The 144,179-nt window shown below is 37.7% G+C and overlaps 8 protein-coding genes, 1 long non-coding RNA gene and 4 other non-coding genes across 14 annotated transcripts; 9 read left to right on the plus strand and 4 right to left on the minus strand.

The window, feature by feature from the left end:
- The first annotated feature begins 14,424 nt into the window (after positions 1 to 14,424).
- Positions 14,425 to 19,236, plus strand: LOC110798959 (farnesylcysteine lyase). The gene is made up of 5 exons (XM_022004154.2): positions 14,425 to 15,005; positions 16,572 to 16,745; positions 17,322 to 17,681; positions 17,815 to 17,990; positions 18,845 to 19,236. The coding sequence occupies exons 1-5, from the start codon at positions 14,493 to 14,495 to the stop codon at positions 19,116 to 19,118; spliced, it is 1,497 nt and encodes a 498-aa protein (XP_021859846.1). The 5' UTR covers positions 14,425 to 14,492; the 3' UTR covers positions 19,119 to 19,236.
- Positions 19,237 to 22,151: 2,915 nt separating this feature from the next.
- Positions 22,152 to 22,217, plus strand: LOC130460539 (small nucleolar RNA U49). The gene has a single exon (XR_008920395.1). It is a non-coding gene; the product is annotated as a small nucleolar RNA U49 (small nucleolar RNA).
- Positions 22,218 to 22,589: 372 nt separating this feature from the next.
- LOC130460537 (small nucleolar RNA snoR2/U65) lies at positions 22,590 to 22,740 on the plus strand. The gene has a single exon (XR_008920393.1). It is a non-coding gene; the product is annotated as a small nucleolar RNA snoR2/U65 (small nucleolar RNA).
- A 114-nt stretch (positions 22,741 to 22,854) lies between these two features.
- On the plus strand, positions 22,855 to 22,976 carry LOC130460441 (small nucleolar RNA SNORD14). Its single transcript, XR_008920311.1, has one exon. It is a non-coding gene; the product is annotated as a small nucleolar RNA SNORD14 (small nucleolar RNA).
- Positions 22,977 to 23,100: 124 nt separating this feature from the next.
- Positions 23,101 to 23,186, plus strand: LOC130460520 (small nucleolar RNA snoR77Y). Its single transcript, XR_008920377.1, has one exon. It is a non-coding gene; the product is annotated as a small nucleolar RNA snoR77Y (small nucleolar RNA).
- A 27,195-nt stretch (positions 23,187 to 50,381) lies between these two features.
- LOC130471297 (uncharacterized) lies at positions 50,382 to 67,330 on the plus strand. The gene is made up of 10 exons (XM_056841340.1): positions 50,382 to 51,666; positions 52,538 to 52,682; positions 52,787 to 52,883; positions 52,964 to 53,064; positions 53,270 to 53,433; positions 56,043 to 56,089; positions 65,295 to 65,351; positions 66,708 to 66,777; positions 66,950 to 67,099; positions 67,142 to 67,330. The coding sequence occupies exons 2-10, from the start codon at positions 52,586 to 52,588 to the stop codon at positions 67,328 to 67,330; spliced, it is 972 nt and encodes a 323-aa protein (XP_056697318.1). The 5' UTR covers positions 50,382 to 51,666; positions 52,538 to 52,585.
- Positions 67,331 to 68,490: 1,160 nt separating this feature from the next.
- On the plus strand, positions 68,491 to 70,844 carry LOC130459498 (uncharacterized). The gene is made up of 4 exons (XR_008918910.1): positions 68,491 to 68,802; positions 68,886 to 69,005; positions 69,664 to 69,728; positions 70,663 to 70,844. It is a non-coding gene; the product is annotated as an uncharacterized lncRNA (long non-coding RNA).
- A 17,813-nt stretch (positions 70,845 to 88,657) lies between these two features.
- LOC110798957 (uncharacterized) lies at positions 88,658 to 96,693 on the plus strand. 2 transcript variants are annotated; one of them, XM_022004153.2, is made up of 6 exons: positions 88,658 to 88,778; positions 89,011 to 89,572; positions 92,634 to 92,698; positions 93,038 to 93,620; positions 94,989 to 95,087; positions 95,984 to 96,693. In XM_022004153.2, the coding sequence occupies exons 2-6, from the start codon at positions 89,393 to 89,395 to the stop codon at positions 96,341 to 96,343; spliced, it is 1,287 nt and encodes a 428-aa protein (XP_021859845.2). In that variant the 5' UTR covers positions 88,658 to 88,778; positions 89,011 to 89,392; the 3' UTR covers positions 96,344 to 96,693. The 2 variants fall into 2 exon arrangements, with proteins under 2 accessions (XP_021859845.2, XP_056683148.1); XM_056827170.1 differs by lacking the exons at positions 88,658 to 88,778; positions 89,011 to 89,572 and adding an exon at positions 92,263 to 92,346.
- A 1,640-nt stretch (positions 96,694 to 98,333) lies between these two features.
- LOC110798962 (RNA polymerase II transcriptional coactivator KIWI) lies at positions 98,334 to 101,652 on the plus strand. Its single transcript, XM_022004156.2, has 4 exons — positions 98,334 to 98,606; positions 98,707 to 98,812; positions 101,176 to 101,198; positions 101,340 to 101,652. The coding sequence occupies exons 1-4, from the start codon at positions 98,481 to 98,483 to the stop codon at positions 101,397 to 101,399; spliced, it is 315 nt and encodes a 104-aa protein (XP_021859848.1). The 5' UTR covers positions 98,334 to 98,480; the 3' UTR covers positions 101,400 to 101,652.
- On the minus strand, positions 101,627 to 103,018 carry LOC110798961 (small heat shock protein, chloroplastic). Its single transcript, XM_022004155.2, has 2 exons — positions 102,643 to 103,018; positions 101,627 to 102,134 (listed from the first exon to the last, which is right to left on the minus strand). Exons 1-2 carry the CDS (start codon positions 102,905 to 102,907, stop codon positions 101,827 to 101,829), a joined length of 573 nt encoding a protein of 190 aa, XP_021859847.1. The 5' UTR covers positions 102,908 to 103,018; the 3' UTR covers positions 101,627 to 101,826.
- Positions 103,019 to 127,244: 24,226 nt separating this feature from the next.
- On the minus strand, positions 127,245 to 130,829 carry LOC110778555 (uncharacterized). Its single transcript, XM_021983103.2, has 3 exons — positions 130,791 to 130,829; positions 128,163 to 130,083; positions 127,245 to 127,861 (listed from the first exon to the last, which is right to left on the minus strand). The coding sequence occupies exons 1-3, from the start codon at positions 130,827 to 130,829 to the stop codon at positions 127,245 to 127,247; spliced, it is 2,577 nt and encodes an 858-aa protein (XP_021838795.2).
- Positions 130,830 to 131,370: 541 nt separating this feature from the next.
- LOC110778558 (small heat shock protein, chloroplastic-like) lies at positions 131,371 to 133,214 on the minus strand. The gene is made up of 2 exons (XM_021983107.2): positions 132,849 to 133,214; positions 131,371 to 131,907 (listed from the first exon to the last, which is right to left on the minus strand). The coding sequence occupies exons 1-2, from the start codon at positions 133,093 to 133,095 to the stop codon at positions 131,600 to 131,602; spliced, it is 555 nt and encodes a 184-aa protein (XP_021838799.1). The 5' UTR covers positions 133,096 to 133,214; the 3' UTR covers positions 131,371 to 131,599.
- A 4,809-nt stretch (positions 133,215 to 138,023) lies between these two features.
- On the minus strand, positions 138,024 to 140,393 carry LOC110778557 (small heat shock protein, chloroplastic). Its single transcript, XM_021983105.2, has 2 exons — positions 140,068 to 140,393; positions 138,024 to 138,596 (listed from the first exon to the last, which is right to left on the minus strand). The coding sequence occupies exons 1-2, from the start codon at positions 140,300 to 140,302 to the stop codon at positions 138,286 to 138,288; spliced, it is 546 nt and encodes a 181-aa protein (XP_021838797.1). The 5' UTR covers positions 140,303 to 140,393; the 3' UTR covers positions 138,024 to 138,285.
- Positions 140,394 to 144,179: the final 3,786 nt, after the last annotated feature.

Below are 144,179 nucleotides of genomic sequence, written 5' to 3' on the forward strand. Positions count from 1 at the left end.
TTAGTAATTAGTACTCTCGCTTACCGTATGATCCCACAATACACAACAAGTAAGAATATGTATTAATGGCAAAGCATAGGAAAGACACGACAGTTAGCAGCCACAAAAGTACAATCATGTTGACATAATGCAGACACAATGTTTCTATTCTATATGCCCTTTCCTATGCTACCCATCTCTCAAAATAAACATAGTATATCAAACATTGAAGCATAAAAGAATAAAACGAGAATGATTTATAAGAATTAATTTGTTTAAACGAATAATTATTTAAACTACAAATAATTAATAAATAAATACAATTTTTTTTTTCACGGTACTGTAGCAGCAGTAAATTTTTTTTTATATATATATATATATATATATAATTACGAAAATATTGATTTTAAAAAAAAATGAAATACATGAAGTCACACAAACAAGAACGTATTTCAAAGCATGTAATTCCAGAGTTAATTTTAAAATAAATTCAAACATTTCTAACTAATAACTTTCAATTTATTCACTAGTTGTAGTTTACTTCAACGAAATTCTTTTTATGTAACTAATTAGTTAGTTAGGTGCCTAAAATTTAAAAAGGTAGACACGAAATGTCAGTAAAACCTTTACTCAAAAATACCACTTTGTAACACCCCGACAATTCCCATTTTCTAAAATAACCCTTTTTAAATATAACTGTAGGGAATTATCAAAGTATTATCGCCCGTGTGAAAACGTAACGGCTTATTCAGAATTTTGCAGCGGAAAACATAAAACTAACTTTTAGGTTCATAAATAATCTTATTACATATTAGGTCCAAAACCAATTAACTGAAATAAGGAAATACGAATAGTACGACAAATTTCAAATTTAAGTTAACAAACCAAATCACTTAATAAAGAAAATATAACTACAAGCTCTCTAATCCCGATCCCAATGATGCATCATCTTCAAACCTGTAGATGGGCAACGCTTATTGATCCTTAGAGACTGCTCACCAAAGATGGGTCATCACAGGATCAATAAGGCATAGCCATGATCAACACACACAAACAAAGCACGTAATCAGCAAAGCTGAGTACTACATACTAAAACAATAATAATCCTAATATGATACTATGAATGGACAACCCTAACATGATACTAATGAACATAAACAAGGGCAGACAAAATATGATAATTTGACGACCATACTTAACTAGACTAGGCTAGACTGGACTGGACTTTTATAACAATAATATTATTTTAATTGAAATAGACAATGGACCGAGTTTTCTAGCTAGATGCTTCACTAAGGAAGACGAGGTACGGGCGCGACTCCGTAACCTCAATGACCTGCGATATCGAGGAACGTTTGAATAAAAATAGGACACGGTGATCAATCCGGTCCGAATTAAAGGCCATGGGCTACCACCATGAACCCCAACTCATGTTTGTCCGTCACTTTAGACGTGCACAGTCTAAAGCTATTGCTACTCAGTTTCACTTTACATGATTTACAAATTGACACCCTGTTATGACTCAACAATCACATAAGGCATACAATCCACATTTATTTACAACTGTTTTTATCTTGGAATTAAGTAAGTGATCACAAGGCATCAAACAAGACTCATTCCAATTAACTCCAATCCTTCCTTTAATACTGATCAACCCTGTATATGGGTATAAGGTTTCAACTTACTAAATGAGGTCCTCGGCCCTCATAAAGTAGTGAAAAAGCTAAAAGGGAACAACAATCCACTGATCTGAATTATATACAAAGTAATCTAGTGTTCCCAATCAAACATGTTTGTATCAACCATCCATACTAACATGCTATAATCCTCAAAATGCAATATAGGTTCAATATGTCCAACCAACAGTATTAAACATGCAATATTCAACCTGACTACATTCATCAACGATATCAACATAACCAAGTTCATCAACAATTCAACATGGTTTCAACAATTAGCACACATTCCAAGCACACAGGTATGTACGTACCTTGTGTAAACAAACCGATAGGCCACTTTAACACTTTCAAAAGTCGCCTAAAGAGAATTCTCCGCCTAAACAACCAACAAGTAATCTCAATCAATTTCTAATCATTGACAACCATAATAAAGCATTCTAAATGCATCCTAAATAGATTTAGAACTTTCCCCAATATCAAAACTTGAACATTTGCTTTCCTAGCATCATAATTATTGAACCAGTTATTGAAATTCGTTGAAAACTTTTGCAAACATCGTACTTTAAATTTTCAGCAATATTAATTCATTTAAAAGCTTCACCAAGGTCAATCTACGTTCCTAGTATCTCAAAACAACCAATTCAATAATTCATACTCAACCTATCATGATTAAAAATCATAAAAACCTTGAATTTCATACTTTAAACCATCAAAACCAATATTTCAATGTCATTAGATAATCTGAAAATCAATAACTTTATTATAAAATTCATATAATCTTAAATTTATAATTTACATCACAAAACCCATAGCTTTAATTCAAGAAAACATAATTCAAATTAATAAATCATGATTAAGCCCTAACTTAATTTTAATTAATCAAAACTGAAAATTAATTCGTTTTTAATCTCAACATCAAATCTGAAAATCATATCCACCATAAAAATTATAATTTAATTTAAGAACATAATCTAAATTAACAAGCTTTAATTTAGAATAATTAGTTACTTAGGGTTTAAGAAAGTAACCAATTCAATAAGGAGGAAAGAGGGAGAGCTGGCGGACGGAGGTGGCTCGCGGCAGGGCTGGGCACGGCGGTGCGACCTGGCGGCGGCTGTGCGACTCGGGCTGCTGCGACACACGAAGGGGTTAAGGTGGCTCGAAAAAACAGAGGGAAAGAAAGAGAGAAGACGAAAAAGAAGGATGAAGAGGAGGGTGTTACCGTGCTGGGCGGCGGCTGAGGCGTGCTGCGGCGGCGGCTCGGCGACGGCGTGGAGGGAGAGAGGACGGTTATGTGTTGGTGCGTGAGATTGGAGGAAGGATGGAGGGTTTCCTCTTTCTTTGGTTTCACGTGAGTATGGAGGGGAGAGAGAGAAGGGCTTGATTTGTTTTACGTGAATTAGAAAAGAGAAGGGAGTATGGTTTTGGGGTTTTGTTGGTTTGGGCTTTGCCCAATTGGGCTAGGAGTAGAATTTAGAATTTAGGATTTGCTTTCTAATTTCAATAGAACGTGATTTCAAAATCCGAATTCGTTTTAACGTAAAATTCAAAAATCAATTTTGATTTCATAAATCATTTAAAATATTCAAAATGTAATAACAAAATTATATTTTAGTTACATATTCATTTCTAAAATTCGTAAATTACATTTAAATATATTAAATATACGTTAAAATATATAAATAAAATATAATAAAATTACGGGGGATTACAAAATCTTTCTTTAGCTTTGAACTCTATTGTCTAGGCGTTCTAACAATAGTTCATATCTTTTGTTACTTTCAACAAGTAAGACTAGTTGTCTTAAAATGATCTAGAAATCAATCAACTTTCAAAAGTCCATCAAAATAGAGCTTTTGAATGTTAACTTGTTGATATGGTCTAAGCAACAATGCCAAAGATTAGTGGAACTCAAATCAAGGGGTTGATTTGAACCTAGTAAAGTTCTTTAAAGAGTTGTTTGTTTTAATCAAGCATATTGACTCAACCTGTAATTGACCATTTCATTCAAATAAACAAACAAACATTGTTTTTGTTTTTCTTGAATGTGAGTCTTTCTGTGTTTGAAAACAGAAATTTAGGTATGTTGATTATGGAACAAAATAGCCATTAAGTTCCAGCCTTTGAAAGGACTTAAAACAAACTAGATGACCCTACAACTAATGTAGCATTGTCATGCTTCATTTCCCACTTGTAGGTCATTAGTGTATCCTAGCTTCCATTGATTGAGTTATTATCGAAGTAAGAACCTCAAGCGGTATATGATACCAAGGAAGTTTGATTGCTAGGTCACTTCTCTTTAAACATAAACTTATAGGTAGAAACGGAATCGTAAATTCCTTTCATTTGTTCCATGTTTTCCTATTTCTTGTACCCTTTCTTATAGTCTTAAGAATTGAATTCTTTAGTGTTGACTTTTATACTTTGTTAGACATGTCCAATGTCACTCCAACAAGGTTCTTACCATTTATGTTGAATATTCTGTTTCAACTAGATGATCTTACCAGAAGCTTCTAAAGTTCTCTAAGCATCGATCTATTCGAATGTCTAGGGACTAGACTCATTCGAGAATTAAATGGACAAAGATATTAGGTTGTTAACCATTGGTAAAGCTGAGCGTATTAAACTCAATGTTTTATGATCTCAAAACTACAGTGTATTTTGAATTCACAAGCACCAATTGGTTTGCCATTCGACTTTGATGTTCGAAAACAACCATAAAAGTCGTTATAAGAAACGTACATTTTAAATTGCTCACTTTCTCTCATTTCCGTGAATCGTTCTTGGATTCACTACCAATCGAGGAAATTTACTGTTACCTTTCTAAAAGGATTTATTGCAGTGCAAGATATTTAATTATAAACAATAATTAAAACATACATTGAAGCATGCAAAGTCTAAACATTTATCATGAATAATAACTTGAAAATGAAAGCAATCATGCAATTTAAACAAGTCATTAGCATTTTATTCGAATTATGTGTTCCGGCAGGTGTGAATAAAATGATTCCAAGACCCTAAAACCATTGAAGAATTAAGCACAGTTTGTCGACTCAATTCTAAAACATTTTAGGTAAGCAAAAGCCTTTTGCTAATAGTCTAGAAACTACTCTTGGTTGATAGATACGTCTAAGAACTTATTAGGTAAACCTATCGATTTTGCCACGACATAAAAGGACTCCTTACTTATATCGTTGAGTTTCACCAAAACTAACATGTACTCACAATTATTTGTGTACCTTGCCCCTTTAGGACCAATAAGTAACACCTCGCTGATCGAAAACTATTACTAGATTGATGTAAAGGATATCCAAGCAAGTGTATATTTTGGCATGGCACCTTTTAACTCAATTTTTAAGTTTGGAACTTAAGGCTCTTACTATGTTGGTTAGATTTTAAGTGAACTAAAATCCTTAATCATGCAACATAATCAAGATTTGATCTCATGCATTTTAAGACATATTTAAAATCAATAAATAACTTAAAGCATGCATAAGATAAATGTGATCTAGTATGGCCCGACTTCATCTTGAAGCTTTAACTTCAAAGTCCGTCTTGAAAATCTCCGTGGGAGGCACCATTTTCTTCAAATAGGATAAGCTATAATTAAAACTAATTACAACTATTTGATGGTACGCAGACCATATTTGATTTGAAAAACAACTTTGGTACTTTAGACCAATTACATTCAAATTAATGGTACGCAGACCATATTTTCTATCCTATTTGGGTCATACTAGTCACTTCATAACCTGCAAAACAGTACATATACAATATATACCATTCACCCATTCATTATCATGAATGGCCCACATAGCTGGTTAGTAAAACACATTATGCATCACATAAACATTTGCAGCAATTAATCAAGGGCACCAATAATCTACAAATTATTCAGTCCTTATTAATTCTAATCAAGTTGTTTTAACCTTAAGGATTTGTAGACCTAATCAAGAGTTTATGACTAAAAAGGGCTCCCACTTAAACCAATAAATTCATATGCTTTACTAATTTTAAACATAAAAATGTATTTCTAGTCTAACCGGAAACATACAAATTTAATTAAAATTTAAAGCTCATATAAATTTATAATTGAATCCAAAAATTTTAATTTAATTTCAGTCGTATTTAAATTAATTCATGATTTTAAGTTTAGTAAAATAATTAGAATAAATAAAATTTATTATAATTACAATATTCAAAATTAAAATCCAAGAAAATAATTTAAATTATTAATTTTAAAATTAATTAAAATTACGTAAACTGAAAATTTCAAATTAAAATTTCAAAACGATCTAATCGCAACGCAACTATCCCACGCAACGCACGCCCATGGGCCACACGCACACAGCCATCGCTGGCCATGTGCGCACAGCCCATGCGCTGCGTCGCATCGCTGCTGCTCACCATCGCAAGGCATCAATCGAACACGCGAGCTGGTGCTCGCTGTGCGCGCCAGCGCTCGATGTACGCGAGCCATCGCTCGCTGCGCGCCCCAGCGCTCGATTCATGCGAGCCAGCGCTCGATCCATGCGAGCCATCGCTCGCTGTGCGCCTGCCTTTCTCGCACGCGAGCTTGCGCTCATCGCACGAGGCAGCAGTATGCGAGCTGGCGCTCGCTGCGCGCGAGCCATCGACGCTGTGCGTAGCGCTCGTGGCACGCGAGCTTGTGATCTCTGCGCGCGAGGCTCCGCATGCTTGCGAGAGACAGTGCGCGCTGTGGCGCAGCACGCTTGCTGCCCACACGCGACTGCTCGTGCCTTGCTCTCGCCCCTGCCCACACGCCCATTGCTCACAGCCCACGACACAAGGCAGGGCTGCTGCCTTGTGCTCGTGCACCATGTCCTTGCTCGCTGCATTCGTACTGCATGGGCGACGAGCTCCCTTGCTCGTCGTCGCATGCCCGCACTATACAACACCCCTTAAGGGTAACACGTAGCGTCCATTGCTTTGTGCGTGCAAGTTATATGAGCGAGTCGCATAAAAATTAAAAATTTATATTCAAAATTAATGACCAATTAATAAATAATATTAATTTCATAATTTTAGGGCGAAAAATCGAAAATTTATTATTTAATTGATTTCCGATTAACATGGATTCAAGTCTAGGTCATAAAAAATTTAAAATTTAACATAAATTTACAATTTTTATGGTGGTTTTTAATCATAGGTCTCTAATTAAATTATAACTAATTATGAAAATCAAATTAATTCTGAATTATTTAAATTTTCAACAAATTAATCATAATTACAAATTAGATTGCATAATTAACAAGGCTAGGCATTCAAACTTGTTAAACATATACAGTTGGTCAATCAAAAATTCAAGATTTATCAACAAGAATCGCAAATATTTAATTTAACATCTTAAATTTACGAAATTTTGCATTCGAAAAACTAAAACCTCCGAAAAGTCATAGTTAGGCTACGAATTTGAGAATTCTGGGTTCGGCCGAAAAACACTATTTTTGTCAAAATTTTAGAATGCCTTTTACATGCGGAATTGACACAAAAATCACTCGATTTGGATGAGTAACGAAGAAACTGCCGAAAAACTGCGTACGTATAATTAAATAAACGCAATTTGCAATTAATTAACAATTACGAAAATTAATCACCCCTTTTAATTCTTGCAAATTTGTAATATTTAACCATGTTTATGCAATTTAGATTATGAAAATAATAAGAGGCTCTGATACCACTGTTAGGTTATGATTCATATGACAAAACATAAATCATGCGGAAAAAACATAAAGCCAGGAAAGCATATTATTTACACATAATCATTTAGCATAGTTTAGATGCATACACTTTGTTGCGTGCCCTCCCTAGCTGCGCCCGAACCGAACAAGAACAAGTCTTTAGGACTCCAAGTGTCGTCCCTCCGTAGATAGTCCACAGCACGTCCAGATCCGCCTTAAGCTTGACCAACTAGGATCGCCCTTAAGGTACTTAGAATTTTCGGCTATTGTAGGCAATTATATGACTGAATTTTTGCTCTCAAAAATCACTTTGAATACTTGAATACTCGATCTAAATTATGAGCCCTTAACTCATATTTATAGACCATGGAATAAGTAATCGAATCCTACTAGGATACGAATTAATTAAATTAGAATCCTAGTAGAATTCTTATTTAATTAATTTATCTTTTAGGATTAGGAATTTTAATCATTAAACAAATCCTATACTCTTTAGGTTTCGTATGTGAACACAAACTCTACACGAGCATGACCCGCAAGCGTGCAGGCCATGCCCGCGCACAGCCCACACGGCCGCTCGGCCCACGCGAGCTACAAGCCCACGCGAGCTGCAGCAATGCTCGCAGCCCGTTGCTGCGCACGCTGCGCGCGCTGCCATGGCCTGCTGGGCCTGGCCTTGCGCTGGGCCTGGCGTGGCCTTGGCTGTTCGTGTGGCGCGCTTGGCTTGCTGGGCGATGGCCTGGCTTCGTGCTGGGCCCTCGTCCGGCAGGCCTCGTCCGATGCTTATTCGTATGATACGCTTCCGATTAAATTCCCGGTTCCGGAATTCATTTCCGATACGAACAATATTTAATATTTCCGATTCCGGAATTAATTTCCGTTTCGAACAAATATTTAATATTTCCGTTTCCGGAATTATTTTCCGATTCCGATAATATTTCCGATTCTGACAATATTTCCGTTTCCGGCAATATTTCCGATTCCGGCAATATTTCCATTTCCGATAATATTTTCCGATACGTACCATGTTTCCGTTTCCGGCAACATCTACGACTTGGATAATATTTATATTTCCGATACGATCCATATTTCCGTTTCCGGCAATATCATCGTTTCCGGAGTATTCATTTCTTGCCTGTGACGATCTCAGCTCCCACTGAAACCAAGATCCGTCGATTCCGAATATCCATAGATGGAGTATTTAATGCCATTAAATACTTGATCCGTTTACGTACTATTTGTGTGACCCTACGGATTCAGTCAAGAGTAAGCTGTGGATTAATATCATTAATTCCACTTGAACTGAAGCGGCCTCTAGCTAGGCATTCAGCTCACTTGATCTCACTGAATTATTAACTTGTTAATTAATACTGAACCGCATTTATTAGACTTAACATAGAATGCATACTTGGACCAAGGGCATTATTTCCTTCAGTTCCAAGGAGTGCCAACAAAACAGCTAACGCACTTGGAAATCTCGCAGCCACATTGGCACTGGGGGCAGAAGAAAACACGTCAGTTCCGGTCTGTAATCGATGGGTGATAAACCCTCAAGATGAAGCTGAAGAATTCTCATGGTGCAGTCTCTGTGTATGAGATAGCCATAGGAGATTGGCGTCGACCGCTCATTGATTTCTTAGCGCACAAGAAGTTACCACGCGATTTGAAGCACAAGATGGAAATTCGACGACGTGCTCTGCGCTTCATCTACTATAAAGAAACCCTTCACATGCGTTCATTCCTTGGATCTTCGTTGAGATGTATGGGAGAAGATGAAGCAGCCAAAACAATGGAGGAAGCTCATTCTGGAGTTTGTGGAGCTCATCAATCTGGTCCCAAGCTTCATGATCGTATCAAAAGGATGGGGTACTACTGGCCAACCATAGTTCAAGATTGCATGGAGCTTACGAAGAAATGTGAAGCTTGTCAATTTCATGCGAACTTTATTCACTAACCTCCGGAATCGCTACATCCGACAGTGGTATCTTGGCCTTTTGAAGCATGGGGTCTCGATGTTGTCAGTCCAATCACGCCAAAATCATCAGGTGGTCATGCATACATCCTTGCAGCTACATATTACTTTTCAAAATGGGCCGAAGCAATTCCTCTATGAGAAGTCAAGAAAGAGAACGTGGTTGATTTTATTCGAAATCACATCATACATCGATACGGAGTACCACGTTACATAATCACGGACAACGGAAAACCATTTGTCAACAAGTTGATGAAGAGCCTTTGTGAGAAATTCAAGTTTGCGCAAAACAAGTCTTCAATGTATAATGCTCCTGCAAACAGACTAGCTAAATCTTTCAACAAAACACTTTGCAAGTTGCTTAGTAAAATTGTCGGAAAACACCAGCGAGATTGACATGAGGGAATGGGTGAAGCTCTATGGGCGTATCGTACCACGTACAGGACATCGACTCAAGCAACACCTTATGCACTTCCGTACGGTGTGGAGGCCATATTGCCGCTGGAGATTCAAATTCCGTCACTTTGTATAGCAATCCAGGAAAATCTCACTGAAGAAGAAAATGCTAAGATTCGTTAGAGTTGGAAGCACTTGACGAAAAGAGGCTTGAAGCACAACAAAAGTTGGAATGCTACCATGCTCGTTTGACAAGGACGTTCAACAAGAAGGTGCGAGTACGGTTTTTCAAAGTTGGAGACACGGTCCTTTCTATTAAGAGGCTTATCATTGTTTCACGCAAAACAGGAAATAAATTTTCATCAAAATGGGATGGTCCTTATGTTGTCCACGAAGTTTACACCAATGAGGCTTACAAGATATATCGTTGATGTGGAAGGACTGCGCATAGGCCCTATCAACGACAAATTCTTGAAGAGTTACTACCCTTGAAGTTGTGCAACATTATAACCTCCTAAGCACAGGGTCGTCTTAAACATTTCGGAGGCCCTGTTCTAATCTTGTCCAAATCTTACAAATGGGGCCCTGATAATAAAAAAGTTACTTTACAAGCATTAAAAATTTATTCTTAAAAATTTATTCTTAAAAATTTAAACAAAATTTTTTTTATTTAAAATTTAAATAACTGCCTTCTCCTAATCTTTAGCTTCAATACAAAAGAAGGAAAAAACAGTCAATAAAGAATTAATACATAAACCATAAATTGAAATTATAACAACAAAAATAATAGGAATTCACGTAAAAATTGAAAAATAATTTGTAATTTACAAGCATAAATTTTGTAATTAACAGTCCCATCAAACAAAATTAGTCATTAACAGGAAATAAAATTAGCTAAAAAATCTATTTTTTTGTGAGAGGTCCTAAGCTTCACGACCGTGTCAAGAGGATGGGGTACTACTGGCCAACCATGGTTCAAGATTGCATGGAACTTGCGAAGAAATGTGAAGCTTGTCAATTCACAGATTCTCGAAATTAAGAACTTAAGGACAAAAATTATGAGATAAGCACGAAATTAAGAAAAGAAATTGTAATTTACAACCACCAAAAATGTAAAATTGTAATTAACAAGAAATTAAAACCATGAAATATCGAAATTAAGAAGAAAACCATTAAATAACGAAAACACCTTTGCCTCTTATTCTTGTTCTTCATCTTCAACAAATCCCTAAATCCCCAATTTGATTTTTTTTTTCTTGGAATGAATTTGATGAATTGTCTGATGTAAGAATTCAGATGAATTCTTGGTTCTCCCATTGATTTCTAAGAGGATTTAAGGAAATTGTTGATTAAAATACGGAAGGATTGAAATTTGACAATATGATTTTGAAATTGGGAGTTTGGAATAGGAAAGAAAAGTAAATAGGGGAGATGAATCTGGTTGAGATTGTTTGACTGATTGCGTGAATCTTGAGGAAATTAATTACCTAAACTTGGGAAGTTGGTAATTTGGTGAATAGTTGTCTTGAGTGCTGGTGATGCGTGATTCCTAGCCCATGTTCATTAATTTTTTTTTTTTTTTTTTTAAATAAGTAGGTTGGGCTTTTCGAAAATGGGCCCTTTTTTTGGGTGGCTTTGTGTGGTTGGCCAGGATGCTGAACTACGTTGACTTGATCTTGTGGAGTGAATTTATTCATTTCATAAGTACGTAGGTAGCTTGAAGGAATCACTAACTTTGAGTCCAACCACAAAAAAAAATCTCCCATTTTGTAATACCCTTGGCCCGCAAGAGTATAAACTGTGAACAGATAAATAAATAAATAAAAATATAATTTTGGTTTCACACGAGTTAAATAAATTACTTTATTAAGTGCAAAATCAATAATAAAATCTTGAAAAAAAAATGGGTGATCTTTATTCATTTTTTAATGTTGAATACATCAAAGGAAGTAGTCTAAAAGAAAGTAGAAACAAGTGCACCAATAATAAAAAATAAAAAAAAAAAAATAAAAAAAAGGAACTACGGCTCAAACTTGAAAGCTTGCAAAGCATCACGAGCAACCCTAAATTGTTTCTCAGCTTCCGCTAGCTTTGCCTCCACCTCTTTAGCAACAACAATACTCTCCTTCACGGCAAGGAGTGAGGCTTCTTGCTCTTTCTTTTGTATGAGGTACTCTTGGAACTTCTCTTCTGAGTCTGTAATAAGAGGCAAAAGTCTATCCTCTCGTTCTTTCAACTCATCGAGCTTCTTCCTATATTCTCCTTACGAAGAGATTGCATCTGCTCTCTTTTTTCTACCCGGACAACGGTCTTACTCCTGACTTCCTCCACCGGATTCTGAAAGTCTCCCATGAAGGTGCTGAAATTTGTCTTTGGTGATAAAAAAAATTAACAAGTCACATAGTGTATTTATAGCTGTGGGTGAAGGGCACACCGAGTAGTTCAAATTGGATGCAACTCTTAATTCCTACAGTCCTACTACAAATCAAATTGGGGTTCGAACAAATTTTATCCAGATTAATAAACAGATGAGCCAAGCTTTGAGTCCTACTACCAAATACCAATCAAACAGATGAGCGACTCATTAAGTCTCGTACAATTCTAATACACTATCCTAATTGGCTAATAATCAAAAAATAAAAGTTGCTTCAGACTCAAAGAGTCATGGAAGTTAGATGGGGTTAGCAATACGAGATTGGTTAAGTGGACCAAAAAAAGAAAAGGAAACATGTTTGCAATTTTTTTGGGTCAACCCATCATTAGACTAAACGGGTCAGCATTGGTTCAAACCAAGAGACCAAGTACTACTCTTATTTCTAGTAAAAGATAGAATACTGGAGTATATAAAAAAATGCGAGCAAGATTTCGAGATCGGACCACGAGTAAACACTCAAAGCTTCATGTACGTGACCGATCTCGAGGGGACAATTTGTAGCTATTAAAAATATCATAAATGTTACGTCATCATTTTTGTCCCGAAAAAGTCAAAGGTTGACTTATATTCATTAAACAAATAAACTGGTTCATTTGGGTTTTACACAAAACATGCTCAATTTAATGGATTTGGGTTATTTAAATGGATCTAGGTAAAGAGGCGCCCATTTATTTTTATCAAAGGGAAAACCCTAAACCCAAGAGAACGATATAAAAAGCTCTTTCCCAGTCATTTACCTGACACACGGAACGTAGTATACAAAATCTACTACTCTCCAGAAAACCCTAAGATTGCTCTCTAAGCACACAAGTCGACATCAAAACCCGGTGGAAGAAGAACAACAAGCGCAAGTGTCGTTCTACCTACATATGACACCCTTGAAGAGATCAAGCCCGGTGGCCCTAACTCAAGACGTCCTATCAAACAAGCTTAGTCGGTCGTGGAGATCGAATCAGTGGAAAAGCTTTAGAAATTGTACTAGAAATTTCATAAATTAATAAAAATACTTTGTTCACATATTTTGAGTTCGTTACTTTTGCAGACTTTAAATTTGTACTTACACTTACATAATGATCTTTATTTTTTACATAGTGATTGTAGTGTATAATGAATTAAACACCAAGTTTTTTTTTAGAGATATTAACATTTTTTAATCAAACTAACCCTATTTTTTTTAAAGTGAACCTTGACTTAGAATCATACGAAGTACTTCCTCCGTTTACATAGTGACTATAGTGTATAATGAATTAAACACCAATTTTTTAAAAAGATATTACCATTTTTGAATCAAAGTAACCCTATTTTTTTAAAATTGAACCTTGACTTAGAATCATACGAAATACTTCTTTTTTAAATGACACAATTATTTAGGTAGGTTTGCCATTGCACGATTTCAAACATTAATATCTTCAATTGTGAATATGAAAAAATTATAAAAAGTTGATATTTAAAAATATGTAGTCACACAAATCTAAAAATACCCTACACGACTATGTTTTTTTTTTCTTAAGTATAAATCACAGAATAAAGTCAATGGAGTTTGTGTGAATAGTGTCCAAAAATTTTGTGTCATGTAAATAATAACTGATGAAGTATTATTCAAGCACAACTAGTAATAATGACAACAACTTTTTAATATTTCTTTTTGGTAATAGCTCTAATTGCCAAAATAAATTAGAAGCAAGTTATTGATTTTCTATTTTAGACATGATCCACAATAACTTTAGTGTGACCCTAGATCCATTTAAGAATTGATGTAACATTGTAACTTTACATGAAGCCAAAAACAACCTGCAATATGTAAGTCTTTGTTGATATAATGTTGTCGCTTGTTTCAGCTTTCTAACTAACCAAATCTCGCGTCGTCGGCCCCACTTGTGACTGTTGTGACACAAAAGTGCCCGGTAAAAGTGTCCGGTCAACGCCCGCGTCCCTCTCTTATTGCCAATAGGCACGAACGCTCCTTTCAGAAACCTTTGCTCGCTCGTGCTTTGCCAGCTTTTCGACTTTGTTCCGTATAAGATTAGCGCCCTTACCTACAAGATAAGAGCGCGCTGCACTATTCGGTGCACAAAATATTTGAGAGTTGTCTCATATAGGACTTATGGGCATTGTCGTGCAGATTCGTGCTCCACCATGCAGGAACTGTATTGACTTCTCAAATTGACTTTACTTCCTCCTCGCTAAATCGCAATTAATTAATCAAACCACGGTATCTTAAGATCTAATCTCACTTTCTTAATTAATACGAACAAGTATATTTACAGTACTATCCTCCAACACAGCCAATTTTCTAGCTTCTTCTGCTACTGCTAAACACCAAATCCACCATGAAACCACCACCTTTACTTCTCCCATGTCTACTCTCTCTCCTTCTCCTCCCTCTTCTCTCCCATTCTCTCCCCTCCCCGCCGCTTCCCGCCACCGTCTGCATCATCGGAAGCGGAATCTCCGGCTCATCCGTCTCCCATTTCCTCCGTAAATACTCGCCGGAACCCTCGCCGATCTCCACCATCCATGTCTTCGAGAAAAACTCCGTCGTCGGTGGTCGTATGGCTACTGTCACCATTGCTAACAACACCTTCGAAGCTGGTGCCTCAATTCTCCACCCTAAAAACTACCACGCCTTGAATTTCACGAAGTTTCTCCAGTTGAAGAAGAGAGTTTCCGAAAACGATGATTGCGAATCTTTAGGGATTTGGGACGGAAAGAAGTTGGTGTTTAGAACTTGGAGTTCGAATTGGGGATTTTCGTTTGTTAATAAGGTCGTTTCTTTGCTTAATTCAATCAAGCTTTTTTGGCGCTATGGATTTTCTTTGCTCAAAATGCAGAATGTTGCTGAGGTACCGAACTGATTTTTCTCTCCCTTTTAACTTTACATGTACTCCGATGAATGAATCATATGATATACATGTACTTTGTTAGACACGGGCATGTTTTCAATTGTTAAACTCGGCTAATTTAGGGCACAAAATTCATGTTTTCAAACTTAGAAATGATGTTACTCAAGAATCATATGATATACAAGTACTTTACAAAGATACGGGTATGTGTCCAAGCGTTAAACTCGGATAATTTAGGTACAAAATTCGTGTTTTTGAACTTAGATATGATGTTACTCTGACTCTGAGTACTAGTCCAAGTGTCACACTTGACTAATTTAAGGACACAATTCATGTTTTTGGCCGAGAATGAAGGGTTTAGTGTTCAAATTCATGTAGGAGTGTGGATGATCATGAAATTCCTGACACAGGTACGTGAGTTGTGATGAAGAGTCTGGGTAGCGTGAACTTGGATTTGAATTTGAGTTGTATGAAATGTGGTTCCTCGTGTATTAGCTACATGTTGGAAATTTACGGAAATTATGTGAATAAATAGCCTAATCATGCTAGTGAACTTGTTAGCTCATGTCTTTGGTGTTTGTTTTTGATTTCGTGTTTCAGTTTCTCTCTATATTGTTTATAAATATGGATTATCTGATACGAAGAATGTGTGTTTAGTTCACCTTAAGGCAATTTAAATGGTGGATTCGTGTTGCATCTTGAATTTATCCAGCTAGATGCTAGATGAAAGAACTTGTTTGACCATTTTAGACTTCTTCATATTCTATCTCGCCAAACAAGCTCCCTAACTTGCTTGTATTTAAGAAAGGAATTAATAACTGAAATTGGAGTATTGATTGTCATGTGGGGTCATACAAGCGTGTTATAGTTATAGCTTACCACTGGAGAAGATTGTGGGTGACAAAACGGTGTAGCTATAAATGTTGACGTGGCAAGTCCGAGTTCCACTAAACTATATGCTAGTTATTGTCCCTCTTCTTTATCAATGTAGACCAAACTTGTGTTCGCCTGTTTGGATAGTAGTGGCGGAGGGAGGGAGTTGGAAGGGAAGAGAGAGGAACTTTTTCTTCCATTTCCTTTCCCCTTTCCGCCAGTTCATATCAAAACAAAGGAAAATGTATCCATCACTACCTCCCGTTCCTTTGAGATCCTCTTTTCCCAAAGACATTGCTAGATTTGAGAGGTTCATGTTCTAATATGAGTAAATGCAGTAACGTCTTAACAACTAAATTGTGTCTAATTTAGATGATTCTTGTTACGCGCGAAAGCAGGTTTTTGTTAATAGTAAATTGAGGGGGCTAGTATAATTTAGTTTTGATGACTGATCACTTGGGATAGAATCCTATCTGATGAATCTGTTGTGTGTCCTATCGAGAGGTTAAACTTATAGCATCTCAGTAAAATCAACTATAACGTTGCGCTAGTGAAATTACAATATTCTTTAGTTAAATTTTTATGTGTTTTCTCCTTCTTTGTGCTATTTTTTCGGGGAGGGTGTGTGTGTGTGTGTGTGGTGGCTCATCCAGTGATGGATACATCTGTAATTGGTATAGCCTTCTATTGCAGGATATGCTTGGTCAATTCTTGAGGTACTATGAGGGCTTTGATACGAGGCCTGTCTTTAGTAGTGTGGAGGAAATGCTCAAATGGTCAGGCTTATATAACCTTACCAGCCGGACATTGGAAGTGGAATTAATAGATGCAGGCTTGTCTCCTTTACTTATTAAAGAGCTTGTCACGGTAAGTATTGTTAACAATTCCTTACTTATATTTAATGATGACATTTTGGTTTAGCAATGCATGTGCTTATTAAGCATGTGAAAATACTTGTGCAGATTCACATAAACCAGTACAGCCATGCTTAACCTTTAGCCAACTATTTGTTGTTCATTTATTTCCCTTCCTATCAGCTGTATTTTTGTTTGTTGTGTGCCATAATTACAATTGAGTATAACTAGTGGATACTTTACACATCCCCAATTTATAAGTCAATAGAGTGATAAGGTGACACCCCTATACTTATTTTATTTTTGTGGCTAAAGATGTCTACATGTAAAGTTGTAGCCTCTATATAGAGGTTCTAAGGTAATAGTATTAAATGGTACTTTTATATAGGAAGGAATGATTTTGGAAGAGGGAAAAAAGCTCTTTCTATGGAAGAAATATTTTCAGGACAGTCTTGTGCAATTCAACATTTAAAGTGAACTTAAGAAATGGATGAACCAAGCTTGATAACTGTTGTTGAACTATGTTGAAAGTTTTTATACCGTTTTGCAGTCAGTCACATTGTAGCCAGTTTTGCTGTAAATTTTGCAGGTTATCACACGGATCAATTACGGTCAAAGTGTCAGTATGAGTGGATTGGCAGGAGCAGTTTCTTTAGCAGGTTCAGGTGATGGGTTATGGGCAGTTGAAGGTGGAAATTGGCAAATGGCTGCTGGACTTATTAATAATTCAGATGTCGAATTGCATCTGAATGAAGAGATACAATCTGTCTCCCATGTCGGAACTCATTATGAACTTAACTCAACTAAAGGAAACAGTTATGTTTGTCAAGTCACAGTTTTTGCGACACCACTTGATGAACTAAATGTTAGAATTGAGCCACCAATATCCATTCCGGATAGGAAGATGCAGCACACTCACACTACGTTTATCAGGGGCTTGTTAAATCCTGTAAGGGTTTCAACTTTTTTTGGCTGTGGAAATCTATTTGGTTTTTCTATTAATGTTCTTTTCTGTTGGCTCTTTTTTTTTTTTTACCGAAAAACTAATTTTGAAGTTTGTTTGATGTTTTGACTTGATGAAGGCATATTTTGGCCTGGGAAGAGTTGGGGAAATTCCGGACCTGGTTGGCACCCTCGAGGATTCCAACATTCCTTTTTCATGTATATCTGTTTTGAAGAAACATAACGGGGAAGATATGACGTACAAGATGTTCTCACGCAAGCCTCTAGATGATGCATTACTTGACCAAATATTTAGGTAAAGTATTTTCACTTACGCCTATAAATTTGAAGGGAGAAAGCCTTGCTTCCTAAACCTCGATAGAACGCAACACAAGTTGTGCAATTGCACTGCAAGGACTCCGCATTTGAATCTTTTAGGCTCCGTTTGGTTTGGTGTAAAACGTTTTCATGGAAAACGGTTTCCCTCTTTTTAATCATTTTACGTTGTTTAGTTTAACAGGGGATGGAAAGCAATTTTCCATAATTCTCTCAAAGGTGGAAACACTTCTCCATTTGGTGGGAAGGGAAACCACTTTTCCTCCTTCCACCCCTCTTCCTTCTTCCCATCAATCTTCACCATCTTTTACCATTTTCCTTTTGTATTAATTTTTTTGTAAGGAACCAAACAAAGGAAAACTAATTTGGAAATGATAAATTACTTTTCACTGAAAATGTTTTACGTCAAACCAAACGGAGCTGTAGTATTGTTGCGGTTTTGTATTTGCTTAGCTGCTATCACCGATCATGTGTCCATGTATTAGGGTAATTTGCTATCAGTGATCATGGGTCTTTTGTAGCGGCAGTCATAATCTTGTAACGAAAAGACCTATTTGTTAGGGTTCAAAATTGGTGCTTTCAACCTAGTGCGATTCTCTGATTATAAAACCGACACCTCTTTTCTTAACTGCTATCACTAATCATGTGTCTATGTATGTGCATAATTTGCTTTGTGCCGTTCTAAATTTTGTTAAAAGAAAGAATGATATACTATTTGCTGCCTTTGGCTTGTTTGCTCTGCACAAAAAGAAAAACAAAGCACTCTTTCTTCATTGTTGCTTCTTCATTGTTAGTTTGTCACTTAGTAATTAGTTTCTGTTTCCATCAATGCAGTATCAGAAAGGAGACTATTCGAATAGATTGGGCTGCATATCCTCACTACGAAGCTCCAGAAACATTTGCACCCTTTATATTGGATGATTCACATCTATATTATGTAAATGCTTTTGAGAGCGCGGCTAGCGCAATGGAAACCGGTGCCGTTTCAGGTGAGAATATAGCGCGGCTAATCCTGTCAAGACTTTCTGCTGAAGTAATTTCAGGGTTACCTAGCGTGAAGAGCACCACTTTCAGCAGCAGAAGGGATGATCTGTACTCGGATTTGTAGCCTGATCAGTAATGCAATTATGTTTTGGAGGATTATTTACTCAATGTACATTTGTATCAATATTTACTCAATGTTCTATGTTGTGTATCAATAATATGTATCATGTTCATTATGCTTATATTCTCTTTGCCACTTTGGTACAAAAATAAGGATTTTGCGTATTGGGGAGCAGGAGTGGGGACTTACTATTTTGATGCCTTGAATTTCATCGGCTACTTTTGAATCTCAAGAAAGGGGCAACATGCATAAGTTATGATGAGTTGATGTTAGACACCACAATACCACATAAAAAACAATGAAAACCACTAAAATATTTGGATAAAATCACTTGTTAAAAAGATGACTTTAGTTTTTAATTAAATTTTTTGCTTAATTTAACTTTATCTCCCATCTCATTTGAACATTTTGATTTTTTTCATTTTGAAATTGACCACGGTAGTAAGGTAATGCGGCATCTTAAGTGGTATTAAATTGATTAAAGTTACATTTTTCGGAGAGATAGAAAGCTTACGGATATTATGGTTGAGATATATTGTCGACAAGACTAGTATCCTAACTAAAGATACAAAACTTTTGGCATTGACGGATTGTGAGAGCGATATGATAAACTTTCCTTTTCTTTTCTATTTAACTTCCGTTACATTCTGCATAAATGCTTGAAAAAGACGGTCTTATGACTATAAATCCACCTTGTGGTACTAGCGCCCATGTCGACGTCATGCTAACGTGTTACTCGTTAGTCAATAAGGATATTTGGTTTATTTTCACAAACTCGATATTATTTGTTGTATTTCTAAAAAAGGGTATTTTGTAATTTTTTATGAAATCTCAGGACCATTCCAAGAAATATCCGAAATAAAAAATCCTTTTCTGATCCATGGACGAGCTCCATTATACTTGACTTATTTTGTCTGAACTTATATTTTGAACTTAATATATTTAAAATAAACTTATTTATCTATAAAAATGTATGAAAAACTTATTTTTTTTCTTCCATAATTGAACCCATATGAATTTATTTTGTTTGAAATAAATCCAAGGCTAACTTTTATGAATTTTATGTTATTTTTTAAATGTTATTTCTTCTGGAATTTTATGTTTTATATATATATATATATATATATATATATATATATATATATATATATATATATATATATATATATATATATATATATATATATATATATATATATATATATATATATTTGAATTATTTGTTCTTTCTTTTATATTTGTTTGTTCATAATGATTAGCTGTTTAATGTTCATAATGAAATTTTTCATACTTTTTGTTTTATTTGTTCATACCTTTTGTAATATTTGTTCTTTCTTGCTCTATTACTGAGCATCTTTTAAACCCTTGTTCTTTCTTTTTAACCTATTTATTTTCTTTGTATGCTCATCATTTTCAAATCAGTAAATGTTCATTTTTTAATTGGGTGTGATCATCATATCAAATGACTTACTATTTTCATTTTCAGCTTACAATAATGAGGAAAATGAAAATGTGAAAGTCAAATATTGTGTTCAAATCACACTTCATACACATATTCAAAAAGTATAAGAAATCGACACTACATCAAAAGCAAGATTCAAGATTGTAGATATAGACAAATAAGTGGATGATTTCTACCAATATCTTGTAATTAAAGTACAATTTTACACAGGCAATGCCTAAAATGTTTAATTTTTTGGCAAAATATTTTATTTGACATGTTTTAATTGTTCAATATAGTAAAAGATAGGTTCAAAGTAAAAACATAGTAATGCAATAACTATTTATTTTAAAATTAGTAAATACTCATTTCACAATCAGTAGATAAATATTCGTTTCTAAATTGGTTGAATAAATGGGGATTGCCAAATAATTAAATAAAGTTGATATTCAAATGAGTGGATAAATATTCATTTTCAAAATAGTAAATATTCATTTTTATACCAGTATATTAATGTCATCTTAAACAACACAAAACGACTTCATTTTGGATGGGATACAGTCAGCTATAACTGTACCCGGGTACAGCAAAAAATGCAAAATATTTGAGGTCAAATCATCAACAAACCCCCACCCAAAACTAGGGATGGCAGCGGGTCTAGGACCCTACCCGGACCCTGTCAGACCCTACCCTAAAATTAGGGTATGGATCTTTATTTTTTAGACCCTATAGGGTAAGGGTAGGGTATGGGCATATGCTGTTTTTTTTAGGGTAGGGTAAGGGTCTTAATTTTTCAGACCCGTACCCTACCCATACCCTACCCGCGGACCCTTAAGACCCATACCCTACCCATACCCTATATTTAGACCCGCTTAAATTTTGTTATTTTTATGTACTTCACTTTTTTTGTTGGATCTTGATGATGAAGTAGATGATGATATTGCCGATAACTACTACTAAAGTACTGAATGGATACCTATTTATTAACATTAATGTTGTGTAGTTAAGAATGTGGGATTTTGTAATTTATGAGCTTCGTACTTTAAAATGTATTGTGTTTAAGAAAAGACAAGGATAATTTTTGAAGACTAGCTATTTATTTGTTTTAAAATGCCTTATTAATCGTTGTTCTTGTATTATTTTTGCATATTACATATAATTGCATACAAAAAAGGAAATAAAAGTTATAGTTTTACGCGGACCCGCATAAGACCATAGACCCTACCCATATCCTGTCGGACCCATAGGGTCCGGGTAAGGGTCTTATAATGTTAGACCCTATAAGGTAAGGGTAGGGTATGGGTATATGTCAAAAAGTTAGGGTCCGGGTCCGGGTATTACTAGACCCTACCCAGACCCTACCCATTGCCATCCCTACCCAAAACTCCCATAACTACGGCCCATGAAAGCCCAACCCACAACCTCCACAATTAGGGTTTCCTCCCTCCCTCCCTCCCTCCCCGTAAATCCCCCTCTCCTCCCTCTCAAATCTTCACCCTCCACCTTCTCTTCACATCTCACTTTCAACAATTAGGGTTTAGGATTTTATGCTTTTTCAAATTTTCATTTGATTTCAATTCAGTCACTCAATTATCTCCCAATGATGAAGAATTCCCATCAAAGATAGGAAGTGCCGTCTGACACTTTATATAGCATAATCGAAGGTGTAGAGTATAAATCTCTGAAGCTTATCAACGCCGCCGTTGATTATTCCTTCTTCCGCCGTTGGATCTTCCCCCTCCATCACCGGTTCCATTGATGATACTCTCGTCTAATGTACGCCGTCTGATTGATCGGGAAGCCTCGTCTTTAGAAGATAATCAACGATCCCGGTCTGGTTCATCTTCTCAAATTTTTCTTTGCCCTTCCTTTCTGCTGTGTGTGATTATGAACGGGTCTCGTGAGGGTTCCTAATTTTCAATTCAATTTTAAAAATTAATTATTACTGATTAGCTATGATTTTCGAAATGATTTTCAATTCAATTTTAAAAATTATGCTGTGAGTATTTCGATTTGAGTTTGGAAATGTTGACGGTCCGATGCCACGTCGTTAATAGCTAATTAGCTATGATTTTCGATGCTATGATTAGACCAAGATTAAATTTTAATTAGTGTTTCGCATTTTGATAGGAATCCGTTGGTCTTATTAGTGATTAAACGGAGCCGTTTTGTGCGATTACATTTTTAATTATTGAAATAATTAGTTTAATGTGTATAGCCATTGATGAATTACACTCTATTTAAAATTAATTAATTATTAAGTTTGTTAATTTAGAAAATGAGATTTTAATATAAAAAGGTCGATGATGATAAAATTTAAGGCTTGTTTCTCAAAACATTCGCAGTGGCCGACTAAGAGCTTTCGTCTGCGCAGACTTGAGAGCTAATGCTGCTTTATCCTTCCTTGGATGTCTGAGACCTCATTTTTTTTTATATTCTTCAAAATTTGTTAATCGAAAATGAAAGTTTTTGTTGTTTAATTTGAAATAGAATCATAGATTTCGCTAATTAGATATTCTTTTGTTGTTAATTGTTGTAACATCGTGGCCAATGATGAATTTTATTTAGACAAATTGGAATTACCGTCTGAATTAATCAATTTTGATGAGATACTGTTTCTGAGGCTTTAATTGCTGAATCTTTCTTGTTCATTAAAATGCAACTAAATCGTACTTGGTTCAGAGTGGGAAGAAGTTTTCAGATCCGTTTGAAATAATTTGGTGTCTGGTTCCTGATATTCCCTACACGCCAATTGGTTAGGGTTCAATTTTGGTATTAGCTAGCTGTTTTGGTGTTGGTTTTGGTTTTGGTTGTGGTTGTAGTTTAGTGTTTTAAGTTGTCAAGTTTTTGTTTGTAGTTTAATTTGTACTCCCTCTGTGTTTATTTAAAAGATACACTTGCTTTTTCTGGCCGTATTTATTTAAGAGAAACATTTACCATTTTTAGTAACTTATTAACCCCACCATCTAATTAAATAATATATTTATACCCCACCCCTGTATCCCTCACTCCCTAAAATGACCTAGTTCCACTTGTTTTTCTTATTAAAATATCTACTCAACCCCACTTGTTTTATTACTTTATTTCATTCAATTCTTTTTCTTAATACCCGTGCCCGACCAAGTGTATCTCTTAAATAAATACGGAAGGAGTAGCTTGCAATTTGGGATAGTTAGTCTTTTAGGGTCCTTGTGGTTATTATGTGGTCGGTTAATGTTTGAATGTTCATGGTTGGTGTGTTCAAGGTTGTGATTTTGGGTTTTGTTGATACCTTGACTAATGTTAAAACAAAATCAGTCACTTTACTTAGTGGTAAGGGTCCTTCAGTTAGTACTTCTTTAAGAGCATATACATTGGTTTCAAGAGCTGAGGACTCTCCCTTAAGACACACTCAAAAATTCAATTCTTAAAAATATCATTGGTTAGTTTCTCAATTGAGCTTTTTATTATTAATTTTACCATTTGGTGGTCAACAATTAATTGTTTTTTAACCAAAGTTACTATCCAATTTTTGAAGTTACTTCTCCACTTTCAACAAGAATCAACTCTTGAAGGGCTCTTAGGCAATAGCGACTTTGAAGTAGCTCTCCATGAAGAGCTATTCAAGAGGTTCTCAAGAACTACTCAAGGCCCAATGTTGGTCAAGAGATAGTTTTTGTTGGAGAGTTACTTGGAGAGATACTTCAAGAGCCCACATGTTGGGTTTTAGGATGGGAAAAGGAGCTAATAACAATAAGTAATTTTTCTATTATTTTTAATTTTTTGAGATTATTCAATTAATTGATTAACTAAAGGCAATCAAATCAGCCAAAAGGCCCAAAATAGCAAAACTGTAGCACAAAAGAAAAATAAAAAAATCTAAAAAAATGAAATAAAAATTATCCATTGCTACTTTCCGAAAGAAATTACCACATCTCAAACTACTATTTCTTCTTTGAGGTGCTCTCTTCTTCCCCTCTTTGAATAATTAGATTATAGAAATGTTTAGCAATTTTTTACTCCAAAATTCAAAAGGTATGTCTTTAAACTATTTAATTCATTTGTTTTGTCTTACAATTGAAATGTTTTGTTGTTGAGCTAGCATTCTACTGCTATTTGGTAAGTTTATGGTTCTAACTTTTTTTTTAAAAAAAAAACACAATTCTAAATAATTTAAGAATAGACTTTTGCAAAATTTCTGCAAAAGCTACGCACATATTGTGTGCAAAATTTCTGCAAAGGCTACACATACATTGTGTGTATGTGGCCAAACATACACTGCTTCCCTAGTTGTCCAAACCACATCAGCTTCGCCATGTCATTGTCCTAATCATTTCAAAATTTCCCTAAATTTTGGTTTCTGGTTTGATATTTACAAATTCTTTTTCCTTTTTTATTTTGGTCGATATTTACAATGTTGTGGCAAAATTTTGATCTAAATTCTGAAATCTTAGATTTGTTTTTTGTTTAAAATTTCCATTCACCCTTGATTTATAAGAAGAAGAAAATTCAATTTGCGGTATTTCTTTTGAACCTTCACCATTGATTTTCGGATGTTTAATTTGATTTAGTTTTGTTAATTTCTTTAATACGATGTTTTTATTTGATTAATTGTAGTGGATCTTTTGATTTAACGTATTTTTGATAATTTTTCTAATTGTGGATTATAATCCAATTATGATGAAAATAGACGATGAAGTTGATAAAATTCTGGGCGGATTTAACAATGTTATATTTATTATGTTTCGTATCAATTGAAAATGTATTAAAAAATGCGTTTGTGGTATTTTTTTCAAGTTATTATTTATATTGTAAAGTATATTTTTATGTTAGATAATAAAGGTTTATATATATTATTTTTAGTTTATAAAATATTGTGTTTTTAATATATATAAAAAGTAGTGTGAACACACACTTTACGTTACTTTTTTTTTCAAAGAAGAAGTGTGAGAGCTGGGAGGAAAGACGTGTGATGGGTTATAGCAGTTTTTCAGAACTTTTTTTGAAAAATTTTGCATGTCAAAAGTACTTGATTGTTTCAGAAGTTGTGCATGACAAAATTTTAATGTGTTTTAAAACACAAAAAATATAAAACTGAAAGAAAAAATTAAAAAACGAAAAAAATCAAAGAAAAGGAAGAAATCAAAAAATAGAACGCTATTTATGCACTACTTTGGAATTGAACCCGTGACATTATAGATAATAGAATTCTCTATTTTGAGGCACTTTAGGTAACCAAGTTGACAGTGAGGCAAAACCATTGGCAGTTATACAAATAAATTGTACTTAACATGATGTTCTCTATAATTACATGTAATATTAATGTAACAAATGCACAATTTATATTTTGGTACTTAGACTACCCGTGTCATTGCAGACAATAGGAGACTCTATTACGAGGCACATTGGGTAACCAAGTTGATAGTGAGACAAAGCAATTGGTATTTATAAAATTAAATTGTACTTAATTGATGTTCTCTATAATTACGAGTAAAATCAATTTAACAACGCACAATTTATATTTTGGTACTTAGATGAAATAAAAAACTAAACACACTTTTAAAATATTGCAATTTTCCATATAAGGTAAACTAGATAAATTATGTTTGCTACAAAATAAAGTTGCTCAATTGCTAGATTACTTATTCAAAGATGTGTTTGTAAGAAAAAATATACAAGGGAATTTAGTGTTTTTTGAAGTGAAAGAATAGAGAAAGTGGTTTGAAAATGGAGAAGGTAAATAGTATTTATAGAAATGAAGTGTTGAAGTGTTTAGCTTTATTCATTTTTTACTCTTGGACTACCTTTCACCTTTTATTTATCCGCCCAACTTATCTTTGTTGTTGTTGTTTTTGTTTGGGTTAAATTACGACAGGGTGATATTAAAAACAGATTGATTTTTATAAAAAAAACAGAGAGAATATGTTTCAAATGTTGTTGGTAAAAATGATTACTTGTACCGTAAGGAGAGATGAAAAGACTTGCAAGCTCATGGGAAAGTGTGAAAGTAGGTGTAGCACTTGAGTGCTTTATCTTAGGCGTGTAAATCTACTAGTAGACTAGTAGGGTAGATCTATAGTCTACCACTTAAGGTTAGGTGTGTGTGCAATTGAAAAAAAATTAGAAAAATTGTTATGTTTTTGTTTATTATTTTATGATTACTCGTAATAAAACATTTAATATTATAAGCCTAACCTAAAAATTAAACTTCCCAATTTAGTTAGTTGATTCGAGTCTTATTTGCTTTGATCAAGTCGGATTTGGATGGACTCGAATTATCGGTTTACTCGTAGTAGGAATTTATTTGTAGTAGAATTTTATTATTGGTACGTTAATAATACGTCATCCCATTTTAAAATGTGAACGCTGGAATGAATCGGCGACCGTTTTACTACGCCCCAAGGTCCAAATAATTGAAAAAATGTCAAGTAACAATTTAACTGCAAATAAATTGTAAGTAATAATACCGAGTAGTTTATGTAAAAGGGGTTACGTTTATAAACCAAAGCGCGCTACAAAAAATCCAAAACAAAACCAAAGCACACGGTAACAAAAAAAATACTATCAATTACGAAAGTTATTTTTTTGGATTATTGACAAAATATTTGTAGTGGGATTTTATTATTAAAAAAAACAAATTAAAAAAAAATTAAAAAAAACAAATTAAAAAGAGAGGGGGAAGGGGGGGGGGGGTAGGGGAAGCTAAATATGCCAAAGCCAGTCATCGAACTCGTGACCTAGTGAGAGTAGCAACGCTCTATTTTCAGGCAAGCAGTGAAACCAAGTTGACAGTGAGGCGAAACCATTGGCATTTGTGAACCAGAATTGAGTTTATTCGCTGTTTTGATGGTTTTTGTTTTTAAAAAAATTCAATTGTATATTTGCACTAAATACGAACCTTGTATTAAACGCAACATGAAATTAATACATTATATTATTTAAATTATATTAACATTATCAGTAATTTAAATAAATTTATTACGTATTATTACGTTATATTACTTAAATTATCAGTAGAGTTACCAAGTTGTAAGGAAGTTTTATTATTGTTACGTTAATAATACGTCATTCCAAAATTATGTTTGAAAACAAGTGTATCTTTACATTTTAAAAGTACCCAACATAAGTCTTAGCAACTTTGATCAAGTCGGATTTGGATTGACTCGAATTATCGGTTTACTTGTGTAACCGAGTAGTTTATTGAAAAGGGTTTACGTTTATAAACCAAAGCACACGGTAACAAAAAAAAATACTATCAATTACGAAATTTATTTTTTTCGATTATTGACAAAATATTTGCAGTAGGATTTTATTGTTGGTCGTATTTAAAAAAAAAACAAACTAAAAAGAGGGGGGGGGGAAAGGAGGGGGGTAGGGGAAGCTAAATATGTCAAAGCCAGTCATCGAACCCGTGACCTAGTGAGAGTAGCAGCGCTCTATTTTCAGGCAAGCAGTGAAACCAAGTTGACAGTGAGGCAAAGCCATTGGCATTTGTAAACCAGAATTGAATTTATTCGTTGTTTTGATGGTTTGTGTTTTTAAAAAATTCAATTGTATATTTGCACTAAATACGAAACTTGTATTAAACGCAACATGAAATTAATACATTATATTATTTAAATTATATTAAAATTATCAGTAGAGTTACCAAGATTTATCGCAACAAATTATCATTCATTTAATCGGAAGGAAGTTTTAAGCAACAGACTTTTTGAAGAACCGTACAGCATCCCACTCTTGGGCAATAGATCCAAAGAAGTTCATTACCATTTGTAAACGGTAAGAATAATGAAAAATATTGCCACACACAAGCAATTCCTATAAATAAATTTCTCATTGTTCCTAGTTTCAAACATGTCCTTTGTCATGTTATTGTTTCTACCTTCCACAATCTGAATCCTTTCATTCATGACCACATTCTCCAACTTCAGTGTCTCGTTCAAACAATTCATCCGCACTAGTTGTTCCCGGAGGTGGTAGTTCTCTTGTTGTAAATTGTTCAATACGTTAGCGTTTACCTCATCTTCCCAAAAGAAGAACCCACATGTATCATCATTTTTACATTAAGTCAGATTTATCAGCCAAAACGATTGGACAAAAGAAATTAATGATGAACCATGTTTCCATTTCCATTTCCATTTCCGGCAATATTTCCATTTCCGATAATATTTTCCGATACGTACTATGTTTCTGTTTCGGACAACATCTACGACTTGGATAATATTTACATTTCCGTTACGATCCATATTTTCGTTTCCGGCAATATCATCATTTCCGGAGTATTCTTTATTTTGCCTTTTGCCGATTTCAGCTCCCACTGGAACCGAAATCCGTCCTTTCCGAATGTTCATAAATAGAGTATTTAATTCACTTAAATACTTGATCCGTTCACGTACTATTTGTGTGACTCTACAGGTTCGGTCAAGAGTAAGTTGTGGATTAATATTATTAATTCCACTTGAACTGAAGCGACATCTAGCTAGGCATACAACTCACTTGATCTCACTGAATTATTAACTTGCATAATTAATTAATACTGAACCGCATTCATTAGACTTAGCATTGAATGCATATTTGGACCAAGGGCATTATTTCCTTCAAATTTTCCCCCTTATCTCCCCCCAAAACTGAAAATAGAGTTGCTGATATCGCCCAACCAAATGGCAGGGTATGATTATACAACATACCCCCGGGGTATGTGTATCATCTTCCATTAATAATACCCACTTTGTATTTATTTAAGGGATATACTTATTTTTTCGGCTGTATTTATTTAAGAGATATATTTGCCATTTTTAGTAATTTATCGACCTCACCGTCTAATCAAATAATCTATTTAATATGTCCTATGTCCCACCACCTTATTAAACAAATAATTTCAGAATTACACCCCACCCCTCTAAAATGACACGGTTCCCACTTGTTTTATTTATTAAAATATCTACGCGAATCCCGCTTATTTTATTATTTTATTTCATACAATTTTTCTTCTTAATACTCGTTCCCAAACAATTGTGTCCCTTAAATAAATACGGATGAAGTATTATTTTTTTTTAAATTAATTAGTGAAGATTCATTATCCTATATTAAATACTCTCTCCACTACTTGAATTGACTTATTAATTTAATGATTGTTACTCTCTTCGTTTCTTTTTGTTTGTTACGTTTGGACATTTGCACGTTTATTAACGTATAATAAAGATTCTTTTTCTTTTTTATTAAAAAATAAACCAAAGTAAAACCTCAATCCACTAATCATTACAACAACCAATAAGATTGTTTTATTTATCAAAATGAACCAATAATGGAAAAGCACAAAGATTGTTAACTTAACATACTTGGTAAATCGTAAAGAAATTTAATGAGTTGAAAAAATTGAACCAATTAAAATTAAAAGATGGCACAAAAAATGATAGTAAAATAAGTTTATAAAAGGAAAGATTATCCCACGTAACAAACATTGTGAAACACCCTAAAAGGAATACGTAACAAACAAAAAGAAACAAAGGGAGTAGTTGAAAGTGGGGTATTTTTTTTTAATATAGTTAATAGGAAATGTGTAAGGGGTGGGAGTAGTGAGTGGAGGGTGTGATTTTTTAAAGGGAGTTTTGTCAGAAACCACATTTTAAAAAAAATCTTACGAGAAGAAATCTGATTTATAAAATATTTTGTGAGGGGCCTTAGTCGGATTCCGATGATTGACTCAATATTCTAACGGTGACCACCCATGTGGAACCCACGTGACCAACTTCCCTCCCTTCTCTTTCTAATTTCCCATGTTTCCTTCCATTTTCATTATTTCTCCTATGCAACCCGTCTTACCTTCTTCATCATCTCCTATAATGACTAACTTTACTCATCACTGAACCCTTCCATCTCCCCTAACTAATTCCCTCATCCCTTGCTTCAGTAATAAGATCCCTTTGGCCTTTTCCATGAAATTATTAGCTCATCTTGTCCTTCATTAACTACTGACATTGTGATATGCCAATATGAAGGAAATAAGGCCCTTGGTCCAAGTATGCATATAATATTAAATCTAATAAATGCGGTTCAGTATTAATTAACAAGTTAATAATTCAGTGAGATCAAGTGAGCTGAATGCCTAGCTAGAGGCCGCTTCAGTTCAAGTGGAATTAATTATATTAATCCACAGCTTACTCTTGACTGAACCCGTAGGGTCACACAAATAGTACGTAAACGGATCAAGTATTTAATGGCATTAAATACTCCATCTATGGATATTTGGAATCGACGGATCTTGGTTCCAGTGGGAGCTGAGATCGTCAAAGGCAAGAAATGAATACTCCGGAAACGATGATATTGCCGGAAACGGAAATATGGATCGTATCGGAAATATAAATATTATCCAAGTCGTAGATGTTGCCGGAAACGGAAACATGGTACGTATCGGAAAATATTAATGGAAATGGAAATATGAATCGGAAATATTAAATATTGTTTGTATCGGAAATGAATTCCGGAACCGGGAATTTAATCGGAAGCACATCGTACGAATTAGCATCGGACGAGGCTTGCTAGACGAAGGCCCAGCACGAAGCCAGACCCGCGCCCAGCAAGCCGAGCGCCCAACATGGAGCTGCCACAGCCTCGCCAGGCCCAGCAAGGCCTTTGGCGCGCGCACGCTGAGCGTGCTGTTGGGCTGTGAGCAGCGACTGCTCGTGTGGGCCGCAAGGCCTGCGCGGGTGGTGCAATGCTCGTGGCCATACGATGCTCATGTTCGTAACGAATCCTAATCCTATCGGAATTCGTGTATTGATTAAATCCTAATCCTAATAGATTAAATTTATTATTTAGAGTTCAAATAGGATTCTAATTAATAAATCCAAATCCTAGTAGGATTATAATTCCTTTTCCATACCTCTATAAATAAGTGCCTAGGGTCATAATTTATAGATACAATTGAAGTATTCAAAGGTAAGATTTTCAAGAAAAATCAGCCACTGTCTTGCCCCTATTTAGCCGAAATCTATACTACCTTAAGGGCGATTCTAGTTGGTCAAGCTTAAGGCGGATCCGGATGTGCTGTGGACTATCTACGGAGGGACGACACTTGGAGTCCTAAAGACTTGTTTTTGTTTGGTTCGGGCGCAGCTAGGGAGGGCACGCTACAAAGTGTATGCATCTAAATTATGCTAAATGATTATGTGTAAATAATATGTTTCCTGGCTTTATGGTTTTTCCGCATGATTTATGTTTTGTCATATGTATCATAACCTAACACTAGGGTCACATATTTAATAGACGATTTTGAAGTATTCAAAGGTAAGATTTTTAAGCAAAAATCAGCCAAACACTTGCAACCCAAATAGCCGAAAATCCAAGTAACCTTAAGGGCGATTCTAGTTGGTCAATCTTAAGGCGGATCCGGACGTGCTGTGGACTATCTACGGAGGGACGACACTTGGAGTCCTAAAGACTTGTTCTTGTTCGGTTCGGGCGCAGCTAGGGAGGGCACGCTACAAAGTGTATGCATCTGAATTATGCTAAATGTTATGTGTAAATAATATGTTTCCTGGTTTTATGGTTTTTCCGCATGATTTATGTTTATTCATATGTATCATAACCTAACAGTGGTATCACGAGCCTCTTATTATTTTCATAATCTAAATTGCATGAACATAGTTAAATTTTACAAATTTGCAAAGAATTAAAGGGGTGATTAATTTTCGTAATTAATTGCAAATTGCGTTTATTTAATTATATGTACGCAGTTTTTCGGCAGTTTATTCGTTACTCATCCAAATCGAGTGATTTTTGTGTCAGTTCCGCATGTAAAAGGCATTCTAATATTTTGACAAAAACAGTGTTTTTCGGCCGAATCCAGAATTCCCAAATTCGAAGCTTAACTGTGACTTTTCGGAGGTTTTAGTTTTTCGAACGCAAAAGTTTTTAAATTTAAGATGTTAAATTAAGTATTTGCGATTCTTGTTGATAAGTATTGAGTTTTTGATTGACCTACAGTATATGTTTAACAATTATGAATGCCTAAACTTGTTAATTATACAACCTAATTTGTAATTATGATTAATTTGTTGAAATTCGAATAATTTAGAATTGATTTGATTTTCATAATTAATTAATAATTTAATTAGGTATCCATGATTAAAATCCAGCATAATAATTTTTAAATTTTATGACCTAGATTTGAATCCATGTTAATCGGAAATTAATTGATTAATAAATTTTCGATTTTTCGCCCTAAAATTATGAAATTAATATGTTTTATTAATTTGTCATTAATTTTAAATTAAAAATTTTAAATTTTTATGAAAACGCCCATCAATGTTGCACGCACAAAGCAATGGAAGCTACGTGTTACCCTTAAGGGGTGTTGTATAGTGCGGGCACGCGACGACGAGCAAGGGAGCTCGTCGCCCGTGCGGTACGAATGCAGCGAGGAACATAGCGTAGCGCGCGCGCGAAGCAAAGGAGCTGGCCGTGTGTGCTATGCGATGGGCGAGGGCGAGGGGCAAGGAAAGCGAGCAGTCGCGTGTGGGCAGCAAGCAAGCTGCGCCACAGCGCGCACTGCCTCGCGCCAGCGAACGAAGGCTCGCGCAGCGAGCGCTAGCTCGCGTGCAAGCGAGTGGTGCCTTGCGAGGGTGAGCAGGAGCAGACGCGACACAGCACAGAGGCTGCGCGCATCGTGGCCAGCGATGGCTGCGTGTGCGTGTGGCCTATGGATGTGCGTTGCGTGGTGATGTGCGTACCTTGAGTTACAATTATATCGTTTTAAATTTTAATTTGAGATTTTCATTTCGAGTAATTTTAATTAATTTTAAAATTAATAATTTAAATTGTTTTCTTGGATTATAATTTTGAATATTATAATTATTATAAATTTTTATTTATTCTAATTATTTTACTAAAATTAAAAACCTTGAATTAATTTAAATTCGACTGAAAATAAATTAAATAAGTGGATTCAATTATAAATTTATATGAGCTTTTAATTTTAATTAAATTTGTATGTTTCCGGTTAGACTAGAAATACATTTTTATGTTTAAAATTAGTAAAGCATGTGAATTTATTGGTTTAAGTGGGAGGAATTTTAGTCATAAACTCTTGATTAGGTCTACAAATCCTTTAAGGTTAAAGAACTTGATTAGAATTAATAAGGACTGAATAATTGGTAGATTATTGGTGCCCTTGATTAATTGCTGCAAATATTTATGTGATGCATAACATGTTTTACTAACCAACTATGTGGGTCATTCATGATAATGAATGGGTGAATGATATATATTGTATATGTACTGTTTTGCAGGTTATGAAGTGACTAGTATGGCCCAGATAGGATAGAAAATATGGTCTGCGTACCATTAATTTGAATGTAATTGGTCTAAAGCACCAAACTTATTTTTCAATTCAAATATGGTCTGCGTACCATCAAATAGTTGTAATTAGTTTAATTAAGCTTATCCTATTTGAAGAAAATGGCGCCTCCCACGGAGATTTTCAAGACGGACTTTGAAGTTGAAGCTTCAAGATGAAGTCGGGCCATACTAGATCACATTTATCTTATGCATGTTTTAAGTTATTTATTGTTTTTAAATATGTCCTAAATATGCATGAGATCGAAGCTTGATTATGTTGCATGATTAAGGATTTTAGTTCACTTAAAATCTAACCAACATAGTAAGAGCCTTAAGTTCCAAACTTAAAAATTGAGTTAAAAGGTGCCATGCCAAAATATACACTTGCTTAGATATCCTTTACATCAATAACTGTGAGTACATGTTAGTTTTGGTGAAACTCAACGATATAAGTAAGGAGTCCTTTTATGTCGTGGCAAAATCGATAGGTTTACCTAATAAGTTCTTAGACGTACCTATCAACCAAGAGTAGTTTCTAGACTATTAGCAAAAGGCTTTTGCTTACCTAAAAGATTTTAGAATTGAGTCTAAATACATAATGTGCTTAATTCTTCAATGGTTTTTAGGATCTTGGAATCATTTTATTCACACCTGCCGGAACACATAACTTGAATAAAATGCTTAATGAACATTAAATTATGCATGCATGCTAGAATTTAAGTTTATTAAGAGAAACTGTGAATGATTATTTATTTGTTTATTCTTTTTCAATTGTAGTTTTTACTATGGCAAACAACAATTAAAACATCATCATGGGTTCTGAGCTTATGGTAAAGCTGAACCTAACAAATTTTCTTGAATGGGAAGCTAAGCTAGTTGAAATAGTCAAACTCAATGGACTTGAGTATGTATTGTTACATCCCATGCCAAGCTACTATGCCAGAGACATGACCCCTGAAAGATTTACCGCCTGGGATGCGGATCTCAAAAAGGTTATGAGTCTCATGCTGAGCAATATCCCTGATGAATGGGCTAGAAGGTTTGTAGCTTACGAACCTTTTACGCTCATCAAGAATCTGAGTGATATCTGTCGTGGAAGCACGGAGGACAGGGATCTGAACGTCCATGAGTTGATTGAATCAATGACTGTTCTAAAGGTTAGTTCTGCCAACAGGTGCTATAGGATGGAAGTCCAAGAAACACATGCTCAACTCCTTCGCACTAAACACAGGGTAGGCTTCCCAATAAGGTTCCATGTGGAGCTTATGCTTTCATACTTTGATCGCCTATGTTTACTAGGAACACCAATAATCGAAAGGATGGCAGTCTCTATCTTGCTCAATTCACTACACAGTGGGTTTGGTCGCTTCAAGCAACTATACCTAAGTGAACCAAGAGAAGAAACAGTTGCAGAGTTTGTTCACCTTGTCAGAAAGGCTAAGATAGTACTCGACTTTGAAGCCAAAGATTTACTCAAGGCTAGAGGGAGACACTTCAAGAAAAGTGGAAAGTCCAAGGGCAATGCTAAAAAGCAGGACAAGTCCACATCAAGCTGTCTTTATTCTGATGGAATTGGCCATTTCAAGAAAGAATGTCCAAAGCTAAAGGAAGATCAGAAGAACGGAACAGTTGTTCCATCTTCAGGTATTTTCGTTATAGACTGTACACTTGTTAATTCAACTTCTTGGGTATTAGATACTGGTTGTGGCTCACACTTATGTTCCAATTCACAGGGACTAAGAAGAAGTATAAAGTTAAGCAAGGGTGAAGTCGACCTACGAGTGGGAAATGAAGCACGGATTGCTGCATTAGCTGTAGGAACTTATTATTTGTCGTTGCCCTCTGGGCTAGTTTTGGAACTGGAAGAATGTTTCCATGTTCCAAGTCTTACTAAAAACATAATTTCTATTTCTTGCTTAGATGCTAAGGGATTTTCCTTTTTAATAAAAGACAATAGTTGTTCGTTTTATTTTAAAGAGATGTTTTATGGATCTGCTAGATTAGTCAATGGACTTTATTTATTAGATCACGACAAACAAGTTTATAACATAAATACCAAAAGGCCAAAAAGGATGATTCAGATCTCACCTATCTGTGGCATTGTCGATTAGGCCATGTTAACTTGAAACGCATGGAAAGACTTCAAAAGGAAGGAATTCTAGAACCATTTGACTTAGAGGATTATGGTAAGTGCGAATCATGTTTACTTGGCAAAATGACAAAGCAACCTTTCTCTAAAGTTGGAGAAAGAGCAACTGAACTATTGGGTTTAATTCATACAGATGTATGTGGACCAATGAGTACAAATGCTAGAGGTGGTTTCAGCTATTTTATCACTTTCACTGATGACTTCAGTAGATATGGTTATGTCTACCTAATGAAGCATAAGTCTGAATCCTTTGAAAAATTCAAGGAATTTCAGAGTGAAGTAGAGAATCAATTAGGCAAGAAGATTAAGGCACTGCGGTCTGATAGAGGCGGTGAATATCTGAGCTATGAATTTGATGACCATCTGAAAGAATGTGGAATTCTATCAGAATTGACTCCTCCTGGAACACCACAATGGAACGGTGTGTCGGAACGGAGGAACAGAACCTTGCTAGACATGGTTAGATCAATGATGGGTCAGGCCGAACTTCCAATAGAATTTTGGGGACATGCACTAAATACAACCGCACTCACTATAAATGGAGCTCCGTCTAAAGCTGTTGAAAAGACTCCATATGAGTTATGGTTTGGAAAGCCTCCAAAAGTGTCTTTTCTTAAGATTTGGGGATGTGAAGTATACGTCAAACGATTAATTTCAGACAAACTTCATCCAAAATCTGACAAATATAATGTATCCTTGTGGGCTATCCAAAGGAAACAAAGGGGTATTACTTCTACAATACATCTGAGAACAAGGTGTTTGTTGCTCGAGATGGTATCTTTTTGGAAAAGAATCACATTTCCAAAATGACAAGTGGAAGAAAAGTAGACCTCGAAGAAATTCGAGTCGAACAACAAACTCTAGAGAATGCTCAAGATGACATTCAGGATGAAACTTAGAGATCTTTAGAAGTTTCTGGTGAGAATCATGGACAATCTAGAGATGTAACCCCGCGTAGATCGCAGAGATATAGATCTCAACCGGAAAGGTACTTAGGTATTTTGACGAACGAGAGCTATGATGTTCTATTACTTGAAAGTGATGAACCTGCGACTTACAAGCAAGCTATGACGAGCCCTAGCTCCAAGCAATGGCAAGAAGCCATGCAATCTGAATTAGACTCCATGTCTGAAAACCAAGTTTGGGATTTGGTCGATTTGCCAGATGGCTACCAAGCCATTGGAAGCAAATGGGTTTTCAAACGGAAAAAGGACAAGGATGGGAAACTTGAAGTTTTCATAGCTAGATTGGTTGCAAAAGGTTACAGGCAAGTACATGGTGTGGATTACGATGAAACCTTTTCACCAGTTGCAATGCTAAAGTCTATTCGGATAATGTTAGCAATCGCTGCATATTACGATTACGAAATATGGCAGATGGATGTCAAAACCGCTTTCTTAAACGGCGTTTTAACAGAAACTGTGTTTATGACACAACCTGAGGGTTTTGAGGATCCAAAGAATGCTAAAAAGGTATGCAAGCTAAAGAAATCAATCTACGGATTGAAGAAAGCATCCAGGAGCTGGAATATACGTTTTGATGAAGCAGTCAGTGACTTTGGTTTCATCAAGAACGCAGACGAATCTTGTGTATACAAGAAGGTCAGTGGGAGAAAAATTGCTTTTCTAGTATTATATGTCGACGACATATTACTTATCGGAAATGACATTCCTATGTTGAACTCTGTCAAGATTCGGCTTGGGAAATGTTTTTCGATGAAGGATCTAGGAGAAGCACAGTACATATTGGGCATCAAGATTTACAGAGATAGATCTAAAAGGATGATTGGACTTAGTCAAAGCACTTATACCAATATGGTGCTTGATAGGTTCAAGATGGCAGACTCCAAGCGAGGCTACCTACCCATGTCTCATGGAATGAGTCTAAGCAAGACTCAGTGCCCAAAAACACTTGATGAGCGTAGACGAATGAATGGGATTCCATATGCATCATTGATTGGTTCAATAATGTATGCTATGATATGTACACGCCCGGATGTTGCGTATGCACTCAGTGCTACGAGCAGATACTAGTCAGACCCAGGAGAGAGGCACATTGGACTGCTGCCAAGAATATTCTGAAGTACCTGAAAAGGCACAAAGATGACTTCCTGGTCTATGGTGGAGATGATGAATTAATTGTTAAAGGCTATACGGACGCAAGTTTTCAAACCGAAAAAGATGATTTCAGATCACAGTTTGGGTTTGTCTTCTGCCTCAACGGAGGTGCAGTAAGCTGGAAAAGTGCTAAGCAAAGCACCATTGCGGATTCTACAACTGAAGCGGAGTACATTGCTGCACATGAAGCAGCAAAGGAAGCTATATGGCTAAGGAAGTTCATAGGTGAACTTGGTGTAGTCCCCTCCATTAAAGGACCAATAGCCCTGTATTGTGATAATAACGGAGCTATTGCACAGGCAAAGGAGCCTAGACACCACCAAAGAGTCAAGCATGTACTTCGTAGATTTCACCTTCTACGAGAGTTCGTTGAAAGAAAAGAAGTCGAGATAAGAAAGATTGGAACTGATGACAACATATCAGATCCATTGACTAAACCTTTGCCGCAGGCGAAGCACAACTCGCACACTGCAGCTATGGGAATCAAGCATATTGGAGAATGGCTTTGATGTCCTTGTTTAATGTTTTAAAGTTTTAGAGTTTAATTCTTTGTAAAACATTATTGGTTAATCATTTACAATAAATGAATAGAATTCATTTTTCCATTTAATTTGTGGTTTATTAAATGATGAGTCCCTTCAATTTGACAAAATATTCAAGATAGACTGTCAGGACCAGTCCTGTGACTAAGAAATGTCTATCAAGTGAACTTGAATGTCAAAAGTTGAAAATGGTCCCTGGTCGGAGTTTTCTATAAGGATGGACGCATAGAAAACGTTAGATGACTAGAATGCAAGATGACTAGTAGTTCTGTTTCTTGAACTATGTGGACATGGCAATGTCGTAATCATTTGCATAGATACTTACTTTGGGAAGACTAGTATCGGACAGACATATGAAACTTTACTGTAAGAGATGAAAATATGTCATAAGTAAATTTCATTAAAATTATTAGACACTAAATCCTCAAATACCTGAGTGATTTGAGATTACTTGTTTGAGAACTGGTTACTTTGACGTTGACCAACCGTTGCACCGTAAAAGGAGGCTATAAAGGCAACGCTCAGGTAATCACCTATCAAACGAAGTCTAGTCTCAAGATTGCAAGATTGAGATTAATGTCCTCCCATAAATCGGGATGAGATGCTTAAAAGTTGTACAAGGCCACTCGGAGAGTTAGAAACCGTAAAATGCATGGCCGTGCTCGGATGAATCATAGGCTATGATTATCTGTTTATTTGATCAGTTGAACTCTAAAACCGAGAAACACCTCTGGACATAATAAGGATGACAACTCTTACCTTATGTTCAAGAGCAAGCGTCGAGCGACAAAGGAATTAGGAAATGCACACTTGTCCCTAAGGACAAGTGGGAGACTGAAGGAAATAATGCCCTTGGTCCAAGTATGCATATAATATTAAGTCTAATAAATGCGGTTCAGTATTAATTAACAAGTTAACAATTCAGTGAGATCAAGTGAGCTGAATGCCTAGCTAGAGGCCGCTTCAGTTCAAGTGGAATTAATTATATTAATCCACAGCTTACTCTTGACTGAACCCGTAGGGTCACACAAATAGTACGTAAACGGATCAAGTATTTAATGGCATTAAATACTCCATCTATGGATATTCGGAATCGACGGATCTTGGTTCCAGTGGGAGCTGATGAGTGACATTTATGTCACTCCTAGGATAGTATTTCGTATCTTTTTATTCCTTTTTTTGTTTGTTTTCCCCCCCTTTTATGCTCATTTTAGTCCTTTTGCTCTTATATGCTAGTTGACTCGGTTTTCCCCTAATTACTGCCCTTTCGCCTTATTTTTCTTAATTTTTGTCAAGCTTTTGCTTTTCACGGGTTTGTTAATGTGTAGGGAAACAAGCAAAATGGACGGAATAGTCAATGGAAGTCAACGACATCCAAGGAAAGCTCGAAGTGGAAGGGAGGAGTCAAAAACTCAAGATGTTCGGCCGAACTTCAAAGGTGTTCTGCTGAACCAAAGCAGGACAGCCTGAAGATTTAAGCCCAAGAGTTCGGCCGAACATTCACAAAAGTTCGGCCGAACTTACCTATGTTCGGCCGAACCTCCCCTATTGTTCGACCGAACTTCGCACTCAGTAGCTCCTGTCTTTTCCCAGGTTCGGCCGAACCTGCATTATGTTCGGCCGAACTTTCCTCTTAGTTCGGCCGAACTTCATTTATGTTCGGCCGAACCTGCTGCCAGCTCTGAGCCACTTTTCGGGACTATTTAAAGCATTTTAGGAGCTTTTAGAAAACCTAGTTTTTTACAAAAGTAGTTTGAAATTAATTTTAGAGAGAGAAAGGAGGAGAACTTCATTCATTGCTCATTGTATTGCTTGGGATTCTCCCTAATCTTGGATTTTGAAGCTTCATTGTAAAAATTCTCAACTTTTATTTCTATTTAATGTCATTAATTTATGAATTTTCTTATTTTGTCTCTTATTTTTCTCATTAATCAAAAACCCCAAAAATAGGCACTTTTATATTTTTCCTTCCTACTTGTTTGATTGTTTAGTTCTTCCTAATCCTTTATGATTAGACTTATTAGTTTCCTTGCTAATCTCTTGAGATTTGGTGATTTTGATTGTATTGTGGATGATGGTTTTGCCTATAGATTTGATTCCCATGATGAAACTAGCTTGAACTCTTTGGTTAGGGATTTTTGCTTTGATTATTCGGAAATGCATACTTGCATTGAATTCATCATGTTGAAATTTGTAGTCAAATCCATGAGTGAGTAGTTCTCATCTAGGGGTTTGGGTGTAGCCTAGGGTTTTCATGTGTGGGGTTTTAAGGTAGGATTTGCTAGTTTTGTAATTAAATGCATAAGTTGGGGGGTCCTCGTTGCTTGCTTGGTTAGACGTAACTTTGCTTGGTCAATGGAACGCGATGCATTGATTTGGCAAGGGATTGTAAGTCATTGCATTGTATGATTTCGATCGGATTTATTTTGATTAGTTCTTAAGCTTTGGGTTGATTGCATAAGCATGATTCGTTGCTTGAGGATTCTAAAGATCGATTCCCCTTTCAATTTGTCTTTGCAAGTTTAGTTAATCCCCAAATCCTTATTTCCCCCCATTGCATGTATCCCTTGGTGAATCCCAATCCCCTAGTGTTTTTTTAATCCTTGTTTAACATTTTAATCGCTTAGTTTGAATCTTCTTTCTTTTTCAACAACCAATCCCTTTTCGAATTAGCTTATGTTAGCATTTTTAGCTACGGAACTCGCAATTCCCTGTGGATATCGACCCTTTGCTTGCCACTCTACTTGATTCTTGTGGTTAGTTTAGGTATTTAAGTTGGTTTAGGTGTAAGACTAGTAACGACCTAGTTTTTCCCTTTATCAAATTGGCGCCGTTGCCGGGGAGTTGCGGCTAAGTTTAGTAGCTTTTAGTGTATAAGTCTAGTTCTTTTAATTGCTTTCTTTTTTTCTTTTTGATTGTCAATGCTAATGTATGCTTGAGTGTGCATGCCAAGAATTCCTAGAGCATCTCCCCTCATTCCTCAAGATCCGGAAATTGAGCGGACATTTCGTGCTAGGCGTCGAAGCTTGCAACGAGCATCTAACAACATAGATCATCAAGAGGAACCCATTTTCCTTTTGAGCACGAAGAACTAGAATATTCGGACGGAGAGACGGAAAGTCTCCGATCTTTCAAGAGTAGTTCAAGTGATACATTCCATATGGCGCATGATTTGAGGAGTTATGGTGCCCCCGGGGCCTATGAGGCAAAAAGTGCCATCTCACTTCCGGCCTTGGAGGCTACCGATTTTGAGTTACGGCCCGCACTTATTGGGATGGTTCAAAGGAGCCAATTTACCGGGTCGAGACTTGAGAGTCCAAGGGAGCATCTAAAGACTTTTGTCGATTATTGCTTCACGGTGAAACACAATGGGGTAACCCAAGAATACATTCGAATGGCACTCTTCAAGTTCTCTTTGATCGGTAATGCAAGAAAGTGGCTCGATGACCTCAAGCCAAACTCATTGACCTCTTGGAATGAGGTGACGGAGGCATTCATCAACAAATATAGTAGCCCCGCACAAACTGCGGACTACCGGTCCAAGATGATGACATTCAAGGAAAGGACCGATGAAACCCTTCAAGAGTCATGGGAAAGATTTAATGAGCTTCTTCGGCAATGCCCACATCATGGCATAGAGATGGGGGTGCTTCTCCATTGCTTCTACCACGGACTTTCTAAGGCTTCTAGGACGGCCCTAGATGCGGGAGCCGGGGGGCCAATCATGAAGAAGAGCTTAGAAGAAGTTTTTGACATCATTGATGATGTGGTCCGAAATTGTGAAGATTGGAATGCTGATAGAAGAGAATGTGACAAGAAAGGAGGAAGGTACGACCTTGAGCCGATCCATGCTTTGAGCACCAAGTTTGATGCTCTCGTTACACAACTTCAAAGGTCGAATTCTATCCCTTCTTGTCCTTCTACTCCCCAATCCCCTTCTAGTGTGATGTCTTGTTCTTTGTCTTGTGATTATTGTGGTTCATTTGAGCATCCCTCTTCATATTGCTATCCCTTCGACCAACCCATGGAACAAGTTAATGCTTTTAATAATGCAAACAACCAACGGTTTGATCCTTATTCCAACACCTATAACCCCGGTTGGAGGCACAACCCAAGGTTTAGTTGGAAGGATGATCAAACCCAAGGTCAAAACCAATTTCAAAACCATGGGAATGGTCGAAATCAAGGCAACTATGAGAGTGGAAGTTCAAGCTATTATGGGGGTTCAAGGAATCAAAACTATGGCCAAAATTTTCAAAATCAAGGCCAACCTTCAAACTTCCAAAGACCACCACCACCACAAAGCTATCAAAATCAAGGGAGTTACCAAGGTCAATCCTCTTCTTCTTCTCAATTTCAAAAGCCATCTCCACCACAAAGCTTTCAAAATCCTCACTTCGGTTTTCAAAGACCACTCCTCAATGCCCCACCTCCCCAAGAGTCAAATATTGAAACAATGTTGAAAACTTTCATGACTCAAGTCAACCAAAAGTTTGATTCCATGGCCACCCATAATAAAATGCTTGAAACACAAATTGCGCAATTGTCATCCTCTAATGCTTCAAGAGTTCCCGGTTCTTTGCCTCCTCAAGGGGTAAGTCCCGGTGAGACCCATCAAGCTAATGCTATTGTGACAAGAAGTGGGAAAAACCTTGTGAATTCAACTACTAAGAGTCCAACTCAAGGAGAGAGTGAGCCCATTGATGAAAGTGAGCCTATTGTCGATACCACCATAGATGAGGAAGAGGTTGTGGTGAGTGAACCAATGGTTGTTGAAGTTCCAAAGAGAGTGGTCCCTCCCTACAAGCCCAAATTGCCTTTCCCATCTCGTTTTGCCGGAGCTAACCTTGATGATCAATTTGCAAAATTCCAAGAAGTCCTCAAGAACCTCTATGTCAACATTCCTTTTGCCGAAGCCCTTAGGCAAATGCCCACTTATGCCAAGTTTTTGAAGGAGATTCTAACCAAGAAGAGGGTTGTGGATGTGGTTGAGACTATTAGCCTACCCGAAAGTTGTAGTGCCATTATCCAAAACAAGTTGCCCACCAAATTGAAAGATCCCGAGAGTTTTTCCATCCCTTGTGCAATTGGGGAACTTGTCATAGATAAAGCCCTATGTGACTTAGGGGCAAGTGTGAGTGTAATGCCATTCTCTATTTTTCAAAGGTTGAATGTGGGAGAGTTGAAGCCTACCCAAGTGTCCCTCCAATTAGCCGACCGTTCGGTGAAGCTTCCATTGGGAAAGGTAGAGGATGTGCCTATGAGGATTGGGAAGTTGTTCATTCCCGTTGATTTTGTGGTCTTAGAAATGGAAGAGGACCCTAATGTCCCAATCATCTTAGGAAGACCTTTTCTTGCCACCGCGGGGGCAATCATAGATGTGAGAGGGGGTAGGCTATCCCTTAGTGTGGGGGATGAGAAAATTGAGTTTCAACTTAACCAAATCATAAGATGCCCCTCCCATATGGATGATTGTAAAAGAATTGATATCCTTAGTGGATGATCGCTCCCATTTCTAAAAATCCAAAATGACTAACAATTTCCCTCTTTTGAATTTTCTTTTCTTGATTTTTGTTATTTTCTTTTCTAATTTTTCTTAAAAAAAAAATAATAAAAAATATAAAAAAAAAATATTAAAAAAAAAGATAAAAAAAGGTCTTTCTTTATTACTTAATAAACGGTCAAAATGCCCAAGGACGACGCCCAAATGATGAAATCTAATGTGGTTCCCTTTTTTAGGCCTTTGTGGGAATTTGTAGGATTTGTTCTTGGAAAAATGTATGCTAGAGTTAAGGTGTTCTAGGAGTTGCTTAATCTCTATTGCTCCTTGTACCACTAAAATTAGTCTTCAACCGTCCAATTGCCATCTAGCTTGAAAAATTGTCTAATTTGCTCATCATTGAATAAAAGTAGCCCAATAAGTGGTCCCTTGAGCCCCTAAGTGTACCCTTATCCCCTCCAAAGTGAAACTCTACAAAGGACTTAGTTTTACCTTCGTGTCATTCAATAAGTGGCATCATAAGCCACAAGTGCATTCTTTTTCATCTTCTTTGTTCAAACAAAGTTTATTCTTGTAAAAATCCCATGATAAGGGAAAAAGAAAAAGCCAAAAACAGTTAAAAAGGCGTGAAAAAAGAAAAAAAAAGAGAAAAAAAAGGAAGTCTAATAAGAGGTCAATTTGTGGATGCCTCCCACGCTTAGTTTTCACTCGTTCATGTCTTGAGTAGAGGGAAGCAAAAGGGGGTCTAATCGTGCATTTGGGGGAGGTGGACCATTATTCTTGGATTCTTTTAACCAAAGTATAGCTTATGAAACCTTTTGAATAGCTAGATGTGCTCTAATGTACCAAGTAAAAGCGCTAATAGAAGTGTCCTCTAGCAATTTAGATTAGTCCTCACCTTTACTCCTAGCTTTGGCATACATTTGGAAGAAGCTTTTCCGAAAAGTCACTCGATTGTCTTAATTTGTGGACCACTTCCGTGATGGGTTAACTTGGGCATGATCGTGTAGTTTAATTTTCTTTATTTCTATTTTCATTTGAGTTATGGGTAAAACTCGAGGAAAACCCTTGCGAGATCTCACTCGCCCTCTAGAATGACTTAGGGGTTTAAAGAGCTTATTGCATGTGCTTAAATGCAATCGTGATTCCTACGACAGTGAGTTAGTGTATATTCTCATCCCCGTTTTTCCTTTTTGCTTTGTTTGAATAAAATCTCGTCTTTCCCTTGTTCTTCTCTTGTTTTGCTTGAGGGCAAGAAAAAGTCTAGCTTGGGGAATTTTGATGAGTGACATTTATGTCACTCCTAGGATAGTATTTCGTATCTTTTTATTCTTGTTTTTGTTTGTTTTCCCCCCCTTTTATGCTCATTTTAGTCCTTTTGCTCTTATATGCTAGTTGACTCGGTTTTCCCCTAATTACCGCCCTTTCGCCTTATTTTTCTTAATTTTTGTCAAGCTTTTGCTTTTCACGGGTTTGTTAATGTGTAGGGAAACAGGCTAAATTGACGGAATAGTCAATGGAAGTCAACGACATCCAAGGAAAGCTCGAAGTGGAAGGGAGGAGTAAAAAACTTAAGATGTTCGGCCGAACTTCAAAGGTGTTCGGCCGAACCAAAGCAGGACAGCCTGAAGATTTAAGCCCAAGAGTTCGGCCGAACATTCACAAAAGTTTGGCCGAACTTACCTATGTTCGGCCGAACCTCCCCTATTGTTCGACCGAACTTCGCACTCAGTAGCTCCTGTCTCTTCCCAGGTTCGGCCGAACCTGCATTATGTTCGGCCGAACTTTCCTCTTAGTTCGGCCGAACTTCATTTATGTTCGGCCGAACCTGCTGCCAGCGCTGAGCCACTTTTCGGGACTATTTAAAACATTTTAGGAGCTTTTAGAAAACCTAGTTTTTTACAAAAGTAGTTTGAAATTAATTTTAGAGAGAGAAAGGAGGAGAACTTCATTCATTGCTCATTGTATTGCTTGGGATTCTCCATAATCTTGGATTTTGAAGCTTCATTGTAAAAATTCTCAACTTTTATTTCTATTTAATGTCATTAATTTCCGAATTTTCTTATTTTGTCTCTTATTTTTCTCATTAATCAAAAACCCCAAAAATAGGCACTTTTATATTTTTCCTTCCTACTTGTTTGATTGTTTAGTTCTTCCTAATCCTTTATGATTAGACTTATTAGTTTCCTTGCTAATCTCTTGAGATTTGGTGATTTTGATTGTATTGTGGATGATGGTTTTGCCTATAGATTTGATTCCCATGATGAAACTAGCTTGAACTCTTTGGTGAGGGATTTTTGCTTTGATTATTCGGAAATGCATACTTGCATTGAATTCATCATGTTGAAATTTGTAGTCAAATCCATGAGTGAGTAGTTCTCATCTAGGGGTTTGGGTGTGTTAGGTTATGATACATATGACAATTCATAAATCATGCGGAAAAACCATAAAGCCAGGAAAGCATATTATTTACACATAATCATTTAGCATAGAATAGATGCATACATGTTGTAGCGTGCCTTCCCTAGCTGCGCCGGAACCGAACAAGAACAAGTCTTTAGGACTCCAAATGTCGTCCCTCCGTAGGTAGTCCACAGTACGTCCGGATCCGCCTCAAGTTAGACCAACTAGAATCGCCCTTAAGGTTACTAGGAATTTCGGCTAGTGTTTGCAAGTGTATGGCTGATTTTATTTCAAAAACTTACCCTTTGAATACTTTAATCGTACCCATAAATTGTGACCCTAGGCACCTATTTATAGGAGTATGGAAAAGGAATTGTAATCCTACTAGGATGTGGATTTGCTAGTTAGAACTTTATTAGGACTCTAAATAACAAAACAAATCTAATTGGATTAGGATTTTAATCTTTGCACAAATCCTAATAGGATTAGGATTTCCCGCACAAGCATTGCACAAGCCGTGCACCCGCGCAAGCCTTGCGGCCCACGACAGGCGCACAACCCACGCTGCTGTGCTGCGCGCGCGCGCGCCCTTGGCTGGGCCTGGCCTTGCGCTGGGCCTGGTCGAGGCGTGCGTTGGTGCGTGCGGCTCGCTAGGCGATGGCCTGGCTTCGTGCTGGGCCTTCGTCTAGCGGGCCTCGTCCGATGCTAATTCGTACGATACGCTTCCGATTAAATTCCCGATTCCGGAATTCATTTCCGATACGAACAATATTTAATATTTCCGATTCCGGAATTAATTTCCGTTTCGAACAAATATTTAATATTTCCGTTTCCAGAATTATTTTCCGATTCCGATAATATTTCCGATTCTGACAATATTTCAGTTTCCGGCAATATTTCCGATTCCGGCAATATTTCCATTTCCGATAATATTTTCCGATACGTACCATGTTTCCGTTTCCGGCAACATCTACGACTTGGATAATATTTATATTTTCGACACGATCCATATTTCCGTTTCCGGCAATATCATCGTTTCCGGAGTATTCATTTCTTGCTTGTGACGATCTCAGCTCCCACTGAAACCAAGATCCGTCGATTCCGAATATCCATAGATAGAGTATTTAATGCCATTAAATACTTGATCCGTTTACGTACTATTTGTGTGACCCTACGGGTTCAGTCAAGAGTAAGCTGTGGATTAATATCATTAATTCCACTTGAACTGAAGCGGCCTCTAGCTAGGCATTCAGCTCACTTGATCTCACTGAATTATTAACTTGTTAATTAATACTGAACCGCATTTATTAGACTTAACATAGAATGCATACTTGGACCAAGGGCATTATTTCCTTCAGTCTCCCACTTGTCCTTAGGGACAAGTGTGCATTTCCTAATTCCTTTGTCGCTCGATGCTTGCTCTCGAACATAAGGTAAGAGTTGTCATCCTTATTATGTCCAGAGGTGTTTCTCGGTTTCAGAGTTCAACTGATCAAATAAACAGATAATCATAGCCTATGATTCATCCGAGCACGGCCATGCATTTCACAGTTTCTAGCTCTCCGAGTGGCCTTGTACAACTTTTAAGCATCTCATCCCGATTTATGGGAGGACAATCCCAATCTTGCGATCTTGAGATTAGACTTCGTTTGATAGGTGATTACCTGAGCGTTGCCTTTATAGCCTCCTTTTACGGTGCGACGGTTGGTTAACGTCAAAGAAACCAGTTCTCAAACAAGTAATCTCAAATCACTCATGTATTGAGGATTTAGTGTCTAATAATTTTAATGAAATTTACTTATGACAGATTTTCATCTCTTACAGTAAAGTTTCATAGGTCTTGTCCGATACTAGTCTTCCCAAAGTAAGTATCTATGCAAATGATTATGACATTGCCATGTCCACATAGTTCAAGAAACAGAACTACTAGTCATCTTGCATTCTAGTCGTCTAACGTTTTCTATGCGTCCAATTTTATAGAAAACTCCGACTAGGGACCATTTTCAACTTTTGACATTCAAGTTCACTTGATAGACATTTCTTAGTCACAGGACTGGTCCTGGCAGTCCATCTTGAATATATCGTCAAATTGAAGGGACTCATCATTTAATACTAAACCAAGATTAAATGGAATATGAAAAATACATTTCATATATGATAAATGTTCAACCCCAACGTTTTACAACCATGGGCCTCAAACCCATCTTTAAAACAGTTCATGGAATTCAAAGCTATGCTTGATTTCCAGTGCTACAATGTGAGTGTTGCTTCTCACTTGTTGCATAGGTTTAGTTATCATGCTTTGCCAATCTTAATATCTTTTCATCGAATGTTCTTCGAGATATGATGAGATCTTTTGAGTGTGTTTATTTTGTGATCTATTCCTTCTAGCTACAAGAGTAGTTCTACGCATTTTGCAAAGAAGAACCATCAAGTCAGAAGACATATGATCTACCCAAGTTCAGTGAAGAACTCTTTAACATAAACAAACAACCCTGTTTTATTGCTTCTTAGGCAATAAGTACTTTTACTTCAACTGTTTAGGTTGCTAGTGATGCTTTGTTTGGATTTACTTATCCAAGCAGTTCACAGATATGTGGAAGACTTTCCAGCTGTATCTTAAAACATAGAAATTAATATTTAATTTCCCACGCAACAACTCATGGTCTCCAATCCATGTTGCCATTTCAAAACACGATGCTCTATAGCTCGTCCTTATCAATGGTTAACTCCAAAGTGTCTTGCTTGATCCTTTGCCAGTGTTTATGCGTGTAGCATCAATATTTAGCATATCTTTATTTCCTTGAATCAAGAAATATTCCTATGTACCATTTCAAGTACCATAAGTATTCTTGATCTCAATCTAGTTGATCTTCACTTAGATCAATAGAGATTGGTATATGTTCGTCATGCCTAAAGTCATACGATACGTTTTTGGCGATCCTCATATTATATCATACATGATAAATTCTTTTGCAGAATAATTCTCAATTGAATTCTATTCATGTAACTTTAGCTCATTCAATTTCAGTAGATACTGAATCCAGCTAAATTCTTTGACATATAATATAGGTTAAGAATCTCACTTAGATCCTTTGATGTTTTAACTTAGTAAATCCTTATACATAGTTCAAACATTCTTTACTTAGATTTATTCATATGGGTCGAATATCTCCAATGGAGTCTTTCGTGTTTGATTTAGTAAATTCCATTACTTAATCTAAAACAATATTATAAGATATTTGTAACCAGATCTTAATACCCAGTATGTACTAAGTTTCGCCATGGTCCGTCATTGATGAATAATTTCAAATCTAAGTCATTAGCATTTGAATGTTATTTCACAATAGAGAGATATGTGTGTGATACACATAGGACCAATTAAGTTTTTATGTACTCCCACTAAACTTCTTATATACACTAGTAGAAAAAACCCCTGTTGCAACCCCCTTGTTGCAGCGTACATGTGTTAATACGCTTCAACAACCAGTCGGTCAACGCGGGTCAAACCCTTTAAAGGGTTATTGCAGCGTACAATTTAATTGTTCCCTGCAAAAAAGTTTGTTGCAGCGTACATTTTAAAAGCCCGCTGCAATAGCTCGTTTTTGTTGCAGCGTACTTGTTAAAGCCCCCTGCAATAACCCGGGTAAAAAAAATTTCGCTGCAATATTCGTTGAAACTAATTCAAAACAAATTAAGCATCTCTCACTCTCAACTCCCTTCTTCTCCCTTAACTTTCCCTGCGTCATCCCCTCAAAACAAAACCCTTTCTCTTCTTCGGTGGTTCTAGCCTCCTCGCCAGAGGCCACCTATTAGCTTGCTCGGCCGTTGGTTCCAAGGAAAAACTTAGCTTGCTCGCGCCGGTGGTTTCAAGAAAGAAAGTTGCTCGCGTCCTATTTTCCGTCAACCTCTTCGCCGCGGCTACCTGTCCCCTCTTTTAGGTTTGCTCGATTCGTTTACCTGATTTTTGTTTTAAGAATTAGGGTTTTAAAAATCAGATCCTAAAGTGACGCGCCAAATTTAGAAGCGAGAGAGAAAGAGATTTAATGGAAAAGGGAATTGGGGAAGAAAAGGGTTTGGGTTGGCGCAGAGATGCCCATCGTCTAACTCGAATAAATGCACATGAATTCGACACCGGGAAGAAATCCAGGTACAGTTTTTATCATCATTCTGCCTTTTGATTTCGATTCCAATTTCACAACTAGGTTTTGGTATTGTAGATGTCGAGTTGCAATTTCTAATCAATTGGAATTGCGGAACTTGATTTTGGTGGATTCATACATTTAATTTTTTTTGTTTGTTTGAGTCCTATTCTTGATGTGCGGAAAAGGAAGGCGGTTCGATTGAGCAAAGATGTCGACTCCAAACGTCGCCAAATTAACAATGGGTAAAATTTTCTCTTAAGCACCTTAATTTATGCACAATTTCAGTTTTCTTTGTTGTTGTTGTTGTTGCTGCGAATTTGAACATCATTAACTGGGTTTTTCCATTAAGTAATGATAAAGTGTGAGCTACTGTATAATTGAGTTGGTTATGCTTGTGAATTTGTTTGTTTTGATTGAATTTAAAGCCTTTTATGTGGGGGGGATTGGCAAAGGAACCATGGGTCAGCTTTTAATTGGGGATTCAGTTCATAGATTCGATTGTATGGTTTGGTTAATAGAGGATCTCATTTTCATGTGTTATTTTTCCTATGCTAAGAAACTCCTGAGCAAAGATAATTACATGTTGCAACCAGTTACTGTGTAGAAAAGCAAGGAATTCTGGAAATCAAATATATAATTTTTTTTTGTAATTGGTTCCATTAGATAGTTGGATTTCATTGTTCTGCATTCTAATGCCAATCTTTTCCTCCATTTATGTGATATTTTTGTTTATTTGGTAGTCTGTGTATCATGAATGTAATCATTGTTTATTATAAGACGACTAGTAATTTGATTTCTTCCACAAGTATATTTGGTGTGGTCTTATTAGATGTGGGATTGGATAATGAAACATGAGCCGGTGGTTTCAAGAAAGAAAGTTGCTCGCGTCCTATTTTCCGTCAACCTCTTCGCCGCGGCTACCTGTCCCCTCTTTTAGGTTTGCTCGATTCGTTTACCTGATTTTTGTTTTAAGAATTAGGGTTTTTCAATTCGTTTTTAGGGTTCTTTGCGTTTGTTCAATTCTTTTTTAGGGTTTGTTCAATTCGTTTCTTCAATTCATTTTTTCAATTCGTTTTTAGGGTTCAATTCGTTTGTTCAATTCGTTTTTAGGGTTTGTTCAATTTGTTTTTACGGTTTGTTTAATTTGTTTGTTCAATTCGTTTGTCCAGTCACTGTAGCTAGGCCTAACATGGTAGGAGTATGTGAGAGACACTGACAAAATAAATCAATGTAACAATGCAACTATTTTCTATGCGCATCCTCTGCTAGATTTTCCTGTATATAGACTTAGTGAGGTAGTGTACAGTTGTTGTCACTGACTCATTGGTTTGGCTTAACTTCCCTTGCTTTATTCCAAATCATGTTTTGATGACGAGTTCTGGTCTTCCCGTTATGATTATATTTTGGCCTTCATCTCTGTTCCACATTACAAGCTTTTTGCTTAAAAGACATCCTAATTTGAAAGTGTAACAATTTTTTTCATGAAAGTACTATTCTTAGAGGTCGTACCCAGTTATTCTCATAAAGTTGTGAGATCTCGGTAGAGTCCAAGAAGTCAATGATCTCTTTGCAACTACCATTTTTCCATATGATATGTAAGGTCGGTTATTAGTTTGTTGTAGTGTAGATTCCGGGTGATAATCATTCTTGCTTGTGAGTATAATTTTTAGGTCAGCATAGCTTCTTCATCCCTGAAAATAAATCATTCGTGATAGCCTCAATCTCAAAATAGTATAATCCCCCCCCCCATTTGTATATATGTTTTAAGTTTTTAACAGAAGATTGATTAGTTAATTCGGCTTTGGTAGGCTGTCGTTCATAGAGCTAAGAACTCAAAATATTCAGCTGATGAGGATATGGAGGAGACAGATGTTAAAGATCCAAATTTAAAGCAATCTCTGGAGTCTGCTACTTCTCAGATTAGCCAGCTAGCTCTTTCTAATAGTCCTACTGGTAAATCTTCACTGAATTCTATTGTGGGATCAGATACGGCCAATGCAGGTGTAGATATTGACTTTTTGACTTTTTATGTCTGTACATTGATGATCTGCATGCAGGTGTTGCCAATCTTGCAGCTGTTTTTCTGTTCCCGCTTTTCATAAATTATTTTCAGATGGGTGTCACTGGAGCAGCCACTGCCACCGTTGTGTCTCAGTATGCACTTTCTTCCTGAAGTCTGTTAGTCGGCTTTCTTTTAACTATATTGGTAATCATGCTGCTTGTTTGTGCTCCAGATACATAGGTAGCTTCTTGATGATTTGGTTTCTTAGCAAGAGAGTAATATTATTACCTCCAAAATTTGGAGATCTGAAGTTTGGGGTCTATTTAAAATCTGGTGAGTGTCAGAGAAATGTTTATGGTTATTTTCTGTTTTTGATTCTTTATCCAACACATTGATTTTAATAACCTTCTACTTAATAATCACCATTACAAACTTCTTAAATTAGTCTGCTTAAGTGGCCATTGTTTGTACCTACTTAAAGTGTTACTCGTACATGTTTGGATTGCCGTCTGTTTCCTTATGTTTACCTTTTTTCCAGGTGGATTTCTGATTGGAAGAACTGTGGCTGTTTTGATAACTATGACGATTGGGACCTCGATGGCTGCTCGTCAAGGTCCTCTAGCTATGGCTGCTCATCAAATCTGTATGCAAGTGTGGTTGGCTGTCTCTCTTTTAACTGATGGATTGGCCGCATCTGGTCAGGTATGAGCTTTCATCTAACTAGGAGGTTCGATATCCAGGCTATAGGTTTTTCAGGCATCTAGACTACCTCTATTCTACAGTGCTTGTCCATTATGATTTATGATTATCACAAAAGTTGAAGATTGTGAATAATGTGTGGGTTTTAACCAAATAGGAAAAGCTTCTTGGATTAATAAGCATTTGTTGTTGTCCAAAGATCCTGATTTGTGAACAATAAACCAAATAGGAAAAGCTACATATTTTCTCAGAGTATTACACTTATTACATGTTTAATATGAATAGTTTTAACTTTCTAACACTCATTCCAATCTACTTATGCAAATTTAAGGCTTGTTTGGTCGTTATAGGTCATATTAGGCTAAAATGAGGCTTTTTTGCTCCCAAATATGAAATAAAGAACCTTAGGACTCATTTTAAACATATTAAATGTTTTATATGATTAGTTTTAACTTTACAAGACTTAATCCAATCTATTTATGCACATTCATGACTTCTTTGGCCGTTATAGGTCATATTTAGGCTAAAATGACATTTTCGCTCCCAACTTTGATCTAACGAACTTAAAAACTAATTTCAAACTTATTACATGATTCATATGATTATTTTTAACTTTTTAAGACTCAATCCTATCTATTATGCACATTTGAGACTTGTTTGGTCGTTATAGGTCCCAACTATGAACCAAAGAACCTAAGGACTCATTTTAAACTTACTAAATGTTTTATATGCTTATTTTTAACTTTCTAGGACTCATTCCAATCCATTTATGCACATTTAAGGCTCATTGTGTCGTTATGGGTCATATTTAGGCTAAAATGACATTTTCGCTCCCAACTTTGAACTTAAGAACCTAATGACTCATTTTAAACTTATTATATGATAAATATGCTTAGTTTTAAGTTTCTAAGACTTATTCTAATCTACTTATACCCATTTAATGCTTGTTTGATCGTTATAGGTCATATTTAGGATAAAATAAGGCATTTTCGATCCCAACTTTAAAATAAAGAACCTAAGGACTTATTTTAAACTTATTACATGTTTAATATGCTTAGTTTTAAGTTTCTAAGACTTATTCTAACTACTTATACACATTTAAGGCTTGTTTGGTCGTTATATGACATATTTAGGCTAAAATGACATTTTCGCTCCCAACTATGAACCAAAGAACCTAAGGACTCATTTTAAACTTACTAAATGTTTTATATGCTTATTTTTAACTTTCTAGGACTCATTCCAATCCATTTATGCACATTTAAGGCTCATTGTGTCGTTTTAGGTCATATTTAGGCTAAAATGACATTTTCGCTCCCAACTTTGAACTTAAGAACCTAAGGACTCATTTTTAAATTATTATATGATTAATAAGCTTAGTTTTGAGTTTCTAGGACTTATTCTAATCTACTTATACCCATTTAATGCTTGTTTGATCGTTCTAGGTCATATCTAGGCTAAAATAAGGCATTTTTGCTCCCAACTTTAAAATAAAGAACCTAAGGACTCATTTAAAACTTATTACATGTTTAATATGCATAATTTTAACGATCTAAGACTCGTTCCAATCTATTTATGCACCTATAGGCTCATTGGGTCGTTATAGGTCATATTTAGGCTAAAATGAGCATTTTCTCTCCCAAATTTGAAATAAAGAACCTAAGGACTCATTTTAAACCTTTTAAATGATTAATATACTTAGCTTTAAGTTTCCAAGACTCGTTCCAATCTATTTATGCACATTTAAGGTTCATTGGGTCGTTATAGGTCTTATTTAGGCTGGATTGACATTTTGGCTCCCAACTTTGAACTAAAGAACCTAATGACTCATTTTAAACTTTTTACATGTTTAATATGCATAGTTTTAACTTTCTAAGACTCATTCGAATCTATTAATGCACATTTAAGGCTCATTGGTTCGTTATAGGTCATATTTAGGCTAAAATGATATTTTCGCTCCCAAATTTGAACTCAAGAACCTAAGGACTTATTTTAAACTTTGTACATGATTAATATGCTTAGTTTGAAGTTTCCAAGACTTATTCCAATCTATTTATGCACATTTAAGGTTTGTTTGGTCGTTATTGGCCATATTTAGGCTAAAATGAGTATTTTCTCTCCCAAATTTGAAATAAAGAACCTAAGGACTCATTTTAAACCTTTTAAATGATTAATATACTTAGCTTTAAGTTTCCAAGACTCGTTCCAATCTATTTATGCACATTTAAGGTTCATTGGGTCGTTATAGGTCTTATTTAGGCTGGATTGACATTTTCGCTCCCAACTTTGAACTAAAGAACCTAATGACTCATTTTAAACTTTTTACATGTTTAATATGCATAGTTTTAACTTTCTAAGACTCATTCCAATCTATTTACGCACATTTAAGGCTCATTGGGTCGTTATAGGTTTTATTTAGGCTAAAATGACATTTTCGCTCCCAAATTTGAGCTACATAACCTAAGAATTCATTTTATACCTTTTACATGATTAATATGCTTAGCTTTAAGTTTCCAAGACTATTAGGACATTGTTATTAGTTGCTTGAATGTTAAAGTGTGATATTTAATTTGAATTTAATCTAATGCTTAGTTGAAATTTCTGTTTTTGTAAAGGTCTACACTCCGAGGAATGCGCCTATACTAGTGAGGAAATTGATGTGGTTAGTGAGCAACGGGCTAAGTGTTTTACCCGCAAGTATTTACTATTGGCTTGAGCGCGCTTGATCGAGGTGGTTTAGTTGTTATAGAACAATCGTTTCCATTAAAATGTATGCGTACATTGAAATTGGAACGTATATTTGAATGTAGTACGTGCACTTTGGTTTTGGGATATATATATATGTATACAAAACACCAGTTATTATTTTTTATATTTGTTCTACAGGTTGCGATATTTTATTTATTGTTGTTGACAGGTTCCTATATTTGGTGCAAGACACCCTAGGTATAGATAAATAAAACTAAAATTTTCCCGCCAAAAGCACAGCTTTGTTGCAGGGGGCATATACTTGTTCGCTGCAACAAGTGTGTAAAATTAGGCAAAAATCAAGACTTGTTGCAGCGTACAAAATGATGTACGCTGCAACAGACTGGTTTGTTGCAGCGGGCTTTTATTTGTACGCTGCAACAAACTGGTTTGTTGCAGCAGCGTACAAATAAAAGCCCGCTGCAACAAACCAGTCTGTTGCAGCGTACATCATTTTGTACGCTGCAACAAGTCTTGAATTTTGCCTAATTTTACACACTTGTTGCAGCGTACATGCAAATGTACGCTGCAAAAAAGTACTTTTCGCAGCGTACATTGTACGCTGCAACAAGTCAATACTTGTTGCAGGCCCCCCAGTTGCAGCATACGATGTACGCTGCAACAGGGGTCTAAAAGCCCGCTGCAACAAGGGTTTTTTCTACTAGTGATATCTATAAGAATCATGTATATTTTATGAAACTAAAATACTTATTAGCTTCACTAAAATACATTTCTAATTCCCAATTGCTTGCTTAAATCTGTACTTAGATTTCATAAGCTAGCTTTCTTTTTCAAGCATTTATTTGGATCCACAAATCCTATGACATACCATGCATGTACATAGTTTATTCCAACATTTTATTGAGGAATTGTTTTGTCATCCAATTGCCATATGTACCAATATGCGATCATTGCTTGATTTATAGACTTGAGCATTACGATTATGCATGAGGTTTCAACACAATCCACGCCGTGAATTTGCTTGTAACCTTTAGAAACTAATCTAGCTTTGTGTGTGAACACAATTTCATGTTTGATGGTTTTTATCCTTAAAACAAACTTGCAACCAATAGGTGTGAAACTATTCTTGCAAATCAAAAAAATTTCAATTTTGTCATCAAAACATTGAGTATGTTTTATGGCCTCTAACCATTTAAAATATTTGAGTCTATATATGGCCTCTAACTATTTTAGGGAATCTGGGTTTCGTCATAGCTTTCTTACAGGTCACAAACTCATTAATCTACATGATAATAGTTTGACTGCAAGTTGTAGGTTTCTTCACTATCTAATAGAAGAATTGCATAGTTTCAGTGACCTGAACTCCATGTTTCTTCACTATCTAATAGAAGAATCTCATAGTTTCAGTGATTTGAACTCTATGCCTACTTGGGTATAGAACATCAAACAATAGAATATCAATAGCCATTTGAAAGTCCTTTGAATATTCTGTTCTCCTTGAAGCACTTGTAAAGTCTTCTAAGAGATGTCTATTCTTTAAAGCCACTTATAAAGTCCTTAAAGAATAAGTTCGGATTTTCTGAAGCACTTCGAAAATCCTCCGGAATGTCCGTTTATGTTTGTTGTTCGCCTCGAAAACTTTCGAGGTATATTTTCTCCCACTTGTCATTTTGGAAACGAATCTCCAAAAGGACATTATTTCGAGCAAACAAACATTATGTTCTCAAAAATTTGTGGTAGAAACAATACCCTTGTGTCTCATTTGAATAAATAACAATGAAACGTATATCTATACTTGGGCCTTAGTTTGTCGAATGACAAACACTAAGCTCCCACTGAGTTTAGCAACTCTCTAGATATATATTATGAAAAGATATTATGAAATTACTTTTCAATAGCTTTGACGAATTTGGTTTAGTTTGCTGGTAGTTGAGCATTTTGTTTTAGAAATTATAGGAAAAGTCTTTATGATTCATCATTGATCGAATCAAGTACTAATTGACTTCGATCATTCTAACTTAGATATGCCATATCTTATGGAGCTAGATCGTGAAATTGCAACACACAATCATTGATGATCATTTTTGGTCTCAAGTAATCATCAACATGATCTAACCTAGATCTTTATGATTTCTTGCCAAGTGGTTTTTATACTTCTGAATCTTTGAACTAGCCAAACAGATTCAAACTTATATCACATTGAGTAAATAAACCTATATTCACTTAAATCCATGTGAAATAATAAAGTCATAAAATCTTTCTTTAGCTTTGAAATCTATTGTCTAGGCGTTCTAACAATAGTTCATATGTTTTGTTACTTTCAACAAGTAAGACTAGCTCGTCTTGAATGATCTAGAAATCAATCAACTTTCAAAATTCCATCAAAATAGAACTTTTGAATGTTAACTTGTTGATATGGAAGTAACAATGCCAAAGATTAGTGGAACTCAAATCAAGGGGTTGATTTGAACCTAGTAAAGTTTTTATTGTTAAAGAGTTGTTTGTTTTTAATCAAGCATATTGACTCAACCTGTAAATGACCATTCAAATAAACAAACAAACAAGCATTGTTTTTGTTCTTCTGAATGTGAGTCTTTCTGTGTTTGAAGCAGAAATTTAGGTATGCTGATTATGGAACAAAATAGCCATTAAGTTCCAGCCTTTGAAAGGACTTAAAACAAACTAGATGACCCTACAATTAATGTAGCAATGCCATGCTTCATTTCCCACTTGTAGGCCATTAGTGTAGCCTAACTTCCATTGTTTGAGTTATTACCGAAGTAAGAACCTCAAGCGGTATATGATACCAAGGAAGTTTGATTGCCAGGTCACTTCTCTTTAAACATTAACTTTTAGGTAGAAACGGAATTGTAAGTTCCTTTCACTTGTTCCTTGTTTTCCTATTTCTTGTACCCTTTCTTATAGCCTTAAGAATTGAATTCTTTAGTGTTGACTTTTATACTTTGTTTAGACATGTCCAATGTCACTACAACAAAGTTCTTACCATTTAATTTATGTTGAATATTCTACTTCAACTAGATGATCTTACCAGAAGCTTCTAAAGTTCTCTAAGCATCTATCTATTCGAATGTCTAGGGACTAGACTCATTCGAGAATTAAATGGACAAAGATATTAGGTTGTTAACCATTGGTAAAGCTGAGCGTTTAAACTCAATGCTTTATGATCTCAAAACTACATTGTATTTTGAATTCACAAGCACCAATCGGTTTGCCATTCGACTTTGATATTCGAAAACAACCATAAAAGTCGCTAAAAGAAACGTACATTTAAATTTCTCATTTTCTCTCATTTCTGTGAATCGTTCTTGGATTCACTACCAATCGAGGAAATTTACTGTTACCTTTCTAAAAGGATTTACTGCAGTGCAAGATATTTAATTATAAACAATAATTAAAACATACATTGAAGCATGCAAAGTCTAAACATTTATCATGAATAATAACTTGAAATTAAAGCAATCATGCAATTCAAACAAGTTATTAGCATTTTATTCGAATTTATTGTTCCGGCAGGTGTGAATAAAATGATTCCAAGATCCTAAAATCATTGAAGAATTAAGCACAGTTTGTCGACTTAATCCTAAAACATCTTAGGTAAGCAAAAACCATTTGCTAATAGTCTAGAAACTACTATTGGTTGATAGGTACGTCAAAGAACTTATTAGGTAAACCTATCGATTTTGCCACGACATAAAAGGACTCCTTACTTATATCGTTGAGTTTCACCAAAACTAACATGTACTCACAATTATTTGTGTACCTTGCCCCTTTAGGACCAATAAGTAACACCTCGCTAAGCGAAAACTATTACTAGATTGATGTAAAGGATATCCAAGCAAGTGTATATTTTGGCATGGCACCTTTTAACTCAATTTTTTTAAGTTTGGAACTTAAGGCTCTTACTATCTTGGTTAGATTTTAAGTAAACTAAAATCCTTAATCATGCAACATAATCAAGCTTTGATCTCATGCATATTTAAGACATATTTAAAAGCACTAAATAACTTAAAACATGCATAAGATAAATGTGATCTAGTATGGCCCGACTTCATCTTGAAGCTTCAACTTCAAAGTCCGTCTTGAAAATCTCCGTGGGAGGCACCATTTTCTTCAAATAGGATAAGCTATAATTAAAACTAATTACAACTATTTGATGGTACGCAGACCATATTTGAATTGAAAAACAATTTTGGTACTTTAGACCAATTACATTCAAATTAATGGTACGCAGACCATATTTTCTATCCTATTTGGGCCATACTAGTCACTTCATAACCTGCAAAACAGTACATATACAATATATACCATTCACCCATTCATTATCATGAATAGCCCACATAGCTGGTTAGTAAAACACATTATGCATCACATAAACATTTGCAGCAATTAATCAAGGGCACCAATAATCTACAAATTATTCAGTCCTTATTAATTCTATTCAAGTTGCTTTAACCTTAAGGATTTGTAGACCTAATCAAGAGTTTATGACTAAAAGGGCTCCCACTTAAACCAATAAATTCATATGCTTTACTAATTTTAAACATAAAAATGTATTTCTAGTCTAACCGGAAACATACAAATTCAATTAAAATTTAAAGCTCATATAAATTTATAATTGAATCCACAAATTTAATTTATTTTTCAGTCGTATTTAAATTAATTCATGATTTTAATTTTAGTAAAATAATTAGAATAAATAAAATTTATTATAATTACAATATTCAAAATTAAAATCCAAGAAAATAATTTAAATTATTAATTTTAAAATTAATTAAAATTACGTAAACTGAAAATTTCAAATTAAAATTTCAAAACGATCTAATCGCAACGCAACTATCCCACGCAACGCACGCCCATGGGCCACACGCACACAGCCATCGCTGGCCATGTGCGCACAGCCCATGCGCTGCGTCGCATCGCTGCTGCTCACCATCGCAAGGCATCAATCGAACACGCGAGCTGGTGCTCATTGCGCGCGCCAGCGCTCGATGCACGCGAGCCATCGCTCGCTGCGCGCCCCAGCGCTCGATTCATGCGAGCCATCGCTCGCTGCGCTCGCTTACCAGCGCTCGATCCATGCGAGCCATCGCTCGCTGTGCGCTTGCCTTTCTCGCACGCAAGCTTGCGCTCATCGCACGAGGCAGTGGCATGCGAGCTGGCGCTCGCTGCGCGCGAGCGATCGATGCTGGGCGTAGCGCTCGTGGCACGCGAGCTTGCGCTCGCTGCGCGCGAGGCTCCGCACGCTTGCGCGAGGCAGTGCGCGTTGTGGCGCAGCTCGCTTGCTGCCCACACGCGACTGCTCGTGCCTTGCTTTCGCCCTTGCCCATGCGCCCATTGCACACAGCCCACGACACAAGGCAGGGCTGCTGCCTTGTGCTCGTGCACCATGCCCTTGTTCGCTGCATTCGTACCGCATGGGCGACGAGCTCCCTTGCTCGTCGTCGCATGCCCGCACTATACAACACCCCTTAAGGGTAACACGTAGCGTCCATTGCTTTGTGCGTGCAAGTTATATGAGCGAATCGCATAAAAATTAAAAATTTATATTCAAAATTAATGACAAATTAATAAATAATATTAATTTCATAATTTGAGGGCGAAAAATCGAAAATTTATTAATTTATTGATTTCCGATTATCATGGATTCAAGTCTAGGTCATAAAAATTTAAAATTTAACATAAATTTACAATTTTTATGGTGGTTTTTAATCATAGGTATCTAATTAAATTATAACTAATTATGAAAATCAAATTAATTCTAAATTATTCCAATTTTCAACAAATTAATCATAATTACAAATTAGATTGCATAATTAACAAGGCTAGGCATTCAAACTTGTTAAACATATGCAGTAGGTCAATAAAAAATTCAAGATTTAACAACAAGAATCGCAAATATTTAATTTAACATCTTAAATTTACGAAATTTTACGTTCGAAAAACTAAAACCTCCGAAAAGTCATAGTTAAGCTTCGAATTTGAGAATTCTGGTTTCGGCCGAAAAATATTATTTTTGTCAAAATTTTAGAATGCCATTTACATGCGGAATTGACACAAAAATCACTCGATTTGGATGAGTAACGAAGAAACTGCCGAAAAACTGCGTACGTATAATTAAATAAACGCAATTTGCAATTAATTAACAATTACGAAAATTAATCACCCCTTTTAATTCTTGCAAATTTGTAATATTTAACCATGTTCATGCAATTTAGATTATGAAAATAATAAGAGGCTCGTGATACCACTGTTAGGTTATGATACATATGACAATTCATAAATCATGCGGAAAAACCATAAAGCCAGGAAAGCATATTATTTACACATAATCATTTAGTATAGAATAGATGCATACATGTTGTAGCGTGCCTTCCCTAGCTGCGCCAGAACCGAACAAGAACAAGTCTTTAGTACTCCAAATGTCGTCCCTCCGTAGATAGTCCACAGTACGTCCGGATCCGCCTCAAGTTAGACCAACTAGAATCGCCCTTAAGGTTACTAGGAATTTCGGCTAGTGTTTGCAAGTGTATGGCTGATTTTATTTCAAAAACTTACCCTTTGAATACTTCAATCGTACCCATAAATTGTGACCCTAGGCACCTATTTATAGGAGTATGGAAAAGGAATTGTAATCCTACTAGGATGTGGATTTGCTAGTTAGAACTTTATTAGGACTCTAAATAACAAAACAAATCTAATTGGATTAGGATTTTAATCTTTGCACAAATCCTAATAGGATTAGGATTTCCCGCACAAGCATTGCACAAGCCGTGCACCCACGCAAGCCTTGCAACCCACAACAGGCGCACAGCCCACGCTGCTGTGCTGCGCGCGCGCGCCCTTGGCTGGGCCTGACCTTGCGCTGGGCCTGGTCGAGGCGTGGGTTGGTGCGTGCGGCTCGCTGGGCGATGGCCTGGCTTCTTGCTGGGCCTTCGTCCAGCGGGCCTCGTCCGATGCTAATTCGTACGATACGCTTCCGATTAAATTCCCGATTCCGGAATTCATTTCCGATACGAACAATATTTAATATTTCCGATTTCCGAATTAATTTCCGTTTCGAACAAATATTTAATATTTCCGTTTCCGGAATTATTTTCCGATTCCGATAATATTTCCGATTCTGACAATATTTCCGTTTCCGGCAATATTTCCGATTCCGGCAATATTTCCATTTCCGATAATATTTTCCGATACGTACTATGTTTCCGTTTCCGGCAACATCTACGACTTGGATAATATTTATATTTCCGATACGATCCATATTTCCGTTTCTGGCAATATCATCGTTTCCGGAGTATTCATTTCTTGCTTGTGACGATCTCAGCTCCCACTGAAACCAAGATCCGTCGATTCCGAATATCCCTAGATAGAGTATTTAATGCCATTAAATACTTGATCCATTTACGTACTATTTGTGTGACCCTACGGGTTCAGTCAAGAGTAAGCTGTGGATTAATATCATTAATTCCACTTGAACTGAAGCGGCCTCTAGCTAGGCATTCAGCTCACTTGATCTCACTGAATTATTAACTTGTTAATTAATACTGAACCGCATTTATTAGACTTAACATAGAATGCATACTTGGACCAAGGGCATTATTTCCTTCAGGGTGTAGCCTAGGGTTTTCATGTGTGGGGTTTTAAGGTAGGATTTGCTAGTTTTGCAATTAAATGCATAAGTTGGGGGGTCCTCGTTGCTTGCTTGGTTAGACGTAACTTTGCTTGGTCAATGAAACGCGATGCATTGATTTGGCAAGGGATTGTAAGTCATTGCATTGTATGATTTCGATCGGATTTATTTTGCTTAGTTCTTAAGCTTTGGGTTGATTGCGGAAGCATGATTCGTTGCTTGAGGATTTTAAAGATCGATTCCCCTTTCAATTTGTCTTTGCAAGTTTAGTTAATCCCAAAATCCTTATTTCCCCCCATTGCATGTATCCCTTGGTGAATCCCAATCCCCTAGTGTTTTTTTAATCCTTGTTTAACATTTTAATCGCTTAGTTTGAATCTTCTTTCTTTTTCAAAAACCAATCCCTTTTCGAATTAGCTTATGTTAGCATTTCTAGCTACGGAACTCGCAATTCCCTGTGGATATCGACCCTTTGCTTGCCAATCTACTTGATTCTTGTGGTTAGTTTAGGTATTTAAGTTGGTTTAGGTGTAAGACTAGTAACGACCTAGTTTTTCCCTTTATCAGGAGCTGAGATCGTCAAAGGCAAGAAATGAATACTCCGGAAACGATGATATTGCCGGAAACGGAAATATGGATCGTATCGGAATTATAAATATTATCCAAGTCGTAGATGTTGCCGGAAACGGAAACATGGTACGTATCGGAAAATATTAATGGAAATGGAAGTATTGCCGGAATCGGAAATGTTGTGGGATCTTTTACGGTGCTGACGTGGCACGCGTTCCTCGGAGGTATCAAGTATGACCTGGCACGAACTTTTGGCAACCTGCAAAACAAGAATATTCCTGTAGGAATATTCCCTCCGGTGCTTAAGTAAGTATAAGCTAGAGAGATAAGTAATTTGTAGAGAGAAGGCAGAGCAAAGATAATTTTAGGTTGGTGGGAATGAATTCTTTTTACCTAGGGATCTGCACTATTTATAGTGCTAGGGTTTCTCGGGAACTGGTCCTGCATGATTGGGTGTTATGCAAGATCAGGACATGTGTCCTGATAAGCTTTTTGGAGGCTTGGTTTAGACCAAGTGGGCCTTTTAAGCGTTTGGGCCTTATTCCTTGGGGAATATCAGAATGGGCTCCTTCTTGAGTAGGTGGATCCCACGACCCACTGATGGACCTTGGCCCTGTGAAGTTTAGATTTGCCCGCTAGTGGGCCTTTGGGCCTGCTTTCTGGGCTTTAATGGTACAGCCAAGTGGCATTCTTTTAGGCCACATCATTTGCCCCTCAAGGAGGATGCCCCTTGTCCTTGTGGGGTAGGCTGCTTGATCGGAGGGAGTGCCACGTGTGGGGGCTTTTCAGAGCTTAGATTTTCCTTTAAAAGCTTCAGTACTTCTTTCATTTTTCTTTTGGTACTTCAGAGCAATTTTCTTAGAGAGAGAAAGCAAATTTCGTTCTTCCAAAGATCTGCTTGTGTTTGCGCTTGAGTGTTCTTGGATTCGTTGTCCAGTGTTCTTGAGGATTTAGAGGATTTGTCAAGACTTCTCATCGGTTTGATCACTTTCTGGTAAGTTCTCTATCAAAACTTTGTTTTCTGTATGCTTATGGGCCCTCTCTTTTTATTGTTTATAGTGTTCTGTGGAGGCGTCTTGGGGGTTATGACGCCCATCTCTTTCTTTATTTTGCTAAAGTCAGACGTCCTGTCCCTTATGCAGGACGACATGGCTCGAATTAGACAAACATCCAACGTGCGTGCATGGGCTGCACCGCGAGAGGGGGGCGATATGGTTCCTTTTTCGAACCCGTCCCAAGGAAGTAGGAGTGGAGTCCGTTCCTCCCGTAATACAGGAGACGGGGCCATAAGAACGGCATATCCTCTTAGAAGGAGGAAGAATGTGGCTTGCCGTCCCAGCGTTCCACGCGAGGATTTTGAAGATGACTCCTCTAGCTCTTCAGACGAGGAGTTTGCAAAAAACCTTCCTCCTATGGTACGGGGGAATGAGGACGTCAATCTATTTCCTTCCGATATCTTTCCCAGCATGAAATGGCTTAGGTACCTGAGGGAGCAGGGACGTGACTTTGAGCGTTTTCTGCTTCTGCCCCCAGGTTTTAGTCTTAGGAGCCCTCGACCCCATTACTCCGTGGACCAACTCTCCCAAGGAGAGGTAGCTGTTCATACTGCCGCTTTTAGATTGGGTCTTAGATTTCCTTTGCATCCCTTTGTGATGGACGTTTTGGAGGGGTATGACATTGGCCTTGCTCAATTGACGCCTAACTCCTGGGCAAACGTTTTTGGTTTTATTGCCAAGTGTGCTTTGAGTGGCATCACCCCTTCCTTTCCTGCTTTCCTTCGTCTCGTAGTCATTGCCCCTTCTTCTCGTTCTCCCCAGGGGTGGTTCACCCTTTACAGCCGCCGGGGATATAAGACGGTGGTGGGTAAGACTTCTAGTTGGGTTTGGTGGAGGAAGAAGTGGTCTATTGTTCGAATGAAAGACCTCTCTCTTTCTAGACGTCTTTCTAGGTGGAACCGTCGACCCCGCTATTTGTCTAAAGCTGACGCCTACCCTCGCCTTTCGTCCAGAGAGTGGGGACTAGTGAAGCCCCTGTTCCAGGCCGAGATGTATCGGCTGTCGTCAAAGAGCCATGCATGGGTGCCTAATGCTTGGCTTCCCCATGTCGGCCAGTTCACCAATATAGTCTTTCTTTCGGCCGTTGGTCTTTGTTCCTATTTGAGTAGAGGTAGTTTCCCATATATATATATATATATATATGTATATATATATATATATATATATATATATATATTATACATATATATATATATATATATATATATATATATATATATATATATACATATATATATGTATATATATATATATGTGTATATATATATATATTTTACTAACCCTTGGCTTTGTAGGTTCTGCCATGGATCTCCTATCCTCCGAAGACAAGGGCGTAGTGGACGTACCCGCTTGGCTGTCCGAAGTGTACACTGAGGACATTCTCAAGGCCGTGGAGGCCAAGAAAAAGGACACTTCCAAGAAGTCCAGCGAGGGTGCCTCTGGTGACGTCGCCAAGGTAATTTTTGTTTATTATTTTATGTTTTTGCCTCTGTTCTTTTCTGATCATGATTTGGTCGCTGACTTCCTACATCTTTAGGAACCCACTTTGCCAGCTACGAAGAAGCGTCCTGCATCTTCGACGGAGGCTCCTAAGCCAAAACGGCATTTCTTTAAGAAGATGGGTACGGTCGATGCTGCCGCAAAGCCGTCGGTACCAAAACCGTCCACTCCCCCCGCTGAGGGAGAGGTTCTTCCTACCCAGACGTTCATTCCTCCTCTTGAGCAATAGGAGGTCCCTCCCCAGGTGGACACCAAAAGGGATTTCTCTGCCGGAGTAGTTGCCAACGAAGTAGCAGCCGAACAGGCTGAGGCTGCTGACGCCACCACCTCGTCCAAGGAGGACAAGGGTAAAGGCAAGGAAGTTGAGGCTCCTACTGATAATGCCTCCACTTCTCCTGCAGCTTCGCCAATTGGTTAGTGTTTCTGTACTTTAAATCCGTCGTGTCAAGTCGGTATTTGCATGATGTTTGATAATCTTGGCGTTTGGTTCAGTTGAGATGTTCAAGCGGATGCGACGGGCCGAGGTGGCGAGCATCCCCCCTTCTGAGGGTTTTAGCTCAGAGGAGAAGGATAAGATCCTTGCGGACGTGTATGCGGCCATCCCTGAGGAATATGTGAGGTCACTCCCCGGGATTGACTTGGGATTCTTTGGGTCCATTTTGTCCCTCGTCCTTGATGTAAGACTTACTCCTGGATCTCTGTATTTATGATTATATATGTACTTTTTTTTTTAAACTCTATTTTGTCTTCGGGAGCTTTTCATTCGCTGTGCCGAGAGTAGGAACTATCGCTTTGATATGCATAATGAGATGCTCAAGCACAAGGACCAGATCGAGAATCATGAGCAGTATGCTGAGAAGACGGCCAGATTGATCAACCTGGACGCGGACAAGAAGATCAAATCCAAGACTGAAGCTCTGAGGAAGGCCGAGGAGGACGCCGAGAAGTATAAAGAGAAGTTGCTGGAACATGAGGAGCGGCTGGCCGTGCTGAGAAAGGATTACTCTTCCATCTCGGAGCGGGTGACTAATTTCTCTTCCAAGGTGAACATTCTGGAGGGTCAGCTCAAGGCCATGCAGGGAAAGATTGAGGTCGTGCCCAAGGAGGCTGCAAGCTCTTTCAAGTTGGGCGAGGAGTCCATCTTGGAGTGTAATCCCCCGTAAATTTATAAATTTTATTAATATATTTTAATGTATATTATTTATATTTAAATAGAATTTATGAATTTTAGTAATAAATATATAATTAACGTATATTTATTTTATTTAAAGTACGTTCTAAATAGTTAACGATTTTCGAACTTTATTATATTTATATATTTAAGGTATATTTAATTTAATTTAAATATATTCTAAATATTTTAACGATTTGCAATCAAAAATAATTTTAGAATTTTTATGTTGAAAAGAATCTGAATTAGGAAAACTCGTTGAATTCGGAAAAACAATCCTATTCGGTTTTGACTCAAACACTAAAAACTAATATCCTAAGTCTAGCCCAATTTGGTAAAGCCCAAAATATCAAACCCACAACTCTCCTCCACTCTCCTATTTCAATTCACGTAAAAACCAAAAAAAACAAAATCAACAAAACTTTTCTCCCTATTCACGTGAACCACAAAACCCTCTCAAGCCTTCTTGTTGCTACTGTTCAGCCGCCACCCTGAACCCTCGCCGGCGACCACCGCCGTCCGCCCGCGCCGCCAGTAAGCCAACCCCTCCTCATCTCCTCCGTCGTCTCTTCCTCCCTCTCTGTTTTCGTCCTTCCTCTCAGCCCTTCGTTTTTGCGCAGCAACACCGCAAGCCACGCCCTGTCACCGCCAGCAACCGCTCCAGCCTCAGCCGCCGGCCGCCGCCACTACAAGCCGGACCACCGCCGTCGCCGCTCACGGTAGTCCCTTCTCCTCTTGCTCGTTCTTTTCTCACGCTACTATTTCTTGCTCTCCTCCTCAATTGCCTTTCTGTTTCACACAGTTCTCCGCGAGTCTCACCACCACCCAGCATCACGACGACAGCCGTCGCACTGCCGCCCAGTCGATCCGCTCCGTCGCGCTGCCCTACCCGCCGGCCAGCACCTCCCCTCTCCTCCTTTTGGTTGTTTCTTAAACCCTAAGTTATTTAAATCTCTTAATTAAGTTTATTGATTTGAAATTATGTTTCTTGAAATTAAATTATTAATCTTTATAGTTAAATTATAAATTTCAGATTTGGTGTTGATGTTATTAATTAATTATTTTCAGTTTTGGTTGATTAATATATAAGTTAGGGTTTTAATTAGTTTAGTGATTTAATTCAGGATTATTGAATGTAAATTATAAGTTATTATGATTAAATTATATTTTCAGATTATATATTATGTTTAAATAATAAATTTAATTTTCAGATTATGTAATCGAATTGAAATAAGGAATTTAATTATTAAAGCATGGATTTTTAAGGTTTTAATATTCTAAAATCATAATAGAATGACTATATACTATTAAAGCTATTATTTTTCTGATCTTAAGAACGTTGATTATGTTTTGTGGACGCTTGAAATTATTTTATATTGCTGGAAATTTTAAAAGGAATGTTTTATTGGAGTTTAGAACGTTTTGGGATCATTAGTTTAATAGTTATTATGCTTGGAGGTTATTTAGTTAAGTTTCGATATTTGGGATGGTTCAAAATATGATTGGGATGTATTTAGAATACTTTAGTATTGCTGTAAATTGTTGGATATTAATTGGGGAATTTTATTGGTTGTTTTTAGGCGGAGAATTCTTTGTAGGCGATTTTTGAATTCGTTAAAGTGGCCTATCGGTTTGTTTACACAAGGTACGTACATACCGTGTGCTTGGATGTGTGTTGTATTGAGAATATGATGAATATATTTATGAACTTGTTTATGTTGGAATTCCATGTTCAATGTCGTTGAATTAATGCGTTGAGCATAGAACTTTATTTATAAGAATCGAATCATGTTAGCATGGAATATTGATGCAAGCATGTTGGTTTTGTGGAACTTTATAGTATTTAACATTGGTTTAGATTTTCACTACTTTATAAGGGCCGAGGACCTTGTTTGGTAGTTGAACCTTATACCTAATAAAGGTTTTTAAATATGGATAAAGGAAGGATTAAAATAGTTGGAATTGGCTCTTGGTTGAACGTTGTGATCACTTGTTTAATTCAAAGATAAAAGAAGTTGTGTTTACTTGTTGAATATAATATTTATGTTTGATGAGTCATAACCAAGTATTAAAAGTTAAGTCATGTAAAGTGAAAATGAGTAGCAATAGCTTTAGACTGTGCACGTCTAAAGTGACGGACAATCAGGAGTTGGGGTCATGGGTAGCCTATGACTTTTTCTGGGGCCGGATTGATCACCGGTTCTATTTTTTATTTAAAAGTCCCTCGATATCGCAGGTCATTGGGGTTTACGGAGTCGCGCCCGTACCTCGTCTTCCTTAGTGAAGAAGAAGAAGTTTCTAGTAGACAACTCAGTCCATTGACTATTTCAATTTAAATAATGTTAATGATACAAAAGTCTAGTTCAGTCAAACATAGTCTTCAAGTCAATATATCTTGATTATCCTTGCTTATGTTTTATTTAGTACCATGTTAGGATTGTTCGTTTAATAGAATCATGTTAGGATTATTATTGATTTAGTATGTAGTACTCAGCTTTGCTGATTACGTGCTTTTGCTTGTGCATGTTGATCATGGCTATGCCTTATTGATCCTGTGATGACCCAATCTTGGTGAGCAGTCTCTAAGGATCAATAAGCATTGTCCATCTGCAGGTTTGAAGATGATGCATCATTGGGGATCGGGATTAGAGAGCTTGTAGTTAGATTTGCTTTATTAAGTGATTTGGTTTGTTAACTTAAATTTGAAATTTGTCGTACTATTCGTATTTCCTTATTTCAGTTAAATGGGTTTTGGACTAAATCTGTAATCGATTATTTATAAACCTAAAGTTAGTTTTATGTTTTCCGCTGCAAAATTCTGAATAAGCCGTTACGTTTTCACACGGGCGATAATGCCTTGATAATTCTCTACGTTTTATATTAAAAGATTATTTTAGAAAAGAGAGAATTGTCGGGGTGTTACATGGAGAGTGCCCAAAAGGCGTGGGATCAGTCTATGGACGGGAAAGACTTTTCCTGGTTCAAACGCCGTATCTCCCACCAGATGGCCGTTTCGACGGCTAGACGCCTACGCTTAGATCTCCCTGAGTTCGTCAGTGACGGGGAGGAGGACATGGAGGAAGACGAGGTGAACTCCCCAGAAGGCCAAGACGTCCAAGACGGGAGTTCTATTGCCCCTCATCCTTGAGAACCTTTTCTCGTGGTTGGTTTGAATGACGCCGTGGGCGTTTGTAATAACTTTGGTGCCTTTTGGCATTTATTTGATTTGGTTTGTTTACGCCTTGAGCGCTATGTATAAACAATTCGTGCCGTTGTGCACTTTATTTTATTTTAATTCCATCGGTTCGTTACTGATTTCTTGGGAATTTTTTTGGGTCCATTTGTTGGACGGAAACCTCAGTGTTTTAGGCGATCAGCTTAATTTGAGGCGCTAATCTAGGCCACTTCTCAGGCCGTCAAACGATTAGTCTTTTTAGACGCCATCCAAGGAGGAGGTCTTATGTCTGAATGTTTGCTCTTGTTTGAGTCTTTCTTTTTTGGGCGCCTTTCGAAGAGAAGGCGTCATGTTGGATGTCTAAACCCTTTGTGTTTATTAGCACTGGGTATGTCTAAACCCTTCGTGTTTATTAGCACTGGGTATTGTTTATTTAGTAGATATTGACGCCACTATTTTAGGAATTATTTTCTGGTGAGTTTCTTCACCCCTTAGTGTTCCTTTTTAAGGGTTCAACTGAGACTTGTATTCGTCAGTTAAGTATTCATTTACTAAATCGCTTGCTAAATTCACCGCGTCTTAGGCGGGCATTTACAGGCCGTTTTGTGGGCTCTAGTACAATAGCTAGGCCGTTTTGTAGGCTCTAAGTACAATAGTTAATCTAATGATATTCTACTTTCAGCCACTATCTTCAATTTTGACCGCTTCTATTTGGACGGGTTTAGTTTCTTTGGCGACTTGAGGTTCATCTTCATGCTTTCGTTTTCCTCTGACTTCGGCAGAATCTTGCTTCCATGCTGACGGATTGAGGTCGTCAGATAACAGTCCCTAGCCTGTTGTTGATCTCTATGTATGGTGCCTATAACTCCATCATTGCACACAAACTTCAGAAGCATCAGATGGGTGACGACTACAGCCTTAATCTTGTTTAAAGTGGGTCGTCCCAAGATGACATTGTATGCAGTCAAGTCTTTAACAATTAGAAAGTCCACCTCTATCTTTCGCCCATTTTTCCTATCCCCAATTCGAACCGGCAGAGTGATGACGCCCACAGGGTGAATGATACTCCCTCCGAAACCAATGATGGGGTAGTGAATTCTTTCGATGGTTTTGGGGTCATGTGCTAGGCGATTGAGGCATTCTAGACTCATTATGTCGGACGAGATTCCCGTGTCTATTAGTATGCGTTTAACCCTCATGTTAGATATCTTGAATTCGACCACAAGGGGATCATCATGCGGAGTGGCTATCCGTCCACCATCTGACTCACATATTTCTATCCTTGGGAATGGATCCATGGGCGCTTTTGCTGACAGCAGCACTTGTCCTAAGCGGCGAGCATAATCTTTCTGTTCTCTCATGGTGGGTGTAGACACCTACTTTTGTCCCCATTCCCGAAAGGGAAAGGTTCGATGATGAAAGCATAAATCTCCACTTGACAACGCATCTCCTATAAAATAAACGAATCTCAATTCCCCTTTTCATTTCACCCGAAACCTGCTATTTATGGAAACCTGCTAAAAATAGTAACTGCCGTAAAATGTAGCTTCTAAAAGTGGCAAATCATAAAGGATAGAAACCTGTCAGAATTAGGTGTTGCATTCCAACATAAATCCTAAATGAGATAGAAAACTGCGAGAATCCTATTCCTAATATGATTCGAAAATAAAAGTTACGTATTAATTAAAATCCTAACGAGCCTAGAGTTCGTAACGGGCCCAGACGCATTCCGTCATAAAATTGATACGCGCTAAAAGACTCGATTAAGTCTCAAACTCTACGGATTTCAAGAATCCGAATCTGACTAAAGAAAACAGCCCAGACCCTATTTTCAACGCCTGGCTCTGGGCGCCGAAATCTTCGGCGCCCAAGCCTGGGCGCTGAAAATACCTGGGTACGTGTTTTTTCCTAATTCTTTGTGGATTAGAACTCTGCAATTCTATCTTTCCACGAACTCTTCCCTATAAATAGACCCTTAAGTTCGACGTGAAAAGAACAATACACAATTCATATTCTGAATATTGACTACAACCCTTAGCCTAAGCCTCACGCTGCGAAATTGTTCACGCGTTCTGTCGCAATCGATCCATAAATCGAACATAACGTATCCTGTCCCATAATTGAGATTCGTTAAATAAAAAGGAGAAATAGCAAAGTCAAAGTGGTTAGTTTTCTGAGAACCGTGACGCACCTCTCAAGGGTGCGTCGTAATGTGCCCCTTCTCGATGATTTAATTGCTTTCCTCGCCCTTTTTATGAACTGTTAAACTAACTAAATCTGATTGGTCTATCACGCCTAACAAATATAATATTTTTGGGAAATTGGATTATCATGCTAGGTCCCTTAATACTATTTAAATCAGATAATCACGATCGATTTAGTATTATATGTTGCATATTGCTAAAATCAACTCAGATTAGTTTAATAGTTAACGCATGTCCCTTCAATTATTTATGCTGAGCTAGTAAGGATATCCTACCTCTGGAGTTATCGACAAGCGAAGTACTCCTCTCGGTAGTTACAGTCCCCCGAACCCTCAATCTCTACCTTGCGGGTGTATGTTGAGAGATCCCCACACCAGGGATCACAAGGGAACCTACGGCCGTCGTGGTCAAACATAATTGCACTCCCTTTATGTCACGATAACCGGGTTTTGTCAGTTTTTCTCATTGTCGTTAAAAACTGAATGGCGACTCCTATATTACTAGTCAATTGGGTGTAAACTCACAGGAAATCCAATTACACTTGACTGAATAAAAAAGAGTCGTCACACCCACGAGGGACGAGGTCACGCATTAGCCTCGTGCTTTTTCGACCCCCTCACAGTGGCGACTCCGCTGGGGATAATGAAGGAAATACTCGTGCTTGTAGGTAATCAAAATAGCCGAAGGGTGAAACGATCCTACCCCGCGTTTATTTCCCCATCAAGTTGGGATGACCTAAAAATCAGCATATTAATGTGAACGGGCAGAACCGCATAACGAATCTCGGCTCCCTTGGGAGTTGGGACTAAGGATACCTTTTTTCGCCAATAGGGGGGTGCATACGCCGCGCATGTTGCCCAATCGGTACTTGTGCATGTAGTACACCTATCCCGAACCCAATCGCTCGCTCATTAGGTCCCTCTCGCCTGCATGCCCCCTTGGCTTGCACTTGCGGGTTGGCCTCTTGAGCGAAATTCGTCTGTTGAAGACACTACCTCGACCGGGGCATGTGTTGGATCTACGATAGAAGCGGTACCAAGCCAGGCGCAAATACTACCCATAGAAGCCTATCATAAACTACGTGACATATTTAATTTTCAAATCCATGTTTGTAATGTAGTTATGTGTAGCGAACTATGTGACTATGTTATGATTGTGCGTACGAATAATGCTAGACAAACTATCCTAGAAAAACCAACGACCTTAAAAATTGCCCAAACATTCATAAACAATTTGCCAAAGAGTTATACCAAAACACGTGTACCGCAAACCCGAACGATCACCACAAAAATAAGCGACGCTCGGGATGGCCTGTAACGAATCCCACAAACGCTGCACAACGCGTAGAGGACGTTATTAGGCAAGCACGCAAAATCGAAGTCGCATAAAACAAAAGTAGACGCAAACAGAAAACGAGAACCAGTCAGGGACGCATTTTCAACGCCCCTGGCTGGGCGCCAGAATTTCTCACGCCCGACGCTGGGCGCTGAAGTTGCTGCTTGGCCTTCTGGTCAGGCACAGCAGCCTCGATGCCCGCGCAAAAGGAAAATACGTAGCACAAAAAAAAAAAACCGTTCGTAAAAAGTATTGCTACGAGGGCGTAAGAAAAGCACTCGATTCTAAAAGCGACTCATAAAAAAGAATAACTCTTTGTGTCGTTGTTAGGCCTCCTACGACGACAATGCTCGGCACCAAAACCGAGCATGCTAATTAAATAAACTTGAATGTCACATGGGTAAAATATTCAAAAAAATAATGTTCAAATGAAGTTTTCAAGGAAAAATAATGTTCGAATAAAAAAAATAAATCCGAGTCTAGACTAGGCTATGCCAAAGTACGATCTAAATCCTAAGTCTTAGTTGTCTTATCCATAGAATCGGTCCTAATGCTTGGTGTCGTTCTGCAAATAAAAAGGTTAAAACATATTGAGTCTCCCTTCCTAACATTTAAATCAATAAGCACCCATATGTAATTGTCATCCCTTGCTAAGAATTTACGGCCTCAATACTCTCTCTCACCAATAAAAATAATATATTATAGTATTTGCAAAATGGAAACAGTCACATTCCGGAAATCATTCCCCCATGGTCGCACAACCCCCAAAGTGAACCTAAGGTGTCAATACCATTAGCAAAAATTAATGGCCTCAAGGCTCAAGATCACATTGGGTCACGACTATCATAGTCCTCTCGAGCCACTCGCTCCTTTAAATACTCCTAAGTACGGACTAAAAGATTTTCCATGAATGCAACATGACCAACCATGAAAATACCCAAATCGGCATACCGTAAGGCTACCATTGGGGTAAAGCAATATACACTAAGAGAGAAGCCGCACTAATGATTCTAGTCTTGCAAAAATAAAAATTCGATCTCCCCAACTAACTACCTTGCCAACATTAAGCAAAATGGCGCATGACAAATGAACACCCAAGGGTTAAAATCTAAAGTGTCAACCAACGAAAGTTATGGTCCGATTAGCCTAAGTCTGAGAGTCGCTTGGTCAAGTATTATAGGCTCACGCCACGTCATTATTTTGAGTCTAGGCCACCTCCTTGTATTCATACACGGGTTATAATCAGAAAGATTAATGAAAGTTTGAGTCTAAATCACAACTTCCAATTAAATCCCAGAAACTGGAGTCTAAAAAGAAACAAAAAAAATCGTTTTCGATGTAATTCTTTCGTTAAATTTCAATGAGGTAAAAAAAACATTTTGAATCTACGCTATTTGCAAATTTTAAGAAACGACTAAATACGCTTGCAAAGTAAGACAATTTAAAGGTCCACTATAGGCCTACCAAACGAGACTCACTCAGTCTCGCCTCGTGACTCAAAGACCACAACCATCCACCCTTTTAGCCCAAATAAAAAAAAATTGAAGGATTTATGTTGGGGAGAAATCCCAAGCAAAAAGGAAAAAAGAAAGAGAAAAGGGAGAGCGAAAAGAGCAAGCCATGAAATACTTAAAAAAGAAAGAGAAAAGGGAGAGCGAAAAGAGCGAGCCACGAAATACTTAACCCGTACCTCCCAAAGTGCGAAATTTACTCAAGTAAACGAAGGAAAAGAATTGAGCCAACCAATCCAAATCATAAAGTTCTACGATGTCTACCCTTTACAATCCTTATGTTCTTAGACGCCTTCGCCCTGGGGCCCCTGTTCAGCTCATTTAACCCATCCATGTTCTCATTGCCATAACCCAAGAAACCATTACCTTGACTCTTGTTCTTGAGCTTGTTATCAACTGCAAACCACGTACGGTCATTGACACGTGCGTCATGCCCATTATTTCCAAAGCCCAAACCTACCCTTACACCACCGTTAGCATAATGACCATATAACTTATTTGGATACATCCTGTTGATATACCCTTGAGTCATCCCCATGCTACTCATTGGCCTTGGTTGATGTAAACTCATGACACTAGCACGAGGCTGCAAATTGTGAGTCCTAGTAGATGTAATCCTCATGCTTGACCAATACCTATACAAATTATCCTATCTCATACAACCCATCTTTCAATCCGTCTTGAGTCACGAATAAAAAGAAACAAATGAAAAGTACAAAAAAGTAATAAATAATAAAAAAGGAACTTTGCAAAGCGCCTCTAAAGTTAGTCTAAAAAGAAATAAAGAAGCATTTAGCGCACCAAAAAAGATCCTCCTAGAAGTCATTTTCAGCGCCCATAGCTGGGCGCCGAAATCTTTTAGCGCCCCAGCCTGGGCCCTGAATCTCTCTGCTTGCTAAAATTTGTCCAGAAGTGCTCGTCATTTTATCCGCACATGCACGGAAAAATAACGAACACTTGGAGGGGTACAGCACGTATTCAGATATACGTACCACCAAAAAAATACATGTACTCGAAAAAAAATATAAAACAAATTTTTGGCTTACGGCAAAGCAACAGATTAAAATAATAATCAACTTCACTTATCTCATCCTATTTCAAACATTACGATTCCACCTCAGAACGTACTTGTTTAAAATCAGCATTCTAAGAAACCATTTTCTAGGCTAAGAACTACGCAAGACCTGATTCCAAATTAAATCTATTTAAGGCGGATACGTAGGCAATCCGTGATTCGGTCCAACCAATTTACAAAAATATTAAAGCCTATAGAATAACAAGAATAAGAAATAGAGCCCCTTATTGAAATTTAATTACTTGCAACCCAAGTCGGAAGAAAAATTTAAGTCAAAGGAAGAATCCAAGTCATCAAGATGCCAATATTAACGAGCACACATCGAAAAATAATAAGGGCACATACCCTTGCCAGAAGGAGCACTCACACTCCTAGGCACTTAGCCAAGACTCAAAAGATCGCTTTGCCTCAATTGCATGGGGGCTAGCGCAAGCGTCCATGACCTCTAAAGTACTCGACTTGACCCTCCCTAAAGCGAACTAACTCACTTAAAGACTTTCTTTCACCACTAGACATAGTCGTTCGCTTAAAGACCTTCTTTCACCACTAGACACAGTCATAATCGCCAACAAGTAGTAAAGGCAGTAAGCTTGCAATAAAGAGGATTGTTCTACGGCGTCGCCCCATCGTTCCTTCGAGCTCAGGGCACCCATTCATGGCAACTCAAATGCTTGCTAATCCCCTTTGGGAAAAAATCAGACATTGTCAATAGGACTTGGCACTTAACCAAGGCTCACCCTACTCAGACATATGACACGGGCATCTAAAATCTAAATCTAAAACATCATTAATGGGAAGACATAACAGCAACTGGGGGCTAAAAAATTGAAATGAAAGAGCTAGGGAAAGAACTAAGTATACCTTGACCTTTTGTGCAGACATACACCAAGTAAATCTAATTGAATTTGAAAACAGTTTATATTCCCGCAATTCTAAAAATGCTGGCCCTAAAAGCCCAAAGCATATGCCAAACGGGCACAAGTAATATATTGACGCCTGCACCCTGGCTTCCAGCAAATCCTTAGACATTATTCCAAAAATCGTAACAGTATTTTGATTCACTCATGTGATCCTGTACGAACCCTTCTATAAATCAACTTGCTTAGGACACCTCGGATTGTACACAATAGGACTCAGATTTTAAATAATTTTCAAATGATTTTCAAATACTTCTTCGAACATAATAAAGTGTCGTTGGTTTAAGCTTAGTATGTGTCTATCTCAACGTTGCAAATGAGTCAAAAAGATTTCTAAATATGATTATGGGTAAAGAAAGGCACCTAGCTTTTATTCAAGGCACACTTCAACATGTGACTACCTGGACCATAGGCAATGTCGCACAATACGACATCTACAAGAGAAGTAGCAAAATCACTACTCGAACATACCTCGCACTAAACGAGTCTGGTTCAAATTATTCATGATCCGTGTCACCATGAATGCATAAAAACGTATGCCAAGCATTATAGCACCAAGCCAATCCCGTAGCTACAGTGGAGGCTTGAGAAAAACACTCTAAAAATGCTCGAAATGACGATTTTATCGCAAATTCTCGACGCTAATGCTATACATACATCATAGGGGCACAATCCTAAGCTTTAATCGTGTAAAACAAACCTTAGAATGGCTACAACCCCTCCCAAATTCTAAGCGCTACTTAGAATATATGAAGTCACCCCACTAACAAGGGTAACTGAAAATCGCGAGTCACCAAAACTCCGATCCAACTACTGCATATAACGCTCGCCCTACAAGTGCCCGTTACACAGTCTACCTCGTTCCAAGGCAAAAGCGAAAAAATCAAGGATAAGAACTGTCAAAATATACCCATAAATCATTTTTAACGCTCAGAGCTGGGCGCCGATATCTTTAACGCCCCAGCCTGGGCGCTGAATCTTTCTAGCCAAGTTTTGCCCAGATATAAAAATAAGAAAGAAACACCTATGAATCTTCGCATCGAACGAAGTAATAAGCCGTGCAAGCCCACGCAGAAGGGGCTACACTTGTTCGAACACCTGAACGAGGCTTGATGAAGTACTCCAATGCAAAAATAATAATGATATCCCAACACCTGGAGGAATATTCTAAGACACGCTATTAGGCCACACAAGCCTACGGCGCACCATATAACCATCCCACGGTACAAGTCTAAAAAAAGAGTAAGGCATATTGCACTAATGTAGGCACGACCAAGAGCACGTGTAAAAGAGGCAAAGACTACTTATCGCCCAAACGCAAGCCACACGACTTCTACATTAGGGATTAAAGGTAGCAAAATATTACCTACCACGGAAGGGATAGCTCGCACCTACACGAGCGAAACCCCAAGGTATCTTTCTCGTAAGAACCTACAAAAAATCGTACGCCAAAAGGAAGCATCCCAACATGCATGCTTGGGGGCTCCGAGCTATGAAACGACCATAGCAAAATAAAAAAATATATCAAAGCAAATGTTTGAACAATCGAAAGGGCACGATGTTTGAGCCCACCTCGTGAATGGGCCTGAACCCTATCAAGCTTCTAAGCAAACTATTCAAAATCAGTCATTGCTCAAAAAAAAATAATTCAAGCGAACTGATTAATGGACCGCACACAACGGCCATTCTATGAACGCTCGTTCGCACATACATATCATCATTCACGAACACGTTCAAAAAATATAAGAGCGATCAAAGTCTTACACCTCAAGGTATGTTCCTCGGGCCATATAGACTCGCCCAACTATCGCAATAACTGTACGCCTTAAGAGCAACAGTTCCTTAAAATAATCGCCCCAAAGCGACAAGCACCGTAGTCCACCAATCGGCTACGGCTTCTCAAGAAAATCATCACATTCTAAAAACAAAGAAAAAACAAAAGAAAAGAGAATACATAGAACTTCCAAAGTGAAATAAACGAATGAACAAGAGGCCAACTGTGTCATCAAAAGACCAGCCCAAACAACACTTTCAACGCCACACCTTGGCGTGAATTATTTCAACTCCCAGGCCTGGGCGCCGAAAATGAACCCAGGCTCAAAAAAAGGCCCTAACTTCTAGTGGGCCCTGCCGCATCCATTCGACTCAAAAATTACCGATTTCCTTACTGAAAGTCGCACCTCACGACTTTGTCAAGAATAGCACACCACTACAAAGATCGCTCGTACTTACGAGCACGATCCCAAAACACGATCAAGGACATTACAAAATGCGTATCCCCAAGGAACCTCTTTGACAAGAAATGACCGTCAAGCACGAGTACTTGGTGGCTCGAAAGAAAAAAATATATCTCAAAAAAAAAGGGTATGCAAAGTTAAAACAATATTCCCAGACTAACACTGTACGAAGTCCCGTGTTTGGATGTCTCAAAAGATAAAACCGGATTACGACCTCAAGACAAAGGTCGTCGTTGATACTTATACATAGTCCCCTAAATCAAGGACCCAGGTAATGGCAAAATTGAGCCATAAAGACTAGCTCGAAACCATGAAAGAAGATGACCACAAGACAATGGTCCGTTTAAGCACGTTGTCAACCCACATTCAGGTTGCAACTATATCCGAGCATCCCTCGGAAGAATTCGCTCCTACAAGAATGAATAAAAAGAAATTCTCAAAAGAAATCACAAAAAACCAAAGAAATAGGAACTTGCCCATCTTCAGTCGGCAAGATCGCGTCACCAACCGCGCGAGTTCCCAAATCGAAAAAAACGAAGTCAGGGACGTCCACCCTTAGCGGACAGGGCTCGCCCACCCTCAGCGGGCGGGGTCTGCATCACTAGCCGCGCAGGTCCTCAGTTTTCGAAAAAATAAAAGTCTTCAAAATTAAAACAGGTTCGCCATCTTCAGCCGGCGGGGTCTACTTCACAAACCGCGTAGGTCCTTATTTTCAAAAAAGCAAAACAAATATCAAAATAGATTCGTCCACTTCTATCGGACGGGGTGTCCACCCTTAGCGGATAAAGTTCGCCATCTTTAGCCGTCGGGATCTACGTCACAAACCGCGTACGTCCTTATTTTCAAATTTTAAAAACAGATTCATCCACTTCTATCGGACGGGGTGTCCACCCTTAGAGGACAGGCTCGCCATCTTTAGCCGGCGGGGCCTGCATCACTAACCGTGCAGGTCCTTAGTCGCTGCAGCGATAACTTTTTCTGGTTTTCCCTTTTCCAAAAGTTAAAAGGATTGGTTTTCCGTTTTTTCCAAAAAAGAGCGATGTACTGGATTTTCCTTCGTTTTACGTCCCATAAAAACAAGGGGGTTTTCTCTTTTAGCTAGCCCTGAAAATGAGAATCTTTAAATACATTTTTTCCTCGTGATTGGGCTTGGCCAGACCCAATTACACTTTATAGCTTTGATTTTGAAAACATTTGTAGCTACTCCCAATGACAAAGTGAGGGAGTTTCTACGCACCTTTAGATCCTTCCAATGACAAAGTGAGGAAGTTTCTATATTATCAGTTGACAAATCCCAATGACACGTGAGGGATATGTCGACACTTCAAGTGATGACCCTTAAGTCAAATGTTATCACTCGGGGGCTCGTGAGACCCTCGCAAAACAGGTCACATACACCACGGCTTGTATGACGCACTCCGTCTAATACTTTGACCATCGTCTTACTCCAAGACTCAGTCAAAGTGGGGGCTAACTGTAGACACCTACTTTTGTCCCCATTCCCGAAAGGGAAAGGTTCGATGATGAAAGAATAAATCTCCACTTGACAACGCATCTCCTATAAAATAAACGAATCTCAATTCCCCTTTTCATTTCACCCGAAACCTGCTATTTATGGAAACCTGCTAAAAATAGTATCTGCCGTAAAAGGTAGCTTCTAAAAGTGGCAAATCATAAAGGATAGAAACCTGTCAGAATTAGGTGTTGCATTCCAACATAAATCCTAAATGAGATAGAAAACTGCGAGAATCCTATTCCTAATATGATTCGGAAATAAGAGTTACGTATTAATTAAAATCCTAACGAGCCTAGAGTTCGTAACGGGCCCAGACGCATTCAGTCATAAAATTGATACGCGCTAAAACACTCGATTAAGTCTCAAACTCTACGGATTTCAGGAATCCGAATCTGACTAAAGAAAACAGCCCAGACCCTATTTTCAACGCCTGGCTCTGGGCGCCGAAATCTTCGGCGCCCAGGCCTGGGCGCGCTGAAAATACCTGGGTACGTGTTTTTTCCTAATTCTTTGTGGATTAGAACTCTGTAATTCTATCTTTCCACGAACTCTTCCCTATAAATAGACCCTTAAGTTCGACGTGAAAAGAACAACACACAATTCATATTCCGAATATTGACTCCAACCCTTAGCCTATGCCTCACGCTGCGAAATTGTTCACGCGTTCTGTCGCAATCGATCCATAAATCGAACAGAACGTATCCTGTCCCATAATTGAGATTCGTTAAATAAAAAGGAGAAATAGCAAAGTCAAAGTGGTTAGTTTTCTGAGAACCGTGACGCACCTCTCAAGGGTGCGTCGTAATGTGCCCCTTCTCGATGATTTAATTGCTTTCCTCGCCCTTTTTATGAACTGTTAAACTAACTAAATCTGATTGTTCTATCACGCCTAACAAATATAATATTTTTGGGAAATTGGATTATCATGCTAGGTCCCTTAATACTATTTAAATCAGATAATCACGATCGATTTAATATTATATGTTGCATATTGCTAAAATCAACTCAGATTAGTTTAATAGTTAACGCATGTCCCTTCAATTATTTATGCTGAGCTAGTAAGGATATCCTGCCTCTGGAGTTATCGACGAGCGAAGTACTCCTCTCGGTAGTTACAGTCCCCCGAACCCTCAATCTCTACCTTGCGGGTGTATGTTGAGAGATCCCCACACCAGGGATCACAAGGGAACCTACGGCCGTCGTGGTCAAACATAATTGCACTCCCTTTATGTCACGATAACCGGGTTTTGTCAGTTTTTCTCATTGTCGTTAAAAACTGAATGGCGACTCCTATATTACTGTCAATTGGGTGTAAACTCACAGGAAATCCAATTACACTTGATTGAATAAAAAAGAATCGTCACACCCACGAGGGACGAGGTCACGCATTAGCCTCGTGCTTTTTCGACCCCCTCACAGTGGGTCCTCCAGCGGCCGGTCCTCCAGATATGACGGCTACAAATCCTCCGTCGCTGTGTTGTCCCTTAGTCGGTGAGGCAGGTGACTTGTTCTTTTTTTGTTGGTTTTTTCCAAAGCCCTAAGCATTCTTCTGTAAGTAGTTCTTGAGGTGTCCTTTGGAGGCTAGACCATCTAAAGCCCTTTTCAAGCTTCTACAATTCTTGGTTTCATGTCCTATGTCTTCATGGAACTGGCAATATAATTTGGGGTCTCGACTCTCAGTAGGAGATTTCATGGGGAAAGGTCGATCAAGGTCGTACCTTGTCCCCACGTCTTTTAGTATGGTGAGAAGATCTGTGTTGTACTCAAAATATTCCCTTTCTTGCGGTCGTTCTCTCTTGTGCCCAGGGGAGTTGGTATCATGCTCTTTTGAGAGGGCCCATGTGCCATTCACTCGTGGGGATTTTCGGTCCACTTTATCCTTCTTCCCGGAGGAGTCTGTTGTTTCTCCAATCCTTCCTTCCTTTGACGCGCTCCATATTTCTGTTGCATGGATAAATGCTTCAGCCTCGTCTAGGACCTCCGCCATAGTCCTTACACTCTTCTTTACCAGATCAAACTTGAAGGATCCCTTCTTCAATCCTCTGATAAAATTATCAAAGGAGACGCCATCAGGCAAGTCTGGGATCTGCCCAGCCTCTAGATTGAAACGCTTCACGTAGCTTCTTAGGGACTCGTCTTTCCCTTGTTGGATCCGTCCCAAATGCATACTTGTTTTCCTTTCTTCCTTGTGTGCCATGAACCTCGTAGAGAACAAAGTTTGTAGTTCGTTAAAAGAGGCAATTGATCCTGGGGGCAGTCGTTCAAACCATTTAGACGCTACTCCTTTGAGCGTGGCTGGGAAGTATTTGCACCAAGTGGCTTCATTGGTTCCCTGAACGTACATGTGATGGCGGTATGAGACAAGGTGCATATCGGGATCGGTGGTCCCGTCATAAGCTTCAATTGTAGGATTTTTTACCTTGGGTTCCTTCGGGGCGTTCATGATCTCGTCAGAGAAAGGGGTACTCATGTGCCTTAACGTCAGGTTGTTGAACCCTTGCTGAATATGATAAGTTGGTTCACGGCGGTTGGATAGCAGGCGGGGGCGCATGCTTACCCTGTTGGTCGTCATCTGGGTCGGTCCACGTGTAGTGGGATAAAATGGCGGATCTTCCATCACAGGAGTGGACCCGGTGTCTGATAGTTCAGATTCAGCCTCATAATGTTCTTGACGCCTTGAGGCGGGCCGTAAGACAGCTGGTGGGCTTCCCCTAGACAGTGGTCGTATGACTGGGTCCCTTCGAGGTAAGAAAGTGGGGGGGATCACGGCCGTTTCCCGAGTGCTCAGGCACAGGGCTGACTCCCCTGCTTGCTTGTGGACGAGAACCTTCTCCAGCCCTCCAAACGTTGGATCTGAGCGGCATTCCGCTTATCCGATTGACGCCTAGACTGAGGGGCCTCTGTGGAGCCGTCCTCTTAGCGTTGTAGATTAGCATGTTTTTCCGAATTTCATCTTACAATGTAGTGCTCATGTGTTGTCGAAAGGTCTGATTCATTTGCTGTTGGAATCCTGTTAAGATCTCGCGTAGGGAGCCCACCGAGACTGGCAAATCTAGATTCTCGTCTAGCATGGCGTCTCGGACGCTGGGGCTTAGATGGCCGCCTGGCGGAGACGCCTCGGTTATTGGCTCTTCTTCTACAACCACCTCAGCCTGCATCCGTCGCGGTGTGTTCCCTGCATTTGCGATTCGATTGGCTTCTTCAATGTGCCATCTCTCTTCTTCTCCACCAGTGTACTCTCTGTCAGAGTGTAGTTCGGCCATGACACTGTACCTCCCCACAGACGGCGCCAAATGTTGTGGGATCTTTTACGGTGCTGACGTGGCACGCGTTCCTCGGAGGTATCAAGTATGACCTGGCACGAACTTCTAGCAACCTGCAAAACAAGAATATTCCCGTAGGAATATTCCCTCCGATGCTTAAGTAAGTATAAGCTAGAGAGATAAGTAATTTGTAGAGAGAAGGCAGAGCAAAGATAATTTTAGGTTGGTGGGAATGAATTCTTTTTACCTAGGGATCTGCACTATTTATAGTGCTAGGGTTTCTCGGGAACTGGTCCTGCATGATTGGGTGTTATGCAAGATCAGGACATGTGTCCTGATAAGCTTTTTGGAGGCTTGGTTTAGACCAAGTGGGCCTTTTAAGCGTTTGGGCCTTATTCCTTGGGGAATATCAGAATGGGCTCCTTCTTGAGTAGGTGGATCCCACGACCCACTGATGGACCTTGGCCCTGTGAAGTTGAGATTTGCCTGCTAGTGGGCCTTTGGGCCTGCTTTCTGGGCTTTAATGGTACAGCCAAGTGGCATTCTTTTAGGCCACATCAGGAAATATTGCCGGACACGGAAATATTGTCAGAATCGGAAATATTATCGGAATCAGAAAATAATTCCGGAAACAGAAATATTAAATATTTGTTCGAAACGGAAATCAATTCCGGAATCGGAAATATTAAATATTGTTCGTATCGGAAATGAATTCCAGAATCGGGAATTTAATCGGAAGCGCATCGGACGAGGCTTGCTAGACGAAGGCCTAACACGAAGCCAGGCCCGCGCCCAGCAAGCCAAGCGCCCAAACACGGAGCTGCCATAGCCTCGCCAGGCCCAGCGCAAGGCCAGGCCCAGCAAGGCCATAGGCGCGCGCGGGCTCATGCTCGTGGGCTGCGAGGCAACGCCTGCTCGTGTGGGCCGCAAGGCCTGCGCGGGTGCGTGCGTTCCTCGTGGTCGTGCAACACTCGTGTTCGTAATGAATCCTAATCCTATTGGAATTCGTGCATTGATTAAATCCTAATCCTAATCCTAAGAGATTAAATTTGTTATTTAGAGTTCTAATAGGATTCTAATTAATAAATCCATATCCTAGTAGGATTATAATTCCTTTCCATAAACTCTATAAATATAGGCCTAGGGTCACATATTTAATAGACGATTTTGAAGTATACAAAGGTAAGATTTTTAAGCAAAAATCAGCCAAACACTTGCAACCCAAATAGCCGAAAATCCTAGTAACCTTAAGGGCGATTCTAGTTGGTCAATCTTAAGGCGAATCCGGATGTGCTGTGGACTATCTACGGAGGGACGACACTTGGAGTCCTAAAGACTTGTTCTTGTTCGGTTCGGGCGCAGCTAGGGAGGGCACGCTACAAAGTGTATGCATCTGAATTATGCTAAATGATTATGTGTAAATAATATGTTTCCTGGATTTATGGTTTTTCCGCATGATTTATGTTTATTCATATGTATCATAACCTAACACAATATACCATGGGTGACAGACTGGCAGATTGATGAATGAAGATCAAAGCATGGCAGCGAACATCGCAAATTAAAGTTACTTTAGAGTTGAACTAACAAGCTTTGTCGTATAAACCAAAATCGAAACACAAAATTGGTTAACAACCATGTTTCAATTGACAATAATCACCAAAGTTTCATAAACCCAAAAAAGAACCCTTTCTAGTCTTTTATTTTCATATGATTTCTAAAAATAACCATGTTTCAATTGACAATAATCAGCGAGCTGGATAGATCTCAAATTACTATCAGATGCAAACAATCTACTCGTATAATCAGTTAATAATTGAGTTTTATTTTTTACAATTTGAAACCCTAGTTTAATAAAAACAATTACAAACCAACTAATTACCTTAGAAAACATCCCTAAAAAAACTTACAAGAGAAAAATCAAAGAAATACAACACGACTATGTGTCAATTGTAGTTTGGTGCGACAATTTGGAGTTTTATTGAAGAAAAGTAAGTGTAGTAAGTTTAATCGGGGAAGAGATTAAAAGTAGGGAGAAAAACAAAAAACAAAATGTTGGAGTGGGTTCCACGTGGGTGGTCAACACCGAAAAATTGAGTCAAGCATCAGAATCCGGCTAAAGGTGGTTTCTCGCAAAACATTTTAAAAATGAGGTTTGTTCTTGTAAGATTCTTTTTAAAAAAAGATGGTTTCTCGCAAAATTTGCATTTTAAAAGGTGGTTTCTAATAAATTTTCATTTTTAAATGATTTTTTGTAGGGAGTAGGGGTGTAGTGGGTTAGTACTTAGTAGTTAAGTGTGAGAAATAATACTCCCTCCGTTCTAAATTAGTTGTTACACTTACCTTTGCACAAAGTTTTAGGTGATAAGTGGTTGTTTGGTTATGAATTGTTATTTTATTGAAAAAATAGATGTGAAAGGAGTTAGTGGGGTATTTTTTAAATTGAATGAGAGAGGGTGTGGGGAAAAAAAGTATTTAGTGGGAAGAAAGAGACAATATAATAATTGTGGGGTCATTCCTAATTTAGAAGTGTAACAACTAATATGGGACGGACGAAAAAGGAAAGTGTAACAACTAATCTGGGACGGAGGGAGTATAATATTGGTGAAAATTTACATTTATAGAAGCGGTGCAAGTATTAAGGGACGACCCGAAAAGGAAAGCGGTGCGAGTATTAAGGGACGAAGGGAGTAAAACCTTAAAATAATGGACGCAATTGGGTCACGGAAAAAAGTGTTCTCAACCTTCGAAATCAAAGCTTTTTCATGGGTGCTACCTCCACCAATTGGAGATTTTAATCCAGAACATGCGTGCGCACAAAATGACCAAAAACAGGCATTAGCTACTGTGAAATCCGTGCGTGCGCATACATTAAGGATTTCCTTTCTTCCTTCAATTCTTCTTTGTATAATTAGTAAATCCAACTATATTAATCATACATTAAGTATTTAATTTACCTATTCACAGCAGTACTATCAAGAAAAAAATGACAAAATCAATTTGTCCAAAAAAAAACAACGGTAAAAACTATCACAAAAAATATATTGTACTCATGACTCATGTGACTTACACAAATCTCTTACTTAGTACGAATTAATTATCATCAGTAACTGCAAAACATATCAAATCTTGCCGCGTAGAAAATAACAAACAAACAAAATTTTACCGAGTACAGAACTAGGGTCTAAGGGAAAGAAATTTACAGTGAATCAAAACATAAAATTGGCGTACCATTATTTGAGGTCCAATCGTAATTGCAATTTCCTTTAATTCCCCGCCAACCATTACTTCATATATAAATATACATACATCATAAATGATAAGGATACGGATGTGAGAGTGAGGGATAACTCAGTTGGTTAGAGCTTCCATCCCGGTTTCAGGTGATTCTGGGATCGATTCTCATCCCCCGCTCTTGTGGCTCATTCGCAAAATAAATAAATAAGGATACGGATGTTAGAGGTATGATGAACATCCACAAAACAATATATTTATAACACTATATGTTTATTTTCTACTTATTTACCACATTCGGTAGAATTATGGAGTTTTAAAAAAAGTATAAAAACGGTCAAAATCGCTCCCGTCTGGGTTATGAACCGGCTTTATCGATCTGGACCAAATCAGTTCTCAGGTCATGAATTTTAAAACTTCTATTCTCAAAGCCGGTCAAATTCGATCCCGTTCAATATAGGTTTGGACCGATAAACAGCCCTAAGGAGTAAGGGCCATCTCATAAACATTGTGAACGCAAGAACATGATCTCGAGAACCGAAGATCAAAAAAAACAGACACACGTCCATCCCTCAACTGGCAACAAATTCAAACTCCCAACAAGTGGAGTTCCACTACCAAACCCTCCTCCAAATTAACCCAAAATTCAATGTCTTTTCACATTTTAAACCCAACATTTTCACATTTTCTCCAATATCTGCTCAGATTTTGTTGGAATAAAAAAATCAAATTTTCCCAGAAATAAATTCCACCCATTCTGCTCATATTCTGGCAATTCTTAATGTAAATAGTTTCTGAGAAACCCAGAAAAATCTTCAGATAACTCCCGAGGATTCGCATAAATGTCTGCTGAAGAAGAGAATTACAAGAGGCAGAGATTTTATATTGAACTTAAACCTGGTGAGACCACCATTATTTCTTGGAAGAAGTTACTCAGAAAAGCGACGGAGAAGGATCAACGTGGACCCCACTTACCTTCTTCTTCATCTTCAACTGCCCTTGAAACTTCCAGAAGAGTTATGGTGAGTGTTTCTGCAAAAAATGCGTACTGTTTTAGTGTTTTCTGTTGATTGTTTGATGTTTTAATCAATTTTGATGTGGAAGTGGTATTAGTTTTGTTACTTGTGTTGTATACTTACATGAGATGTTTGCATGTATGTGATATGTGAGTTTTGTTGTCATAGTTCAAACTACACTATCTATGTGACAATTGATTCTAGAATCTAGACCCGGTTAATTTAGAGTTTCCGCTCATGACACACAATTTTAGGAGATAAGGGATATGAATATGATGGAGATAGTGTTTAGTTGTCATAGTTCAATGTGACAATCAATTCCTTATTCGTAGTTCAAATTATGCTATCAACGTGACAATCAATTCTACACACGGGTTAATTTAGTGTTTTAACTTATCATGATGCATAGTTTTAGGAGATAAAGGGATATGCTAGTTCAAACTACACTATCAATGTGACCATTGATTACGTATTAGTAGTTCATATAATGCTATCAACTTGGCAATCAATTCTAGACCCGGATTTTCAGTTATCATGACACATAGTTTTAGGAGATACTCCCTCCGTCCCGGAATACTCGACCCGGTTTGACCGGCACAGAGTTTAAGGAACTTGAATTGACTTATTTAATTTAATAGGTAGTAGTTGATAGTGGGGTATTATTTTAATGTAGTTAGTGGGAGGTGGGTTAAGAGGTGTGGTTGGGGGAGAGTAGGGGTTGAATTTTTAATTATTTTTTGTATGGAGTAGAGGGTAGGTGGGTTAATAGGGGTGGAGTGGGAAATAATATAATATTGTTAGAATATTTCCATTTTTAGAAACAGGTCAAGTATTAAGGGACGGCCCGATAAGGAAAACAGGTCAAGTATTCCGGGACGGAGGGAGTAAGTGGATATGATCAGGGCCGTCTCCGGCAATTTGGAGGCCCTGTGCTAAAATACAGATATTGGGCCCCTATAAATTTTTACGGGCAATTATTTAATGTAAAACACATAATTATAATATTAATATTGTTTTATTTATACAAAATATAAAGTCAAATTAATAATATGGTTTAATGTTTCAAAAGGTCTTGCATGCACAAGGTGTACAATAAATTTATTGTGCACCAACATAACTTTTACCCAGTTTTTTCTAACTTTTACTCAGTTTTCTCTAACTTTATATTATTAAAAAATAAATAATAGATAAACATTTTAAAGTGTTAAATGATTAATTTTATACATTTTTAATGATTTTGAAGAAATATTTTTTATTAAAATGAAATATTTATTATTAAAAAGTAGATAACTTTTACATATACAAGAGTAACTTTTAAGCATTTTACGTCAATTTTAACTTCGGTGTACAATATTTTAAAGTGTAAAGGTTTGATGGACATGAAAAAAACAAATAAAAAAAGGGGCATGAGAAGAATTAAACCCTGGTCTTAGCTACCACACTTATAATTCTTTACCAACTGGGACAAAGATTACTTAATGCATAACAAAGCAGCTGTTAAATATATAGTATTTGTTCTTGGGGGGTTTAACCAACAATTTCTTTTGGGGCCCCAAAATTTTGTGGCCCGGTGCTACCTGGACCTCCCTTTAGCCGACCCTGGATATGATGGGGAGATAATGAGGTATTACTTTTATTTGATGCGGGAGTGTGTGACCCAAACTTTTGGAAGCAGTAAAAAGATAGTGAGCCCTTGCCAATTTAAAAAACAGGCAAACTAAATTGTGACAAATGAAAAAGGAAAGTGGACAAAATAAATTGTTGTCATCCCAAATATGAAGGCACTCATGTTGGCAATCCTAAAAGAGCATTGGTGCTCCATTGAAGCTGTATGTTTTTTTATTGGTGAAAAAAGAGTAACATAAATTAGCTAAAAAAGTTAATACAATCAGAAATATAAATGTTCATACAAAAGCTAAAGGGGAGGGGAAACGCCCTAGTTACATTCAACTTCGCATATGCGGTTCTAAAATACTTCGAAAGAGCATTGTCTTCACGCTTGGAGTATGCAACTTTCACTTGCTGGAACTACTTCATTAGCTCCCTGCATTCAGATACGATAGTTGCATATTTGTTAGGGGCCGTAGTATCATAGTGGATGAGGGTAATTATATTCTGACAATCGGAGAAAAGAGTGATATAAGTAGCATTGTTATGCTTTGCTAGGAGCAGGCCTTCTCTAATACCTAATAATTCAGCATTGAAGCTGTACTGCGAAATGCTTTTGAGTTCCAACTTTAGCTGCCTTAATGTAGAGGATTTGTGATAACTGAGAATATTGTGCTGACTTTTCCCTCCATTTGAAGATTTAAAGTTTTACTCAGTCCTGGATTACCTATCTTTTGCTACGAATGTGTACATTGTCTGATTATATGTCTGTTGTGGTACCTTAGCTCTGCAAGTCTGCCACATTGTGAAAATTTTGCATGTTTTAATGTACCTGAAATGTTCAAGTGTATCCATATGCATGTTGAATCGACGAGGCTTTGACACGGCTCCTTTAGTAGAGTCTAGTTATGCAGCTAGGCTGCTAGTGGCACTTGTTTGAGGAATAATCATGTTCATGTAATTTTCTATTTTATACTTTTATGCAACTTAGTGTCCATTTCCGATGGAGCCAAAGATTCATTTGTTCTTTTGGCTGTGGGATGTAATGGACTAAATCAAAATGGCTCTTAATACCTATTCGCTTCCTTTCCATGAAGTAGAAGATGGTCGTCCCGTTGTCGTCCCGTTATCGCTTTTGGGTCAATTGGAAACAACCTCTCTGCAATGTAGAGGTAAAGTTGCGTACGTCCGATCCCCCCTTACCCGGCTTCTTGCGGGAGCCTCTTTGAGGTAATGGGGTAATGATAATGAATGATACTTTTATGCAACTTTCAGTCACATTGTTAGGTTAAATTCAGGTGAGTCGACTAGGTTCAATTTTCAGATTTGCAGGGTTTTCTTGTTCACTGCTTCTGATAAAACAAAATCCATATATCTGAATAAGAAATTAAGAAACCATATTCCATTCGTTTGAAGTTTTTGGCCATAACTCATAAGACATATTTCTCTCTGGATTCAGGACGGGTATCATGATGGCGGACAGTACAATGATTCTTTCATTAGGAATAAAAACGCCAAACATATGTATGATACTCCTCCCTCTTCTTTGTTGTGATTTGTATGATGATCACTAGCTGATGCTTTGCATTCTGCTACAATTGGTACCTTCTTTTAAGTTAATAATGTAAAAAGAATTCTTCTGCACTCCTTGTTTGAGATGGTTTATCTTGTGCTTACAATTTCATGTAGATTGTTAAATATATACACTACAGGCAAACAATTTCGGTTGACTGGATTCGTACAGTTAAACTTTTTGTGTCCTCTCTAACATTCAAATTTCAAAATCTTCTGGGACTGTTTGTGAACAATGTGAACATAGCTTACTTCGTCAACCTTACTTAGAATGTTTCTTCTTGTCCTCAGAAATAGAGTCACGTCATCAGGGCGAAGAGTAAAAATAACAAAAATTGGATGTGATAAGAATGATGATCATTCATCAATTAAACACGCAGAAGCGGAGAAGTTGAGTGCAAAGGCCACTTCCAAGACTAGCAGTCTGTTGGATGAGACTTTAAGGTGCTCTAGCTTTAGCTCACATGCTATGGTAAAAGATCATCGACCTGAAGAACTGCAACTATTTACAGTAGATGCCCCTGTCTTGACCAGTTCAGAGAAGTCTGCCAGTGTTTGCAGTAAATCCAAATGTCCTCCTCTAAATGCAATTGAGGATGCTTCTGTGTTTCCACTAAAAACAACGCATAATGTCCAGAAAAAGACTCCAAATATCTCTTCTGAGGAAATAAAAGTGGGAGTTGGAAGTGATTCGTCTGATGTTGTGCATCAGAACTTCGAGGGTAGATGTGTTCCTGTTAAGAACAGCCCTACATCTGGTATATTGATGCGCGATAAAGTATCTTCCAAAAGTCGTCATAACGACAAGAGTGGTGGAAGTTGGGGACATGTTGATGCTGTTTCACTGGGCTACAAGTCTTCATTGAAAGATTCAGTAAGTACCAAACTCCATAGTATCTGAAAAATGTGGCATCAAAGATATTATATCCTATATTTATGAGTTTAAAGTTATTATTGATCTATCATTTGTCTTTTGGAAGGAATTTTATTTTTAAGGCTGCGGTCATTAGAATACCCCTGCGTAGTATTAACTGTTGAGACTATCGACTGCGTAGTTGCCATTTTCATCTTAGTTGTTAGTTGCTGCATGCATGTTGTGCTCTTTTCTTCTTTTTTTTTCTTTTTCCCTTTCTTAAAATGACCACCTTAGAGATTTATGATGCTAATTCCTTTGTTGTTTTATTAGGGATTAATCTATTCCTTTTTAGGGGGTGTCAAGCCTATGACAGAAGGAGGGATAGAACCGAAAGTACCAGGCATATATTCAAGGGCCAAACCAAAATATTTTTATACCAAAATACACAAGACGCAATCTATATGATGCATGAGCTTATCTACTCAATCAAGGAAGGACAACTGATGTTTATGTCAAAGGGCTTAACTTCAATTGTGCAAAACCCTAAAAAAAATTAACTTGAACACTTAGATTTTCCAGTGAGTCTTGCTCTAGGTTCTCTGAGTGTCTGACAGCACCTCTCACCCCCTCACCTTTGTTCGGTGGCTGCAGTTCATTTAAGGGATCGAATGGGCTCGCTGCAGTCTTGGCAGAGGTGGTGCTTGGGGAAGGGAGGGAAGGGGAATGGTCGAGTGGAGTTGAGCTGCAATCCTACCATCAGGACATTCATGTATTTTTCTGCGAATAAGAGGACCAAGTCTACTCCTAAATTTATAATAATAGACAATGTATTTGCATCTCTTTATTTTTCATCTGAAATAAACTTGGTTTATGTGTATCTGATAAAAATGGCTTTCATAACAGTCTTTCATCATATATTAGATTAAAGTTGTGTATTTCTGGTGTACAAGGTAACAAAAAGAAAAATGCATGAGGGTCCTGGCATCCTAGTGAAGCTAAAATGCTAATGTGATGGTGTGGTACTAACTTTGTGGAATTGGAGAGATGACAGAGAACCTATTAATTGTTAGGTCATGTGTAGAGCCCTTCAGTGTTGCGGTCCTGCTTTCAAATAATGACCCTGCATGCAGTATCATTCAATCTGAAATGGGAATTGATGTACACACCTCCCAGATTAGCTTCCCGTGCTCTATTTGACTCTTTTGTAGAGCACAATTTCCGAATACCAATTCACCCTTCTGTGGTGTCAGTGAAAAAAGATTGTAGAATAATAGAAGGATATTCTTCAGAGAAGTTGGAATTATTCATTTTTTATGGTATTGAGGTGAAGCTCAAGTTAGATGCATTCATATTTCCATGTTATCTAAATATACTCTGTTTGATCAGCTTGCAAAGTTACGGCCGGAAAAAGTCATGGATCACCATACTTTGACAGAAGCACTCAGCAGAGCAAAAAGTATAAGAGCATTAGCTGATCAAATTCTGGTAACCTTCGCGCCTCTGTCTGGTCATTTTATGTTTTGTTTATGGATAGCGAGAAAGCATGTTGTGTCTGTATGCTGTCATAAGTTTGTGATTCTCAAAATTGTGTCTGACTTCTAAAAATGGCAAGTATTGGACGGTAGAATATTTATTAGAGTACGGAACAATGGGAAGGGTTCATCAAATGATGTTGAGTTATTATATGAGGTTATTTGAGACATATACCTCGACTTTGGGACTATTCTGTTTATATCCTGGCATGTAGAATTCTATAGAGAAATGGATATAAGTTGAACATCTTAAAAGCTGCGATTGAGTCTCTCTTTTGAATGATTTTAAAAGTGGTTGTTTTGAGGGATTTGGCATCTTTTGATTACTCATCCATCTACTTGGCTCATTGAGTTGGAGGTGAACTCTCTTCGTTTCATTTCCTTTTCTCCATCTTAACAATAGGAAAGAAATTAGAAGTTCTGATAAGTTCAGATAAAATAAAATAAGTTTAGGAAAATTAAGTACAATTTATAACTAAATTAAGTTCTGATGAGTTCTAATAAGCTCAGTTAAGTTCATATCACATAAGTGTAGAAAAAATAAGCGAAAATCAGGGGAATAGAACGCACCTTTAGAAAGTAACATATGTTATGGACTCGCGCTTGGATGAAAATTACTAGAAATGCTTGCACAATGGCAAAATGCACATATCACCTTTTTCTGACTATAACCTACTTTAAACTCTCTAATGCACAATGCTGCAACTCTAGATTACAGTGCTAAATCAAACATCTCTTACTCTTTTCTTTTGGTTCAAGGGTTTGATGACTTTGATCACTTTGATAGAAATCGTTTCTTTTCTATTTTACGGACGAGGTTGACCTGATCTATGAATTTTCTTCGTCCAGAGTCGAAACATGGTGGATGATGTTTTGAGAAATCCTGACCGAATTCCTTGTCAGAAGAGGAAAGTTACAGAATCAAGCAACAACACTAATCCCATCCCGTCTTGTCCCCGGAAGAAAGCTCCTAAGAAACCATCAGCAGAGCATCCAATCATACAAACCAAGAGTTCTTGTCCACTTACAAAGAGTGTCAAACCGACTTCAAAGCAGAAGCAGCAGATCCCAGAGAAAACAAACCTGAAAGTCAGATTCCTATTGAAGCAACAGGAGCATCAAACTCTCAAATCTAACGAGCAATCTGCCAAAGACGCATTGAATCACTCAAGAGTTGCCGCTTCTCTGACGTTCAATCAACCGAGTTGACATATATGCCCATATCCTGTGAATAATCCTGTATTCCTGTGTGTAGCTTAATTTGTACGGAGTAGTAATTACTTAGGCTAATGATATCCCACAGGACAACACCATGCTTAATTTAGGTCGGTAAATGTAAGATTAGGGGGGGGGGGGGGGGGGGATTTTGGCACGCTTTTTCCGGTTTCACTAACAGTTGTCCTTGCCGGGAAATTTTGGTGATTCGGCTATCTTATGGTTATGACTCTTTTGAAGCTCCTTAATTTGCAGGTATGTACACATTGTTTTGTTGATGTAGTGAAATTAGTGATACGGAGCAGTTAAATTAGTTATACTTCGTATTTGGTTTGTGATTTGAAGTACAATATGTCAATATATCAATATATCAGTTCCACGTCCACAAGTCCACAGCCCAGATGCAAGCACACTAGAAATGTGAATGCTGATAATTGGAAAGACTTTGATTTTAGACCAAATTGTTTAGAATTCTAAGTAAAATTATACTCTGTGTTTGTTATGGAGTATTAATTTAAGAATGCGTGATAAAATCACGTGTCAATCATTATATTGATTTATCTTTAAAATTTTCACTTTTAACCCTTTATATATAACCTTTGTTGAAACAAAAAGTTGCTAACACTTACTTTGTGATGTTTACAACAAAATGCAACACTCTTTTTGTGACCAAACAACATTAGTTCATGTAAAAAAGGTATTGTTTTTCATCGCTCATAATTACTTCCAAGTTCAAACACCTACAATTAATGATGGAAAATATTGTATTGGCCTTCAGAGTTCAGACTCTAGCTTGTTACCTCTCAATCCTTTCTCTCACTAACATAAAAAGAAAACGGTGACAGTGTGGACGTGTGGTGGGACTTGGTGGTGGTGGTTGATTTGGTGAAGGGGTGGTGGGGAGGGACGAGAAAGAGGAACAAGTGAAGTAAATATGTCATTGGGTTGGGCTGAGGTACGACATGGCCAAACACAAAAAAAAGCACAGTCCTACACGGCCACGTAAAAAGCACGCCTCGTAGGGACTGGATTCTGGGGTCGTTGGCTGGTCGGTGATCCCAAATTTTTATGGAAAAAATACGATAAGGCACGATACGACAAAACATGTTAAATTGATTGAAGTTATGCTTAGATACGACTGCCCCACGTGGCTCGACACGTGGGATTGAGTAGTATTTTAAAAAATTTGGCACAGTCCAACCCTACTCGTAACAAGTGGGCTTAGTGTGGGGACAAGTCCGTTTAAGACCAAGGTATATGAGCTCGGCACGAAGCACGACCCAGACTGACCCACAACCATCTTTAAGAACAAGTGTAAAATAGAATGTTTACATCTAAATGATTTAAGTAAATGAATTTGGCGCAGTCCAACTCGACTCGTAACTAATGGGCTTGGTGTGGGGACAATCCCGTTTAAGACCAAGGTACATGAGCTCGACACGAAGCACAACCCAATCTGACCCACAACCATCTTTAGGAACAAGTGTAAAATAGAATGTTCAAATGAATCACACCTAAACATATTTTTAAGTAAATGAATGGAATGCCTTAGAAACTCACTTTGTTATTCGGTATCATTTTATAACTTCAGTTTTCATTTTATCCTTAATACTCTGTTCTGTTCGATTTATTTTAACTTATTTTAGACAAAATAAGTTTATATAAGTTCAGATAAGTTCATCAAAATTAAGTTTTTTTTTTCCAGATATTTTCACACACAAATAAGTTTATTTCAGACAAAATAAGTTTTTTTTCAGATAATATAAGTTCAGTCAAAGTAAGTCCAATAGAATAATATAAGTTTTTTCAGATAATATAAGTTTTGTCAAAATAAGTCCAATAGAATGAACTCGATGAATTGTTGTAATTTGTTAAAATAAAAAAAATAAAAAGCGGAAAATAGAAAAGGTAGTTTTAACTTTTAAGAGCGCAAAGGCGGCAAGAAATGAAAGTGAAAAACAAATTACATAGGAGATGTTGGCAATTCGAAAAGTTTTTACTTCAAATTTAAAACTGTCCAACTCTCACCGCTCACACTTGACACTTCCACTTTCTCTCTCTTCACTCCATTTTCCGTCGCTTGCAAAACCGCTTCACTCTCTCTCCACCGGCACTTCCACCAAGAGTTAAAATGTCGGGAAAATTCAAGCGAAAGGAAAACGACGGTTACGCCTCAGACGGTGGTTCTGACGGCAACGCTCCTCCTAAGAAGTCTGTTAAGCGCGAGGACGATGAAGATGGAATTGTCGTTTGCGAGGTACTTCCTCTCTCCTAATAGTGAGCATTTTCTGTAGCGAATTTTGTTTTTTAGGTTTAATTTTTTTTGACGTTTGACTGATTGTATGTATGAACCCTAGATTTCGAAGAATCGGAGGGTTTCTGTGAGGAGTTGGCAGGGGAGAGTTATGGTTGATATTCGTGAGTTCTACGTCAAGGACGGCAAGCAAATGCCCGGTCGCAAAGGTTCCTCTCGAATTTCTGCTTGCTTGTTGTTGAACAATTTTCAGTAATTTTGTCGATTTTAAGTGTATTGTGAGTGTGAAATGTTAATTGATATTTTTTTCTAGGGTTTAGCTTTGGTTGTTTTGTGAAATTACAAAGAGAGACCAGTAAAATGATAGAAGGTGTTGAGATGATTTTTATTTATGCTGAGAAAAGAATGTGGTGGTTTTGAAGTATTGTTGTTGCAATTCAATTTTTAGAGGTTTGTCATGATTTTTGTCGCGAGCTGTTAAATAATAATGATTTGCTGTTATTGAAATTCAGGTTTTACCTAGTTAGGTTTTGTGTTTTTGTTGATTTTTTTCATGTGCTGGTAATTATACTCCCTCTGGCCCTCCCTCACCCCAGGATATGAAGGTAATTTTTATAGAGCTCTGGAATTCATGAACGGTAATTTAGGGATGTGTGGACTTATAGTAGGTGCTTTAGATATTTCCTTGGCTAATAGGGGATTTTTCTGGGGGGTTCTGGGGCTGGAATTGGCGAATTTATAGCATAAGAAAGACTTAGATTCTTTGAGACACCTCTACCTTAAACAAAGAGAAAGGATAAAGTTCCACAAGGGACTATTTCATATTTTCTGGTCTATGATAAAGTTATTGAACATTAGGTCAACAAGATAATTTGGATTTTCATGGTATCTGGATGTTAAAGTGTGTAGATTCTTACTTCTCATGTATGAGAATATGAGATGGTAGGTGAAGCCGAATGTCGTGTAAAAGGGTCTACCACAAATTACAGGAATTTGATTTTAATCTACTATTGTAGTAAACTAGTAGTCTGTTGTGTTGTGCATTAGGGTTGGGAGAGTGGTTTGTGGACTACTTCAAGTTTCTACCCATAACATGTGTAAAAGAGCAAGCAGATGAAAGGGATGAAGACAAAGTTGCAAGCTATTAATGATTGTCGTATTATTTGCTTATTTGATTGGCGGAATAGTTGCAAACCTCTGCCTCTTCTTGTTGGCATGTAATAGTAATGGAATGTGTAGCGGAATTTTTTTGTCAGATTTTTCGATATTTGAATTATGGTCAGTGGTAAGCGTTCAAGTATTGTTGATGCAATTTGGTCCCCCATGTCATTCTTGGTTGATTTTTGAAACATTAGCCAATTTACTATCAGCCTTCCACCCCTAAAAAGCTTTTTTTTTTCCCTTTTTTCCTGAAGATAGTTGGTATTGGACTTGTGTTCCCTCTCTTTCCTTTCGGGAGAATTGTTCTAATAGAAGAGGTTATTTCACCGTTGTTTGGAAACATTTGGATTAATTGATGATCGAGATTTACTTGTTTGTATTGTTCCAATAGGACATGGTAACACTGTTAATGTGGGAGTGATGTCCAACTTAATTTGAACTGTTTTGTTGTCGCTTGAGGTAAAGGCTGGCTAGGGAGGAATACTGGCTCATGTACTAGGTTCCACCCATGTCATATGTATATTTAATTGAAGGGTTGGGGAGAAGAAAAAAGGTTGCTAGTTTGTAATGATGTTACTTGTTGTATACTTGTATGAACGCATTACAAGAAACTTGTTCTGGACTCTTAACTGAAGTATCATAATCCCTTTTTTTTTAAAAAGAATTTATGCGCATGTCTAACTTTGCACCTACTTAGCAAAGAAGTTTAGGAATATGAAAGATACAAGGCTTGGCTGTGTGGGTGTGTGATCCAGTTCTTGCATTTGGAATTACTGCTGTGATGTCATGCTGATCCAGACTTCTGTTGCAAAAAATCTAGCAAAACAAAAATTACAAAATCATTTATTCAGTTTCAGATTGCTTCTTGTTTATAATCCTTAGCACAGCCAATTAGTGAATTTACTACTTCCATTTGGATTTAGTGGTCACATTCTGCTTACTAGGTTATTCAAATAACTCGTAATGTGACAATTATTTCAGAACGGTGTGACTGTTGGAGTAGTTTTTTTACTTTGTTCAGACCACCATATCACATGAAAATCACATAGTATCTATAATCTGATTATCTGCATGAAAAGCAACAATATGGTTTTACGCAATATGTTCTGCTGCATACATTTGGTATGTTCACTCGTTTCCAATGAAATACAGTAGAATGTTTATGAGTGCACAAAGGAAGGGGGGAAATGGAGAAGTGCTCTGTATTTCCAGTGGAATAGGATATTTACGTACACCTCTTTGCCTGAAATGGTTGGTGTTGTTTCATTTACTTTGTTTTAGAACCCCCCACCCATCCAGTGCTTATCGTGCTTTGTGCAGAGTTTCTGTCGTGTTTTTTAAGGTTGATGTTTTCAGCTTAACTAAAGTTACAAATTTTCTTTTACTGATTTGTTGTCATTGTTCCTTTCAGGTATCACACTTACCATGGATCAGGTACATATCTTACATTCTTACGAATAGCTAATTGGCTACGATTAGTGTCACTATAATTCTTAATCAGTTTATGTCGTGTTCTGTTGGTTGATGACCATCTATTTTAGGTATTAACCCTTATTTTTCCGTTGGCTGCTGCAGTGGAAGGTGCTTCGTGATCATGCTGAGGATATTGACCAGGCTGTTACTGACAATTCTTAGGCTGGAGGTCTGATCCTTGTTGATATAGTTGATGGATGCTGGGTTTCAGGCTGTTACATTTTGCTGACTAGGACTTCTGCAGTAGTTATTAGTGGTAATTTCGGCTAATGTTCTGTATCTAAGTAGGATTATTGGATTGTGTAATCATGACTGCAGGTTTTCCACCTGTTTATGGATGCCTACAGACTCTATTTTGCTGAAATGGTAGTATGTACGCTTATTGACAGTACATTCAAAAACAGCTGTTTTACTATTGCAGAGTCGTGTAACAACAAAGTCGTCGTACAACTTGAAACATACATTGAAATCAAATTAGAGCTTCTTATTTAGAATTTCGAAGGAAAGCTGTTGGGCAATACCCAGTTTGAATTGACGAGTCTCCAGTACAGATTCGAAGACATTCATCACATGTTGTAAGTTATGATCATTACACAGATCTAACTGGAATGTGGATGATTTTGTGCTCAAATTTGAGAATTTTTGGCACAGTAATGTAGAGCACACCATTCTTAAACACAGCCATTATTTCTTCCTTCCATGAATTGAAAGGCAGGTGAAGGGTTGTCTCACGTGGACTAAATACCTTGTTTCCAAAAGCATCAATCCCACCATCTCCCTTGATCACAAGCAAGTTGTCAATGATTTCCACCTTAATGTTCTCAGCTCCAAGTCCTGGCATGTCAAACCACATTCTTACCTCGCTTTCGTCCTCGGTAGTATTCCAGGGAGTGCGCACTGCAAATTAACACATATTTCAACAAATTAATGGCCAAAATTTTCAAAGTTTGACCTAAAAAGTCAATACATAGCTCATTTTACTTGCTCAATTTGACCTAAAAGCTCTCACATAAAATGGTCAAATGGGGCAAGTAAAACGAGGTTGAGGGAGTGATAAATATTGACTGAAAAGCCTGTATCAAATAGGATGTACCTCTGTGTTAGAATACTTGGACCGATACACTTGACAATGCACTAGTTTGACCGTAAATATTGTAATTATGTATCCGTAAAAACTATAAAAAAGAAATTGATATTTGAAAAATACGTATACATTAAGGTTAGCCTAACTACAAACTTATTACACAATAATATTTGAGTTTTATACATCAGAAAGAAAATGTGGTCAAAATTAATATACCTCATATGAATAATGCAAAAGTCAAACTGTTGCGAGTATTAAAAAAAAAAGGAGTGAGGACAAAGTATATACTTAGAAAAGGATATGAAGGTGTGGAATATATACCATAAGGAGAGGTCTCAATTAAGGCAACCTTTTTATTATTAAACTGTTGATCTGCCATTGGACCAATTTTCTTTGGACTTCCCCCAGCCTGTTGAGCCTTAACCACCAATGAAGACCTCGAAGAAGGGGTCTTCAATGACGGCTTGGTTGGGGACACCACAGAACGTGACCCCAACCGAGCCAGTACAGGACTAAAGCCAACGGCCGCCCTGTTGTTTGACACTAGGGTCGAAGCCGAGCACACGGTAAACACGTTACTTGCCATTGATCAAGATGATTGACTACGAAAAGATTGGTTCGCGGGAGCAATGTGAATATCTCGAGTTTGTATGTATGTTGATTTATGTATTGGGAGTTTATTTATAGGTATAGAGGAGGTATGGTTAACGTTTTTGAAGTACATGTAGCTGTGTTTTTAGCGCTTTTTGCATGAAGAAGTTTCATAAACTATTCCTAGGCTACTAGCATTTTGATGCCTCTTTACTAATTGAAAGCAAAGTAATGCAGATTCTATTATCAAAGTGAGGAACATACTAAATAAGTAAATATTTCCATGTACGGAATTAACTATGTTTATTTGCTTTTAAAAGCTCTTTAATTATACACTGTGTCCAGATCTGGCAAGATTCAAGTTGCTAATTTGTACATTTGCTTTGATCCTATAAGTAAATATTTATTTTGTACTTATAGGAGTAATTATTTATTTCTCTATGAAGGATACATTTTGCTCAATTTAATGACTAGGGAATTTCATATTAGTTATTATTGGAGCCTTTAGAGTATAAAACTAATCTTTGGTCATACTCTATCAGAGCCTAATATTATGCATTTATGTAGTTTTTTTTTTCTTTCTTTTTCCAGATGAATCATAATAGTAATACAAATTATAAATGGAAAAGCGAGTCTAACACCTATTGTACACACACCTTTAATGTTGATCACTTGTTTTTTTGGTGTTAACAAACGATTCACCCTTAGGGCTAATTCAAATTCGGAACGAGTTTTGGGTGGATAGGTTTCAGTCCCCTACCAATTGTTGTTGAGGGGGATTGAACAGGCGGTCTTCCCTACCAAATTCAACTCCAATCACCACTGAACCAACATGCAATTGGTATGTTAACCATTATGTAGTCTAACTTTTTGTAGCTATACAAAATTTCTTTTGTGAAATGTAAACAATATAAAGAGAACAAAACTGAAAGTACTCCTTTTTTCTGTTAGCCTCCAAATTTTCCTCCGAAATAACCCTCGACAAGACGACAAGCCCCCACTACATGGTACATGTATTTTAAGGAGATCAATGTTGTAACTAAGCAAGCCCGGCCTTAACTTTTTTTTTTTATCCCTTTTCTTTACCCTTTTTTGAGGTTATATACCATTGGATTATTCTTGTGTGGACCTGATCCATAATAATATTATTGTGAACCCGAAGCAAATATTTTACTCTACTATCCATTTTTTATACATAGTGATTATAATAAATTAAACACATATTTTCTTAGATATAGTAACCATTTTTTTGAATCAAAGTAATCCTAAGTTTTTAAAAGAGAATTGTGACTTAAAATCACATATTCAAGCACGTCATGTACTAACGACATGAATTTAATAATTTATTATAATAATTCTAATAAACACGTCAAAGTAAATTAGAATCAAGTTGTTAACTTTTTTTTAAACACATGGTCCACAATAAATTTAGTATGGACCAGTTCCATTTAAGAATATTGTGTACCGTAATAAATATTTACGGAGTACCAATAAAGACTTGTTTTAAGGGCTCGATAACTCCACTTATTGACTTAAAAGTCTCAAGTTTGAATTTGTTAGAGCAAATGATAATTATTAGAATAATCAGGGAAAAACAAATTATAGGAAAGAAGAAATCGAAATAGTTGAGAGAGAGAGTTTTAGGAAATCAGAATTTTGTAATCAGATTTCTTAAGGAAAAAGAAACCCAAGAGTGCTTATATACAAGACAAAAACTACCTCTAACAAACTTCTAACTACCTCTAACAAACTTTGTAATAAAAAATATTATAAATAATTGACTCTCCTATACTCCCCCTTCAAGCTGGACTTTGGAAACAAGTCCAAGCTTGGCAGATAGAGTAAGATGCTGTGAGGAAGCAAGAGGCTTGGTTAGAAGATCAGCAAGTTGGTGTGTGCTCGATACATGAGCTGTTTTGATGAAACCACTTTCAACCTGCTCACGAACATAATGCATCTCCCTTTTCAGATGCTTGGTTTTGTCATGGAACATAGGATTCAGAGCAAGATGTTCAGCAGAAGTGTTGTCACAGTACAAACTGACAGGCAAAGAGATGATGACATGAAGGTCTTCAAGCAATCCTTGAATCCACACAAGCTCACTAGCAGTGGCTGACATGCTCCTGTATTCAGCTTCAGCAGATGACTTGCTGACACTGCGCTGCTTTTTGGTTTTCCATAAAATTAAATTATTGCCAAGGAACACTGCATATGCACTGAGTGATCTGCTACTGAATTGACATGATCTCCAATCAGCATCACTATATGCAGACATATCAAGACTGGAATCAGCTGAATACCATAAGCCACTATCCATAGTTCCCTTTAGATACTTGAGAACATGGAGAGCAGCTCTCAAATGTGGAACCCTTGGTGAATTAACAAACTGACTGAGATGCTGCACACTATAAGAAATGTCAGGCCTTGTGATTCCTAAATAGAGAAGCCTGCCAACAAGTCTTCTATAGATATTAGGCTCATCTAAGAGATCTCCCTCAGTGATGGAAAGTTTCAAACCACAAGGCAGAGGAGCAGAAGCAGCATTACAATCCTTCATATCAGAATCCTTAAGAATGTCATTGATGTATTTCTTCTGGGACAGAAAAATACTATTAGGATTTCTATGCACCTCTATGCCCAGAAAATAAGAGAGAAGACCAAGGTCTTTTATTGTGAATGCTTGATCAAGTAAAATTTTCACATGTTGTATTTGAGATACAGAAGTTCCAGTAACCAGAATGTCATCAACATAAACCAGAATTATCAGAAATTCCCCATCAACTGTTCTGGTGAATAAAGAATAGTCTTGCTTTGATTGTTCAAAATGTAAAGTTTTCAAGAATTTGCTTAGTTCCTTATTCCATTGTCTGGAAGCCTGTCTTAGGCCATAAATGGACCTTTTTAGCTTACAAACCTCCCCTGAATGAGCTTTGGTGTAGCCAGGTGGAGGTTTCATGTATACTTCCTCATCAATGAACCCATGCAGAAAAGCATTGTTCACATCTAACTGAAACAAATCCCAACCTTTTACAGCAGCTAGAGCAATAACAATCCTTACTGTGGCTAATTTAGCAACTGGTGAAAAAGTTTGTGTAAAATCTTTCCCTTCAACCTGCTGGTAACCAATTGCAACCAACCTTGCTTTATATCTATCAATGGTGTAATGAGGATTGAGTTTAGTTCTGTAAACCCATTTGGAACCAATTGCCTTTTTTCCTTCAGGTAATTGGGTAAGCTCCCATGTGTCATTGCTCTCAAGAGCATCTATTTCTTTGCTCATTGCATGTACCCAATTGGTGTCATCTTTGGCTTGGCTATAGAATTTAGGATCATTGACAGAAGGTAAAACAGAAAATGCCAAAGATTCCCAAATATCAAAACTGTCAAGAGCCATAGCTAATAGCCAAGAATCATCATTGTCAATATCAGGAGAACAAGAACTCACAGAAAAAGTGAAAGATTCACTACTAGAAGACATATCAGTATGCCTATGAGGAACATAACCACCAACAAAATCCTTTAAAACAGTAGAAGGTTTAATTTGTCTTGGTGGTGGTTTGACAACTGTATCAGGAACAAGAATAGAAGAAAATACATGAGGTGAAGAGGTAGATGAAGAATTATTTGGTTCAGATTGAAAAGAATGAATAGGAGAAATAGATTGTGAATGATTTGGAGATATATGAGGTGAAGAAATATGAGTGAGAGACAACAAATTGTCTGAATCCGGATGTGGATTGGTGTTTGGAGTGGAATCAGAAAAAGAAGAAGAGGAACCAGAAGAAAAAGTATGAGGTGGAGATTGATCATCTGAAGAAAGATTATGTGTGACAGAATTGTCAACATGATTTGCAAAATCAGTGCCAAAGTTTATTATAGGAGCAGAAGAAGGGATTGATGTAGAAGCAAAATTTTCAACCTTGTAGGGAAATACAGTTTCAAAAAAGATCACATCTCTGGAAACAAACACAGTATGATTATCTAAATCATACAGTTTAAAAGCTTTGAATCCAACAGGATAACCAAGAAAGATGCATCTTTTTGTTCTTGAATCAAATTTATCTTTCTTAACAGTTGTATTATAGGCAAAGCAGAGAGAACCAAAAACTCTTAGCCTATCATAAGCTGCAGGGGTGTGAAACATGACCTCAAAAGGTGTTTTCCAGTTTAAAACCTTTGAAGGTATTTTGTTTAACAAATGTGTGGCTGTGAGAACACACTCTCCCCAAAATTTCTTTGGAAGGCCAGCATGAAACCTCAATGCCCTAGCAATCTCAAGAAGACTTCTGTGTTTCCTTTCAACCCTTCCATTTTGTTGTGGAACATAAGGTACACTCCTCTCATGCAAAATACCTTTGTTGGCAAAGAAAGTTAAACAAGACTGTTTAACAATTTCAGTGCCATTATCTGATCTGACCCTTTTGATTTTCTTATTAAACTGAGTTTCCACCATAGACACAAACTCAGAATTGAAATGATCTTTGCAACCTGCATTTTGTTATTTAACAAATAGGTCCATGTAACTCTGCTATGATCATCTAGCACAGTTAAGAAATAGGAAGCCCCATCTAAACTCCTAACCTTGTATGGTCCCCATAAATCTAGGTGTATCAAATCAAAGCACTTAGAAGCTCTACTGTTACTCTCAGTGAAAGGAAATTTGTGCTGCTTTGAACTACAACATACACCACAATTGTATTCTGTAACATTTCTGCAATATTCAGCATTAACATGTTTCATTTTTGACAAGGATGCATGACCTAGTCTAGCATGTAACAAGTCAAGACTGTCTCTGTGACCAACTCTATTTTTAGAAACACTAGTGGCAGTCTTATTTGGTAGACTAATCCTATGTACATCAGCAATAGTCTCCTCAACTACATTAGCAACTGTATTGCAGTCTGATTCTTGACAAGTAACATCAGATTTATTTACAACCTTGGATTGTCTGTTCTCTGTATGTGTAACAAAGTAATATAGACCTTGTATCCTTTTTCCAGCACCAAGCACCATGGAATTAGAGGGGTCCTGGAAACAATATCCACTCCATTAAATGTAACATTCACACCAGTTTGTTCAATCAATTTGCCAATTGATAATAAATTATGTTTGAAGCCCTTGACTAGCAGAACATTTGTCAACAATAACTTGTCAGTCAGATATGCATCACCCATGATATCAAAACTCAATTGAGTTCCATCTGGTAATCCTACCTTAATAGGTGCATTAATGACTCTTTTGTTTACCAAAATGTTTTCATCATATGTCATGTGATCACATGCACCAGAATCAACAATCCAAAAACACTTATCATGCAGGTTATTCACAGTACAAGTGAAAGAATGAGATATTATACCTGCATAGTTTGCATATGAACAATTAGCTCCAGCAACATCAGCATTCTGAATTTGCTTGCCTTTCATTGCTTTCATTACTTCCTGACATATCACACTCAGCATCTCACTACTCATACCTCCAGCATCCTCAATTGTATCATCCAGACCCTATTTTCAGGAATCCGAATCTGACTAAGAAAACAGCCCAGACCCTATTTTCAACGCCTGGCTCTGGGCGCCGAAATCTTCGGCGCCCAGGCCTGGGCGCTGAAAATACCTGGGTACGTGTTTTTCCCTAATTCTTTGTGGATTAGAACTCTGCAATTCTATCTTTCCACAAACTCTTTTCTATAAATATAGCCCAAGTTCGACGTGAAATAACAACACACAATTCATATTATGAGTATTGACTCCAACCCTTAGCCTAAGCCTCACGCTGCGAAATTGTTCATGCGTTCTGTCGCAATCGATCCATAAATCGAACAGAACGTATCATGTCCCATAATTTGAGATCTCCTCTCGGTAGTTACAGACCCCCGAACCCTCAATCTCTACCTTGCGGGTGTATGTTGAGAGATCCCCACACCAGGGATCACAAGGGAACCTACGGCCGTCGTGGTCAAACATAATTGCACTCCCTTTATGTCACGATAACCGGGTTTTGTCAGTTTTTCTCATTGTCGTTAAAAACTGAATGGCGACTCCTATATTACTAGTCAATTGGGTGTATACTCACAGGAAATCCAATTACACTTGATTGAATAAAAGAATCTTCACACCCACGAGGGACGAGGTCACGCATTAGCCTCGTGCTTTTTCGACCCCCTCACAGTGGCGACTCCACTGGGGATAGTGAAGGAAATACTCGTGCTTTTAGGTAATCAAAATAGCCGAAGGGTGAAACGATCCTACCCCGCGTTTATTTCCCCATCAAGTTGGGACGACCTGAAAATCAGCATATTAATGTGAACGGGCAGAACCGTATAACGAATCTCGGCTCCCTCGGGAGTTGGGACTAAGGATACCTTTTTTCGCCAATAGGGGGGTGCATACGCCGCGCATGTTGCCCACTTGGTACTTGTGCAGGTAGTACACCTATCCCGAACCCAATCGCTCGCTCATTAGGTCCCTCTCGCCTGCATGCCCCCTTGGCTTGCACTTGCGGGTTGGCCGGGGCATGTGTTGGATCTACGATAGAAGCGGTACCAAGCCAGGCGCAAATAACTACCCATAGAAGCTTATCATAAACTACATGACATGTTATTATCGCCTCATGATGAATGTTAGTTATGTGTAGCGAAATATGTGATTGTGTGTGACAAACTATCCTAGAAAACCAACGACCTTAAAAATTGCCCAAACATTCATAGACCAATTTGCCAAAGAGTTATACCGAAATACGTGTTCCGCAAACCCGAATGATCGCCACAAAAATAAGCGACACTCGGGATGGCCTGTAACGAATCCCACAAACGCTGCACAACGCGTAAAGGACGTTATTAGGCAAGCACGCAAATCGAAGTCGCATAAACAGAAGTAGACGCAAACAGAAAACGAGAACCAGCCAGGGACGCATTTTCAACGCCCCTGGCTGGGCGCCAGAATTTCTCACGCCCCTCGCTGGGCGCTGAAGTTGCTGCTTGGCCTTCTGGTCAGGCACAGCAGCCTCGGTGCCCGCGCGAAAGGGAAATACGTAGCACAAAAAATGTTCATAAAAAGAATTGCTACGAGGGCGTAAGAAAAGCTCTCGATTTCAAAAGCGACTCGTAAAAAAAAATTAATAACTCTTTGCGTCCTTGTTAGGCCTCCTACGACGACAATGCTCGGCACTAAAAAACCGAACACGCTAACAACTATGAATGTCACACGGGCAAATGTTTCGAAAATCCAAAGAATGACCAAAAGAAAAAAAAAACCAAAAAGTGTACCAACAAAAGAAAGAGTGAAAAACCAATAGAGAGAGTCGAAGTCTAGACTAAGTAATGCTTGAAACTTTGGGAATCTAAACTTTAGCTTATCTTATGCCTAGGACTTGTCCTGCCACTTGGTGCCGATCAGGGAATCAACGGTTAGTGCGTCTCGAAGATACATCACCAACATCAGGGTTAGTGACTCCAAGCTCCGTCCGTCGTCCCTCATTTCAAGGATCTCCGCTTCCCCAACCTCGATTCGCACCTTCAAACATGTCCATCGAAGATTTGCGAGACCAGATGGTCCAAATGACCTAACTTATGGGCCAATTGAAAATGGAAAATGAAGCTTTAGCGGCTGCGCAAGCCAAAAATGACCTCGATAACGAGAAGAGGATTGAAAAAATGGTCCTACAGCAAACCATGGGGAGAAAATACTTCTCCCTCGATCCTGAACCTTTTCCTGGCAAACTACCAGAAAAGTTCAGTTCATCTGACTTACCAAAGTTCAAGGCCACGGACAACCCCCATGATCATCTACTGAGCTTTATGAATGCCATGAACTTGAAAGGCGTGGATAAGTCCATGTACTTGCCTGCTTTCCTTTGTCCTTGGAACCTGTGCCGCTCAAATGGTACTATCACCAAGACCCTAAGCTCTTCCCCACTTGGGAAGACTTTGTCAATGTCTTCATCAAGCAATACTCGTCGAACATGGATTTCGAAGTCACCATGCGCGAGCTGGAAGTTCTCTTCCAAAAGAAAAATGAGGGTTTCACGACCTACTTTGCTAGATGGAGGGACCAGGCGGCCCAGCTAATCAATAGGCCTCTCGAAACAGAATTGGTCCAAAAATTCATTGACAACCTGGACCCGGCTTACAGACAACACCTTAGGTACCTGGGACTTGACACTTTCAAAAGAGTTTATGATGTGGGAATAAAGATCGAGGACGACCTCGCCAAAACCATACAAAGCAAACCCACATATAAAAACAACACCTATAGTCTGGGTAACACATCCCAAGCCCAAGAAGTCCATGCTGTAGAAGAGACTCCCGCCCGAAGAAGCCCTGGAAGATGGGTCCGAGACCGAAAGTTTTCCCCACTCGGGTCGACTTTGGTACAAGACTTTGAAAGACTAACCAATCAAGGAAAGTTGAGACCTATAGGCCCCACCCGTGACCCTCCTGTCAAAAGCAAATATTGGGTCAAAGGTACTTACTGCAAATTCCATCAAGGAAATGGGCATGACACTGAAAACTGCTGGAATCTAAAACATACGATCCAGGACATGATAGAGGATGAAGTGATACCTCTCCCTAACGTTGGCAAACCCAACAACAACAAGAGCCCACTCGGCTCTTGTCACATCTCTCTCGACCAACCAGAGAACTTCGACCCCACGGTGTACATCACGCCTCAAGGTGCACCACTCGCTGTGGTCCCTATGGATCGAATCGAGAGAGAAGTGTGCGGTGTGTGGAATGATGATGCTGAAGATATTTACCTATCTCAAGTATCGGGCCAGGACCTCTTCACCGAAACTTGGCCCGGGTATGCTCTCATTGACACCACCCCTCAGGAGCCCGAGGTCGACAACCTCACCCGATCCGGAAGAATATACCAACCGGATATTCACCCACCTCCTATGGACGACATCCCGGTTAGGCAAACTCTTGAGAATGGACGGCACGCCACCGTCGCAGAAGTCATTGAAAATCCTCTCCTGAAACAACTAAAAAGAACCAAGGCCCAGATTACCATCTGGGATCTCATGTGTACTTCAAAGGAACATCACGAAAAGCTTATTCGCTCACTCGACCTCATCTCAGTACTTACAGATATCACACCTGACTCATTGGTTAGCCATGTCACGAGAGATGCCGGAGAAAAGGCCATAGTTTTCACTGACAAAGACTTGCCCAAAGAGGGGGGGTGCTCACAATAAAGCCCTTTACCTAGTGGTTGGATGCAAAGGACAAAACATCCCCCTAGCGCTCGTAGATAATGGTTCGGCGGTTAATGTCTGCCCATTGCGAACCGCCCATTGCTTGGGGCTAGGAAACGATGAATTCCAAACCTCCACGCAAGGGGTACGAGCTTATGATAACTCCCGAAGGCCTGTATTGGGAAAAATCAACCTCACCATACAAACAGGGCCTGTGGCACGCACCACGGAGTTTCAAATAATCGACATCAAGCCCACTTTCAACCTCCTCTTGGGGCGACCTTGGCTCCATGACTTAGGAGGTGTGGCTTCTACCTTGCACCAAATGGTTAAACTTAACCATAACGGGATAATACTAGAAATCCGCGCCCCTCCTCTCGACGTCAGTTGTACTATGGTTGAAACGGCCGAAACTGCAGACGACCTTTACGGTTTTCAAATGGAAGAAACAATCCAGTTCATCGAAGATTATGATCCAATATTCCTAGACCCGCACGCATCCCGAGTCATCCCTAGAATGCTGTTAGCTCAAGGTTATTTCCCTGAACCCCATTGGGCATAAGGAAGAAGGAATGCACATTCCATCCTTTACCCAACAAATCTACTCCCTTTGGCTTAGGCTATGAACCAACGGAGGAAGATATTGTTGACCGCCTGTTTAGGCTACGCCTTAACAAAGCCAAACAAACCACCCTCCTTCCCCCGTATCAAAGAACCCTTAACGGGATGTTCGTACGGGAAGGAGAAGAACACCCATGCTGCGATTTCCCTGAACCCTTCGTTCAGGATGGCTTGCTAAAACCCGGATTTGAAATTTTCCATGACTGCCACACCTTGGATGAGGCACCCCACCTCACCAAGACTAAAACAGCTGAAATATTGGACAACCAGGCTCTATGGACATTGTTTAACGAATCGAGGCCTATGGAGGACGAGACTGCGATGACTACCCTAGCTTTACAAGATGAAGGTTTCGATCCAACCCGGTTAATCTCTCCTGCATCAACACTAGAAGAGATCGAGAACTTATGGGTGAAGACATATCAGTGGGTCAATGCAAAAGGAATATAATTCAAGATGAGTACCGGTGAAGGACCGAAGTTTTATGAGACTAAACCCCAGGCTTGAGCCACATAGAGCACCATTAGTAAAAAGCGCCTAGTAGTTCTTTAGATTGGTAGAAAAAATAATAGAGACTTTAGATGGTCCTAAAGCCCCCTTAGAATATAGGTCAGTTTTATTTCAGTGTGTTTTCCTTACTTTCCAAATCAATAAAGGCGTAATATTTCTCCTAAAATTTTTATTCTAACAGTAAATAAGCACCAAATGTACTTGCAAAATACAAAAATAAAGAGGCGGCCTACTCTAGGCCCAACAACAAAGCCCACTCGGCTTTGAAATAGTGCCATGGGGACTAATTCCCGAAACCCACAAAAATAAACCGCACCATCCCATTCATATCCTCAAAAAATAAAAGTCAACCAGTGTAACCATAAAAATCAACCCATACAACCCAAAGAAGTCAAAGGAAATCAAAATCCAAAACGAAATCAAATGTTGCTTAAAAGGGGAATTAATAAAATATAACCCCCACCAATCCTTCAAAAACGACACGCACCTCAACCCACCTCAAAAGCCTACACAAAGATCTTCATAACTTCCGCACCCTAACTCCATTTTCAACACTGTTTCGAGTCACGAATAGAAAAAATTAATCCGGACAAAAATGCATTTCACGCTAACAGTCAAAAAAAGCCTCCAAAATAGCCTCAAAATTGACTTTAAATACGAGCAAAAAAATCAAGGCACAAAAAAGAAATAAATGCAAGAACATGTGAAGCAAAGCGTCAAAAACGACCGCCAGAAATCATTTTCAGCGCCCAGGGCTGGGCGCTGAAATTTCTGACGCCCCAGCCTGGGCGTTGAAACTCTCTGCCTGCCAAAAATTTTCTTTTCAGAAGTGCTCGTCATTTTATCCGCACACAACGGAAAAATAACGAACACTTGGGGGGTACAATACGTATCCAAATAGGCTTACCAAAAATATAGCCATACAAATTAGTCGAATTTCATTTTTACGCGACTTATGGCAAAAAAAAAAAACGGCAGACGAAAATAATGATAATACTTCACTCATTTGACCGATTAAGTAATATGATTCCACCTCAGGGCATATCTACCGAAATCCGGCATACTAGAACTTATTCTAAGCTAGAACTACGCGCGACCTGATTCTGACAAGATACGTAGGCAATCCTTACCACGGATTCGGTCCAATAAAAAAAACACATATTCTTTGTGCAAAAAGTGTTAGACATATAAAAACATAAAAAAGAGGAGAAACAAAAATAAATGAAAATGAAAAATAAAAATACGCCTTTATTGAAAATATAATAAGAAGGAAAACAAAGTGCTAAGAATAAAAACAAACACAATTGAAATAAATAAAGGGCACCTACACCCTAGCAAGAACTACACTACTCCAGTTCTTCCGGATCATCAAATAAAGTCTTGTAGAGGGCAATGTTCGCATGATCCACCCCCACAGTCTTCTGCGCCGCCCCAATATCAATCTCCATAAGAACCGGCTCCTGGACACTAACTTCCAAAGATGCCAAGGCTTCTGAAACATTCTCAGTTATAGCCCGCTCAGCCTCAAGGGCACAGACAATGGTGGGAGAAGATTATTATCATCAACTAGACTAGCCACTGTTTCTACAGGCGGCTGAGCCTTCCTAACCCATACATTGTTCCGGCGACGATCTCCGCGAGAGCTTGCATTTCTTTTAACAACAGCAAGCCCCTTCATGTTAGGCATCTTTTTAGGCCTAAAACTGGAACGGGGAGGAACTTCCTTTCGCTTTCGATCAGGACGAGCTTTCACAGTCTTAATACTATAGGTACGAGGTTTGGCAGAATCAGGACCCTCGTACCTAACATGAATACGAGGTATCAAAAGCTCAGCCGGCTCCCCATTACGAGCCTCGGTCCTCACATCTTTATCATCGGAGCTCATCCACTACTTGTAGTTTTCAGAAAGACCCACAAAGCCATTTGTAGCTACGGCCCAACGCGGGAGACCATCATAATACTTAGCCCACACTAGAACCCGTGTTTGTGAAAAGGCCGCTACCTTAGGTGGTACCGTATCAGAAAAGGGGATAGTCTGCCTTAAACCATATTGACGCATGACTCGGTAAGGGAAAATATAAATGGGACGAGATAGCCCCAACAAGGAAACATAAACCGATACATCAGAACCCCCCGTCATAGTAGTCAAACCCCACCACGGTACCACCCACTTAATAGAACAGATGCCATAAGTAAAAAAGGAGGTCCATTCGGCCTCGTCCTGGCCTTGGTGCAAGTATTTTCGGTTACCCAAGGCTATAGGGCGATAATGTTTAGGATCGGCAGGAGCTTCCAAAAGTCTAAGCCGTTCCACGAGCCAAATCTGCAAAAAACGAGCACGATCAATAAATAAATAAATAATAATAATAAAAGAAAACGGTTCCTGGGGCGCAGTTTCAACGCCCAGGACCAGGCGCCGAAAATTCCAGCGCCCAGCCCTGGGCGCTGAAACTCATTGTGTACGCAAAAAAAAAACGTGTATACGTGCGCAAGGAAAAATCGATTACCTGCAGTAATAGGGGGCTTCCCTTAAAATGTTCAGATTTGGCATCCTTCTTCAGCTCATCCGCACTCAGCAAAGTCTCGGCAACAACCAACGGCATAATAGAATAGCAACTTTCCATCTGGCTAATCAAGGGGATCAACCTTATGTCACCGAACGCGCCATTGTTATTCGACAGCAAATAGTGATTCAACAAGCAAAATACAAGGGCTCGAATATTCAATTTCTGTTCAGTCATATTCTTACTAGGCCTAAAGTGATGTTTTACAAGTTTTGCCAAGTTAACCTCGTCAACTACAACAATTTCAGCAAACATGTTATCATCTAGTCCTAGGAAAGCCCCTAGGGTTGTTTTACCCTCTTCAATAGTGCCAGGGGTAGCAGGAGTAGCATTAGTAGGGTAACCAAGGATCGCAGCAAATTCATCTGGCAAAGGACATATTTCGTTGCCCCGAAAGGCAAAAACATGATGATCGGAGTCCCAAAAGCTTAGGGCATCATGCAGAAAGTTGTAATCAATATTAATTTGTTGTAATCAATATTAATTTGTTGTAAGCCTAAAAGTGCCTCTAAGTGGTATTCTTTTAACAAAGCCTTTTCTGTGGGAGTAAGGGCCCGTAGCCAACGCCTAACAGTCCGTTGGAGTGAGAAAGTAGGGATCGACATGGCAAAAGCAATGAGTAATTAAAACACAGCAAAAAAGAGAGAAAGAAATTGAGAGTGGTGGAAAATAGGGACGTATCTAGCCCCTATATATAGCTGAACGCACCCAGTGACATCCTGATCCCATTCGGAAACGTGTTAGGAAATCCGAAAGTCAAATATCACCAGGAAAAGACTTCCAGCGCCCATGGCTGGGCGCCGAAATGTTTAACGCCTAGCCTTGGGCGCCGGAAATGCAGCCCAAGGCCCAGATTTCACAAAACACGGAACAGGAAAGGACTTAAGACCGTGTTGCTAAACACGAGGCCCTGTTGCAAGTAGGATCAAGCCCAAAGCACCTTTAGCTCCCAAATAAGCAAATATAAACATTAAAACTTGGTCGAAACTTAGACTTGTCTCAGAAAATGCTTATGTACACTTTTCAAATCAAAATAAATATCATGGCCATTCTTCGAAACACCAAAAATGTGTGTCGTTAAGTCGTTGGTCTCCCAAATAAAAAATGTTTGTCTGTCAAAGGATTAATCCGGGCCAAGCTAAAATCGGATGTCGCCTGAAAACTGAAGTCGCACTCCACGGCTTCGCTAAAGTAGCACACTACTATAAAAGGTCACTCGCATATACGAGCATGACCCCAAACATGATTACAAGATGCGAAAAACGACCGACGAGCCCCAGTGCTTGGGGGCTCGCGAAAAAATATACTCCAACAAGGAGCGCACGATCAAAATCACATTTCCGTACTACGCCATACACAAAAAAAAACAGGTTCGACCTCAAAGAAAGGTCTTCATTGACACTTGTGCATGGTCCTCTGATCAAAGACCAAGTAGTGGCAAAAATCGAGCCGTAAAGACTAGCTCAAAATCACGAAAGCAGACGGTCGTAAGACAAAGGTCCGTCTGAACACGTTGTCAGCCCACGTTCAGGTTACAACTAAATTCGAGCATCCCTCGAAAGAATTCTCTCTTGCAAGAATGAATAAAAAGAAATTCTCAAAAGAAATCACAAAGAACAAAAGAAATAGGAACTTGCCCATCTTCAGTTGGCAAGATCGCGTCACAAACCACGCGAGTTCCCAAATCGAAAATGAAGGAAATAATGCCCTTGGTCCAAGTATGCATTCAATGTTAAGTCTAATAAATGCGGTTCAGTATTAATTAACAAGTTAATAATTCAGTGAGATCAAGTGAACTGAATGCCTGACTAGAGGCCGCTTCAGTTCAAGTGGAATTAATTATATTAATCCACAGCTTACTCTTGACTGGACCCGTAGGGTCACACAAATAGTACGTAAACGGATCAAGTATTTAATGGCATTAAATACTCCATCTATGGATATTCGGAATCGACGGATCTTGGTTTCAGTGGGAGCTGAGATCGTCACAGGCAAGAAATGAATACTCCGGAAACGATGATATTGCCGGAAACGGAAATATGGATCGTATCGGAAATATAAATATTATCCAAGTCGTAGATGTTGCCGGAAACGGAAACATGGTACGTATCGGAAAATATTATCGGAAATGGAAATATTTCCGGAATCGGAAATATTGTCAGAATCGGAAATATTATCGGAATCGGAAAATAATTCCGGAAACGGAAATATTAAATATTTGTTCGAAACGGAAATTGATTCCGGAATCGGAAATATTAAATATTGTTCGTATCGGAAATGAATTCCGGAACCGGGAATTTAATCGGAAGCGTATCGTACGAATAAACATCGGACGAGCTTGCTAGACGCAAGGCCTAGCACGAAGCTAGGCCCAACGCCTAGCAAAGCCCGCGCGCGACCAAAGCAAGCAAAGCCCAAACGCGAGAGCAAGGCCAGCAGGCGCGCGCCCCTCGTGGGCTGCGAGCACTTGCTGGGCCTGGGCTCAGCGCGCGCGCGCGCATGGCGCCCCTCGTGGGCTGCTGCGCCTGCGTGTGTGTTTGTGCTTGCGTACGAAACCTTGATCGGTTAGGATTCGTATAAGATTGATTTCCTAAGTCTACTAGATAAATAAAGTGATTGAATTTTATATCAATTCAGATTCACTAAATCGTTTCCTAGTAGGATTCTAATATCCGATACCCATGCCCTATAAATAGGTGATCAATGCTCACAATTTATATCGAGTATTCAAGTATTCAAAGTGATTTTTGAGAGCAAAAATTCAGTCATACAATTGCCTATATGTGCCGAAAATTCTAAGTACCTTAAGGGCGATCCTAGTTGGTCAAGCTTAAGGCGGATCCGGACGTGCTGTGGACTATCTACGGAGGGACGACACTTGGAGTCCTAAAGACTTGTTCTTGTTCGGTTCGGGCGCAGCTAGGGAAGGCACGCAACAAAGTGTATGCATCTAAACTATGCTAAATGATTATGTGTAAATAATATGCTTTCCTGGCTTTATGGTTTTTCCGCATGATTTATGAATTGTCATATGTATCATAACCTAACAGAAAAAACGAATTCAGGGATGTCCACCCTTAGCGGACAGGGCTCGCCCACCTTCTGCGGGCGGGGTCTGCGTCACTAGCCTCGCAGGTCCTCAGTTTTCCAAAAATGAAGTCTTCAAAAACAAAATGAAACAGGCTCGCCATCTTCAGCCGGCGGGGTCTACGGCGCAAACCACGTAGGTCCTTATTTTCAAAAAATAAACACAAAACAAATTTCAAAATAGATACGTCCACTCCTATCGGACGGGGTGTCCACCCTTAGCGGACAAGTTCACCATCTTTAGCCGGCGGGGTCTACGTCACAAGCCGCGTAGGTCCTTATTTTCAAATATTCAAAAATAAGATTCGTCCACTTTTTCGGACGGGGCGTCCACCCTTAGCGGACAGGCTCGCCATCTTTAGCCGGCGGGGTCTACGTCACAAGTCGCGTAGGTCCTTAGTCGCTGCAGCGATAACTTTTTCTGGTTTTCCCTTTTCCAAAAATTAAAAGGATTGGTTTTCCGTTTTTTCCAAAAAAGAGCGATGTGCTGGATTTTCCTTCGTTTTACGTCCCATAAAAATAAGGGGGTTTTCTCGTTTAACTAGCCCTGAAAATGAGAATCTTTAAAAACATTTTTACCTCGTGATTGGGCTTGGCGAGGCCCAATTACACTTTATAGCTTTGATTTCGAAAACATCTGTAGCTACTCCCAATGACAAAGTGAGGGAGTTTCTACGCCTCTTTAGATACTTCCATTGACAAAGTGAGGGAGTATTCTATACTATCCGTTGACAAATCCCAATGACACGTGAGGGATATGTCGACATTTCAAGTGATGACCCTTAAGTCAAATGTTATCACTCGGGGGCTCGTGAGACCCTCGCAAAATAGGTCACATACACCATGGCTTGTGTGACGCACTCCGTCTAATACTTTGACCATCGTCTCATCCCGAGACTCAGTCAAAGTGGGGGCTAACTGTAGACACCTACTTTTGTCCCCATTCCCGAAAGGGAAAGGTTCGATGATGAAAACATAAATCTTCACTTGACAACGCATCTCCTATAAAATAACGAATCTCAATCACCCTTTTCATTTCACCCGAAACCTGCTATTTATAGAAACCTGCTATTTATGGAAACCTGCTAAAATAGTAACTGCCGTAAAGGGTAGCTTCTAAAAGTGGAAAGTCATAAAAGATAGAAACCTGTCAGAATTAGGTGTTGCACTCCAACATAAATCCTAAATGAGATAGAAAACTGCGAGAATCTTATTCCTAATATGATTCGGAAATAAGAGTTACGTATTAATTAAAATCCTAACGAGCATAGAGTTCGTAACGGGCCCAGACGCATTCCGTCATGAAATTGATACGCACCAAAAGACTCGATTAAGTCTCAAACACTACGGATTTCAGGAATCCGAATCTGACTAAGAAAACAGCCCAGACCCTATTTTCAACGCCTGGCTCTGGGCGCCGAAATCTTCGGCGCCCAGGCCTGGGCGCTGAAAATACCTCGGTACGTGTTTTTCCCTAATTCTTTGTGGATTAGAACTCTGCAATTCTATCTTTCCACAAACTCTTTTCTATAAATATAGCCCAAGTTCGACGTGAAATAACAACACACAATTCATATTATGAGTATTGACTCCAACCCTTAGCCTAAGCCTCACGCTGTGAAATTGTTCATGCGTTCTGTCGCAATCGATCCATAAATCGAACAGAACGTATCCTGTCCCATAATTTGAGATTCGTGAAATAAAAAGGAGAAATAGCAAAGTCAAAGTGGTTAGTTTTCTGAGAACCGTGACGCACCTCTCAAGGGTGCGTCGTAATGTATCCCTTTTCGATGATTTAATTGCTTTTCTCGCCTTTTTTATAAACTGTTAAACTAACTAAATCTGATTGTTCTACCACGCCTAACAAATATAATATTTTTGGGAAATTGGATTATCATGCTAGGTCCTTTAATGCTATTTAAATCAGATAATCACGATCGATCTAGTATTATATGTTGCATATTGCTAAAATCAAATCAGATTAGTTTAATAGTTAACGCATGTCCCTTCAATTATTTATGTTGAGCTAGTAAGGATATCCTGCCTCTGGAGTTATCGACGAGCGAGTACTCCTCTCGGTAGTTACAGTCCCCCGAACCCTCAATCTCTACCTTGCGGGTGTATGTTGAGAGATCCCCACACCAGGGATCACAAGGGAACCTACGGCCGTCGTGGTCAAACATAATTGCACTCCCTTTATGTCACGATAACCGGGTTTTGTCAGTTTTTCTCATTGTCGTTAAAAACTGAATGGCGAATCCTATATTACTAGTCAATTGGGTGTATACTCACAGGAAATCCAATTACACTTGATTGAATAAAAAGAATCGTCACACCCACGAGGGACGAGGTCACGCATTAGCCTCGTGCTTTTTCGACCCCCTCACAACTGCTACTCAAAACAGCTGTGTCAGATGTTATATTGCTCATTTCTTTCTGCTTTTCTATTTGCTGAGTTATAGCAAACACTCGATTAATTGTTGGCAAAGGATCCATAGCCAATACATTAGTGACAGTACCTTCATAACCTCCATTCAAACCAAGCAAAAACTTCATCATTTTATCTTCTTCCTCAAATTCAGCAACCTTTTTCAAGAACATACAGTTGCATGAACTTAGAGCTCCACAAGTGCAAGTAGGAAAAGCTCTCAAGTTCTGCATCTCATCCCAAAGTTTCTTCAACTTTCCATAGTATGTAACTATGGTCAGATTTTCTTGATTGAGGTTATCTATTTCCTTCTTCAACTGATAAATCAGAGGTCCATTAGATTGACCAAATCTTTCAGTCAATTCTTTCCACAATTCCACAGCATTATCTATGTAACCAAAATCATCAGCAAGCTCACTATTCATAGAACTCAAAATCCAGCTTACTACCATAAAATCTGCTCGTTTCCATTTAGGATAATCCTTGTGATTAACTGCTGGCTTCAGTATATCACCATTAATGAAACCTTCTTTGTTCTTAGCTACTAAGGCTCTCCTAATATTTCTGCTCCAACGAATGAAATTCATTCCATTGAATACTACAGCAACTAAAGAAGATGTTGGATTATCTGAACTAGCAACAAAATAAGGATCAAAGTTACCTCCATTGTTTGTCTGAGAAGCTGAGTTTTCATAATTATCAGTCTCCATTTCGATCGAAAATCAACAGATTATCACTACCTTGATGAAGAATCAAAGACTTGCGCAAGAAACTTCGCAATCAAAATCGCCAGAAATTTCGCAGCAATTACTTCAGAAATCGCACAATTGTGCAGAAACAATTGCGAACAATTTCAAAAACCTAAATCTCAGAAGAGATTTGGCTCTGATACCATATAGGAAAGAAGAAATCGAAATAGTTGAGAGAGAGAGTTTTAGGAAATCAGATTTTTGTAATCAGATTTCTTAAGGAAAAAGAAAGCCCAAGAGTGCTTATATACAAGACAAAAACTACCTCTAACAAACTTCTAACTACCTCTAACAAACTTTGTAATAAAAAAATATTATAAATAATTGACTCTCCTATACAAATTGGAACAAATAAGAAAATTGAATAGAAGATGACACAAAATATGGGAGGTGGGAAAATCATTAAAGCAATGTTGCTTAAATACTACTACGTATAAAGCAAATCCTAAATTGAACCACCAATAGGTCCAATAGGTTCGGCCAAACTTCTAATTTATAGGTTCGGTCGAACCACCGACTTCGACTGAACCTCTCTTCTTCTAGATATATTGCTCTTCGTAAAATTGATATTACTCTCTCATTTCTCATTCAAAATGAGCTCATGACCAGACGTTGAAAATTTGAGACAAGCTAGCACCGGCCTCCAACTAGAATCACTTCAAACTATAGAGTAGATCATGAGATATGTCCATTTTTAATCGCCCGTTTACTTTAAAGCTCTCCTTGATTAATGGAGTCACCAATTCTAATAGAATCTTATCCTTAACAAATGTTATAGCGGAATTTTCCTCGGAATACTTGATAATTTGATATCGGTAGATCAGACAAGAGGCAATATGTACTCCCTCCATCCGTTAAAGTAGGATATAACGGAATTGGACAAATCAAAATATAAAGGAAGACATCATATTTTGTGAAATACGTGGTGTAATAATACTTCTTTCATCAATTCACATCAGTTTAAATCAATCACATACAAACTTATTATTGAGTGATAAGATGATGAATATTTTGGATCTAAATTGATTAATTAGGACCTTAGAAGCGTATGTAATAGTGTTACCAATGCATTGTCGAAACTTAGCCTAAAAAAATATCAGATCACACAACTTGCTTATAGTTATCGTAACCGTTTTAAAGAGTTGCTCCATTTTGATTGTGGAGCGCTAAAAGCCGCCCCAATATACTCAAAACCTCCCTAATCTTTTACATCAATACCCTTATTTAATTTAAAGTAACTTTTCATTTTTCAACCCTCCCCCTCTTAGGAGAGAGAAACTCCCTTCACCGGCAGTGTAAAAAACGGACCACCACCACACCCTTCACCGTCCCCTTTCACCGGCACCCACTTCGTTCCCCCACCCCTCTTCGTTCCATCACCAGCTCGTCCCCCACCCCTCTTCGTTCCACCAGCCTCGTCCCCCACCCCTCTTCGTTCCCCCACCACCAGCTCGTCCCCCACCCCTCTTCGTTCCCCCACCCTCGTCCCCCACCCCTCTTCGTTCCCCCACCCCTCTTCGTTCCCCCACCCCTCTTCGTTCCACCACACTTCGTCGCCCCCCCTCCCCATAAACGCACCACCACTTCGTCCCACCCCTCCTCCGATCCCTCACCCCTCTTCGTTCCACCTCCACGAAGTCCCTCCTTTCGTCGGCGAAGACTGTTGAAGCAGCGGCAGAGATGACGGGTGGAAGACAACCGGCAAAGGGAAGAAAGGAACGGCCATCGAAGAGTTCGAAACAACCGTCGGCGAAGAGAGCAAAACCACCGACAAGGAAAACGCGTGCACAAATTAACGTAAGTCTGATTTCTATTTGTTCACTTTTTTGTTGATTTGTTCAATTTTTTGGTTGTTAGAACTTGTGAGGGGTAGCATCTGTTCTTTCTATTCAATTTTCATATGTTGATTTTGTAATCAAATTCAATTTTGAAAACCGCCGTTGATCTGTTGTGGTAGCATCTGTTCAATTCAATCAAATTCAATTTGTTTAATTTGGAAATTGTGGTTACTGATGTATTTTGGATGATTTGTGCAAATTTTGGATGATTTGGTTAATTTGGATGATTTGGTTAATTTGGATGATTTAGGGGCTTACTGATGTATTCTTTTGATTTGTTGATTTGATTTGAATTCGTATTTGATGTGAATTCGTTTTTTTATTTGTATTCTGATGTAAATTTTATTTGTTGATTTGATGTGAACGTGATTGTTGTATGTTAATGTCGATGGATTTGTTGCTGGATTGGTCATGATTTTTAATGTTTGTTGTATATTGGATTATGGGTTTAGAAAACATAGACTAATGCGATTTTAGTCCCGTTCATGGTCTAGACTTATGCGAATTAAGCCCCGTCCATGGTGGGAGCTTTAAACTCGAAAGTCCCTTCCATGGATGGAGCTTAAAATGCATAAGTCTATATTTTTTTTAACAACTCAAATAGATAAGGACTTATGCGATTTAAGCTTCGTCCATGGTCTAGACTTATGCAGATTAAGCTCGAGCCATGGAACGAGCTTAAAATTCATAAGTCCCTTCCATGGATGGAGCTCAAAATGCATAAGTCAATAACTTTTTTTAAAAAAAACAATAAACCGATATAGACTTATTCGTTTTAGGTTTTTTCTAAATTAAAAAAAATCGACTTTTTTCCATGACGTTGGCCTTAAAATTTATTATAACTCTTTTGTTTATTGGATATTCAAAATTGATAGTGTTATTAGGCTCCATTTATGCTAATAAAAAATACTTGTTATCAGAATAAGAAAAAATATACTCATGATTATAAATTATTTTGATGGTAATTAATTATTGATTTTCAAATATATAGCAAAACGTTGGGGAATCTTCCTCCGTGTATCTCACTAGCGATGTTGACTCTGGTGCTCGACATACTCGAGATCGATGTATTGATGCTTCAGTTAGGAGAGAGAAGCAGGTTGCACGAGTGATGCAACCGGTGCATGAGAGTGAGTCTTCTCGTCCGTTTGATGATGAGGATGTGGATCATGGCTTTGAGCAGGAGCTGGAGGCCGAGTTGGCTTTGGAGGATGAGGATGTTAATGTGGCTAGGGAGGATGTTAATGTGGCTAGGGATGATGTGGCTAGTGATGATGATTCTGTACCAGATGTTGTTTCGATTATGAAGGGTGAAGGAGGGAAGTTTGTTAGATCTGAGTCGAGCACTGCGAGGATGAGTAAACGACAGAAGCAATTGGCAAACGAGTCTTGGATAGTTAGGTCTCATATCTCGGGTGGCCCGGTTGATGGTAGCGTCATTCCTAGCTTTGGGGGGCATGTCGCCCGACAGATTTGGGATGCAAGAGCGAAAGGTGTTGTTGTGCCAGAATAGAAGTCAGGCTTGTTCGACACTTAACTACTGGAGAGAGTCAGAGGAGTCACAGGAGTTGAAGCGACGCGTAGGTGCGACTGGATTAGCCCACCTACCATATTGCATGTTTGCACACATCAATATGCCTTTGATTTCTGCGTTCGTTGAACGTTGGTAGCCTGACACGAACACTTTTCACATGCCGTTTGGGGAGATGACTATTATGTTGCATGATGTATGGCATATCCTTCGCATTCCAGTTGATGGGCGATTGATTTCTGCGCAGAGTGACTCCGTGCAGTTAAAGGTTGATATGATTGGGGTACTTGGAGTTAGTGCGGAAGATATGAAGTCTCAGTCTCACTGGCATGGTGGAGGTGTTTTCATTGATTCCATAGTCGAGTGTTGTCGTGATAGTCAGCGCTCCGCTGAGACGAGTATGGTTGGTTGGATGTTGTTGATGCTTGGTACATCATTGTTTGTTGACAAGAGTGGTAGTAGACTGAGACCATCGAGCATACTTGAGCTTAAGGATAGTGGTGTAGAGAGTATTGTTGAGTATTCGTGGGGTTCCGCGACCCTATGCTATCTTTATCGCCAGCTTGGGGTGGCTAGTCGCGGTGGAGCTCAGGGCATCGCCGGATGTTTGACGCTTCTGCAAGCATGGATATATGAGTATTTCCCTACTTTTCGGCCACACACTTCTCGACTTACACGTGAGCCTGGTAGAGCTCGTGCCGTCATGTGGAGCATCAGAAATGAGGGCAAGAGTTTAGTTCGATTACAGTCCTTTCGTAGGTCCATAGATCGGTTGACATCTGCAGAGGTAAATAATTTATTTTCATATGTATTACGTTTGCAACTAATTGCAATATAACTTCTGATTTTGATTTTCAATTATTATTGTAACTATAGGTGACTTGGTTGCCTTACGGTCCTGATCCTGCATCGACTGTTCCGAGGACTACATTTTGTGGTTGGCTTCGATATCGTGATATTATTGAGCCATATACGCCGGACCGTGTTTTACGTCATTTAGGGTATGTCCAGGTCATTCCATCCCCTATTTTGACACCAGAGTTTGCATATAGGCCGATAAAGAGCCATTTGTATGAGGTTCGCTTTTCCATTGCCTCCGCTGAGTCGGCTTGGCAGATGTTCCCGAGAGGATTCAGGCTATTTTTAGCCGAGTTTCAGATAGCGGAGTTTGATCCATCCACATGTTCCTCTGACTACCTTCCTTGGTTAGTTCGGTATTCGCATCCTCGGGTAGCTAACGTGGATCATGCAGGTGCATTTCCGGATTGGACAAATGCACCATATGTGAGTGTCTTTATATTTATTTAAGTATTTGAACACATATATAGGAAAGTTTTTATGTTATTTGATATTGCACTAACATATTATTTGATATTGCAGTGGGTGGAGAGGCTATTTAGGGCTATACAGCCTTTGTTGGATGCTAGAGACATCATGTCGTCTGAGGAGTCTAGAGCAGCTGTGGATGATGTTGAGCAGATCATCTATGATTGGAACATGTTTTCTAAATGATGTATTTCATGTTTAGTTACTTTTTCTTATTTGGACTTATAGATGTTCGATTATGTTATTTTCATTTGGATTATGTGTAGTTACTTTTTCTTATGTGGACTTTGATTTCATGTTTAGACACTTAGATATTATTCGTTTATGTTTTTTTTTTATTTGGATTTTTATATATTGTGTGTGGGCTTTGATTCATGTTTAGACACTTTGATTTCATTTGGATATTATTCGTAGCAATATACGCAATTAAAAAAAGAAAAAGAGTTGATGACATAACACTCAATAAAAGTACAATGTCTTCAATTACACCAAAGTCTCCAAACGCTGCCATTCTGCTATCCGATGTTGAAATATTTGCTCCCAACCAATGACACTTGGCTCTCGAACCATAAACCACAAGTCGGCTAAAGGAGGAATAGGACAACCAGGTGAAAGATCCAATCGAATGAAATGGTTATACTCTATTAGATGGAGAATAAAAATTTCTCTGCTAGGTTGTGTCACGTTGCACTCAGCATCCCAAGGCAAAACTGTCATACATGGATACAAGGAACCGCCTTGCACTCCTAACAAAATCACCGCACAGTTCCAGAATTGAGCAATAGGGAACAAGTCTTCCATCACTTCCATATAATGATCTGTTGTGCAATGCCCTCCGGGCCATTTGATACGTCTCATAGCTTCGTCGACACCACCATGGTGAATATGTTGATACTTCCATCTATTGGCCCCTACCTCATTCGCAATTATCTTCCTCGCCTCCACATATTTATCTTGATCACCTAGGAAAAAATCAGCAAGACAACGAAAACCACAATTTCCATCACCCATTACATCGATCCAATCTTCTACAAAATCCACAATAATTCCCGGGATTCTGTCTAGGTAGCGAAACTCCGATATGTCCCTTTGAGGACCATCTGCAGACACATAAATTAAATTAAATAAAATAAACAAAGCAAAAGTTCTAAATAAACATAATAAATAAGAATTAATAAATGTAGTAAATAAAGAATTAATAAACATAATAAATAAACGTAGTAAATAAAGAATTAATAAACATAGTAAATAAAATAATAATTAAACGTAGTAAATAAAGAATTAATAAACGTAGTAAATAAAATTATAATAAACGTAGTAAATAAAATAATAAATAAACGTAGTAAATAAAATAAACGTAGTAAATAAATTATTAAATAAAGTACTAAATGACAATCATACCACGAGTGCGTCCACGACCACGACCACGACCACGACCTCGGCCACGACCTCGGCCACGACCCATGTGTTCCCATGCACTGAAATTGCGTCGAGTATTTGGCCTACCTCTTGTTGACATATTAGGTTCGGGTTGAATGTAACCGGCCTGATCTGGGTGTAGATAGTTATGCATCATTCGGAACATGTGGCGTATCACTGCAGGATCGCTAGAAGACACTTCATCGACAAGAGACTGGAAAAACTGAGTATCCTGTGCGCAGGGATCTATGTCGGCCAACTCAATTATGTGATCTCCATTATTGATCTTAAGTGTCCTCCAAAATGAATGAATCTGTTGCCGAGCGAAATATGTGCCTGAGTGAATTGCATCAAAAATCTGGCACGCACAAGGAAGACCATGTGTAGTCCTATACGCACATCCACAACGTCCATGAACCTCATGACTTAACGCCTTCATTCGTGTTTCCTCCTTCACCAAAAGGTTTAAACAGTAGTGGGACGCATGGCCACTCAAATGCTGGAACGGAAGTCGGGTCCACATCTGACCATGAGTACGCATCGACGCCTCAAGGGTGTTTCTAATCTCTGTGAGTTGTGAGTTGATCGCTGCATTAACCTTCCCCCACACGGTGTCAAAAGACCCATTAGCACATGACAACCAATTCTTCATCATCGAATGTGCACTCTCTACTCTACAATTGTTGATGTTGCCAAAGTGAAGCACATTATTTGTCCATGCTAAGACAATTTTTTCCGCATGGGGTAACCATGTACCATTCAAATACTCAATTACCTTAGGAAAAGCCCGCCAGGAATCCTGCTTGTTCAACACAGCTAGATCATACTCAACACTAGTTGGAGCTTCCATTATTCTCTTCCATTTTCCATTCTTGAATCTCTCACCCATGATTTTATTTCCACATATATTCCCCACAGCCGCCTCTACATCCTTGTTGATATGCCACGAACAAAGTAAGTGTTTGGAGCGAGAAAATATTTCGCGAATAGGTCTCATAAGACCTAACCCACGATCTGTCACAATTGCTGTTGGATGTACCTCATTACCAAGCAACAACCTTAGTTTATCTAACACCCACCCGTAGCTTTCAGCAGTCTCGTCCTTCATGAATGCATATGCAATGAGAAAATTCTTGTTACACGGTGTAACCCCACAAATTTCAAGGAATGGCATCTTGTATATATTCGTCTTGTACGTAGAATCCATGCCAATGACCCATGGATATGTGCGTAACAATTTCACCGATGTAGGGTGTGCCATGAATGCGTGTGTCACGACATGAGCCTCCTCCCTAATGTAGTGCAAGTAATCACTCTCTTTAGCAAGATGAAGAAATTGACTTATACTATCTCTTCCTTCTGCATCATTCCTCCTCATTCGATCTCTAAAATTGTAGATGTGTCTTCTATTGGGGTTCTCCTCAGGGAATTGTTCTTGGACAGCCGCCAATATGACATTTGGCCTTGCTTGAGCGGAAGACATATCACGAACAAGTTGCTTTGCGCCTAGACTAAGGCTGCTCATCTGCCGATTGCCCTCTCGATATGTAATTAATTCATGGTTGTGAATACCATGTTGTTCAGGACCCAAAACAATATTCCAACCTTCACCATCTTTGCATGGTGCCACCTTAATCAAAAACTTGCAACCACATGCTTGAGTTTTCGTGTTTGGTCGTTCCGCAGTTTCCAAATTTCTTCCTTTGCCTCTATTTCTTTCACCGCGGTTACATCTCAAGTACAATTCTCCTCGTTTCCATGAGGACTTCACAAGCTTAAAACCATTGCTAATAGCAATGTTTCTAGCCCACTGATCAGCAGCATCATCACTCGAAAATATTTCAGAAGTTACGAATTTTGGATTATAATTAATACCATCGCTTCCAAAATCTAGCAACGGAACCTGCCCATTTAAAAAAAAAATTCTTTAAACAAAGTAATTTTTATAATCAATATATAAGAAAAATACTAATTTTATTTTTATGACACAAACTTATGCAGTTTAAGCTCATACCATGGTATGGACTTATGCATTTTAAGCTCACACCATGGTGTAGACTTATGCAGTTTAAGCTCCTGCCATGGTATGAGCTTAAAACACATAAGTCTGTCCCATGATACAAACTTAAAATGCATAAGTCTGTACCATGGTCGGAGCTAGAATTGAATAAGTTTATGAATTGTTTTACGTGCACAAAAATTTTTAAAAAAATCTTGTGAATTAACAGACTTATGTATCGTAAGCCCACACCATGGTGTAGACTTATGCATTGTAAGCCCCTTCCATGGTACGAGCTTAAAATTCATAAGTCTGTACCATGGTACAAACTTAAAATGCATAAGTCACTAATGTTTTTTTCGGAAAAAATTAACCAAATTAAACAACAAATAAAAAACTTAAAATTTAACGGACTTATGAATTTCTAGTTCCATCCATGGTATAGACTTATGAAGTTTTAGCTCCGTCCATGGTTGGAGCCAGAATTGCATAAGTCTGTACCATAGTTGGAGCTAGAATTGCATAACAGACTTAAAACTCATAAGTCTGTACCATGGTCGGAGCTAGAATTGCATAAGTCCATTAAATTTTTTTCCGGAAAAAAAAAATACCTCTTGTGAATTTGAAGTTCCTCCGGTAGTCTCGGCCATGTCGGCGTGGTGTTGGAAGTGGGTTCCGGCGGCGGTGCTCCGGGCTGCAGTCACCGGCGGTGGTGCTCCGGCAGGAGGTGGTGCTCCGGCGGCGGCGGTGGTGCTCTGGTGGCGGCGGTGGTGCTCCGGTGGCGGGGCCCTAGCAACGGTGGTCCGGCGGTGGTGCTCCGGCAGTGATGTTCCGGCGGTGGGGGAAGCGGTAAAAAAAAAATGGTAATGGTAAATGTTAAAAATAAAGGGGTAAATAAAGAGGGTTATATAGGTAAAATATTAGGGCGGTTTTGAGTAATGTGGGGCGGTAAATAGTAAGCCCCTTTTGATTTTGATATTTACCAACAAATTAATTTTGTTCATTAATATCTCTAGTTAAATAATAAAAAAAATCATATATTTTAAAAATGTACATTTAGGATGATCCTAATAACTTCGCACATAATAACCATATTTCTTTGTGAGATCAAAATTAATAAGAGAATAATGTAAAAAAAAATTAAAAATGACACAATTTATAATAATTTTCAAAACAAAGTAGTACTCCATATATTAAAACACATATCTTAATATATCATTCAACAACAAAGTCATACAACTTGAAACATATAAACCAAAGTACGTACGTAGATATATAGCTTCTCTATTACACAGTATCTCAAAGAGAAGCTCATAAAAATACAGAACAGTCGGCTATCAAAGGGGCCGTTAATTATAACTCTGTCTCTTATAGAAGACACTTAATTAATTCGATCACATTCAATTATATTTTGAGGAAATTAAACGGATCTAACAGGAACATGGATAACCTTGTGCTCAAATTTGGTAATCTTAGGCACAGTTATGTAGAGAACACCATTCTTAAAGACAGCAGTAATCTCTTCTTTCCAAGAGTTATTTGGAAGTTGAACCCTGCTATCATATGGACTGAATATCTTGTTTCCAAATGCATCAACTCCACCATCTCCCTTGATCACTAGCAAGTCGTCGATGACGTTAACGTCGATGTTTTCACCGGCGAGTCCTGGCATATCGAACCACATCCTGATCTCGTGCTCGTCCTCGTTCGTGTTCCAAGGGGTGCGCACTGCAAATTAATAAAACAAGACCACACATGACTGTGTTTTATCTTTTATATATTGAGAATGAATCGGTAGATTCTCTAACATTCTAAATGGTTCAAAGATTCTCCAAACATGAAGAATATTGAGAAATGGAGGAATTTATCATAGCATGTCAATGCTCATCCATCAAATCATTAACAAGACTCATTTGTACAATTTCATGTACGTACAATGTTGTCATAGTACTAATGAAGTCTTGGCCTAGTGGTTAAGACTGAAGACCTGTGTACGATGGACCTCAGGACCTCAGGTTCGAATTCTTAGTCTCCATTTGTAATTTGTATTGCCCTTATGACTTATTCGAAGAAAAAAACCATAAAAACAATGTTGTCATGGTTGGTTAAAAAGTACTGAATCATAATAACTTCTACTTTAGCAATACATATTAAAAGAAATGTTATCCTATAATATGTTGTTGGATTAATTACAATGTATATTTTCGTAATATCAATTTTTATACTTGTTTGTTCCTTAAATATTGCACCATGGTTGACTGTACGCTTTCCAATGAATAATTTGACTCTTAATATCTCGAATTATGTATAAGCAAAATTATTAAAAAAAATTACTTTTAGAAAATATATATCAATGTGAATCTAACAAGATCTCACATGACTACAATTTTTCTAAGGTAGGAATTACAAAAATGACCAAAATTTAGTGTGAATACTGTAAAAAACAAGATGATGTAATACTTATGGAACGGAGGAAGTGTAATTTTTACTAATAAAAGATTGATGATCAAAATTGTGTATTGATACGTGTGTCAATCAAATTGTTGCTCTTATTTCTGAAACGAAGGATAGTATAATACAGTAATCATGATTGTACGTACCATGTACAAAGTACAACCGGTTATACATTATATAGAATAAAAAGAAAGTTGAAGGAGTGGAATATTTACCATAAGGAGAGGTCTCAAGGAGGGCAACCTTTTTGTGAAAATGCTCAGCAGTAACTGGATCCATTTTCTTAGGACTTCCACCTTGTTGGGCTCTCACCACCATTGAAGGTGTCTTCAATGACGGTGTTAGGGACACCATAGAACGCTGCCCTAGCCCAATCATTGCCGGGCTGCGGCCCGAGACGACCCTGTTGTTCGACACCAGAGTCGTCGCAGCAGCCGAGCATGTCAACACATTGCTTGCCATTGAAGATAATTAAGCTAGCTGATCAATAAATTAAAACAATGTAGATAAATAAATAAATAAGATTATAATTAAATAATTAAAATATCGCAAGTTGTATGTTGTTTCGTTCATTTGGAGCTTATTTATAGTTATAATATAGTACGGTAAGTTGCTGAGTTTGAAGGGCTTTTTTGTAGGAGAAGACTCATTTTATTCATAAGATTGATTGATATTCTCTTTACTCAAATTAAAGCAAAGTAATGCCAGTTTCTGCTAGGAAAAAGATGAAGAGCAAACTGAGCAAGTACATAACATAATTATTAAGTTCCTTATTTATTTACTTTAAAGTGTTCTTTACAATTTTGTTACGTCCAAATCTAGCTAGCCAGGTTGTCGATCTGTCTGAAATTTTGATTGAGTAGATACGGAGAATGGAATTTCTACTACTTCAAGACATGCATATTGAATTATTGATATTGTACATCATGATTCATGATTACAAATCATTGAGAGACACAACCCTTTCCTCTATTAAATATGTTTGGGATTAAACACAACTTAATTAAGTAGACAAGAATACGAAACGGATTTAGAGTCAAATATAAGTCTTGTTTGGTTTATATGTTGTTTCCTAGTTTAATTAGAATTATAATTAGGAAATTAGATATATTTTGGTATGTATCAATCTCAAGAAAGAATTATTAAGACTTGGGGAGCAAGTATAATTCTAGTAGACTTGGGTTTCTAGTTTAGCCTATAAAAGGGTTTAGGCCTAGCCAGAGAGTAAAAGGGGGATTATTGTATTATTTTGCAGCAACTTAATAATACGACAATATTTGTGGGGAAAATCTAAATTTCCTCACAAACACTTGGGTTTATTCCCAAATCCCAATCGTTCGTGGCAGACATTTGGTTATAACAAATCAAATATTATATTCGTCCCTATTTATTTGTCTCATAGTCAAAATGTGTTTTTATTAAGGGTTGGACAATTTTTTTGCAAAGGGATGGGACTATGGGAGTAACGTTGTTGTTTTTAATTTTATGAGTTTATGCAAATGGGGTAAATGGTAGGGATCTATGTTAAGATAAACTAATTTTGCAGTTAGTGAGTACGTACTTCGTATAAGCTAATAGTTAAGTTCAGACATCAGAATTAACAAGGGCTATCCAAATTCAATTTGCAACTAAAACATGTTTGCTAAGTTAAGTTACGCATTATAAAACGTATGCATAATTCCCAATGATCCTATGCTTTACGTACGAATATCTTATTGCTTTTGCCCTAATTGTTTTAAACACCTAAATAATTTCTTTAAAGTTCTATAAGCTAAATATGTATTTATTGAAATTTGGCTATATCCAGCCTACAAAACCTAAAGAGGAGAAAAAAATAAAAAGAAAAAGAGGGAGAGAGGGGCAGCATAAGATTACGACATTTTTGGTGTAGGGAGAGTCACAAAGGACAAGGCAACAAATGATGTAGACGAGATTCGATCAGTTACCACCCTTTCAAAACTTTACCAACTAAACTAGTTGACATCTACTTAATCTGAGTTATACTAAGTTATCTATTTGATCTGAGATATACTAAGTTACTAATTACTGTAGTATAATCCTATGCATGCTTTAAGTAGATTCTAATTATTTCTAAATACGGAAATCGTATCTTAATACTCCTACCTTTAAAGGAAACTTGCTGTTTTAGACAATAATTTATGCGACAAAGCATTAATTAAGTAATCATCATTAATCGTGGTTTAGTTGCTTGATCCCTGTTAGTAGCAGTGAGATAGGTGGAGCCATCAGTCTAAACTCACACTCATCAACATATTCTAGCAAATTATTGGAAACATAATCATCAATTAAAGCCTTGGATTATGGGATAATTGGTTCTCTTCACTGCTTTATAAAATTACTAACACTTCCTCTGTTTTCTTTTACTTGCACTCTTGCAGCTTTTGACATTTTACATATGCTGATTCATAATTTTAACTATTTGTATCTTTAATTAAAAAATTAGAAAAAAGAAGATAGTATGGATATGAGGTGAACCGAGCTTCGGCTTGGTTTGGTAAACCCTTATTATTGACCTAGGCCTGTTTAAAAAATAAATTGAGTTCAAGCCGAGTTTCAAGTTTTTTTTGAGCATTGACTCAACGAAAATGATAAAGGTCGCAACATACGACCTTTAAACTGTGTCACAATGATGACATGGCATGTTTATGTGTCATGGTTTAAATTGGAAATTAAAGCATTTAACTTATATAACCTATTATACATGTTTTATAAAAAGGTAGAAAAATCTTAATATTCTAATTTGTTTCCTTCTTTATATCGAATACCTTATTTATATATTTTCATAGTAAAAATATTAGATTGATAGTAAAAATATTCTGATGATGCATAGCCTACGTGGCGCGTATATGTACCAATTAAACTCCGACACGTAAGATTGCGACAAAATAAATGTTGTTGCAACTTGTGACCTTTATCATCATCCTTGACTCAAATCTCAATAAGCCGATCATAAACCATATTCCAACAATACGTACAATGAGTATAATAAGAAGTATATTAATAGTTTTCTTAATTAACATTTAATACGGAGTAGTATTTTTTGACAAGTTATTTAGAATATTACCCTCTCTTTGTAATTCAATTGATAGTTTAGGTATTACTATTAAATGATACATAACAATTTCATAATTTAAATATGAACTAGCTCTTAAACTGTCTTTTAAAATTCAATTTTTTTTGGAGGGCTAGCTTGTATTTGAGTACGTAGGAATATATGATTTAAAAGAGGGGAGAAATTTGAAGGTTAAAATAATATACTTCATAAAATTAAATTAAATGATGAAATTAATATTAAGTCTTAAAGAAAGAGATGAAGTGGAAAAGATTGAATAATGATATATAAATTAAAATGGTAAATCGATGTTGAATGGAGAATATGAAGTGGAAAAGGTGCTAGAGTCATAAAATATAAGAAACAATTGGGGAAAAAAATGAAAATTAATATTAAGTGTTAAAGAAAGAGATGAAGTCGAAAATATTGAATAATAATATATAAATTAAAATGGTAAATCGATGTTGAATGGAGAATATGAAGTGAAAAAGGTGCTAGAGTCATAAAATAAAAGAAACAATTGGAAAAAAAATATGATGAATTAAAAAAGGGGATGCCACATGTCAAAAAATGATGCATGAAAAAAGGGGATGTCACATGTCATCAATAGATTTATGGTTTTGCTTTTTAAATACTAGGTATAGATTATTATTCTCAAGTTAACGAGCTCACAAGCTTTCGCATCAAACATCATTGGATTTGAGTTTAATTGATTAGTTTACGCAATAAACCATGAATTTAAGATCAAACTTGACTCATTTACCGACAAATCAAGCTCGAACTGATTTCATCACGAACAATTATGTTCATGTTCACCCCTAAAAGACACAAATTAGAAGGTGTACCCGGTTGTATGTAGTTTTACATGCAACCGAGTTGAAAACACATTTTCACGGTTTAAAAGCACATTTTTGCGGTTTAAAAACACAATTTTACAATTTAAAAGCACATTTCTATAGTTTAAGCACATATTTTTTCAGAAAATTTATTTTTATTTTAGTGATTGTGTTGTACTAAACAATATGTTCTTTTAAAACGGATGTGTTTTTTGTTGTAAAAATGTGCTTTTAAACAATTAAAATGTGTTTTTTGAACGAATAAAAATACAAAATGATCTGGTTGCATGTAGAGCTACGTACAACCGTGTGTACTTTCTATCAAGTGACTAAAAGATGAATATTTTGAAAATATATTTTTCCCTACACATTTATCGCACAAAATCATTACAGATAAGTTTGTGATTAGTATAAAAAGTAAAACCGTTGTGAGGGAAAAAAAACATAGAGGAAATTGTTTGATATGACCTCAGCTACCTAAGAGCAACTCTAATGGTTAGCTACAAGGTGGTGTAGCTAAATTTGTCACAACAAATTTCTAGCTACAATTTTTTAAGCTACAAAGTTTTCCATTGGTTGGACAATACTTTGTACTAAATAGCTCCGTATAATATTTTTATTTAATATACAATTTTATTTATTTTACCTTTTTTACTTCTTTTTTTTCGTGAACTACCTTCCCAAAATATATACAAGATTTTGATAGTTACTTATGTTAATGATGTACCAATAATATGACTACATGCTCACATGCATATTTTTATTTTTTGTGAGCAAGTCTCTTTTTAACCGTTGGAGTTGCTCTAATTAAGATTACATGCTATGATTTCTATATATCTAATACTTGTAAGTTGTAATTAAACAACCTCATTGTTGCACCAAACGAAGTACTCCACTATATTTGCATTATTAATATAAAAATTGTTACAGTTTGACTTTTATACTATGATGAATACAAACTTTGAATACAAATTTTTAGTTTTGCTAATTAAATGCAAATGTTTACTCCGTATTGTGTAAGACGTTGGATCTCTCAGCGTACATTTTCAAGGTATAAAAGATTCAAAGTCATACTGACTCATACATTAACAAATACACATGACAGTCAAACTGTTGCAGTTTTAATAAAGTGTAACTGTTAGAAAGCAAACGTGAGTAATTGTATACCACATCAGAAGATGAAACACAGAGTTTCTCATTTATAATCTAAGTGGGTTACTCCTCCTATTGCCAATTGATTTTAGGATGAAACTTCACTTGGTCTATTTGTTAGTGGGTTTATATTTCCTCCTTGATTTCCGGTTGTAGCAGAAACGTACCAAAATTATTGGAATGCTGACCTCCAAAATTTGATTTTTTTTAAAAAAAAATTTGTTTACTACGGAGTAGTAAAAATTTAGGAAAAAAAATCACCGTGATAAATAACAATTAACACTCCGTAATATTTAATGGATGGTAATGAAAATTTTATGAACATGCCATTAACAGAATATATCGATCGCAGCGATCAATTGTCTTATTATTATAATAGGTACGTAGCCACATCAAGCAAGTGAGCCGTACAACTTAGAGTTGAGCACTTTGAGCTTCTCTTTTACACGTACATTAATTCAAAGCAAATTAAGATCTTAATAAAACATTCCATACGTCTCCCATAAAGTTTAGAAGACCAATTAATAAATTACTTAATTAATTAATTAATTAAATTAATTAATTAATTTCACGAGCAATAAATTATGATGATTACTGAATGGCTCTAACAGGAACATGGATAATCTTGTGCTCAAACTTGGTAATCTTAGGGACAGTAATGTAGAGCACACCATTCTTGAACACAGCAGTAATTTCTTCCTTCCATGAGTTGTTTGGAAGCTGAACCCTGCTATCATATGGACTCAAGATCTTGTTTCCGAACGCGTCGACGCCACCGTCACCTCTAATGACAAGCAAATCATCCACAGTTTCAACTTCTAAGTTCTCAGCTGCGAGTCCTGGCATGTCGAACCACATCCTGATCTCGTGCTCGTCCTCTGAAGTATTCCAGGGAGTTCGCACTGCAAAATTAAGATACCAATTATTACCGTTTATGTTACGATAAGCTAATTTACGACGTTATTGAATGTCGATCCTATGGAGGTATGGTACAATCTAGCTAGGATGTAGTTTACATTGTTTAGGGTAGTTTACTACTACTTCTGTTTTATAAAAATCTATACCGTTACTATTTGCACAAATATTAAGACAAAAGTAGAAAATTTAGTTGAATATAATAAAATATGTATAAAGCGAGAGAAATGTGGAAACAGGTGAGTGGGCATAAGAAAAAAATGAATAAAGTAAGAAAAGTGACTGGAAATATATAAATATGATGAGGTAAAAACGGTCACAAATTCTTATTTACATGAGGTGTACGATAAATATTGTACACCGAAGTTAAAGTTGACGTAAAATGCTTAAAAGTCACCATTATATAGGTAAAAGTTATCTACTTTTTAGTAATAAAAATTTTCATTTTAATAAAAAATATTTATTCAAAATCACTAATAATGTATAAAATTAATCATTTAACACTTTAAAATGTTTATCTATTAACTTTTTTTTGTAATAGTATAAAAGTTAGAGAAAACTGAGTAAAAGTTAGAGAAAACTAGATTAAAGTTATGTTGGTGCACAATAAATTTATTGTACAACTTGTGCACGCAAGACCTTTTGAAAAACGGTAAGGTAGTAAATTTTCATGTCCAAAAATGGATTAAAACAAAGTATAAATAACATTATGAAACGAACTAAAACAGAAAAACTTGAAACGGAGGGAATACTAGTTAGTAGTTGTAGGATAAAATTAAATAATAATTTTAATGGTAGCCAAATATATAAACTTGATGAACCGGAACTTTTCTTTGTCAAACCAAATAGAACTTGCCTTCATACAAACCTAGCTAATGTATCCTCAATAAACAAGTAAAATGACAATCTGTCGGTAAGGGTTACAATATTTTAAAAAGCGGTTAACATGAACACAAATTTTTATTTACATGTAGTGTACAATAAATACTGTATATCAGAACAATAATTGACTCAAAATATTTAAAAGTTACTCTTATATATACTACGTATAGTATGTAAAAGTTTTCTATTTTTTTAGTGATAATTTTTTTTAATTTTAATTAAAATTATTTCTTTAAAATCACTAATAGTGTATAAAATTATCATTTAATATTTTAAAATGTTTATCTATCAAAATTCTTATAATATAAAAATTAATCAAAATATATTAAAAACTACAAAAAAAACTAACATTTTGGGACTAAGACTTTGTTGTTGTTGTTGTTGTTGTAAAAAAAAAAAGGTAAAAGTTATTCTGGTGCACAATTAATTTATTGTACATCTTATGTGTGTAAGACCTTTTGTAATCAGAAAACCAACCTTTTGTTTTTAAGGACGGACGAGTAATGTATTAAGGAGAGAAGGAATCCTCCTCACCTATGTAAGATAGCAAAGCAGTTGAAGGGGTGGAATATTTACCATAAGGAGAGGTGTTAAGTAGTGCAACCTTTTGGTGGAACTTTTCACCTGACATTGGCTCAATTCCCTGTTGGGCTTTCACCACCAAAGAGGGCCTTGAAGAAGGGGTCCTCCTAATTGACGGTTTTGGTGGCAGCCCAGAACCTAGGCCCAGCCCGATTGGTAATGGGTAGGATGAGGCCCTGTTCGATACCAGAGTTGAAGCAGCAGAACATGTCAGCAATTTGCTTGCCATTGAACAAGATTAGTAGAACACTAGAAATTACTAAGAATTAAAAACAATTTTTGAGTAATAAAATAAGAGTGGAAAGTTTTAGTTGTATTTTTATTCATTCATTGGGAGCTTATTTATAGTAATGTATGATAACTTGTTGAGTTCTTGTCTTGTAACTTTGTAAGTGTGTCTGTGTGTGTGTCTTTTCTTTTTGCTATGAGAAGCCTCATTTCTAATGTTGATGCTCTTTGTTTCTAATCAAGCAAAGTAACGTGGCTTCTCCTAGCAAAAAGATACACGAGTAATCGAGTATCGAGTTTGTGTACGTTATTTAGTAAAACTTGGTCTAGTGGTAAAGGTTTGACCTCATAATCTCAAGGTCATGAGATCAAACTTCACAATGGGCTATTTAAGGGTGAGACTTCTCTTATTATCCTCCTCACTTCCGATGAGTCTGATCTGAGTTCGTATATTAAGTACGTCTAGACCTATGGCATATGCATGTACATTGAACTGCATCTCAATTTTGAGCTAGATCAGCCTCAATCCTATACTAAAGTGAAAAGACTTTAGACATATAATGCTATTAGATTGATTGAGGGTTTTTTTTTTCATGTATAGTTGTCAATAGTTTATCATCTTAATGACTTAATTCTAAAATCTTGTATAAGGCGACTTAGAATACTTAACTGTGAAACCAAGATGCCTCATTAGTTATTGTAACCCGTCTCATGACTCTCGTCTAAGACTAATCTCTATGATATAAACCAAATTAGTAATTAGGAGTAACTCTTATGAGTTAAAGCCAATCCAAACTTAATGATTGTGCCTTGTGTAGTTGTGTGTTCCTTTTTGTTGGGAGTAGGAGATCCCTAGCTCGTTACTTTGCTTAGATTTGTGGCAAGACATCAATTCCATCGTACGGAGAAAGAGATTCTCTGTATTATCATTGCTTTTTCTACTTGTAAATTCTATTCCATATCACAAGTCTTCAGAAAATGTTATTCTATTCTGATTTTTGCTGTGTGTTTGACGTAGAGATGCACTGTTTTTTTTTTTTTTTTGTTTAAACCACATTATGTAGTTTTAAATATTAGGTGTAAATGAGCCACAGGAGCATACAAATTATAAATGGAAAGAGAGAGAGTTAGAAACTAAGATCTACTTCCTCCGTTTCAAAAAGATCTTTACACTTACTATTTACACGGACTCCGGTGCAATATTTGACCGTTAATATATCCAATTTTGTATGAAAAGAAATTATAAAAAGTTAATATTCTCAAAATGAATAACGAGACCAATCACTACAAGAATTTGTATCTTTAACGACAACTTAATTACGACGGGTCAAAAATCCCGTCGTAAAAGCCTTTTGCGACGGGGCTAACAACCAAACAATGACGGGAATAGCCGTCACAAATGTCTTTTATGACGGGTTTACGACGGAATTACGACGGGATTTTCATTAACGACGGCCCCCTTTTATGACGGGTTCGCGATAGGAAATCCCGTCGTTAATCAACGATTATTGGCCTTTCACGACGGGATTTCCCGTCGTTAATAGTACAATTTCTTGTAGTGAATCTAACAAGATCTTACATGTAACATTTTGATGTGTATAATAGTGGGAATTAACGGTCAAAGTTTTCATACTTTGGACACATTTTCCAAAGCGTAAATAACTTTCTGAAACGGAGGTAGTATCATATACAGAGTCACAAACCCCAAACTAATAGGCTAATTAACATATCATTTGATTTTAGTCACTTTCACGCATGCCAACATACAACTTTGATCGTTAATATTCTAAATTCTCTTCAAACAAGAATTATAAAAAGTTGATATTTTGAAAATACGTATTAAGAAGAATCTAACAAGATCTCGCATGACTATGTTTTACCTGACATATAAATCGGCAACAATAGTCAAAGTAGAATATATGAATAGTGTAAAAAGTTCAAACATTGCGAGTATTTTCTAAGCAAAGGAAGTATTATATACATAGTATTTGTTCACAAGATTATATCACTATTATGGAGCTGATCATATGTTGTTCGGCCCAATAATGTCCAAGTTTGGACATATTATATAGGATTTTTTGGATAAAACCACCTTTTAAAGTTCAAGTTTTTGAAAAAACCACCTTATATGTTTTTTTTAAAAAAAACCACGTTTTATGTTCAAAGTTTTAGAATTCACCACCAAATACAAACGTCTGTCAACAATTCCGTCTGTGGGGCCCACATCCAACGGCCATATTCATTTTCCCTCCTCTTTTTCTTTCTTCTTCTTCCTTTTAACCAGAACCTCCATGGATACACTCCACCCTCAAAAAAATCTCAAAAATTCTCTAAAAATCGCGAATTCCTCTTCCAAATTATCAAGTACAATTCATTAACAATCCAATTTCGGCGCTTTCCCCCAAAAATCAACATGGTTCGCGTGATTAAACAGGTTAATTGAAATTAGGGTTCTTAAATTGTTGAATTTGGGGGGTTTTGCAATTTGGGGAATTTACCTCAATTGATTGTTGCAGGTTGATGGTCCACGAGAGTATTGTTATTGCGGAGCTCCTGTGGCAAGGCTGACTTCTTGGACCCACGAAAATCCGGGTCGAAAATTAATTAGTTGCAAATTCTATGATCGAGAAACCGATACACGGAGATGCTCGTATTTTTGGTGGACTGATTTGGAAAGCACTTTCTGGCAGAGGGATGTCATAAGGAATCTGTTGTTGGAGAAAAGATTGATGCAAATTGAGATGAATGACATGAAAAAAAAGCTTGATGAGTTGAGCTACCCGAAAAGGTGGATCATGAATGGTCCAGAAAAGCACATTCTTAACGGAGGAGCAGATCAAAGTTTGTTATTCGTGGCTTGCCTAATGTTTGTAGTTATTGTATTTGGTGTTGTGATTTTATTCAAGTAGTTTTTGAATTAAGGGTGTCATTAGTGATCCGAATGTAGGATGGTATGATTGAATGATTTAGTGTAACGATGGTTGAATTGATTGCGTTTAATTGATGGATGGAAATGTAATATCGTTGGAATCATTGAATGAATATGTTTGTCTTACCGTTCTTTTTTAATTAGGAGTAATGAAGAGGCAAATAAGTTGCTACAATTGTCGTAAAGCTGGTCATTTTTCTGTTCTTTTAGGTCTAAACTCCGTCAACTCAAAACTTTTCAAATTGAGTATGGTCTATCCTAATCCCGTCAATTATTCGACATTGAAATAATGGTTGAAAAGAAATGATCAATCTTGAAAGAATCGTAAACGATCAAAGATTTAGTCATTGCAACTCGAGAATGAGTTGAATTGAACAATTAAAAGTGAACTATTGCGGACATAAGTCAACTTTTGTTAACTTAAGTCAACTATAAGTCAACAATTAAAAGTGAAACATGTTTAAAATCAACCTAAGCAACAACTTACCAACCAAAGTTGACTGACCAAAGGTTACTGATCAAAGTCAACCTAAGTCAGCTTTGGTTGGGTTGCCAATTCAGAACTGATGCAGCAATAAGAACACCAGCAGCAAGAACAACCATACAACACCACCAGCAGCAAGAAGAACACTACCAGCAGGTAAACATAGCAGAAGACCAACCAAAGTTGACTGACCAAAGTCAACCTAAGTCAACTTTGGTTGTGTTGCCAATTCAGAACTGATGCAATAATTGTAACAACATCAACAACTGAAGTACAATATCTGCAGCAAGAAGTACAACCACAACAGCAAGAAGAACAACACCAGCAGCAAGAAGAACAACACCAGCAGCAAGAACAAATACAATACCAGCAGCAATCACCACCAATACCAGAAGCAAGAACAATTATACCAGGAACAAGAACAACTTAAAAACAAGATTACCAAGGCATTAAATTGATTAATTG

Source organism: Spinacia oleracea, chromosome 4 (assembly GCF_020520425.1).
Source record: "Spinacia oleracea cultivar Varoflay chromosome 4, BTI_SOV_V1, whole genome shotgun sequence".
Classification (NCBI taxonomy): Eukaryota; Viridiplantae; Streptophyta; class Magnoliopsida; order Caryophyllales; family Amaranthaceae; genus Spinacia; species Spinacia oleracea.

Coding starts and splice junctions, on each gene's coding strand:
- LOC110798959 (XM_022004154.2), top strand. CDS start 14,493: ATGAAACCACCACCTTTACTTCTCCCATGTCTACTCTCTCTCCTTCTC. Junction 15,006..16,571: donor AAATGCAGAATGTTGCTGAG/GTACCGAACTGA, acceptor CTTCTATTGCAG/GATATGCTTGGTCAATTCTT. Junction 17,991..18,844: donor TTACTTGACCAAATATTTAG/GTAAAGTATTTT, acceptor CCATCAATGCAG/TATCAGAAAGGAGACTATTC.
- LOC130471297 (XM_056841340.1), top strand. CDS start 52,586: ATGGAGGAGACAGATGTTAAAGATCCAAATTTAAAGCAATCTCTGGAG. Junction 66,778..66,949: donor CCCGCTTGGCTGTCCGAAGT/GTACACTGAGGA, acceptor CTACATCTTTAG/GAACCCACTTTGCCAGCTAC. Junction 67,100..67,141: donor CTCCCCCCGCTGAGGGAGAG/GTTCTTCCTACC, acceptor CTTGAGCAATAG/GAGGTCCCTCCCCAGGTGGA.
- LOC110798957 (XM_022004153.2), top strand. CDS start 89,393: ATGTCTGCTGAAGAAGAGAATTACAAGAGGCAGAGATTTTATATTGAA. Junction 92,699..93,037: donor AATAAAAACGCCAAACATAT/GTATGATACTCC, acceptor TCTTGTCCTCAG/AAATAGAGTCACGTCATCAG. Junction 95,088..95,983: donor CATTAGCTGATCAAATTCTG/GTAACCTTCGCG, acceptor TTCTTCGTCCAG/AGTCGAAACATGGTGGATGA.
- LOC110798962 (XM_022004156.2), top strand. CDS start 98,481: ATGTCGGGAAAATTCAAGCGAAAGGAAAACGACGGTTACGCCTCAGAC. Junction 98,607..98,706: donor ATGGAATTGTCGTTTGCGAG/GTACTTCCTCTC, acceptor TATGAACCCTAG/ATTTCGAAGAATCGGAGGGT. Junction 98,813..101,175: donor GCAAATGCCCGGTCGCAAAG/GTTCCTCTCGAA, acceptor TGTTCCTTTCAG/GTATCACACTTACCATGGAT.
- LOC110798961 (XM_022004155.2), bottom strand. CDS start 102,907: ATGGCAAGTAACGTGTTTACCGTGTGCTCGGCTTCGACCCTAGTGTCA. Junction 102,135..102,642: donor AATTGAGACCTCTCCTTATG/GTATATATTCCA, acceptor GTTAATTTGCAG/TGCGCACTCCCTGGAATACT.
- LOC110778555 (XM_021983103.2), bottom strand. CDS start 130,829: ATGGCCGAGACTACCGGAGGAACTTCAAATTCACAAGAG. Junction 130,084..130,790: donor GAACTTCAAATTCACAAGAG/GTATTTTTTTTT, acceptor TTAAATGGGCAG/GTTCCGTTGCTAGATTTTGG. Junction 127,862..128,162: donor TGGTCGTGGACGCACTCGTG/GTATGATTGTCA, acceptor ATGTGTCTGCAG/ATGGTCCTCAAAGGGACATA.
- LOC110778558 (XM_021983107.2), bottom strand. CDS start 133,095: ATGGCAAGCAATGTGTTGACATGCTCGGCTGCTGCGACGACTCTGGTG. Junction 131,908..132,848: donor CCTTGAGACCTCTCCTTATG/GTAAATATTCCA, acceptor ATTAATTTGCAG/TGCGCACCCCTTGGAACACG.
- LOC110778557 (XM_021983105.2), bottom strand. CDS start 140,302: ATGGCAAGCAAATTGCTGACATGTTCTGCTGCTTCAACTCTGGTATCG. Junction 138,597..140,067: donor ACTTAACACCTCTCCTTATG/GTAAATATTCCA, acceptor TTAATTTTGCAG/TGCGAACTCCCTGGAATACT.